Source organism: Poromitra crassiceps (assembly GCF_964638095.1).
Source record: "Poromitra crassiceps genome assembly, chromosome: 12".
Lineage (NCBI taxonomy): Eukaryota > Metazoa > Chordata > Actinopteri > Beryciformes > Melamphaidae > Poromitra > Poromitra crassiceps.
This window is the reverse complement of record NC_139632.1, coordinates 7,231,193-7,375,371: the sequence shown is the minus strand read 5'-3', so window position 1 is coordinate 7,375,371 and position 144,179 is coordinate 7,231,193. Positions and strand designations below refer to the sequence as shown.

The 144,179-nt window shown below is 44.1% G+C and overlaps 3 protein-coding genes across 5 annotated transcripts in view; all 3 read right to left on the bottom strand.

Annotated features, from left to right (window-relative positions):
* Positions 1–49,709: 49,709 nt before the first annotated feature.
* mfsd12b (major facilitator superfamily domain containing 12b) lies at positions 49,710–59,634 on the bottom strand (the record flags this gene model as incomplete). Its single annotated transcript, XM_083648332.1, has 10 exons — positions 49,710–49,832; positions 51,794–51,909; positions 52,506–52,600; positions 53,858–54,031; positions 54,661–54,753; positions 54,897–54,989; positions 55,156–55,356; positions 57,074–57,206; positions 58,097–58,310; positions 59,358–59,634. The coding sequence occupies 9 exons, from the start codon at positions 59,632–59,634 to the stop codon at positions 51,795–51,797; spliced, it is 1,395 nt and encodes a 464-aa protein (XP_083504458.1). The 3' UTR covers positions 49,710–49,832; position 51,794.
* Positions 59,635–61,419: 1,785 nt separating this feature from the next.
* Positions 61,420–122,254, bottom strand: csnk1g2b (casein kinase 1, gamma 2b). 3 transcript variants are annotated; one of them, XM_083647922.1, is made up of 11 exons: positions 122,101–122,254; positions 118,288–119,106; positions 89,357–89,426; positions 75,115–75,263; positions 73,915–74,149; positions 72,573–72,658; positions 69,773–69,857; positions 69,485–69,633; positions 68,235–68,315; positions 64,404–64,510; positions 61,420–63,316 (listed from the first exon to the last, which is right to left on the bottom strand). In XM_083647922.1, exons 2-11 carry the CDS (start codon positions 118,513–118,515, stop codon positions 63,262–63,264), a joined length of 1,245 nt encoding a protein of 414 aa, XP_083504048.1. In that variant the 5' UTR covers positions 118,516–119,106; positions 122,101–122,254; the 3' UTR covers positions 61,420–63,261. The 3 variants fall into 3 exon arrangements, with proteins under 3 accessions (XP_083504048.1, XP_083504050.1, XP_083504049.1); XM_083647924.1 differs by having other exon boundaries at positions 69,485–69,630; XM_083647923.1 differs by lacking the exon at positions 122,101–122,254 and adding an exon at positions 121,855–121,918.
* Positions 122,255–136,491: 14,237 nt separating this feature from the next.
* Positions 136,492–144,179, bottom strand: part of rexo1 (REX1, RNA exonuclease 1 homolog) — a 15,918-nt gene continuing 8,230 nt past the window's right edge. Inside the window, exons 9-16 of the mRNA XM_083648331.1 lie at positions 143,173–143,313; positions 142,876–142,989; positions 142,316–142,389; positions 141,723–141,833; positions 140,752–140,867; positions 139,829–139,967; positions 139,063–139,183; positions 136,492–137,741 (exon numbers count right to left, since the gene is read on the bottom strand). Of these exons, the coding sequence (XP_083504457.1) occupies positions 137,653–137,741; positions 139,063–139,183; positions 139,829–139,967; positions 140,752–140,867; positions 141,723–141,833; positions 142,316–142,389; positions 142,876–142,989; positions 143,173–143,313 (905 nt within the window). The 3' untranslated portion in view covers positions 136,492–137,652. The remainder of the gene's footprint in view (positions 137,742–139,062; positions 139,184–139,828; positions 139,968–140,751; positions 140,868–141,722; positions 141,834–142,315; positions 142,390–142,875; positions 142,990–143,172; positions 143,314–144,179) is intronic.

The following is a 144,179-nucleotide window of genomic DNA, read 5'->3' as shown; positions in this document are numbered from 1 at the left end:
ACTAGTCACTAAGCTGTTACTAAGTGGTTGCTATGGTGATTACCGCTGGTTGTTATATGGCTCATTTCCACCACATTTTACAGCCCTGCACAGCCCGTCACCACTCGGCTCTACTTGTTTCAACCCGATGGATGTTCTGCTTCGACCGCCGATCACCCACCCCCGCCCACACCTGGTCGTCATAGCGACCGCATATCTGCCCTCCGCCCATATTCCGAAGTAGGCTATAACATAACGTTACAATTAAATCCATACACAGAACTTTTAAACTGTTTATGAAATACTGGCGCCTCTAAATGACCTACAGTGTACATGGGCAAATGTGACAATCGGCCAGGAGAATGGATATCACTTTGTTGTTAGTCAAAACTCACATGCGCTGCGCGAGGGACGGGCGCGAGGGACGGGGGTTGCGCTAGAGTGAAGCATCTACCCCGGCGGCCTCACCAGGCAAGACCGCGGCTTCACCAGAGCCCCGCCTGCGGCCTAGCGGAGCCGACGCAGCACTCAACTACAAGCGCTTTCTGAGCAGCGGACTTTTGGACAATTGAAACCACCGCCACGATTTTATTTCACCAGAGGCGAAGGCAGCAACACATAAGACTGATGGAAAAGCATAACAGAAGAGAAGGTAAGCACCACTAAACTGGTATGCAGCACTGCATTGACAGTCAGTAGGATAGACAGAGTAAACACGATTCTGCCTGGCCAATCAGTCGTCTACATTGTTTTCACGTCACCGTATGAACCCGGGTTCACAGAATAGAACCTCGACGAGGCAGGTACCAAAAGTAGCACGACTCGACCCCAATACAACCCGGGCTGTCCCCGTTTTTGATCGGTGGAATGAAACAAAAAAGCGAGACGAGCTGGGCGGGGCCGCGTTGATACCAGCGGTGGAAATGGGCCAATAGAGAGGCAAAGTAACCGCCTACTTCCTGCTTCAGCACTGTACCAGAGATTTTCATCCGCCATTTATTTTCCCATAAACATTTCGTAAAATGCTTATAAAAATAGTTTTACTTGTTCAAACCAAACGGTTCAGCTATATTTAGAATCGGGAGAGACCATAGTAGAACATTTCACTCAGACCAAAACTTAAAAAAACATTGAAAAAATATTTTCTTTAAATCCGCAGTTTTTTATGTTTTGGTCCGAGTTAAATGTTATGTGGTCTCTCCTGTTTCTAAATATATCTGAACCATTTGGTTTGACCAAGTAATACTATTTTATAAGCATTTTATGAAATGTCTATGGGAAAATAAATGGCGGATGAAAATCTCTGGTACAGTGCTGAATCAGGAAGTGACGTTTCACTTTGGCTCTCTATAGTGATTACTACTGCTTGCTAGGGTGTTACAGGTGTGTGTCCCTGTTTTTCTCCTTCAACTCCCTCTTTAAAATTATCCTCTAACGACTCTACAGTACGTATGCATGTTGGAGCCTCGTCACTCCACTGTTCAGCTTCGTTACAGCTGATCTCTGTCGACCCATCCAGGATAAAAGAGCTTGGATTGCAGGTAAATTGTAGCTAGGTAAATTGGAGTACAGTGCCATTGGTTGGATTCTTTGGGCTCTATCGTTGCATCAGCCTAGAAACTGCGCCCATCGCCCAGCACAGCGCAGAATAATGGGCGTGGACCAGCCAACTCCATATTTTGGTATCGGCGCTACACGCAGCCTTAAGCATTACAACCACGCCTTTTAAGCGTAAAATTATGCACAGTCTGCTCATTGGAGAAGTGCAGTAAATGAGTCCCAAGCTTGCCTTTTAAGCTCCAATTCCACGAAGCAATCCAGTAAAACCAGACAAGCCAAGCGCTCTGCTCCCCCCCTCCCTTCATCCCATCTGTCTGTCTCCATACTGTATATAGGCTATTATTCCATATTATTATGCTTCTCAAACCAATCTAACTGCAGTTTAAATACTGCAAGCATGTAAATACCCTACACTATAGCAAGATCAAAGTGAAAAGAATGTTCTAAATGCATCGGCTAGAAAAAAATAGTGTATCCCTATGATGAGATTAGATTGGTGAAAGTTTGTCCAGAATGATATAGTTTTATCTCCCCTGCTGCAGGTGATGCACATAAATATAGCCTACATTATGTAAAGTCATTGCAGAAATGTGTTTTTATTGTAAAACTAAATGTGGAGTAGGGCCAATTTATTGGAGCAAACATCACAGTATAGCACATGACAGTAGAACCGCATTACGCTGTCACTTATCTAAATCACGTTAAATCTACGAGGGATATATATAGGCCCAGGATGACATATATGTTTCACATAGGGTTGTGTTTGGATTGCATGTTGTGGTAACATTACACATTATTTCTATCTATTTCTATCTACCAAATTTCTATCTATTTAGGCTAATTTGGCTGCTATTTATTATCGAAATGAAATGTATTAGCCCAATGCATGCTGGGAGTTTTCACATGTGTGGCTGTGGCAGGGAAGCCAGGCAGTAAACAGTTTGGCCAGAATGATCTCCTTTTCTCTCGCCTTCACTGCACAGGTAGGATGATGCAACAGCCTCTGAATGTCACGTGCTCAAAACTGTCATGTTAGAAAAAACTGTCATGTTGTTATACTATGTACGGTATAACAACTTAGTTTTATCGGACTTGTGTTGTGCCTGTCTAAGCGAGAGAGTGAGAGAGAGAGAGAACCGGCAAAGTTGTATTGTGCCTGTCAGACTGATGAGCAAGAGAGAGAGAGTGAAACAGAGAGAAGGGGGTCAGAGAGTCAGATGGCAGAGGAGCGCTCCGCTCAACCGGGGCACTGAATAGGCCTGGTTTTCAAAAGCGCAAAGCGCTAAATTAACGCCAGGAGGGAAGATATCATTAGGCCGGTATTTAAGGCCGAAACGCCCATTCTGGCCTATTCTGCCACTGCGCCACGCCTATTTCGCGTAAAGCGCATTTCGGGGCGTAAAGCCATGTTGCTATCTTCCCGAGGCAGGCGCAAGGCGCGTTTTTTTGCATTTAAGGCCAGTTTCTGCACCTAAGGCCTGTGGGAAAATAGAGCCCTACGTCCCAGGAAACTGGGCCTGGACCTGGAGAATTGTGTTCCCATGTATCACAGTGCATCGTTTGGCTGGAATGAGAAAATAGATCCAAAATATCAGTTTACCTGAATAATGAAATTGATATAAGCATTGCACAAGTGTATGATTCAATGTCCTGGATTCATGAGTGATGTCTACACCTACTGTATGTGGGAAGAGATGAATGACTAAGATTTTTTTTCTTTCAGCTCTTACCTTCACAGAAAATTAAACCACCATCCCAAGTAGGCCTATCCTTTGCAATGCAACGCCGGGAGTTTGTCCTACTGCCGATTTGGTAGCTGAAAAGAACATGACAGAAATGGAAAATGGAAATGTCCCATTCAAATAAGCCAAATGAAAGTTGCTTTGCTCATTATGCAGGGAGAAATACAGATGCATAAAAAAGGCAAATAAATCTGTTAAAAATCAACTCTTTTCATACCCTTGCTGGCAGGTGTATACAACTTCTGCCCCCAAGACAAAGTCGTCTCCCTTCTCCAGGTGAAATGTGGCAGATGGAACATTGCCCGGGTTACCACATGATCTGGCTAAAAACAAGGAGCATGACAGTGAATATGGCAGCTACTGAACCTTGCAAACAGAAAAACTAAATAATCCTTTTACAGTACCATCTGATGGCCTTTTCAATACAAAAAAGCAAGTGTATCAAAGCACATGCAAGATCCAGGAAAAATTGTTTTTTTGTATTATTATTCCCACAGCGCTGGGCCAGCAGGCCCCCCGCCAGGGTCAGCTGCAATGAAAACAAATTATATGTTGTCATTGTTAATTGCAGTGTAACTGTAGAAAAGGGTCCATAATGGCCCACCGTCAGGCCTGTTCTTGGGGCAGTTGATGCCCACGAGCCGGCGCGCCAACGACGTAATGACGATGACACCGCCGTGACATCATCAATGATGACGTCAGAGTTCACCTGTGAGGTCATCGGCGATGTCAGGCGGTCTAGGCTGACTGTGATGGCAGACGGGACTTTACGGGGTCACTGATGATGTCATAGCATAGAGTTCACCTGTGAGGTCATCGGCGATGTCAGACATAACATATATAACAAGGTTCAATGATGTTCATCATGTCTTCATTTATACATAGACGTTTTTGTTTTCTTGTGTTCAGACATAGGTTTATAGATGTTATTTAACTGTCAAGGTAAACTGTCAAGGTAAATAAATAACATCTATAAACCTATGTCTGAACACAAGAAAACAAAAACGTCTATATATAACAAGGTGTTCTGTGACGCTATCTTCCTACTTCCATACTTCTATTCTACTTCATAATGTCTACCCTTACCACGACCAAATCCGAACCCGAGCTGAATCCTGGCTGTCTTACAACCAGCCAGGCCCTGGTGACTGGCTGCCTTACAACCAGCCAGGCCACGAGTGGTATTCCTTCAACCGCGTCCGAGGATCAACATCTCTGTGGTTCTGATCAGGGGCGGACTGGGATCATAATTCAGGCCGGGCATTAGATACCAAGCAGGCCAGGCCGATACGGGCCGACGCGCGTGCCGGTGTCCGAAGGGCGGCGGCGAACAATTTGGGCCGTTTGAAGCTCAATTTGGGCCGTTTGAAGCCCAATTTGGGCCGTTTGAAGCCCAATTTGGGTCGTTTGAAGCCCGATTTGGGCCGTTTGAAGCCCAATTTGGGCCGTTTGAAGCCCAATTTGGGCCAAGTCCAATTTTACAATGAGATGCACCCACTTTAAACCTGAATAAAGTAATAAAACCACTAGTTGGCCTGCTGTTCAGTGAGTGGCTTTTTTTTTTTTTTTTTTTTTTTTTGCAGGCCAGGCCAGGCCAGGCCACCGGGCATTTGCCCGACGTGCCCGATTATGCAGTCCGCCACTGGTTCTGATCGACCACTGCCCGTGAGCCCTCAACTACGATCCAGCACACTTAAGCCCACAAGCTTCCCAACAAATTGGTCCTTCGAGCGGATCAGAGGACTTGCGACGCTCAGAGATGGAGCAGGAGTCAGGTGAGCTCGCTCTGGCCACGGCACCTCGCCGACCAGAGGAGCAATCCTTTCCCCACCAGATCGAATCTGGATACAGCAGGAGTAGTACTCAGGGGCCAGACCCCCTACACTCCCACCAGACGATCCGATCGGGGCAGGAGCTCATCCGCAGCCACCAGGTAAACCGACTCCGTGCTCAGGTAGCCCAATTTAGGGCCGATTTAGACCAGATAAGGGCTGAGTTTAAGGCAGATGAAGCTGCAGAGAACCTTATGGAGCTCCTATAGATCAAGGCCAGAGCCCTACCGGCCCTTGGCCACGCTAGCGCTAGGAGGAAGGCACAGCAAGCAACATCTCATGAAGAGATCCTAAGGATGGAAGCCGTAATGGCGCAGGGCTATGCTAGGTTGAAGGCTGAGCAGGAACAAAGGGTGCCACCCACTTCACCGGTGGCCGCACCCCGGCTCAACATTTCACCCATGCCCCGCACCTCCCAAGACCAGGGTCAGGTCAGCACGGCGGCTCCAGAGCCAACGACCCAAACCACGGAACCCACTGTTCCAGTGCCAATGCCACCAACACTCCCACCTAGGACAGAGGTCGCCGACCCTGAGCATGCAATAGAGTGCAACGGGGCGGCCGAGCCCGCCACTGGGATACACCAGACTCAGGGAGGCATGGCGAACGTTGGGACCAACAGCACGGGGCACAGTCAGCCGGCCGGCGTCAATCCTTCCCACAACATAGCCGGACACGATAGCTGGGACCCCCCCAGAGGGCGGGACCAGCCATCTCAACTACCTATTCCCAGAATTCACCTCCTGGCCCTCCCCGGGCTCCCGGAGACAACTCCAGCCAAGGCCTCTAGGGAGGCCAAGAAGTCCGAGCAAGTGGAGCATGTGGACATGCCTTTGCGGACGGCGAGGCAGGAGCCCCAGATGCTTCACGGGGCGGCCAATGAGGCACTAAGGGCCGAGGACTATAGTGAGGCCGAGGCTTCCCTCCAACGAGGGCAGACAAACTGCTTCCTCGCTGACCCTACGCCGCTGAGTTTCCTCAACTGGAAACTCAAGCCACCAGAGGCCCCTCACTACAGCAGTAGCCGGGTAGACCCCCAGCTCCTGAGCAGCTCCCGCGCTGACCCCCCACCGATGAGTTTCCTCAACTGGAAACTCAAGCCACCAGAGGCCACTACAGCTCACTACAGCAGTTGCTGGGTAGACCCCCAGCTCCCACACACATTTTGGCCAATGAGGACAGTCACCAAATCTTGGCTCTTGTGATGTACGGGACCAGGCAACAACGTGTAGACCCGTACCTACACCCGGCCGGTGGCCAAGCGGACCACAGCCCCCCTCACTGCCAGAATAATCAACCAAGCCCTGCCTATACCAGGTGGGACTGGAGGGCCATTCCGGCCATTTCTGGAAGAATACAGATTCCCCACAGGAATCTGGGAGCGGCTGTAGAAAAGGGTCCATAATGGCCCACTGTCAGGCCTGTTCTTGGGGCAGTTGATGCCCACGAGCCGGCGCGCCAACGACGTAATGACGATGACAACGCCGTGACATCATCAATGATGACGTCAGAGTTCACCTGTGAGGTCATCGGCGATGTCAGGCGGTCTAGGCTGACTGTGATGGCAGACGGGACTTTACGGGGTCACCGATGATGTCATAGCATAGAGTTCACCTGTGAGGTCATCGGCGATGTCAGACATAACATATAACAAGGTGTTCTGTGACGCTATCTTCCTACTTCTATACTTCTATTCTACTTCATAATGTCTACCCTTACCACGACCAAATCCGAACCCGAGCTGAATCCTGGCTGTCTTACAACCAGCCAGGCCCTGGTGACTGGCTGCCTTACAACCAGCCAGGCCACGAGTGGTATTCCTTCAACCGCGTCCGAGGACCGACATCTCTGTGGTTCTGATCGACCACTGCCCGTGAGCCCTCAACTACGATCCAGCACACTTCACGAGGCAAGCCCACAAGCTTCCCAACAGTAACCATACTCAACATTAATTTCATTCTTGTGATAAAGAAACAGCCATGTTCATCCCATTCTTACCGTCCTGTGATAAAGAAACATCCACGATCAGGACACAAAACCAAAGCAGTCGAGAGACTCTCATGGTGACGACCCAGGATAAGGTCTGTACTCTGTAGCCACTATAGCCAGGAACTACTCCATAAACAAACTGAGTGCCTGAATTACTGTTTATCCTCAAACTTCTGGATATCAAAGTTCTGCACAGTGGGATTGCACAAATTTGTACAAAAACTGGCACAGCAGCATGGGCTCACCTCCAAAAATCCTCCCACAACCACGCATGTGCGTGCACACACACACACACACACACACACACACACACACACACACACACACACACACACACACACACACACACACACACACAGACAGGTGATTGAGCCTATGGCCCTTTGATTAAAGCTTTTGATTAAAGCCTTTGCATTTTCAATATTGCAGTATTTATGAACTGGGTGTCTGTGGTGACTAGGGGTGTCACGATACACTCAGTTCACGATACGATACGTATCACGATACTGGGTTCACGATAACGATACGATACGATTTTAACAATATTTTTTTTAACTTGAATAATGACAATATATGACTGGAAAAGTAGTATTTTATTTGAAATGCACAAATACAAAACATGCTGTTGTGGGAAATTGTTATTACAATAACTAGAAAAAACATGAGATTGGAGATAAGGCTTATCTTGAAATAGAATGAGTTACACCGTCACTTAGATTTACTTTGAACTAAAAGGTTTCTCAGCAGTATAAATTCTCATTATGCATCTTCAGTTTTTCTTCAAACTCAAACAACAAGACTTTTCTTAGTCTATTTTTTATGCATCTTCAGTTTTTCCTGTCAAGTAAACAGTTTTGCCAGAAACTCAATTGAATGGTTTCTCTCCTGTATAACTTCTCATGTGTCTCTTCAGAGACTTGTTCAACTGAACTACTTTCCACACATTGAACTTCAACAAACAAAGACGTTTCTTTGTCTACTTTTGGAAAAAAAAAAAAAAAAAAAAAAAAAAATGTTTTTTTTTTTTTTTTTTTTTCACGATATGAGATTTCATCTCAACGATACATATCGTGACGTTTTACTATCGCGAAATTTCGTGGGACGATATATTGTGACACCCCTAGTGGTGACTCTTCCTGGTCCCCAGGAAGAGTGAATGAATCATGAATCATGAATCCTTGAATCCTGAGTAGTCTCACCTTGGACTAATTAAAAAAGTAAAACAATTGTTGTAAATCTAATATCAAGTGTTGGTGACATGGAGTTTTTATTATTATTATCACTTTGTTATTTTTTCAAACAGAGTAGCCTACAACTCAGTGAAACAAAAAACTCAGCACCTGATGGAGTAATCAATGAGTTATTGGTATTCATAAACCTATCAACCTCCTGTAGTAATTTTGTATTTTTGGGACAGTAAACTTAGTTAAATTTAGTCAACAAACCTATTGCATCTTTAAACACCTAAAAAAAATCACTTCCTATTCATTAGCTAGGCATGTCGAGAGTGTAAATAAATTTTGGCAGCCATGTGAAATCATGCAAACCAATATTTACTGAATCAATATCTTCTTGGAAAATATGGAAAATAGACAGGTGAGTGAGGACACAAAAATGCAAAAAATAACAATAATAATGGCATTTTGTACAATGACAGTCAAGTGGAAATCTATACGACCATGTTTCAATCATGAGAGGCCAGTTGGTAGGATTTAACAAACTTTATTTAGCAATCGGCGTGCATGGCAAATACTTTGGCGCATGACTCCATTGGCCAGTGGCGCTGCTCTTGAGGCAAGAGGAGGGCACCTGCATAGGCTAGGAGATCCCCCCCCCCCCGTGGGGGATCAGGAGTCAAGACTCGTTGGTGGCGGACTGGGGAGGTGGGTGGGGCAAAACAACGCTTCGGAGGACGGCTTCAAGGGAAATGGACTGCTGAGAGCTAGCTGCTGCTATGATCGGCCAGAGAGAGAGAGGTGACGTAGAACCCTTGCTATATATGAGGATTATCTGACGTCATATTTGACGTCATAGCAGGCGTCATGCTAGGGCTTTGAATGACTACGTTATGCTAGAACTTGACTGTCGTCAGGGAATGATCGGATTATGCATGAGTGGCCTTCTGCTTGAAATATGGTCTGAGACGTCACTTCAATCATGAGAGGCCAGTTGGTAGGATTTGACAAACTTTATTTAGCAATCGGCGTGCATGGCAAATACTTTGGCGCATGACTCCATTGGCCAGTGGCGCTGCTCTTGAGGCAAGAGGAGGGCACCTGCATAGGCTAGGAGATCCCCCAAAAGGAAGATCTGATTACCGGAGGTTAATAGAGATCTGCAGGCGCCGGTAGTTGATTGTACTTTTCTGGCCTTCGACCTTTTTAGCGACTTACAGCTATTTGCGGCTGGCGCTCCCAACTCGGTCGGGCACCTCGCGATAGCGCTTCCCAGCTTGGCTCACCTGGCCGCCTTGGCGCTTCGCGATTGTACTTTTCCGGGCTTCGACCTTTTTAGCGACTTACAAGCTATTTGCGGCTGGCGCTCCCAACTCGGTCGGGCCTTCGATCTTGGTACGTACTTTTCCTGCCTTCAACCTTTTTAGCGACTTACAAGCTATTTGCGGCTGGCGCTCCCAACTCGGTCGGGCCTTCGATCTTGGTACGTACTTTTCCTGCCTTCGACCTTTTTAGCGACTTACAAGCTATTTGCGGCTGGCGCTCCCAACTCGGTCGGGCCTTCGATCTTGGTACGTACTTTTCCTGCCTTCGACCTTTTTAGCGACTTACAAGCTATTTGCGGCTGGCGCTCCCAACTCGGTCGGGCCTTCGATCTTGGTACGTACTTTTCCTGCCTTCGACCTTTTTAGCGAATTACAAGCTATTTGCGGCTGGCGCTCCCAACTCGGTCGGGCCTTCGATCTTGGTACGTACTTTTCCTGCCTTCGACCTTTTTAGCGACTTACAAGCTATTTGCGGCTGGCGCTCCCAACTCGGTCGGGCACCTCGCGATAGCGCTTCCCAGCTTGGCTCACCTGGCCGCCTTGGCGCTTCGCGATTGTACTTTTCCGGCCTTCGACCTTTTTAGCGACTTACAAGCTATTTGCGGCTGGCGCTCCCAACTCGGTCGGGCCTTTGATCTTGGTACATTAATGTTTGACTTGGCGCTTCCCGGCTTGGCCTACTTGGCTGCCTTGGCGCAACTACCCTGACTTTCTCCGACTCTCTCTTTCTCTATCCCCCCCCAAAGGAGACGCATGCGGTGTGTTTTCACCGGCGTCGGAAATAGGCAGGCTGAGATGCCCACTGGATAGAATGGTCAGATCACAGGCCGAATAACTAGTCAGTCAGCCTCGCTTTATTTAGTCAGCGCACGAGGGACACCTACGGTACATGTGGTGTTTTCAGAGCAATGTATTTCTGTTTGGTGGGGCGGGCCGTTGCGGGCAGACGGAGTATTAAAGAGATGAATACGTCTGAATTTTACTGGACTGGTAGATTGCCCGTTTAAATACTGAAGTAATGATACTTTCCTCATGGGTCCTTTCGCATCCACGGGTGACTGGTCCTCCGGGGTATGCTCGGTGTGTGTGGTCGTCAACCCCGTCCTTGGTAGAGCCTGGGGACGCGATGATCGCGGCGCGGAAGCCTGAATGCTTGGACGCCTGGACACCCGTCCGATGAAGAATAGTGGGGCTGCATGCATGCTGCTTGCTGAACGAAAATGTTAGTCACTGATTGTCAGTCTGAAAGTCTGTTGTTGACTTGGGGCGGACTCCTGGCTGGAGGGAAATGGCCACTTTGCTTGAGCCGATTTGCTCCGTGAATGGAGATAGCAAGGAAAAGATTGACGACGTGCAAGACAACGTAGAACATGGCGTCTCACGGCGGCCCCTCGCAGTGGAGCGCCCCGCGTTGGCAGCCTGCGGCCCGGCCGTCTCGGAAGGCCAATGCGCTCCGTGCCGATCCGGAACAGGGTATCGTTGTTTGAGCTGTCGTCGCTGCCCATCAGGCACGTGCACACATAGACATGAAAGGGGGCTTGAGCCCCTGCCTTTTTTTCAGTCTGTAAAAAGTGCCCTTTTTTTTTTTTTTTTATTATAATACATTTTTCATTTTCATTCCAACAACACATGAACAAAACAAACAGCTCAGACACATGAAAAAATAAAATAAAAAGTGCCCTTTCCTGACCATGAATGCATTTCTAATGGTGCTTTGTATGGAAATTGCCCTTTCCATGCCGTCACTGAAGGCAGCATTCAAAGAGAAATGCCTTTTCCGAGCTCTCTTGGCCTTGAATGCACCATTTGTAATAGGCCTCTGCATGGAGCAGTGTTTTTCTAAACTGCCCCTGAAGGCACCAACCCAAAAATGAACCCAAAAATGAATGAATAAATAAATACATAAATAAATAAACCACCCAATAAATAAATAACCAAAATATAGGGAACAAATGCAGAATTGTTGCTCTTAAAAATATTTTTTACTTTACACTATTGGAAAGGGATGTTGTGTTGTTGAATCAGCAAAAAATAAAAAAAATTCTAATACACCTCTAAATCTTCTGTCTTGCTTTTTAGAATTATGGTTAAAATGCATGGTATATTACAAGCCTCACTCAGTATCGTTCAATGTTTCTGCCTGTGTTGCTATCTGTTGTAGTACAACAACCTAAAGGGAGAAAAGGAGCAAATAAATATTGATGCTTAAATGATTTCACAACAGTATTGCAACAGCATGCAACTTTTATATACTAATATTATTCAGTTATGGAGTTATTTTTCCGTGACAAGTCTCATCCTAAAATGAGATATTCCTCTAAATCTGGTTAAAATCGGAATATTTAAAATGAGTTATACCCCTAAATTGGCCTTCAAATTGCCTCAAATATCCGCCGCCGCCCTCCGGACGGCGGCTGTAGTGCCCTTTTATGAATTTGAGCCCCTGCCCCTCTAATGTTCTGTGCACGTCCCTGCTGCCCATGGACTGTTCTGGCTCGGGATCCGACATACCAGGAGTGGGGAGCGTTGAGAGATCCGCGGGGATTGTCCACGGGTAGAGAGGACTTGGGGGTGCTGATTCGGTCTGCAGATATGGTGCAAAACAACGCTTCGGAGGACGGCTTCAAGGGAAATGGACTGCTGAGAGCTAGCTGCTGCTATGATCGGCCAGAGAGAGAGAGGTGACGTAGAACCCTTGCTATATATGAGGATTATCTGACGTCATATTTGACGTCATAGCAGGCGTCATGCTGGGGCTTTGAATGACTACGTTATGCTAGAACTTGACTGTCGTCAGGGAATGATCGGATTATGCATGAGTGGCCTTCTGCTTGAAATATGGTCTGGAGATGTCACTACATAAACGTCTCCAAAGCGCACGGTGCCGTGTGCGCAACGGAGCTGAGACTGACGTTGGGTTGGAATTGAAATGGTCATGCTAGAATAGCCTACTACATCTAAGCAATTTAATATGGGATCACCTGCACATAGGCGATCCCATATTAAGATGATTCATATCTAGGCTACTCCTGCATTTTGCAGTTGCAACTGTGTTGCTTTTGGCCTGTATGATGTGATTGAACTTCATATTTCCAGCATCATTATATGAAATATGGAGATATGCGACTCTGCTGACAATAGCCTATATATGTGACCACAAAATAGGCTATTTTTTATAAATGAAATCTATGCCCGCACGTACCGTGTCGATTCAGTTCAGAAGCATTTTTTAATTTTATTATCATTCTTTTTTTTATTGATTAGCCTATAGGAATTATTCAATCAGTACGACTAAACACATCATGAGATCATTATTATTCATTGAGCCTAAATGGTCTATACATACGGATTTTGGACTGAGATAGATTACACATTGCTTCCACAAAAGACTGTAGATAGAGAGCTGTAAGATAGCCTACGAAACCGCTCTTCAAAGAAATTACTGGTGTGCAGGGGCGGTTCTAGGCCTTTTTTGGGTGGGCTTTAGCCCACCCAAAAATAGTCTCAGCCCACCCAAAAAAAAAAAAAAAAAAAATTCCCTCTCTCCAAATCCATGGTGGTCATTAGTACCAGTTTCTGTTAAAATTATCTTTATTTATTATTTATTTTTGCTTTAAAACTATTTTTAAATTTTCTGCTTAACTCATTGAGTGCCAGCCACTTTTGGAGAACGGACGCTCCCAGTGCCAGAGTTTCAGAGCGTTTTCAGTGATTTCTCGAGGCCCACAGAATATTGTGTGATATTACTATGTAAACACCGAACACGCACAAAGAACGAGGAGACTCTATTGTATCATCAGCAAAAAAAAGTTTATTGATACCATTTTTCGTTCTTTAGTTATGAGCCGGAGAAGATAGGTTGTTTTCAGCAAAAACAGGCGTTTCAAATTAGAAGCTGAGATATTCAGCCTTTTGTGAAATGAAGCATTTCAAGCACATTCACTGACTCTGAAGCTAATATTTTCTGACCTGAAACATCTGAACAGCACCCACACACCCCTCAACTCCAAACTCCTCCTCCGTGGGAGTGTCTCTGGTGGCTCTGCTCGCTCTGCTGGCTGCTGCGTGTGTCAGGCGAGTCTCTGCTGCCTGCTATGGCAGGCTCTGCTGCCTTACGGATCCACGTTCGGATGGCGGCCGCTCGACGGGGGAGTCTGGATCGGGCTCGCGTTCGTCTGCGTTTCTGGGGTTTCGGTTGTGAGCTGGGATGAAGCTGCGTCCGATTATAGGCTTTCTGCTGCGCGTTTCAAAGTGCGCTGCACCCAGTCTATTTTCGGAGCGCTCAGCCTTGTGCGCCGGCTCCCAGCGCGACACTGAAAAGCCAAACCATTCTCATGAGAATGGTTTGGCTTTGGTTTTATTTTCTGGCGGCTAATCGTGTGGAGAAACTATGCAGCAGAGACAGAGGGGCTCATTTGTGGGAGCGGATTGACTGCTGTTCGCAGCTAACGTTGGCTCCAGGCAGCCAGAGCAATCTGTGCCGCTCTGGCTCATGCATCGGTTTCTCTTTCATCACGGGGCTTTTTCTGCTTTTTTTCCTCAACTTTCTCTAATCTGGAGAGCACTGTCGCCACCTAATGGGTCCATAAAATAGGTTATACACCTTCAATAGCTACAATATTTTTACAGGAGATGCACGAGGCTTTGATCCACGTCCCACCGTCAAAAAACGCAATTGACGACTTTAGTCGTCTTTGGCACTCTACGTTACTATTCGAATTGACGACTATACTCGTCCTTGGCACTCAATAGAGTTAAAGTTCATGAAAAAAAGTGGCATTCTTGTTTTTCCCCACAATAATTTCATAATACCATTTGTAATGCCACCGTTGTAGTGCTGTTCAAAATTAAAGTACATTTTCTCAGATTTATTGGTGTCTTTCTAGTCACACAATTTAATAGTCAGTGTTTCCCATACACTGATCTATTTGTGGTGGTACACCCTATACAGATTTTGACCCCCACAAATACTGCCACATATTAATTTCAACTAGTTGACTGCAAACTCCTGCTTTAGTGCTTACAGTATATTATTATCTTGTCGGAATTTTATTCCAGCCAATAAGTTAGGAAGTTCCCTTTTGATTTAATTTTACTTTTGTTTTGCCTACAAAGCAAAATGTTACTTTACTTGAAACTCCCCTGAAGTGATTTTGGTATTATGTATGCAAGCATAATTCTACCATAAGTAACCTGTATGCAGAATATATATAGTATATATAGGGAAACAATTATTTTTTCATTGCTGTAAAACCACAGAACGGTAAAGAAGATATTGATGTGTGTAGTTCTTCATAGATCTAGTCTCTTCATTTTGATCTCAAAGTGCACCAGCTTGATCCATTTTTACTTGAAACTGTACAAAATTTTCTTCCGGGGGGGCATGCCCCCGGACCCCCCTAGGGGTTCAGCGGTCAATGACCTTTGGGTGGGCTGAGCCCACCCAAAGGTCTGATGCTAAAACCGCCCCTGCTGGTGTGGATAAAAGTGGTTTCATTCAATGAGGAAATAGGCGTGTCTGGCGCTGTAGGAGTTTTGGAGCAGTCCATATTGCACTGTGATTGGCAGTTGTTAAAAACCACGCCTCTTTTGCGGGCACGAGCTCCAGTGCACGGGCATTTTCATGTGCACACGCTCTCAGCTTGATTAGAAAAACCTGGTTCGAGTTAACGAGTGGCAATCGACGTTCGTAGTACAAGTTAACTACAATCGAGCTGATCTGGTTTAGACAAACCAGATCAAGGGACAGATCCAGGATCTTCTTATACAACATTCGTAGTATAGGGCCCATGACTGAGAGTTGCTGGGAAGCTGTGAATAAATAAGCCTGTACCAAAGTAAGTCTTCTGCCTCCTTGACTCTGACGGGGGTTGCTACAATACGTTACACCCGCATGGTAACTTTAGTATGATTATGGCGTGTTTGCTAATAAAAATGTGTCCTAATGGCTAACTTAGATCGATAGCTGGCGACGGATAGCGTAGCTAGGTTAGCGTTAGCCGAGCGAAAATATTTTGTTTCAGAAATAAATGCTTGCTTGTGTGCCTTGCTACAGTGAGACGGTAGTCTCCTCCATCTGCCATGACCATTGTAACATAATCTTCTTTATCAGGCAGATGAACCGCTGGCTGTGGTGGCAGGGGAAACAAACACAGGGACGTCCGTCTCAAGATCTGCCTGCGGAGTGGACTTTGGACGATTTCAACAACCAGTTTCATCGATACAATATGTATTGTACATGTTGCTGAGATACTAAATGAACACCTTTTTCTTTGCTTATTTTCCATTTGTGCACTTCTAGTTTATAAGTCATCATCTGTAAATATATCCGTACAGTATGGTGTCCTATAATTTGACAACAAAGCTATATGGACAATATGTAGGCTTTCTCCTAAGGTTTAGAGACACTGACAGTTTTATTCTTGTAATTATTGTGTTTTCAATTTGTAAATCATGGTTCCTACACATTTTCAATTGAAAAAAGGATTTTTTTCCCCCCCAGACCTTGATTTTTTTGTATATTACCCCTTTTTGGAATTGGAATGGTGTATTTTAATGATCCAATAAAAAAAAACATTTAGTAAAAGCTGCACAATATAGATGTATTCTGCTGGGGCCTGGGGTCCATTAACTCATTCATGGCCAGTTTAGGACTGCCAATATTTAGCACAGGCCAAAGATTTTCATAATTGTTGGTCATCTTTCAAGACCCACAGTAAATTATCTATTAGCACCAAAGTGATTTGCAATACCCCAAAATGAAGATGTACGTCTCTGGGTTCACCAGAAAAAAAAAGTGAGCTTTTATCATGTTCTGTACTCTACTTATAGCCATTTATATACACCCTGTTTTCACCAAAAAGGTCTCTCTGAGAAGAGAAATTGCAGAAAATTGCATTTTTGTAAAGGACACTATCTCAGGCAGAACTCGCTCTCAATTCTTTTATTTTGAACTGTATTGACATCAGACATGTAAATATTATTCGTTATGACACAAATGACAAAAAAAAATATATATATATATACATGAAGTGCTTTTTTTACATTCAACAATACAGTTTACTCAGTGTGAGTGAGTGTGAATGTGTGTGTGTGTGCGCGGGGCCCATGTGTGTCTCTTTACATTACATTACATTTCGTCATTTAGCAGACCTAAATGACCGTCCTGACCGTCCTGACCTCATTCTGAGATGTGGGCTCACAATCGGCTCCTCATCTGAAATAAAAGCAACATATCCTCAGTAAACTATATAATCACATTTAGTACAGAGACAGTGTAGTGTACTAGTGTCTCAGTAAACTATATGATCATAGAATGCAGAGATCAGTGTAGTCTCTCTCACACACACACACACACACACACACACACACACACACACACTCCTTACCGCGAGATCATCCGGGTCCTGTCGCATTGGAGTCCAGTCTTCCTCGCCCTCAACAGGAAAGTGGCCGTGCTGCTTGGCTCTGTGTGAAAGCAATTTCTGTGGCGAAGCTGCTGTTCTCCTCCTCACAAAGTTGTGACTCCGTCTCGTCTCTTTCGGGCTGGCACACAGGAACGGGGTCCAGGGACCAGGATCGATCATGTTGGTCACGGGTTTGACTACCGCGAACAACTGATCAATGTCCGCTGCCCTGCAGCAAGCCGACCAGCTCGTGCAGCGCGCCGAGGGGCGTTTCAATGGCGTTTCTCCTCTCTGCACAAGGAAGCGCGTTTCTCTGTTTTCAGTTTTTCCTCCTGCTCATTTCAAAACAACAGCTGCGGTATGTGTTTGTTCACGTGTTGTCGGCTTGCCTTTGAGGCCAGGGACCTGATACCATGTCACAGGCTGGGGAAGTCTTTGAACTACGCGCTGCACTAATAAAAACAAAAACACGTCAAACACGTCTTTGGCGTGGAGGGCTATTCCTGATAACACGTTAACACGTTCACTGCCAACGACGTGTTAACACGTTTTCAGAATCCAGCTGTTGACTGCCAGCGACGTGTTAACACGTCGTTGGCATCGATTTTTTTTTTTTGACGGTGGGATGTGCATCTAACCCTTTTACATCTCTTATATAAGTATTGGACGTGTACAACGTGTACAACCCATTCCACCGACCCACTAAGTGGCGACAAGGAAGGAGGAAGGCAAGCAAAAAGCAGTGTGATCCATTTCCATTCTCATGAAAATGGATTGGCGGAGGCGCTTTCGTTTTCGCGCTGATTGCTGGCGGTGCGGGATTGCAAACTTGCATGGTGGATTGTGGATGGAGCACACTTTGAGGCACGCAGCGTAAATATGACCAGAGTCGCAGGGGCTTCATCGGAGCTCTCGGCCAGGGCTCCGGGAGGCGGGCGAGTCCAGCCGGGCTTCCTCGGGGAGCGGCCACGCAGACAGGCACAGCCAGGCACAGCCGCACAGCGGCAGCGGGGCAGTGAGACTGGTGACAAGCTTGTGGTGCAGCAGGCCATTTTGCCTTGCAAAATAGCACCAAATTGGAAACAGCCATAAAAGGCTTTTAGAATGGGATTTTCAACCCATTCTTTTTTGTTTCTTTTTCGCTCTAATTTAGAGTAATTTAATTTCTATTCAGAAATTTATTTGAGAGGTCGAGAGTATGAGAAAGTGCATTTGCACAGGTAGGAAAGTGCTTGTGACACGGCGCTGCAGCCAAGAAGAACGCCCACGGAGGGAGGAGTTGAGCAGAGCGGAGTTTCCTGCTGTTATGGAGGAAATTACTGTTCAAAACTATTGTTTAGGTCTTACTGATGCCAAAAATAAATGGTTAAAGTGACTGTTCTATCGAATTTCACAAAAAGCTGTTTATCTCTGAATATTTTTTCTGATGCTGAAACCATGCTGTATTCAACTGCTAATGCTTACATAACTACTAACTCTACAAACTAACTCTTTTAGACAGAGAAAGCACACATTCTATTAGTTCTTTTTAGATGATTGGTGTTCACGAAGTCCTAACAGAAAAGAATCCTCGGCTCTTGTAAAATGAGCCTAGAATCCTCAAAAAAAAAACTGGCAGAACCTACCTACAACATTGAAAAAAGGCTGGCAGTCAATGTGTTAAAGACGTCTTTGGCGATGAATGAGTTAGTCATTTGTAACAGGTGAGGAAGATCTACAGATTATATGTAACACATTTATGAGTGATGAATTGTTTACACTTTAGATTAGGGGACAAATAAAGCTTTATACATTATTTGTATACATGTACAAATCATTTGTAACCGTTGAGGAAGATCTACAGATTATATCTAACACATTTATGAGTGATGAATTGTTTACACATTAGATTAGGGGATAAATAAAGCTTTATAAATGATTTGTATACATGTACAAATCATTTGTAACCGTTGAGAAAGATCGACAGATTATATGTAACACATTTATGAGTGATGAATTGTTTACACATTAGATTAGGGGATAAATAAAGCTTTATAAATGATTTGTATACATGTACAAATCATTTGTAACCGTTGAGAAAGATCGACAGATTATATGTAACACATTTATGAGTGATGAATTGTTTACACTTTAGATTAGGGGATAAAGAAAGCTTTATAAATGATTTGTATACATGTACAAATCATTTGTAACCGTTGACAAATAATATAATAATAATACACATCATTTATTACAGTTGGGCAAAACTTTGTAGTTTGTGCTGCAGTGCTTCTAAGTGCTGACTGCTTCGGTCGGCCTGGGGATACATGGAGTCAGTCCCTGTTCACCCGCATGGGAGAAGCTTCATTAACAGGTCATAACCGGTACAGTATAATTGTTTTGAGGCTTTTAACAGGCTACCTGACAAGTAATTAATGAGACATCGACAAATTATATGCAGATCATTTACTAATCATTTGTTCATGATTAACAAATGTGTAAGTGGCGAGATACTGATAAACAGAAGTTGCAATATAAAAACTGACTTAGAAGTGATTTATAATGTATCAAATTACTTTTAAATCATTTACTAATGATTTGCTCATCATTTGTTCATGATTAATAAATGTTTATAGAGATAATGGTTGGAATATAATAACTTTGGATAGGATATTGACTAATTATTAACTATTTACTAATGTTTTATTTATGATCATTTCATGATTTACTGAAAGTTTATAGATGACTTACAACACGTTTTTAATATGTTTACATACCAGTTATTAATCATCTACAAATGTTTTGTAAATCATTAGTTCATCATTAATTAATAGCTTATAAATGATTTACTACTGAACGTTATTATAAAGTGTTACCACCCATTTGTTTGCCGCGAAAACTGTCGTGCTTAATATTGTTTGGCCCGCGACTCCTTATATTTTTCTGTTTGCGGCCCACAACCAAAAAAGTTTGGCCACCCCTGACTTAAAGCTAATTTATACTAACTGCGGAGTGTCCGGTGTTCGCGGAGCGGAGGCTCTGTGCGGCGAGCGCGGCGCTCCGCACAGGCTCTGCGGAGGGACTGCACGGATCTCCGCGCTACTCTCAAAAAATTTAACTCCGCGGAGCCCGCCGCGAGCTCGTGCAGTCAATTCCAAGGCTATGATTGGCTAATGTTTGCTATGGTTTGTATAGGGAAGAAGCCTCCACAAACTGACCAAGTGACCGGCGTAATCAGTGCAAAATGAACGGGTTTGAGCATCGCCTGGCAGAAGAAGTACAGAAATACAGAAATGTGTATGATTCATCCACCCGAGACTACAAAGACTCACCCTCAGTAACTGAAACTTTTTTCTCCAAAGACTGAATAGCCTACAATTTACTACGTCAATAAAAACTTGTTTTGAGATCGAAAAAATTAAATGCAAAGCTCAAAAACAAAAAGACAACAAACTTACTTGCTAACAAGGCCAGGTCGAAACCTGGCATAGGGCCGTTGTGCTCAGTAAAGTGCAGAACTCTGGCAAGGTGTAGAGTCATTTGTGTTCAGTCTAAAATTTTGGCCCCTTGAAACCAGATTAGAGGACCATTTACATTAGGATTAGACTGTTTTTCAGTCTTAACCATCAATTTGCTGAGTGAGTGGCACTGCTCTTGCCCAGATGTAGCCATATAGGTAAAACACTAATATTTTCTGACTCACCTCCACCACCACCTGCTGATGTCTATATTATTTAACCATCTCATTCTAGTGATGTCACGTTACCAATAATTCAGTAGTCGGTACCGGTACTAGTGAATTTCCACGGTACTCGGTACCAATTTCGGTACCACGGTAAAAAAAACAGACTGATATTTCTTGAACATATTCTCCTTTATTAAAGTATGCAACCATTTTCAATGAACAAATGGCATGTAGCCTTCAACTTTAAAACAAAACAATGTGCTTCTGCTTACTTCTTCTTACATTCAACTCTGTATGGCAGTGAGTACAGACAGTGCAACACCAGTGGCATGTAGCCCTCAAGTATTTAATTTTATTATTATATTAAATATTATAATTTAATTTATTTCACAGAATTGCTGGAATCCTTTTTTTTCAACGGTGTATATTGGTATTTGATCGATGCATAGGAATTCTGCCAATGCCCTATCACACTTTCTTGCTTCATGTGAGTCATATTTCCTCTGCTTTTCAAAAACATCAGGAATTGTCTGCTGGGTGGTCTTTTGGGCTCCGCGACTTGTGCCTTCCTCTTCATCTTCATCTCTCGCATACTGTTAAATGGAAAGTAACGTCAGTGAGATTTATTAAAATAAAGAGATGATAAAGACAACTGCACATACACACATGTAGAGTGCAAGCAATTTTATGTAGCTAGTTTTAATTCACGGACATGTTTCACCCAAAAGAAGCTTGTATTTATTTTGATGCCATGTTGAACTATGGCTAAGTTCGGCTATTAGCCGTGTCCCATAATGTTTCCATTACAAACATTGCATGCACACGTGTTACACTATGCTAGCTAACGCTGTACCAGGTATTAGCCGGGTCCCATAATGAATCCATTACAAAACACGTTAACGTTAGCGCAAACGGTTTTTTGGTTACACAATGCATTGCCAGCTATCTCAAAAACGAATGTGACAGGATAAGGTCTGTTTGATATGTTGTTAAACGTGTTATTTTACACCGTTTGAAAGAAGTAACCCACCTTGAATTATTTGAACAGGTCTGGGTGCCTGTCTTTCAGCTGCTTGGCGAGATTGGATGTGTTACCCTGTTTGGTTTGGAACTCCCTTTCACACTTTTTGCAGATGGGACTTTGGGGACTGATATTTCCAAATGCGACTCTTTGCATTCTTCTTCTCAACAAGTTGAGTTGTTGGAATAGGACAGGAGCAGCCGCAACCGAATGCTGTCACATTCACAGCTGCTTTACATTAGGACAAAAAAGACGATACATGTCAACTCCTCAAAAATCGAATCAATAAATTCCTAGTCGGATCGAGAGAGGCACCAGACGGTGAAATGTCCGACGACCGGCTCTTGTGGAACTCTCTGAACGAGCTAGCCACAATATTAGCCAGAGGTGCATTACCGCCACCTACCGGACTGGAAAGCGGAAAGACATTACATCGCCTGAATCCTCCGTGAATCCGTGCTAAAATGGTCTGGGCGACAGAGTGGAATGTAAGGGCCCTGCTGTCCATTCTGCACAACGGCCCCAAAAACAAACTGAAAATAGCCTACAATTGCACTAGAATTGATTATTCGCCGATATAAATCAGGATCACACACGGAAGAACTGATGTGACATTTGCATTCCTGCTAAAAACACAATGGGAGCCTGGAGGGGGATTCTCCGCTCTCTGCAGACACTGCACTGATACCGTATTTACCATAAAAAGATGTGCCTCTGCGGAGAGAACGGTCTTGCCGTGAACACCGCGGACACCGGACACTCCGCAGTCAGTATAAATTTGCTTTTAGGGTGTAAATTTTTTATTTGTCTTTATTGAATGTTCCAAAAGTTGAGGCTTGTAGGGTGAGCTGCATTCCAAAAATATAAAAGAATCATAAAGACAATATCACAGATTCTTAATGTGTTGCAGACCACATTTCCCATAAACACCGTTGCTTCTCGGAAATAAAAAGATTTTGCTATTCTGACTTGGTTTTTCTCTCTCTCTCCCTCTCTTTCTTACTAGAGCAGTCTCACCTGGGGTGTCATGTGGAGCTGGATTTGGTGTAGGTGGAGCTGTAGGTGGTGCTGGAGTTGTAGGTGGTGCTGGAGCTGCTGTAGGTGGTGCTGGAGCTGTAGGTGGTGCTGTAACTTGTTTTGCTGTAGGTGGAGCTGTAGGTGGTGCTGGAGCTGCTGTAGGTGGTGCTGGAGTTGTAGGTGGTGCTGGAACTGGTTTTGCTGTAGGTGGAGCTGTTGTGGACAGAGGTGGCAGAGTGAGTACAAGAGGGCTGTTCTGAAGGGAGGTGAGTAGATGTACTTTGTCATTGAGGAGACGAGCTGTGAATGATTGTGAAACCCTTGTGGATCTAGTAGATCTCATGTAACAACACCTCAGGCTCCAGCAACAAAGGATCTGGAGAATTTCTGATTATAAAACGGGATGATGACGAGACCTTGCCGAGCCAAGGCAGCACTGATTGGCTCTCAGTTAAATAGGATTATTGTACAAGCCACTGGTAGAACAAGTTTCCATCGTTAGCTTAGCTACATGCTAGCTACTTTGCAGAATAGATTCAAGTTTATACAAAGTCTGTGAGTAAATTAAACGACCAAGGTGAAACATTTGAAACAAAAGGTTTTGCCAAGAGTATGCCCATTACACACTAGATCGCGTCGATGAAGCCTTTACAGGTTCTTAGATAGGAGACTACTGAGCAACAGATGTTCATCAAGAGGCTATGGTAAAAGTTTGACTCATCAAAAATAGCTTCTATAGATATATCAAACTCATTGATAACAAAAACATAAGCACCCAATAAAATGTCTGCAAATCTTTCCAAAACAAAGTCATGACAAGACTGCCAAGCTTCTTCTCTATCATTCACGAATAATACATAGTTACATGTATTGTAGTGAAGCCAGAATAGCAAGTGAGCACCAGTGCCATGCTCCGCCCCAGCAAAAATTTGATTGACATTTGAATGATGATGACAGCCAATCGTCAGCACTCGTTTCTAACCAACGATTGTGTTTGAGGGCGTTTTCACACCTATTGTTTGTTTGCTTTGCTTCGAATCAGCGACTAATGTGTGACAATGTAACAAATATGATTTGTTTACAATACGATTTGTAAACAAACGCTATGTGTGATCAAACTGGCCCCTCATTGGTCAGAATGCCAATCAAGGCTGCGTCTTGACAATGTGCTGCTGCATTTGATTCGAGAAAGACATGCTGCTTCCAGACACCTCTGTAGAATTCTGTGCTCTAATGAACACCTACAGTGACATATTCACCCATCAACTACTGTCGTATAGAGAGGCAAAGTGACCGCCTACTTCCTGCTTCAGCACTGTACCAGAGTTTTTCATCCGCCATTTATTTTCCCATAGACATTTCGTAAAATGTTTAGAAAAATAGTTTTACTTGTTCAAACCAAACGGTTCAGATATATTTAGAAACAGGAGAGACCACATAACATTTCACTTGGACCAAAACGTAAAAGAATTGCGGATTTAAAGAAATATATTTTTTATGTAGTTTTTTAAGTTTTGGTCCGAGTGAAATGTTCTATGGTCTCCCCCGATTCTAAATATAGCTGAACCGTTTGGTTTGACCAAGTAAAACTATTTTTATAAGCATTTTACGAAATGTCTATGGGAAAATAAATGGCGGATAAAAATCTCTGGTACAGTGCTGAAGTATTGGGTGAAATGCTGAGGGAAATGTTCACCACAGGGATAAAGTATACAAAAATAAAATGTTCTACTGAGAAGACGCATTAAGTGAGCCATTATGCATAGCGAGTTCTGTTCGGTCCTTTGGTTCAAACTGCATTCTCAAGGAACCTTGCCAGAATTCGTTTGGAAGCAACCAGCCTCTCAACATGGTCTCAGTCCGTTTGTTTGGTCCACACCCGAGTGCAACTGCTGCACTCATATGGCTCTAAACTAACAGTGTGAAAACTTAATTTCCATTCTTGAAGCCAGAGGCATGGCTATAGCCGCTATATGTGAGATTACAGTAGGCTACATGCATCTAAACACCACAGACTCCCCATCTAAGCAAGCTAACCAAGAAATGATTGATACACACAGGGTATCTTATCATCTCTGAACATCTCCAGCAAGTTTCGTGAAGATTCGTTAATCGGTCATGAAGTTATGACAATTTAGCTGAGAGGCCACGCCCTCTCACAACTTTAACAATTAATATCTCCGAAACTAAAGTAGATTTCAAAAATCCGGATTGTAGATCTTGCTCCATAGATGCTTCCTGGTGATTTTGGTGGAAATCGGTCAAATGGTCTAGGAGGAGATGTCACAAATGTGTTTTCCAAACTTTTCAAAATATCTCAAAAACTTTCCAGGCAGACCTTGAGGGTCCTTGAGGCAAATTTGTAGAGCAGGTTCACCTGAACATGGGGAAAAAGTAGTTTGAAAATCTTTATAGCACCAATTAATTATAGCACCACTTTCAGGCCGATTCAAAAAATATTTTTTGAGCAGAAACCAGCCACCAATATCTGTCATTGTACCAAATTTCAGGTCTCTGCCATTTACCAACTCACAGGAATTTGCGTCGGAGCAGATGAACAATGACAACGAGAATAATAAACCGGTACAAAAACAATAGGGTTTCAGCCCCTTCGGGGCTTGAACCCCTATAAACTGGCACAAAAACAATAGGGTTTCAGCCCCTTCGGGGCTTCAACCCCTAATTATTGGGGTATTATATTTTATACACAATTTACATTCTAAATCGAAAATAAATTTTTCAAAATAATAAAATGATTAGGCTATACATTCAGGCGGTGTCTCGTCATAGACAATAGACATACTGACATACTGACGTCAATGGGTCAGTATGGGGGAAATCCTCCCGTTCTCCCCATTCAGCATAGTTAGCATTTAGCTGCTAGCCCAGCCCAGGCAGACAGGATTGGGGATTCAACCCGCACATCTGTAAACGCACATCTGAATAGACATCTATGTAGTACCTGCTGTTGAATCCCCAAACCTGTAGTGTCGAGCCGCATCACCGTCCTTTGGTGAGCCAGCCCATTGAGATATGGGATAGGGAAAGACACCTTTCTAACAGATGTAACAATGTGCATGCAACTCAAGGTGCTACCGATACTGTGGAACTCATTCTCATTCAGATATCTTGAGGTGAGATGTCAAGGGACCGCTTTGAAAAGGGCCATGCCAATTTCGCCAACATTTTGCAGAAATTTGCAGCATTATTTAGCCCGCTTCCCGACATGCTAGGTTGAAATGGTTGGTCCCAATCCATTCCTTAGGTCTTCTCGTTTCATCTGGTATAAGGATCCTCACGCCGAGGCCACCAGAGCCTCTGAAAGACAGTTATCAGCCGCAGATTTTTGTGTGTGTCTGTCAAATCCATGGTGGGCAAAAGGAAAACATGGGACGGGACACAGTTGGCCCGCGGGCCGGGGTCAGCATGCTTTAACTGATAGTATTAATCGGTCAAAATTCGTATTGTTGGATAATGGTTAAACGGTTAATTATTAACATCCCGGCATACAGTACACACACACGCACACGCACACACACACACACACACACAGGGTGCAGACTGACCGGTGCGTCCCAGTATGATGCGACCCTGGCTGTGGTCCAGGAGGTTTTGCTTGTAGAAGTCGCAGCACTCTTTTAAGGCATCTCTGCACGGCTGATGTTTCTTCACGCTCTGCTTGGCGAACTGCTGGCAGCTCAGAAAGCTGGGAGAATACCAACCTTTTTCACAGCATGCCTTCAGCCGGCCGTACGACCCCGCTGCATAGAGACAGACAGTTATCTACCTGTCTGACTAGCGATGTAACGGTATGAAAAATTCACATCACGATGATCGTGACCAAAATTATCACGGTTATCGTATTACACAAAATTGCTGAAAATTTTCAAAAAGTACTGAGAGACTCACTGAAATAATTCTACAACATTTTAGATTGAAAACTCAGAACCAAAAAGGATTGATACACTCACTGAAATCATTTCTCCAAGGCTGCACGTTTGCACCTGGGAGACTGTTGCCAACTTTGGTTGATGATGGACATTATTTACCATGTTTTTCAAATCACTGTAATCACGGTACCACTGTTTTAATGATAATCAAATTTTGAAAAGGTACGGTTATCGTAAGGAATTTTATCACGGTTATCATTCAAACCGGTTATCGTTACATCCCTATGTCTGACGTCCGGGAAACAGCCTGAAATTGTCAAAAGTATCAATAGTGTCGCTATGGATAGAAAAAATTTAAACAGATACAATAATCATTTGCAACAGTCTCAATACCAGCAGTGCTTTCGCTTAATCAACCGATTTCCCCCTCCCTAACATTGGGGGGTATCTGCTGTTTCAACAAGCTAAAAGTGTTGTGATAGGCTGATGACTAGATGTAACAGAGTTAAAAATACACTTTATCAATTATTATTTTCATGTTGTATCTGCTAATCTTATTTTCATTTAATGACTCTGTTGAGTATTTGTGAATTTGATCTCTATGAGTTATTTGTATTCATTTACTTTGCCAATGTTTCCTGTAGAAGTAACCTTCTGTATATCGCCTCTTCTGTGCCTCTTGACTTTCCGTAGCCCCTCCTCTACCCTCACATTGCATTTGGCATTGATGAGGGTAAGTTGTGTTGTGAATTCTCCCGTGCTATTTCCTTGTTTTCTTTCTAAAAATGAACCAACTGTGTAGTAGCCTTTGGTGGATGTTGTTTACTGTTAGTACTTTTATGTTGTGTAGTTGTTGTGTATTATTTGGGCCGCTAATCTAAGTTTGTAGACTGTTTAAACACACACTAGCCGCCATTTTGCCATGTGACCAATGTAACGTAGGGGGTAGTTTCACGTGTAAACATGCTGCTGTTTTACATGTTTAGAGATCACTCAGATGCACAGCAGAGAGCAGAAGGCAACTCATGTTTGTTTCATGTCTTCTACAGAGCAAATAAATGCTGAAAACACAACGCAGAGTCGTCACTGTCTACATCTGTTACATAGAGCTTTTTCTCTCTCTCCCTCTCCCTCCCTATTCTCCCTTCCCTCTGCTTGCTACCCGGAGCAAATCTTGCACTTGTCTCTTCGAAACTACAAATATGGATTATATGGATATTAAGCTGGTCTCTCAAAGCAATCGACAAAATTAATGCGGGGTCCGGGGAACCCCCGGGGAACCCCCGGGGAACCCAACATCCACCCCCCCCCCCGCCCTCACATCTGATGCTTGACTTTTGGTCTGGGAATGATCGAGGCTATATCCATAGCAACCGCTGTGTAATCAACCAGGAGGGAGCTCAGACTTACAAACACACATACACACATGGACCCTAAAGGACTCATAGGCCTTCACACATGCTCACGCACGCACTCCCCCAAAACCCCCCCCTCCCTCCCTCCCTAAAACCCCACCCCCCGCCTTCACACATCCTATAGCTCTTGCATCCTCCCCCCCCCCACTCCATTTTTCCTCTGATACATCCAACTGGCGCTGTATGTTTACAGCAAGCCTCTTGCGTTTTGTTGATGAGCTAGTTTGCAACGGGGCACAGCGCACGCTGTGACCTGGCAGAAGGGAGTAGAATGGTCTTTTGGAATCTGTACATATTGCAACAAATGTATATGTATTGTAATATTGAAGTGTGCCTTTATTACTTTCAAACTAGTAATAATGTTTTAATAACCACTACTGCCTGATGTAAACCAAAGTGCCCTTCTGGGACATGTATTAAAAATGATTGATTGATTGATTGATTGATTGATTGATTGATTGATTGATTGATTGATTGATTGATTGATTGATTGACGATGACGATAGCAGGGGTTATCTGCTGCATAAGTGCAACGTTTTTAATCAGTTTCATCGGGCCTGTCTTTATTCTTATGCCTCTTGGTCGAAAATCGAAAGGGCATCGGCATCGAAGTTAGAAATTCTAGTATAGAGAGTATTCGACTGATGTACAGTAAGTGCATGAAAGTGAAAGCAGGAGGTGTGCTGCTGCCCAGAGATGATGCTTAATGTTTACAGAGTGTCATTCGAGCAGTATTTGTTAAGCCAGTTGCTGGGGTTTTGGTTTTAGAGCTGTGTGCGTCCAAGCAACCAGTAAGTTAATATTTGTTGTTGTTTGCCTTGGAGTTGTGTTCTGCCATGCGGTGGACTCGTCCGCCATGTGGCTCCTCGTCAATGCTAAATTGCAGTGCCCGTTCGCCGTTTACTGATAGTGCCTTGATTTGACATTTATTGGTGTTTTCTTCATACTATGTGGGTGCCAATTGTTTGGGCTGTGTTGCATTGACTGTGAATGTGTGGAGTGCAGTGTCTGGTGTTTAGGTCTGTGTGTCTCTGCAGTGTGTGTGTGTGTGTGTGTGTGTGTGTGTGTGTGTGCGACACTGTCCACTCTTTCACTCCTTCGAAAATGGCAGCCTGCTACGTTAAGTGTATGTGTGTCTGCAGTGTGTGTGTGTGTGTGTGTGTGTGTGTGTGTGTGTGTGTGTGTGTGTGTGTGCGTGTGTGTGTGCGTGTGTATGTGTGTGTCTGCGTGCGTGTCTTTCACTCATTCGACGATGCCAGCCTGCTACGTTAAAGCCGTTTTCCCACATGCGTACCGGAAAATTACCTGTAAGTCAATATCGGACATTTCCCTTCACACCTCTCCTCTGCCATGTGGGAATCTATCAGCGAAATTGCCTGTATGTGAAGGGGGGGGGGCGGCACTGCAGAGCGAGTGGGGGAGTGACGTGTCGGCAAAACTCCGAATGGTGAAATAAGTTTGCTTGTTTATCCGTTCACCTGCGCTGCGTTGAAGCACTTTTTACAGACTGGCTTCATTTGATGTGTCCGGGCTTGCCTTGGCTGTCGGCAACGTTGCTTAGTCCCTGTCGGGCTGTGACTGAAGGAGGAGGACGGACTGTGGCCAGAGAGCGAGCAGAGAGGAGAGGGGAAAATCAGCACACACACACATGAAGCTGACATAGGCTACTGCTCTTATTATCACAAGATAATTTCGCCAGTTCGCTTTAATGTGCGCTAATGATTAGATTATGCCCGCTGGAACATTAAGCAACGTGTGTACACCTCGCCCATGAGAGTGTCGCGCAGAATATGAAGATAGACTAAACCGGGGATAGATCATGACAGTGTTATGTACCTCTGCGCTGCTGCGTGAGACTGAGCCGTCTGGAAGCGAGAGAGACCAGGAGGGAATTTATTTTGGGAAGATGCTCTGAACAATTTTGACGACGTGGAATGGAAGCGTCATTTTCGCATGTCCCGGTATTACGTGCTGAGTCTGGTCCGACCCGCACGCAAGATCACCCGGTGGCGAAAACCACTGGAAGCGCGTTTGCGACTGGCAATAGTCCTTTGGTGGTACGCAACACCAGGGGAATATCGAACAATCAGCTGTGTATTTGGTGTTGGACTGTCTACTGTGTGCAACCTGGTCCACGAAGTCACAGCCCACTGATAGCGGAAAATGACTGGACCCCTTTCTCACCTGTCTGTCTATCGCGGCATACCGCTCTTCTGACTAGCTCAAAACTGGTGAAATGGCCGCGACGACGGGGTCGCGCTTATACCGGCACGGCGCCTTTCCCACATGCAGCCATTTGACCACGTTCCGGTCATTTTGCGGTACAAAGCGCATGTGGGAAAAGGGCTTAAGTGTCTGTGTCTGCAGTGTGTGTGTGTGTGTCTGCGTGTCTGTGTGCATGTCTGCGTGCGTGCATATACAGTCAATGGCGTCAGAGACAGAAAAAAACATATTTTTGGTCCTGGCATCAGAAGAGAGAAAAAAAAAGCATAATATTTCTGGTTCATATCGCCAAAATCAAGAGAACCGTTACACAAATGTGAGTTACACACAACAGTGGGATTACAAAATATGCCTGCCTGGTAAACAAATGTGCATGGCTGGTACAATTTGAAATCGGCCAGCCACTTTGACTGACAACAGGCTCATCAACGCTTTCCCATGCCAGGCCATATACTAGGTTTCGACCTAGCCTTGTTTTTTTTAACTGGCCATTTTCAGACTATTTTCGGGTTGTTGGCTCTGGATAGAGATTTTGGCACACATGCCAAGTTGTTTGCAGGGGTCATATTAGTCTATAACAGTTGAGATATTCTCTCAAATGAAGCGCATATATCTGAGCCAGGTCATACATATCATAGCCTCATCTATGGCCAACATTTACAGACCATCACATTGCATTCTGTCGATGGTGTTTAGACTCTTACCTTTCTCCTCCTTCTCCTCCTCTGTCAGCGCTCGCTTTGGACGTAGTGCTGCTCTGCATGCCCCATCTTCGCACATACACACATGCACGCACACGCACACGCACGCACACACACACACACACACACACACACACACACACACACACACACACAAGATTAAACCACCCTTATACACAGATGTTGTAAGTAAGATATTTTTTAAACAACATTCTAGCATACATACACATAATACAAGACACTCACCTTCACCCCCCCTTACTGTCATACTACAAACTAGTAAAGTGCACTCAGTGGAGTGCAGATCTCCGCCAGGGTTGCGTTTTCCCCCAAGCTGACCCATAAGCCGTTTTCACACATGCGCTTTATACCGGGAAATGACCAGAAAGCGGTGTAATGCCTTCATGTGTGAAAGTTGTTTTCCGGTATAAGCGCGCCCCCGCGATCGCTGATCTTTTACGACCTCCTAGGTAGTGACAGGACCGGTATGCTGGCAGAGCGACTCAAGTGTGAAACGTGTCAAGTCATTTGCCGGTCCTTCTCTCATGGGCGAGGTGTACACACGTTGCTTAACGTTCACGTCCAGCGTGCATAATCTAATCATTCGGGCACATCAAAGCAAACTGGCGAAATGATCTTCTCGTCTCCTCTGCCCTACCTCCTCCTCCCCATGCCTGCTGCACAGCGCAGCGTGCAACAGTTAAATTACCTTACAGCCAGTGTTAAATCATCCAAAATTAACATGAAACAATAGCAGCTGAGCTGATAAATGCCGACTTGTTCAACGAGCAACAGGTTAGCAGATGTGATAGATAACATCATTAGGCTACATTCCCAAAACGAGTGTTATTTTGTGACGAGCAAACGTTTAACATCGGAGTTCGACAAGGAAATGCGATGCGAGGAGGCACGCGCTGCAGTCATGGGCTGCAGTGCAGAGTACTATCCAGGCAGCGTCAAGCCAGCGTAAACACAGCTGCTCACGTTCTAGATATTGCTCCCAGAATTATTTTACAGCGGGAGCCTCACAAAAATAAGGTGGATAACGTTAAATTGTCTGACAGCTTATAGTGCAAGTCGAGCAGTTTGTGTGCTTTGCCTAATTTTGTCACGTGCATGATGCCCGCCTTGCATTGCCTATGATTTTATTGATGAACTGTCCCTAATGACCACGATTGATATGATAGGGATAAAATAAGGACGATTCCCCATCCAAGTGCACACGTCACTCCCCACCCGCTCTGCAGTGCCCCCCCCGACCCCCCTCAAATACAGGTATTTTCGCTGCTGTTTTCACACGTGCTCCCTCAGGTTTGAAGGGAAATTCCGGGAAATAGCCAGTCTTGATTTACAGGTAATTTCCCTGTCTGTATGTGTGAAAACAGCTATAGACACATAGATGTGTGTGACGAGACATCGGCTGAATGCAATGTGTTAGTGAGTGTTGTCATACTGAGATGCTATTGTAAATTATATATTGTTATTGTTATTGTCTGCTTTTATTTTAGTGTTTTGTTTATGTATTCATGATGGGTTTATTGTATGTGTTGTAACCCACGTATTTGTGTTTTTGTCAAGTTTTTTTATTGTGCGTTTGTGTTAGAATAATTGTTTAGTTTTTTTGATTAGGGGATGTGGTTACACGTTGAAGGGTGGGATTGTGGTTTCCTAAGGGCAGTCTGACTGAGTGTATTCCTGTGTATACGTTTTGATAACACTGGGCCAAATAACCAGCCTGTATTTATGTATTACTAGTGCAGTGCCCGTTCCCCCCAAAGCACAGCCCCGTGGGCACTCCACCCCCCCCCCCCCCCCCCCCCCCCCCACCTCCGGACACAGTGCCCCCTAAGCGCACTCCCCAAGTTTGAAGTTGATCCAACAAAGGGTTCTCGAGATACGCGAAGGACAGACATAGTTAAAGTCCTGGAATTATTGTATAAAGAAGATATACTGTATAGTGCAGTGCCCCGTTCCCCCCTTTCAACAGGCTGTGGGCATCCCCCCCCCCACCCCCCCACTGCACTCCCGTCAGGTCCCCCTAAGTGCATTCCCCAAATTTGAAGTCGATCTGACAAACGGTTCTCGAGATCCGCGAAGGACAGACATCAGAAGTCGATCGGACAGACAGTCCTGGAGGTACGTGAAAGGTGTGCTGTTATAGGTTAAATAGCACAAAGTTTACCACTGAAATTTCTGGGGTTCCCAGCAACGCACCCGCCAAGGGTTGGATGAATGGTTCTCGAGATACAGTAAATCGCTATTTGTGTTGCCAGTAGGTGGCATCATGACTAAGTGCATAAGTCCAAATTGCATGAAATCCGGGTCCATCAATGTTTCTCGAGATAAACTGCTTTTTGTGTTGCCAGTAGGTGGCGCTTTCAAATTGCAAGAAATTCAGCACTGCACTACGTAGAGTTCCCAGCAGCACACTCCCCCAGTTATAAGTCAATCGGATGAATGGTTCTCAAGATAAACCACTTTTTGTGTTTCCAGTAGGTGGCGCAGTTTTTATGTTTTTATGTCTTGAGGACTACGGATGCAAATTAGCTTTTAGCTAAATCCGACATATTTACTGTTATCATATAGATGACTCTGTATAGGTAACTGTTCATCAATGTGTACTGTCCTGACCAAATAAACAAATAACAAATAAAGCAAAGTAAAAGGGAAAAAAAAATAATTTTGATCGACAAGTTAATATAAAATACCTCCTGATTTTTATGCAGATGTCTAGGTCCATGCTGTTGTGACCACTATGAATAGTCTGTCTATTCTGAGATACTCCAGTCACCCACAGGAGGAATGTGCATACTTTTATTTCTAGCAATGCAAAAATAACCAGTCAGGAATATGACATTTCTTTACATTTTGGTTTGACATGGTAATAATAGAAACAAGATTATTTTAAAGGGAGAACTACACCGTCCACTCACTACAGTTTAAAGTCCAGCAAATACAACAAAGTGATTCAAGGAAAGCATAATGGGGGGTGGATTAACTTCTTTGACAATATCAGGAATCATGGTATGTTTTGTTTTTAAAATAAGATATCATGGCAGGGAATACAAAATGGATGGTTGTTCTCCCTACACTGTCTTATACTTTCAAGTAAGTCATTTGGCAGGTGTTACGAACCGGCCCGCAACACAAAAGTGCCCCCACTCTTCCCACCCCCAAGAATGGACAGCCAGAACCAAGATCCAAAGTTCACAAGCAGCAGTTTATTTTCACTTCAGAGAGAATGCCAACACAACAAACTAAACAAACTAAACCCCAACCTTACCTACCAAAAGAAAAGGATGGGTTAAACCCAAAAGACAAAACACTTACCTAACTCCTAAACAAAGAAACAGGAGAAAAGATTATGAAAACAAACTGGGCTTCTCCCTCCTACATACTGCTACTTATCTGCAGATAAATACTAACAGTGCACAAGTTACAATTTCACAATGTCTCAATTACACACAAGTTAAAAACTACAAAGCACAAAGTTCAGCATGGTGGCCTCCATTGTTGGAAGTGAGAGCGCAAGGGGCGGAAGGATGGCATCAGCTGGCTTAAATGATCTCCACCAGCCAATCAGTCATCAGCAGCCCCATCACCTGACCAGGCCAATCAGGGTGAAAACCACCTGCATCTCATTTCTCAATCACACACACTGAAGCACACTGCAATACACACCGACACTGAGGAGGAAAGGATTGGTGTTAACACATGACAACCAAACATATGACCCCGGGTCATAACACAGGACACACATTTGCCACACTGAACTGCAGTCCACACTCATGAGCATGATCACCCCAGACCATTCATCTCAGTACCTGCAGTTCTGCTGTCTGCTGGCACTGCCCTCGAGGGTACCAGGAAACAGCAGAACATTTATACCTCAAAGGTTTCACTACCTCGCATAATCACTAAAAGTGTTATCTGAAGGTGACCCTGGTTTACAAAGCTATAGAGACTGCAGGTGTGGGGGGAAATGTGTTGCTTGATTCAGCTTGTGTTGACTCTTGAGTGTCCTCTTGAAACCATTTTGAAACATAGGCCCCTATTCTCCCACAGGCCTTCAGCGCTAAAACGGGCCTTAAACGCAAAAAAACCTGCCTTGCGCCTGTCTCGGGAAGATATCAACATGGCTTTAGGCTGGCAAATGCGCTTTACGCTGAATGGGCGAGAATGGGCGTTTCGGCCTTAAATGCCGGCCTAATGATATCTTCCCACCTGGCGTAAATTTAGCGCTTTGCGCTTTTGAAAACCAGGCCTATTCAGTGCGCCAGTTGAGCGGGGCGCTCCTCTGCCTCTCCCCTGTCACCCTTCTCTGTCTCTCTCTGAAACCAGGCCTATTCAGTGCGCCGGTTGCGAGGAGCACTCCTCTGCCTCTCCTCTGTCACCCTTCTCTGTCTCTCTCTCTGACTCCCTCGCTCAGACAGACACAACACACGTCCCATAGGAAAAATAAGTTGTAAGTTCACTGCCTGTGAAATGTCCCAGCATGCATTGTGCTACTCCATTTCGCTACTAAATAGCAACCAAATGAGCCGAAATAGATATAAAGGTAGATCTAAATAATGTGTAATGTAATAACACAACCTGCAATTGTAGAACATTTCAATATTGGACCAAATAAAACATCGAAATGAAAACACCACCCTATGTGAAACATATATGTCATCCTGGGCCTATATATATCCCTCGTCGATTTAACATGATTTAGATAAGTGACAGCGTAACGCGCTTCTACTGTCATGTCCTACTGTGATGTCCGCTCCAATAAATTGGCTCTACTTCACATTGCAGTTTTACAATAAAAACACATTTATGCAATGACTTTACATAATGTAGGCTATATTTATGTGCATCATCCTACCTGCAGCAGGGGAGAGAAAACGATATCTTTCTGGACAAACTTTCACCAATCTAATTAATCTCATCATATAGGGATAGGCTATATTTTTCTACCTGATGCGTTTAGAACATTCTTTTCACTTTGATCTTGCTATAGTGTAGCGTATTTACATGCTTGCAGAATTTAAACTGCAGTTAGATTGGTTTGAGAAGCATAATAATATGGAATAATAGCCTATATATGGAGACAGACAGACGGGATGAAGGGAGGGGGGGGGAGCAGAGCGCTTGGCTTTGTCTGGTTTTACCGGATTTCTCCTGGAATTGGAGCTTAAAAGGGGCAAGCTTGTGACTCTTTACTGCACTTCACCAATGAGCTGATGGTGCATAATTTTACGCTTAAAAGGCGTGGTTATAATGGTTGAGGCCGCGTGTAGCGCCGACACCAAGATATCGAGTGCGCTGGTCCACACCCACTAATCTGCGCTGCGTCAGGCCTTAAACGCAGTTTCTACGCCGATTGCAACGATAGGGCCCATAGTATTCTTGTCCAGGTCTGGTAGACAGACGGGTCTGTAACGATGGCATAGCCAGACTTGGCATATTGGGTGTGCCACAAAAAGACAGGGTGTGGACTGGAATGGACTTCAAAAAACTCTGAAGCTTCAGTCGCTTGTAACAGTGAACGTTTTTAAAGCACAACTCACAGACTTTTTAACAGCTGACTTGGGAGTGTGTAATTGCTAATCCAACTTGACCCTGCCTCCAACGGCGTACCCTATAACCCCCCTCTTCATCTCTTTTGTCCCCCCCCCCAATTTGGCTTCTGCTTGCTCCATTTTATTTCCCTCCTTACTTTTGTGTTCACTGTCCATCCTGATGTTTTGTCCATCTGTGTTTTTTTATTGGTCTGTTTTTTGTTTTTGTTTTTTAGTTTCTTGTTTTTATGCTGCCATTTTTGGCCAGGTGTTGCTCGAAAAAGAGTTATTTGATATCAAGCTTTTATCTGGTTAAATAAAGGTTAAATAAAATAAAATAAAAACTCTGTTAAACTCTCCCTGCAGGGCCTAGCACACTATTTCAGAAGGCTAACCACTATTTCCTGTCTTGCATTGAAACCCTGCACCTTCCCACACTCACAAAATTGACTTCGTTTCAGTTTGGCCAGATCTCAGGCTCATATTTAAACACAAATACGAATCAAAAATAAATACATAAATAAATGTTTAAATAAATAAAATAAAATAAATAAATAAATAAATAAATAAATAAATAAATAAATAAATTAAAATAAAATAAAATAAAATAAACGCAACACTGTGGAAATAGAAACTGCCAGCATCAGGCTGTTAACTGATTTTCTCTCTTAAAGCCTTGTAGAATTGAATAGAAATGAAAGAAACTAACATATTCTGTGACAGTACTTTTTTTTTTTTTTGGCTATACAGCTGAAAAAAACATGTAGTAGTAAGACGGCAGGGAGCCTTTATGTACACTTAACTTTGGTAATGCAAAAAGAATCCACTGCAAACAATATCCACCTTAACCAGTGTTGACATCTGTAAATAACTATTACCTTCCACTGGTCATAAGGATCATAATAAAGACACCTCCAATATAAATAAACATTAGATTCAATCTTCAGAAACACCTCATGTTATGCTTTTCCCCCCTTAAAATATTCTGTCCAGATATATAATATAAATACAGTAAATTATGACTGATTACATGACTAGTCTATGCGTACTGTATCTTGATCGCTGCATCACAGTATGTCTGCTATACAGTGTTGACACAATGCCATCAGATGCATATTTTGTCATCCAAATAAAAAGTGGGTGTTTAAAAAGTAGGTATACATTTTTAAACACATTATTAATACAAATATTTTTTTCTGTTCTTGGGTACATGTTAGGGATGCAAATCTTTATCAATTTCCTTAATCGATTAATTGGTCATGTTAACGATCAATTAATCGATTAATCATTATATTAATTATTATTCTTAATTATATTAATATTATATAAAACCTATCTTTTCAGACTTCATGTTGCCCCCCTGTAAACCCTCTCTAGCTCCTATGCACTCTCATCCTTATGCACTTTTATCTCTTCTCTCTTCTATCTTGCTATCCTCTATTGTCTGTAAATATGTTTTAATTTAAATTTCTGTTTATACATTTGTTCGCTTAAAACTTTTATTTATTGTTCTTATTGCTGTACTGTGTTATAACCTGGTTGTATGTTGCTTTGGATAAAGGCGTCTGCTAAATATCAATAAAGTCAAGTCAAGTAAAGTATATTAAAAAACAGCTTCTGACATATAAATTGCAGGATTTTACACCTGTCTTTAGGCCTACCCAACAAGTTGATCAACCAACTAAACTTCCTGCATTAGCTGTCATTGTGCTTGTGGACGTGAGATATTTCAACATTGTATTACAATGTTTACAATGATTACTGTTGTCTTTTTGGGTGTAATTCTCCCACACTGGACTTTCTGCCTGCTAGTTTGGCTTTCTTCTTCCTCTGTATGAGCAGTGAAAGTAAGATTTCACCCTTGTGGTGTTAAATCATTTCAGCAAAGAAAATAAAAATGAGAAAATAGCACATAGCCTGCCCTACATTGTCGATTAATCGGGTAACATATACGGTAGTTTGATCGATCAAATTCTTAATGATCGATTAATAATCGATTGTTGATAATCATTAACATCCCTAATACATGTATTTTATTTATGGACTATTGAATGTTGGATTATTTTGTTAAATTTAATTTGTGTTTCTTATTATTAGTTACTACAACAACAGCAACAACAATAATAATAATATAATAATAATAATAATAATAATAATAATAATAATAATAATAATAATAATAATAATAATAAACTATGGAAAGTCGTGGTCATTCAACGGAATAGTGAAGGAAAATATTCAGACACCACCATTCACACACTGTACCGCAATGACTCACGCTTCAAACCTGCACACTGGCTGAGAAACATGTTAAGAGAGACATGGCAAAGATTGACCCTGATGCTCTGACTATACATCACAACAGCCTGATGCATCACAACAGCCTGATGCTCTGACTATACATCACAACAGCCTGATGCTCTGACTACACATCACAACAGCCTGATGCTCTGACTATACATAACAACAGCCTGATGATGCTCTGACTATACATAACAACAGCCTGATGATGCTCTGACTATACATCACAACAGCCTGATGCTCTGACTATACATAACAACAGCCTGATGCTCTGACTATACATCACAACAGCCTGATGCTCTGACTATACATCACAACATCCTGATGCTCTGACTATACATCACAACAGCCTGATGCTCTGACTATACATCACAACAGCCTGATGCTCTGACTATACATCACAACAGCCTGATGCTCTGACTATACATAACAACCTGACAACATAACATGCTTATGTTCTTAAAAAAAAACACATCATCAGTTGCCTCTGCCGTCAATTTCATTTTTCTATCTCTGAGAAATGCAATGAAGAGGTCTGTGATGTACAGATCAATGGCTGCATGGAACTCATTACCTCCAGCAATCACCAGGATTAAAGGACAATTTCCATTAAAGAAAATATCTTAAAAATCATATACGGTAAATAAGAATTGACTGGTTGAATAGACTATAGATGAAAGCTAACTAGGCCATATCGATTTTTTTATTTGATTTTTGATTTTTTACTGTATTGCACTGTATTGTATTGTAGTGTATTGTATTGTATTGTAGTGTAGTGTATTGATTGATTTTGTGTGGACCCCATTAAGAGTAATGGGGATCCTAATAAACTAAACTAAACATGAATGCGCCGCCTCCTCATCATACGCTACAACTTCTAGAAAGCAGTTCCTGAAGTTAACAGTTTGGATCAGAATAATGGACCTTATTATCTGCGGTATACCGATTTCTTTTTTACATCATTCAAAGAATCAGCTTTTTTGCTTCTAGAAGACTTTCAGATGATAGAATACAAGGACACAACTTCACAAACCATGATCGTCTTTCCACTGTCTTTTTTTTGTAAATAAAGAAGCTGTTGCCATCTCAGGCGGCTACTTACATTGAGCCAAACCAATCAGCCCGGCAAAGAGCAGCAAGGTCCTCAGTCCACAGAGACCCGCCATATCCAGGAGTCAGGCTGTGTGTGGCCAGACAGACACCATACGTCCTGCGGGGACCAACAGAGCACAGTCACACAGCAGCAAAAGAAGAAGAAAAAAAAAGCTTTTCCTATTCTTAAAGGATCGCGAAGACAGAAAGAAGTTGAAATGCTGTATAATTATTTTAAAGCTATACGTACACTTTCTGTCTGGACTTATCAGTTGACACAGCTTCCTGAACTTGTTCCTCAAACCCCAGACGTTGCCTTTGGTTTTAAGTCGAGTGAGTCAGAGTGATGTCACAGAGTCTTGCTCTCTTACCTTTTCGGCGCACCACTCAAATTTGCAAGAAGATGAAGATGGCTTCTGATGTGAAGGCAGCTTTAGGCTTACAGGCCCAGTTTGGTCATGCATTAAAACACCACACGAGGAGCTATAATGTAGCACTGCAATGTACACACACACACGAGGAGCTATAATGTAGCACTGCAATGTACACACACACACACACAAGGGGCGATAATGTAGGACTGCAATGTGCACACACACACACGAGGAGCGATACTGTAGCACTGCAATGTACACACACACACACACAAGGAGCGATAATGTAGGACTGCAATGTGCACACACACACGAGGAGCGATACTGTAGCACTGCAATGTACACACACACACAAGGAGCGATAATGTAGCACTGCAATGTACACACACACACACACACACACACACACACACACACACACAAGGAGTGATACTGTAGCACTGCAATGTACACACACACACACACACACACACACACACACACGAGGAGTGATACTGTAGCACTGCAATGTACACACACACACGAGGAGCTATAATGTAGCACTGCAATGTACACACACACACGAGGAGCGATACTGTAGCACTGCAATGTACAGACACACACGAGGAGCGATAATGTAGCACTGCAATGTACACACACACACACGAGGAGCTATAATGTAGCACTGCAATGTACACACACACACACGAGGAGCTATAATGTAGCACTGCAATGTACACACACACACGAGGAGTGATACTGTGGCACTGTAATGTACAAGATGAGAGGTGCCGTTTCTTCTCTCTCACACTTTGTTCGGCCCTTTTTCTCTCAGTCTACAGACTGGCTGGATCATTAGAAGGCAAGTGGTACATCAGTCCTATACTGCAACTTACCTGTGGTGACATTGCTGCTGGGCTGTAGCTGACTTCTGTAGCTAGAATTACAAAAGAGGAAAGAAATGTATGAATCATCCAAAGTCTTCCACGTTGCATCATGATGGAGACTATCCAAAAACAAAAACAAAACAAAAACAAACAAGCAAAAAACAAAACAAAACAGTGAATTCGATTTTTTTTTTATTTTTATCTGAAATAAAATATCAAGGCCTCCACTTCCTTGCGAGTCTGTTAAACTGTCCCTGCAGGGCACGTGATCTCGTCAAAAGAGGACAGGATGTTGCTCGAAGTGATTTTTTTTTATTTTTCATTATCAGATCTAACCTGTTTCCTGCCTTGCATCGAAACCCAGCACCTCCCAAGACTTTACAGAGCTGACTTGAGACTTTCAGTTTGGCCAGATGCAGGCTCACAATTAAACACAAATACGAATCTATCTCGGAAAGGCAAGGCGAGTTTATTTGTATATAACATTTCATACACAGAGGTGTCACCCGAGGTTTGTGTCTGGATCGAGGCAACAAGGAGGAGGGTGAGTGTGAAATTATGTCGATGTCATTAGGGCCTCCGAATTTAATCCTACTGTATTATACTACTATAATTGGAGAGTCGCATGTATGTCTGTGTGTGTGTGTGTGTATATGTTTGTATATAATATATACATACATACATTCATGCATGCATACATACATGTGGAGTTTTAACGAAGGTTCAGACAGGACGATCTTGATCCTCACCGGTTCCACAGTCACTGCACTTCTCGTGCTTGCTCACCTGTTAACCTGTCAGCTTCCTGGTGATAATTGAATAATCAGTGGTTGCCTCCTAGTTTCCCATAAGCCAATAGCATAGCAACACATCACCTCATACACCTTTGCTCACCTGCACTTTTAGCCTATCACGTTGTGGCACTCCCCTTTAGGCAGCCTATCACATGGTTGCTGTGTGCATAAATATGCTTTTCTGTGTCTCATTCAGTCTCTCTCATCCTGCTGGCTGACACACACCCACCACCTCCCCGTCTCCGTCAAATCCCTGATCCATCAGTCATCAAGAGGTTTCACCAGCACCAGTATCCTGACTCCACTGGGGGGTATATATGGCTATGCTGCTCGAGCTGATCCAGCTCGATCTCGATATCTCCCAGTGGTGTCAAGCTCCAAAGACTAACTAACTTTCTCATCATAATATTCTGTAAAGATCATTCATCATCATTATAATAGATCATTGTTTATCCATCAAGTCTCCTGATTGAAACAGTACATACATAACGTGGACCGAGTGGTTCCAAGTTAAAGTTCTGTTGTCGTGACAACGCCACCTAGAGGGATAAAGGAGCCTAGGACTCCTGGTTTGTGTTTAAAGTACCACAGGGGTGAGCAGCAGTCTTTTACCCAAAAAGGAGACAATGAATAATTTAATTAAAAATCATTCAGCAAATAAGACATAAGTATAAATGTAAAAACAAGGCCTTGTCTAAAACTATAAAAAGGCACAGTCCAGTTAAAATGTCCCAATATAATGCAGCTAAGAAGGGGGGGTAAAAAGTCTTGCGCAGCCCGGTCTCTCCACACCGCCGTCCAGTCCTCGGTGAGGGTGGTCACTCTCCCCAGCGCTGCCCGAGATGTGTGGTGCTTCTCCTGAAGCCGCCGCCGCCGCTGCTGCTGCTATCTGTGGGGAAAGAACGGCACCAGTGGGAAGCTCACACCAGATTACAGCCACCTTCCCCACGTACCCTCTTCACTGCACTTACACTTGGTCTGGACAGCACGTTCCAGCTGTCCAGACTGTAAGTAGTTCGCCTGGGTGGGTATCTTTGGTGTTGTTCAGCTCCTCTGTTGGTGCGTCTCAGCAGGCCCGGTGTAGGGGGGGGCCTGACCGGGCCTCCCCCCCCCATTCCCCAAACTGGCCCCCCCATTCAATTTTTCTTTTCTTTTTTGCTAAAAACGTTTTTCCGTTGGCTGTCATTAGGCATTGATTAACTGAATGCTATTGCTAACTGTTACTTTGAACATCCATTTGCAATGATTCTGGCTGGATATTAACTATTGTAAATTTGTCACAATGAATGCAATTTGTGCACAATGTGTAAATACATTTAATATTAATTGTTTAGGCCTAATTATTTGTAAAGTCACAACACATTAGAGATGTGTGTAGTTCTTCATAGATTTAGCCTCTTCATTTTGCTCTCAAATGCACCAGGTTGACGAATTTTACTTTAAAATGTACAAAATCTTCTTCCGGGGAAAAATCCCCCCGGACACCCCTTGGGTAGCTTGGTCCCCCCAAGCTAGGGGCAGGCCCCCTCTGTAACTTTGGTCTGGAGCCGGGCCTGTGTCTCAGTCTCTGTGGTCCCGTGCGGTACTGGGTCTGTGCTGGGAGATCTCTGGTGCTGCCGTCCCGTCTGCCTGTGCCTCTGTTTGTGTCTTCTTCTTCCTCATGAGTGAGCAGATAAATGCCAGGTGCCTCTGCTTGATTGCTCCTGACACAGGTGTCCCAGATCTTACTAATTGCTGTAGCCAAAATAATACAGAACTACACACACTCAAATCTGTTACATGCAGCAAACCATAATCACTCAAATTACACTCAAATTAAAATAAGCACTTAAAGTAAACAGGAAAATAAACAAAGTATTATAATGCATGCAACTCAAAACAATTCAATCCAAAACAAAATAATAGCCACAGCCTCACACATACATACATACATACATACATACATACATAAAAGTATTCATAACGCTTCACTTTTTCCACATTTTGTTATGTTACAGCCTCATTCTAAAATGGATTAAATTATTTTGTTTATCTCAAAATTCTACACACAATACCCCATAATGACAAAGTGAAAAAAGTTGTTCTCGAAATTTTTTCACAGCCTTTGCTATGACACTCAAAATTGAGCTCAGCTGCATCCTGTTTCCAGTGATCATCCTTGAGATGTTTCTACAACTTGATTGGTGTCCACTTGTGGTAAATTAAATTGATTGGACATGATTTGGAAAGCCGGCACACACCTGTCTATATAAGCTCCCACATTTGGCAGTGCATGTCAGAGCACAAACCAAGCCATGAAGTTAAAGGAATTGTCTATAGACCTCCGAGACAGGATTGTATCGAGGCACAGATCTGGGGAAGGCTACAGAAAACATTCTGCAGCATTGAAGGTCCCAATGAGCACAGTGGTCTCCATCATTCGTAAATGAAAGACCACCAGGACTCTTCCTAGAGTTGGCCGCCCGGCCAAACTGAGCAATCGGGGGAGAAGGGCCTTGGTCAGGGAGGTGACCAAGAACCTGATGGTCACTCTGACAGAGCTCCAGCGTTCCTCTGTGGAGATGGGTGAACCTTCCAGAAGGACAACCGTCTTCGCAGCACTCCACCAATCAGGCCTTTATGGTAGACTGGCCAGACGGAAGCCACTCCTCAGTAAAAGGCACATGACAGCCCGCTTGGAGTTTGCCAAAAGGAACCTAAAGGACTCTCAGACCAAGAGAAACAAAATTCTCTGGTCTGATGAAACCAAGATTGAACTATTTGGCCTGAATGCCATGCGTTATGTCTGGAGGAAACCAGGCACCGCTCATCACCTGGGCCCGTATTTATCAAGCTTCCTAGAATTACTCCTAAGAACACTGCTAAGAGTACACTTATGAGCAAAAAAATTCCCAGCTAAAAGCTGCACTTAAAAGTCAGTTATTATGCATCTCACTCCCTCTTTCAGCGAGGTGTAGGACTGAATCCTAAGTGTCAATCTCAGAGCTGATTTACGACAGGTGTGTGTGCCGTAAAGGGAAATGTTGATGACGCAATTCCAAGTACACAGGAATGGCCAATCGCTGAATGGAATCCCTTATGCACGAATATCCTAAATAGAGATGATTCAACAGTGAAATGCACAATGGGAGTGTAGCATATATTCACCAATGATTTCAGAAGAAATTATCAACAAAATAATACAAGATAGCCTACATTGAAAATGACTCAAGAATAGGCTAAATGTTTCCTAATCCACCCAATTTACCTAATCCCACAACTGACTCGAAACTGGTGTGCTGTCAATTGACTACCCTATATAGCCAGGTTCTATAGGCTGTATGATGAGCAAACATGGAATCCAAAAGAAAGCCGAATTGGAGGGAGGATGACACGCTGTGCTTAGTGGAGAAGATTTGCGCACGTCTGTGTCTCCTGGATGCCATGATGTCAACATCAGTGGTGTCATCTACGTGATACGCAGGTATACGCCGTATACACACTGCAAAATGACTCAGATTTGCATATGCGCACTGGGAAATGCACTATGATATGTATCGTTTTCAATTTCCATTCATAAAATTCACCCTGTGCGCTCTGTGTGTTACCCTACGTTCACACACAGCACCCAAGCCTTGCCTTTACCCACGCTTTTAAATAGGCGTCCTTTTTAGTCAATGAGGCTGTGTACACAAGGCGCCTCAACGTGAACCTTCCGTGTACCCACGCCTCGCCTGAGCTGCGCCGATTTTTACGTGAGTTCTATTTTCAAGCCAACTAGGCACGTGAAGGCATACTTTTTCTGTCAAGCCATGAAAGAAAAACGCGACAATATCCGTGGGAAATGTCAGTCAGAGTCAGTATACCCTCTGAAAAAAGGTAGACTACACCACTGGTCAACATTGCCCTGCTGGCAACTCCTAACCACTTAGGACACCTCCTGAGGACTCCTAAATAGCTGGGGGAGTAGGAGTGTTTCCTAGTCTTAAGAAGGTTGATAAAAAGCTTTTATTCTTAAGTGTGAGAGTAGGACTAAATTTCACAAATTCTCAGCACTTAGGACTAAAATGGCACTCTGAGACGCTTGATAAATACGGGCCCTGGCCAATACCATCCCTACAGCATGGTGGTGGCAGCATCATGCTGGGGATGTTTTTCAGCAGCAGGAACTGGGAGACGAGTCAGAATCGAGGGAAAGATGAATGCAGCAATGTACAGACAGATCCTTGATGAAAAGCTGCTCCAGAACGCTCTGGACCTCAAACTGGGGTGACGGTTCATCTTCCAACAGGACAACGACCCTAAGCACACAGCAAAGATAACAAAGGAGTGGCTTCGGGACTCGTCTGTGAATGTTCTTGAGTGGCCCAGCCAGAGCCCAGACTTGAACCTGATTGAACATCTCTGGAGAGATCTGAAAATGGCTGTGCACCGACGCTCCCCATCCAACCTGATGGAGCTTGAGAGGATCTGCAAAGAAGAATGGGAGAAACTGCCCAAAAATAGGTGTGCCAAGCTTGTAGCATCATACTCAAGAAGACTTGAGGCTGTAATTGCTGCCAACGGTGCTTCAACAAAGTATTGAGCAAAGGCTTATACTTATGTACATGTTATATTTTCGTTTTTTATTTTTAATAAATTTGCAAAGATTTCACTTTGTCATTATGGGGTATTGTGTGTAGAATTTTGAGATTAAAAAAATAATTGAATCCATTTTTGAGCATGCCAGAGTGGTTAATACCTGTGGCAGTGAGTGTGAACGGGGGGCTGCGTCTGTTCCCATTCAGAGTGTAGATGTTGATCTTGAAGTGGTTCCTGGCTGCAGACCGTGTGTGTGTGTGTGTGTGTGTGTGTGTGTGTGTGTGTGTGTGTGCGTGCGTGCGCCAATAATGCAAGACCAAAGCCTTTCTCCATAATTGGCAATAGGTCTCTACTGCAACTTACCTGCAGCATTTTTTTTATATTTGAAATAAAGTACATCAAGGCATCCACTTCCTTCCAACTCTGTTCAACTGTCCTTGCAGGGCACATTATCTCATCAAAAGAGGACAGGATATTGCACAGTGTTTTTTATCAGATCTAACCCGTTTCCTGCCTTGCATTGAAACCCAGCACCTCTCCAGACTTACAAAACTGACTTGATATCAGTTTGGCCAGATGCCAGGCTCATATTTAAACGCAAATACAAATCTATAAGAAATGTGTCTGAATTTTTTAACAATGAAAGCAAACTGTGGCTTTTAATGGGCGTTCTCTCTTAAAGACAAGACAAGTTTACTGTATTTGTATGGATAACATTCCATACACAGAGGCAATTTTATACACAGAGGTGCCTAAACATAAAATAGAGAAAATACTCAAAGTAGATAAAAGAAGAGCATACAGAAATAAAGGAGATTTAGGGGTTTGTGTACTACTACTACTACTACTAATTGTGTGTGTGTGTGTGTGTGTGTGTGTGTGTGTGTGTGTGTGTGTGTGTGTGTGTGTGTGTCAGTTAGTAATTCATTTTGGTCTTTTATACCAATTTCCCAGAGAGACTGGACAATACAGGGCAAAACAAAGCAGCACAGAACAAAATGGACAGGAAGAGACCAGGCAGAACCAAACGGCTAGGACAAGAGAGGGCTCCACCCTGGACATTTCTAGTGGTTTTAACCCACCATGTTCATATCTATTATAAAGGACTCCTCTTTTCTGTGGTTTGTTCCCTCTGAAATTTCAAAAAATATTTTGTTCCTAAAAGTTGAAGGACTGTGATAGAGCTGGGAAGGACATAAAAAGATAAATAGATTTTGGTACAACCAAGAAATGATCTAGGGAAATTTTCACAAAGAATGTTAATGTTTTCCGTTCCATGGTTGTATCGTATCGTATCTTTCTCAACTTATTAATTAAATTCATTGTACAAAATTCTCTTGAATCACAATTCCTAAAACATTAACTTGCCAATCAGTCCAGATAATCTGTAATTTACATGGCATTTTACAATTTGTATCCTTTCAGTCCCCCAATCCAAAGAATTTAAATTGTTTTCATAATTTGGTTTCAAACCAGAAAGAGTTGAGACAAAACTTTTTTTTTTACTTAGTAGGAAACTAGTCTCATCTGCATACATCAAAGTTTTTGTTTGCATCTTCTCAACTTCAAGCCCCTCTATGTCCACATTAGACCTCACTTTAATTGCTAGTATTTCCATAGAAATTATAAATAAATATGGTGACAAAGAACATCCTAGTTTATCTTCTCTTGATAAGGGCACTGACTTAGAAATTATATCCATTATAATAATAATCCTACATCTGGTGTCATGATATAATACTCAATTAAGGATTTACCTAAATTAAAAATGCCTAAGCTTTTAAAGAATAAACTCTAAATGAACCTTACCAAAGCCTTTCTCCATATCGGCAATCAAAATTAACCCAACCTCTAGAAGACTTTATAGGACACAACTTCACAGACTGCGACAGTAAATGGTCTGCATTTATATTGCGCGCTCAACCTCCTGAGCTACAGCCGCCAAGCTACAGTCTTCCCACTGTCCTGTTCATAAAAAAGGTAAAGCTGTTGCCATTTCAGGCGGCTACTTACTGTACAGTGAGCCAAACCAATCAGCCCGGCAAAGAGCAGCAGGGTCTTCTGTCCACAGAGACCCGCCATATCCAGGAGTCAGGGTGTGTGTGGCCAGACAGACACCATACGCCCTGCGGGGACCAAAGTTGTATTTCCTAATCTTATTGGATGCGGAAGACAAAAATATAAATCGAAATAACATGTCTTTATTAAAGCTATGCTCTCTATCTGGACCGATGATCTGGACTTATCAGTTGACACTGCTTCCTGAACTTGTCCCCCAAACCCTAGACCTCGCCTCCAGAGTTGGATCAGATTACTTTTAAATGTAGTCAGTTACTGATTACAAATTACATGACAATTTTTGTAATAAGTAACAATTGTAATCTAATCTGATTACTTTTGGATTACTTCTGGATTACTTCAAAATCAAATATTGAAAATATTGCACTTTATACTAAAAAAAAATTGAGGTATAGTCACAATAAATTGAGTTCCACAAGTACAATTTTTTTCTCAAATCATGTCAACATTTGCAATCAACATTTGCAAAATAACGTTTTGCATATTCAGTGGCCATGTTTGGAAAGTAGTGCCGGCTACCTCTTTTCCTTCCAAAAATACCAATTATGTGCATTTTGGATTCTTATTTCATCGTGTGGTGAATACCACATGTAAGCACAACATGTATTTTGGCGCCATGAGATGTGTGTTTTGGCTGATTTTTAACAGCTGTACCATTTCCCTGGCCTCCATTCTAGATACTAACTTCACGACTGTAGCTCACTGTAAACTGCATGGACAGTGCAGATAAGGCATGGTGTATCTTGGTTATGTGGGGGGGGGATGTGGGAAATGAGCTAAACTCCCGAAAAAGTGGAGTATCTCTTTAAGGGTCAGGGAAAAGGTGGTTATAATCAATGAGGTTCCTAGCAAGTGGAGGTGATCAGAGCTTTGATCTAGATTTACTGGGCGAGTGCAACATTTCTCAGAGGTCCAGAATTCCCTGCAGTGAGCTGCCAAGTCATCAGATTCAAACACTCAACTACCATAATAAGTCAGAGCGACATGGCCTACTCCAAGGATGTACAAATTATGGAACAAAAAACAAACAAGCATTTGCAGTGTGTTGATTTTATGATGTTAAATAAAAACAATACAAGAATGAGAAAGAAATCAGAGATTAACAAAACAGTTGAAAATCGCGTATCCTGTGTAAATCTCGAACAGTTTCTCTGTTGCTGCAATTCTTCTCTTCAGAATGGATAGCACGTTTTCATTTCATACAGTGAAGCTCATTTCCTTGAGATGAGGCCGGCGCAGTACTTGCATCCGCCATATCATTTACAGGTGGAAGAAGTAGAGCTGAAAAAGAATTAGTTTTTATTTATATTATAAATATACATGATCATTTATTGTAATGTATGTATTGTATGTAGTTTATTCATATGTGAGTCGAGTCAATGTGTTTGTCAATACTTGAGGTTATAAACATCCTAGACAAATGGATTTGATTTCAGGTCTCGAATTGTCAATTTAGATTATGGAGCTCAGCTCTCCATATGTTTTCATCTTATTTTTTGCAGAGATGCGAAGTAACTAAGTACAAATACTTTGTTTACTTTTACTTGAGTAAACAAATTGAAACAGTACTAGTAACTGTACCTCTACTTTAGTAACAAATGTGTGTACTTTTCCCATCTGTGGTTTTGCGCGAGAGTGAAGATGAGAGTACAAGCCCCGTCAAGACAGCAGCGTAGTTCAGTATTCACACACTAGATGGCAGCGTGGCTTCATCCTCTGCCGTTTGCACTTTAGTTTACACTAGCATGATAAGTTTCACTAGACTAGTGCAAGGAACAAGGGTGTGTCTAACAACCTCACAAAAGATGACCATGCACAAAACATTTCACTACACCCAGGCCCGCCGCACCCTATACGCAGAGTACGCAGACTGCGTAGGGCATCATGTGACTGAGGGCACCAAAAAAAAAAAAAAAAAAAAATTTTTTTTTTTTTTTGGTGCCCTCAGTCAGGCCACTCACTGAACAGCAGGCCAGGCGCCGCCTACTGGTTTACTAGTGGTTTTATTACTTTATTTAGGGTTAAAGTGGGTGCATCTCATTGTAAAATTGGACTCGGCCCAAATTGGGCTTCAAACGGCCCAAATTGGGCTTCAAACGGCCCAAATCTGTCTTCAACCGGCCCAAATCTAGCTTCAACTGGCCCAAATCTGGCTTCAAACGACCCAAATCGGGCTTCAAACGGCCCAAATCTGGCTTCAAACAGCCCAAATCTGGCTTCAAACGGCCCAAATTGGGCTTCAAACGGCCCAAATCTGTCTTCAACCGGCCCAAATCTGGCTTCAACTGGCCCAAATCTGGCTTCAAACGACCCAAATCGGGCTTCAAACGGCCCAAATCTGGCTTCAAACAGCCCAAATCTGGCTTCAAACAGCCCAAATTGGGCTTCAAACGGCCCAAATCGGGCTTCAAACGGCCCAAATCTGGCTTCAAACAGCCCAAATCTGGCTTCAAACGGCCCAAATTGGGCTTCAAACGGCCCAAATCTGTCTTCAACCGGCCCAAATCTGGCTTCAACTGGCCCAAATCTGGCTTCAAACGACCCAAATCGGGCTTCAAACGGCCCAAATCTGGCTTCAAACAGCCCAAATCTGGCTTCAAACAGCCCAAATTGGGCTTCAAACGGCCCAAATTGGGCTTCAAACAGCCCAAATTTTTCGCCGACGCCCTTCGGACGCCGGCACGCACGTCGGCCCATATCGGCCTGGCCTGCTTGGTATCTAATGCCCGGCCTGAATTATGATCCCAGTCCGCCCCTGCTTGCATGTACAGTTTAACAATCGCTTGTTTGCTGACATGTACAGTAATTCTAACAATTGTTTGTTTGCCACATGTAATGTAATGTGAGATACACTAGTATCGTTCATAATTAATGATTTTGCAGTCTTTCGTTTGACAGTTATTGAAAGTTTTGCGGGGGGGGGGGGGGGGGGGGGGTACCACAAAACAATTACGCTTAGGGCACCCAAATGGCCAGCAGCGGCCCTGACTACACCCATAACCATTTATGAGCTGCATTTCATGCGAACACCACACCCTCCTCCAACACCATAGATATGAAATTCTTGAATTAGACTGTTTTCTGTGTGTGTGTGTGTGTGTGTGTGTGTGTGTGTGTGTGTGTGTCTCTGTGTCTGTGTCTGTGTCTGTGTCTGTGTCTGTGTCTGTGTCTGTGTCTGTGTCATGTGCATGTCCATGAATGAGACCATGAAAAAGTGTAGTTTAAGGAGAGATTTTTCAAACCCTAATTTCGTCGTATCCTGATTGGCCAGATGACCAGGGTGAAAAGGGAAACTGCTGCCGCCAAGGCCACGCCCCCGGTTACCGTCGCCATGATGTCACGATAGAACTGTGCTATGCTGTACAGGAGGAAAACACAACAAAGGAGAATGGAACAATGTTTCTTGCTGTGACAGAAAATGTGCTGCACAAGTTGATACATTCTGATTTAAAAAGAAAAGAAACTAAAAGTCTTGAGCATAACCACGCCCACTTCAAACCCAACATCAAGAACAGTACAACAACTTAAATGGTCATGTTTAGGATTTTGGATTGAAACTAATGTCCTAAAACACAGTTAGAAGAAGGTTATTGTGGATTTTGGGTCTCCAGGGGCTTTAACGTGCAGGTGAATCTCTTGGGGTCAGAAAAATCAACTATACAGTGAGCATAAACCTTACGTTGCCAGAAGTCAAAGGGCTGACTGAAAAATAAGTATATCAAAGATAACAGGATATGCTGCTGCTGAAGGATCGTCTCTTGCATTGTGACCAGACAAAAAGCCGCCCAGGGGAAGTGACCACAGCAAGACTTTTGCGGTTGATGTGTCACAGATCTGTTTTCAGATCTATTTTGACAGCCTCCTCGTCCACACTTTGCTGCAAGGTAAAGTTAGTCAAAAAGAGACTAAAGATACGAGACGAGTGGAAGACAAGCATCAGTCAGAGTGTCTCACCTGGACGGTCGGAGGCTCTGGATCACGATGATGCCCACACCATTAGCCAGCTTGTCTGTGAGGCTCATCAAGCCGTAAACAAAGGCCCCGCTTTGCTTTGGAGGACAAAGATGATTGCAATGAGATGACATGATCTGACCAGAACATGTACACAGTTCTTCAGAGCAAGAGAGGCCATCTCCCTTCTGTTAGCATTTTGTTTTTCAGTATTTTTATTTCTTTCATTATGAGTACTATAGGTTGAGGCCACGTCTGGTCATAGACCCTGGTTTAGCTGGCTCAGCCTGGCTCGGGGTGTGCTCAGGGTGGGGTAAAAACCCCCGTTCTATCCATTCAGCAAAGTTAGAATTTAGCTGAAAGCCCAGCCCAGGCAGACACGATCAGGGATTTAACCACCACAGTAAACGCACATCTGAGCAGACGTCTTGTGTTCTGCTCTAGAACCCCCAAACATGTAGTTTAGAGCCGCAGCACCGTCTTTTGGTGAGTCAGCCCATGAGATATATGGGCGGTTTTACCCCACTCGGGCGCCAGCCGTTTCACATTTTGTGGGCGTTCCCAGACATGCGGACTGTCTCTATAGACAAGACAGGGAAGAAAGAGTGGGCTAATGGTAACTTTTTAACTATTTTGTACTATTGTGATCCAATGAAGCAAGAATGATTTTACTGCTTTGATGATCTTATGACTCACACACTCAGAATGTACCAGTTTCATCTCAGAATATTACCGCCTCCCTCCAGAAATGGGGGGTGGGGTGGGGTGGGGGGGGGAGTCACCTACTCTTCCATAGACCAGACCTAAGCAGTGGGGGTGCTTGTGTTGCTGCAGCACCCTCTGCTGTTCTGTATTGGAATTGCAATGTCAATAAAAAAAAGAATATGATTAAAATGTGTTTTATACTGCGATATTTAGGGTTTAGTTGAAGACTATGAGCAAAGCAAAGAGGGTGGAGATGTTATTTTTGATGTTCGGTTTATAATAATAAGACGATAAAATATAATACTAAATAAGTTCAGTGTTTCTGCCTGTGTTGCTGTCTATTGTAGTGTAAAACGACATAAAGGGAGAGCAGGTGGTGACATGAAAGTGAGTGAGAAAAGGAGAAAATACTGAATAATGACATCACAACAGTAGAATCCTAATGTTAATTTAAAATAAGATATTCCTCTAAATATGGCTAAAAAACATCCAAACGACCCAAAAACGTCGACTTAACCCTCTACTTAAAAACAGTTCCAGCGTCCCTGAGCTGCCTTGTTGAAACAGACACCCTCGGCTATGACGCTCCCCTGTTGAGCAGACAGGTCACCAACTGCCACAGTTTGCCTCTTTGGCCTCCCTCCACCTACCGTCTGCTGGCCGATGAGCTTGGCTGTCATGGACAGAGACATGACCAGGATGGTAGCAGAGCCTGCTCCCAGCAGCACCGCAGCTCCATAGATGCGCTCAGCCCCCATGCTCCTGTCGGCATACACCCAGCAGGCGAAGCCCAGCACCAACAGCAGGCCCAAGAAGTAGGTCGACTGAGAACACAAACGCATATCTCACTCAAACACAGCTCTTCTTTGAATAGTGCATGTAACCGACACATATGAATTCTTAATACATGACAATTATAATACGATAAAATGGTTCATTAAAAAAAGGACGTATTCTATTGATTGATTTATATGACATCCTTTCATGGTGCTTATAGGCTTTAACGCTGATATACTTATTATATCACTTAAAGTACAGAACAATGTACCCAAGTGATTCTGCAGCTTTTTCTCAACCATTGCTTTACTGTCAAACTAGTGTCCTCAGGAGAGAGAGTGGCGTCAGCGGAGGACCAAAATGCGAGACTCATTAGCCAATGAACAGCCAGGAATGCGTCTCACGCTACTTTTGCATGCTAAAATAAAGCTGATAATGTACAATTTGATTCAAGGGGGGAAAAACCCTTTCAGAGTACAACACAAACTGTCTATTTTGCTGCAACTCGACAGTGCTGCTTAATCCAGGACCTTACTTCCTGGAACTCTTGAGAGTAAAAAAAAACTGGTCCATTGGAGTGAATGGAGATGTCGCAACTCTTCTATCTACACGGCTCTGTGTCAAACTAGTGCAAGACACTCAACCAAATGAAAGTCATGCAAAGTGAGGAACTCACAGTAATGCCTATGAGTTTGCTGATTGGTTTCATGACCAGAGAGCAGACAAAGCCACTGACATACATCACCAGCGGTATGATGGCAATGAAGTTCTGAGAAAGGAGGAGGACATTAGTATTACATTGCAACACAGATCTTTCACAATCAGAGGCTGCTTAATAATATCTTGTACAAATTTCAGTTGTGTGTATACAAAGAGTGTAGCGGAGCGTAGTGTAGCATAGTGTAGCGTTACCTTTGGTAGCAATAGTGACTTGGTGAGGTACACGGAGATGTAGGTCTGGGACATGTTGACTATAAGCCTAGTGCACATGTACAGACAAGCCACCTGGAACAAAAGCAAAACAAAGCAGAACTTTGCTATCACAACATCGGACCGTTTTACCGACAATCTAACTTCACCAGGAAACTACAGTATATAGTTGCACTATTACACAGTTACACTTGATCTGAATCTAGAGGAAGTTACCAAGTAGACATGTAGGAGTCACCACCTGGTAGAAGGAGGGTTCCTTCAGCCAGTGCTTCCATTGGAGTACAGGCGGAGATGGAGAGCAGAGGAGAGGCTGCCGCTCTCCGTCTGAGTTACAGATGAGAGGCTGCCGCTCTCCACAGTCTGACGCCTCCTCTTTTGTGCCCACATGGAAGATCAGGGAGAACAGAGCCCCAATACCAAGCACAATAAGGGCCAGGCTCTGTGGAGGGAGAGAGGGAGAGAGAGAGAGAGATTAATTAAAAACATTGATCATACCACAGTGATGACCTGTCCCAGACATGCTAAACAGACCTATAGCCTAAAGCAGGGGTGGCCAAACTAAACTTAATGGTGGCCCACCATGAATTTAGCAACAAAACAAAACAAAAAAAGGCTAAAAACGTTTTTCCGTTTAGCCAAAAAAAAAAGTCTAAAAACGTTTTTCCGTTTTAAAGTGAGATCCACCTCTTTTTGTGTAGAAAAGAGGGCCTAACCTGAGGAATAAATTGGTTAGAGCGAACATATTGCCTAATCCTAAACAGACTCTCCTGGCTCCTCTTAAGCAGGGAAACTACCCCTGTGGTAACTGTGCCCATGCAGTGCCATAACACTGTGAAAACCAGTGATTTTAGACACCCCAGAACAGGTAAAAGAATTCCAGTAAGGGGAGTTATCACATGCAATTCAAAAAACGTTGTATACTTGTTGAAATGTCCATGTGGTAAACTTTATATCGGTAAAACCACCCGTCCCCTTAAACAAAGGATCAGTGAACACAAAAGTTCCATAAGACGCCAAGGTGTCAACTATCCAATAGCTTGTCATTTCAATAACCACTCACACCCCATCTCCTCCCTCAGGTTCCAGGGCATAGAGCACATTACTCTTCAGAGAGGGGGTGATGTTGACATGAGGTTGTGCCAGAGAGAGCTTTTTTGGATCCACCCCCTAGAAACTTTACAACCTCTGGGTCTAAATGAGGATTTTGACATGAGTGTTGTGCTCTGAATAAATTACAATAGATTGTATATGTTCTATGTTATATGATGGCTACTGCCTGATGTTTACATTATTGTAACATTCTCTATTGTTTTTTTGTTCCGTTGTATATATTGTAAATTATATTTGATGTACTACTATAGTGCTTCTTGTCTCAGTGGACACTTGTGTTTTTGGGTTGTAGTCCTGAAAATCTATAGGACTACAATTCCCTTGATGTTTAGCCACCAGGAAGTGTGTTTTTTTTTACACAGGTGTTGTACATTGGCTAATCAAGTGATGGTTATCTGAACCTTTATAGGCTGTATTCACTTGTTACCTGTCTTATGCCTGAAGAAGGTCTATGACCGAAAGCTTGCAATAAACAAGATATTTGCACAGATTTGAGTGTGCGGACGCTCCTTTTTTCATCCGTTTTAAAGTTTAAAACAGAAAACAAGAAAACAAAAACAAAACAAAAAACCTGAAAAACAAAAACAAAAAAAACAGATGACCTCCATTTTGTTTTTTTCCCATTTAAAACCATTGAAAATGGGTTATACTTGAGTACCCTGACCGGGTCTATCAATTTTTTTTTTTACATTCTTAATAATGAATGAATGTTTAATACTAATTATGTTAAATTATCTCTGTCTTAACCTGTTGGCACAGGAAAAGCAAATTTGAAAACATACAGAAATACCCATTGTAATAGGTGAGCACATCAATAAACTATATGTCATTATTTATTTAGGTAGAAATTACATTTTTGATGGCACAAGGGTTTGCTGACTATTTTTTCCCCCGCTTTCAGTGTGAACAGGTTGAAAACTGACACGCTTAATATTGTTTGGCCCGCGACTCCTTATATTTTTCTGTATGCGGCCCACAACCCAAAAAGTTTGGCCACCCCTGGGGCAGATGCAGCAATACACACTTGACTATTCAGCAGTTCTTACCCTGAACAGAGGAATATCCACGGGGCCCAGATGATCTGCGATGGTGGGGTTCACACTGTGCTGGGCTTGGAAGTGAAAGAGCAGCCATGCCACAGCATACACTGTGATGTTGGCCACTACAGTGAATGCATACCTGCACAAGGAGGAATCTTTCAACCATTCACTAATCACCATCATTTTTATAGTGTCATAATAAAGGACATTGACTAATCTTGTGCTGACTGCCTACTTTATAACTTCCATTTTTGAACTGTGTAAAAAAAATATGACCAAATGACAGAATGGTGTGTTACTTCACTTTTCTTTAAAAGATGACTTCCTCTATTGTTTTCACCAGTAAAACAATAGCCCATGACTTGAGTCTGATGCTGCATCTAGCTGAGTGCAGCCACTTCCTTCCTATCAAGTTGCAGTCCTTTAGTTTGGACCGTGCATTAGAAGTTCTGATACTGTTGGATGGAAGTGACCCAGAATCTGTGATTTCACCACAATGCCGGTAACACTTTATAATAACGTTCAGTCGTAACGTCATTTATAAGCCTTTAGTTAATGATGAACTAACCATTTACAAAAAATGTATATACATTTGTAATCATTAATAAATGCTATGTTAACATATACAAATGTGTTGTAAGTAATCTATAAACCTTTAGTAAATTAAGTGTTCCTCACCTGTTGTAAATGATGTGTAAATAATTTACAATTCATTTACAAGGCTTTCTGCATCCCCTAATCTTAAGTGTAAACCATTCATGACACATAAAGGTTTATAGATGACTTACAACACATTTGTGATATGTTAACATAATAGCATGTATTAATGATCTACAAATGTATATTCATGTTTTGTAAGTGATTAGTTCATCATTAACTAAAGGCTTATAAATAACTTATGACTGAATGTTATCATAAAGTGTTACCATATAGGCTATATATATAGAGCTATATATGCTAACTCTATTCTCTATTCAAATGAAAAGGTGGGGTACCGAGTTGAATTGGGGTGACTGTCTACTGCCTCACCTGTAGGCAGTGAGCTCCACCTTGGCATTCTCACTGGACACCAGCTCTGGGATGAGGGACAGGTGGGAGATCTGGGTTGCTGCCCAGCCAAACTGGAAGATGACGACCAAAGGGGAGAAATAGATGAGCTGGGCCCACTGGTGTGTGTTGGCACTACTACAGGCCAGGCAAGGGTTGAAGATGAAGGGGAAAGACACAAGCACGCAAACCGTTCCTGGAAAGCGGAGAGGGAAGAGAAACTGGCTGGATAAGAGTGTCCTTTATGATAGACTCTCATCAGGGGTTCCCAAACTTTTCCGACCAAGTATCACTACGTAGGCTACCAAACCAAATTTCCCAGGGACCACTTCCACTGCGTATACCAACCAATGATACCAAACCCCCATGCGAACACCACACCGTCCTCCAACACCATAGATATGAAATTCTTGAATTAGACGGTTTTCTGTGTGTGTGTGTGTGTAAAATAAAATTTGCTGATTTAACCATGCAATAGCAGCAGAAAGGCTAAATAACAATATAAGGCTACTAGCTGGTTCAAAATGTACACACACACACACACACACACGCCAACATTGGCTGTGAAAAAGAGGCATTAAAACGGAGCCTGCTGCAGCCTCTGAAAGTAGAGGGACACAATTCACTGGAGGGGAGGAGGATGAGTGATGACCATGACAGAAACTCAATGGCTGAATGCAGACAATAATTTAAGTTAAATGATCGAGATCTGATAGCTTATCAGACTCAGAGCAAACTCTGTGACATTTTAGGTCATTTTAATCATATCCATCTAACATTCTTTTTTTTTATAGGGACTTAAAATGCATTTGAGGTAGTCAATTGAGTTTATCCTTATACCTATATACTGTAGTATTTTTGAATTAATGGCATTACTGTAAAAATGTATATTGTCTATTGAGTGCTCCTATAATTAGACATTTCTGTAGACTTTAACTTTGACTGATATTTGTACAGTATGATATCCCTCCAATATATGCCTAAATACAAATATAGACCTTAACTACATGATAATCTCATGAACACTCATAATGAACGCCATTAATAAATGATTACTAGTCACATCTGTCAACTGTTAAGGGCTCAATTAATGTACCTAAGTGTTTGTTGTTATTTTGCGCAAGTGCATCATCAAGTGGTTATGCCACAACCCAGACGTTTCAGGTCAATTAAGAAAAGCATTGAAGGGAATGCAAAGAAAACGTATTTCTACCATGTGCAGAACAGGCGCTCTCATACTTACCCAACAAGTGCCAGGTTTTTCTCTTCCCATATCCGAAGAAGCCCGTCGTTCTGTCCGACTCATAGCCAACCAGCGGTGTACACACTCCATCTGCTATCTGGCCAATAAGCAGCAATGCACCTGCATAGGTCCTCTGGAAGCCGAGCACCGAGTGGTAGTAAACCAATAAGTAGGTAAACCACAGAGACGCGCATAGGTCGTTTAGAAAATGCCCCGCAGCGTAACATATGCGCCTGAAGGGTGTCAAAGACCGGCAAATGGACACAGACTGCTCCATATTGATTAAACTCCTGTGATAAAACTTCCTTTATTCACAATTAGAGATCTGTCGTTTTGATATTTACAAATACATAATGCAAATGGTTACACTAACAGACGTTAAGCACACTTCAACCTTGGTCTGAGCATCTCCAAATGAACGATCTCCAAAAAATAAAGCCCAAATAACTCGTGAAACCATATAGGCTAATAAACGTAATGTAATGGATTACGCCAGGATGGGTCCCCACATTAGTCAGCTGAACCGGTTTAGCATTTAATAGTCCAACAAGTCAGGATGCCAAATCTATTTCTCGGAACTATCAGCGGTCGTTTGGATGCATCGGGGACTTCACGCGTAAAAGCGCATTGGCGCAGCACAGTGTCTTCGGGATGTCTGGAGTAGGGTTTTTGTTTGCAGAAACAGGCTATTTACATATTGCCCAACATACAGCATTGTAATGTAAACGCCCCAAAGGTGAATAACCAAGCTGCGAGTTACTCGTGAGTTGGTTCCTCTTTCTGTTGTTCACATGGCGTGTGATTCAAGCGTACAACCCACTTGTTTTCTGCAATTCCTGATTTTCCAACTTAACATTCATCCCCTCCTTCACAACTTTAAAATCAAATAAAACAGTTTCTAGACACTTGGGAAGATAGAACATAAAAAAAAAATCAAATTAGTCAATGTTTACAGTACATATTTAAATGTACAAATATTTCCAGGCCAGATTATTTTAAGTTCAAACATGTTTAGACAAACATTAGATTTTTCTAATACAATAAGGTTAGTTTAGGTATACAGTAGCAACGATGGCAGGCACCGACAAATTCTCAACTTGCAGATGCTCGAGTTACTCAAGTCTGTCGACAATTCCATTACGGTTGTGATCCATATAATTTGCAATATTTCCGCTTGAAAAGTGTCGCCTAATCTTATTTTTGTGGGGGAAACGTCCTCAACTTGTCCAAATGACTCATGACCCATACATAGGTTGTGGTTTCACATGGTCGTTACTCATTGCACTCAATGGTGTCAATAGGGGTGAATCAGTCCTGTGTAATAATTGGATCTAAAAGTATTCTTATTTACAATGGCATAAATCATACATGCTGGGGGGCCTCAGTGAGGACTCTGAATAACTCTCAAGGCCATAAAAATTACAATCTCTGATGTAGGAACCTTAGGGGAGAGGCCTAAACTGGATGTACAGACGGTAATGCAGGAGACAGAGCACCAAGTTGTCACACACACATCTCATTTTGGCCAGGAAAAAACAAAAGAAAAAGAAAAACACATGAATGATAAAAGAGATACATGAAACCACTGTTGTTGTCAGCAGCCACAAGGAACAAAAAGAAAAAAGGAAAAAGGGGGAACAGCTGTGTTCCCAATGCGGTAGCGGTGCACTTGAGTTGAGCCTGGGTGGCTTCTTCCCTTCAGGTCGAGATAGCAGCCCCTTCCTTTCAGAGACGCTACTACGCCTCGGAAAACAAACGGGTAAAGCTCACAAAGCTGGATACTCTTGATCAGAAAAACATAACGGTACAAACAGATTTGGGTTGTCCAGTCCTAGATTTCCTTGAGCTGGCAGCAGACAGGCACACACTCTGTGCTCATCTCCTTCCATGGTAGCTTGCAGCAGGCTGTGGGGAACCCAGGCAGCGCTGTATGGATGTGTTGATTGTCATAGCAGAGGATTTGGGGGGGGGGGGGGGTAGCAGGAGCACACACTGCCTAGATGAGATGAAGATGAAGGGATCTCTACACACGCGTCTCGTCACACACTTCAACTTACAATACTTCCAGAAATGCAAGCTCACACACACGGACACACACACACACACACATACAGTACAGAGTAATCCAGTGAGCATTTGGGACAGATCAGATAAAATGTCATTGCGGGACACTCACTTGAGCTTTAAACATTTTACTTGGAAAGGCACAAACTATGATTTCCTGGTAAATTATCTTGATGTAAGAAATAAAATCGAAAAGACATCTCGTTCATGTTCATGTAGATCGACAACATTTTTCGGCCGCAACTCAGATATAAAGCCTTGTGAAGGTCTCTTCCTAGATCAGTCTTTATTAAGTTGTTTTCTTAATTGTTAATTTCAAACCTAAAAGTCCACTGTATTTTTTTCTTTTTTCAAAAAAGTGCAATAATAATAATAAGAGAGCTTAATATCCGTTTCTCTCAATCTTCCACAGTACCTGAGGCCAGTGACTGTGCTACAAAGTCCACGTTGACAGACAAAAAAGAAAGCCAGTGAGGGGGAGAGGAAATGAATTCCAGAACACTACAACATAAAAGTAAAAGTTTGTTTTCAAATGCGGGGATTCGACTTTGAAAACTGAGGATTCAGTTACAAAAAAAGAAAGAAAAAAAAAAAAAGACATAAAAACCCTCCAAATTCTGCTTTATAGATGAAATGCTTCCTGTGTTTCTCAGTGATTGCAGATTTAACATTAGTATAGTTCATGTTTGCCTCTTACCTTGATCCCACAAAAGAAGAACAATTTTCTAAGGAGCGGATTCCTTTTAACCCGGTAAACCAGCCGCTCACGTGAACTCACATTTCATTTGGTTCTGCGGGACCGTGTGGCCTGGAGCCTTCACCCAGTGCTTGCAGGGGCGGGAGTAGTTGCGTTGACAAAGGCCTTCAGCCAATCAGCGTAACAAAACAAGTGATGTCATCGCAGTGCGCTGTTCAGTGCAGAGCCAGCTTGAAATCCCATCATCTTTGGCCAGCCACTTTAGCATGTAGCAACATTAGCAAGCTAGCCAAGTACATGGCTGAATCTGCTGTAAATGATTTTTGCCAAATCCAGTCGGAAGAATAGCGAAAACGTCTTTTTCCGCCGAGAAACTCGGCAAGTGCATACTCTTGCTCTTGTTTAATTGTTGTTACTGAGAGTCTATTTCTGCAATAACTTCACTTATGGCTGTGTTTATGCTAACGTTAACGTTACTTCGGAAGCCGCCATGTTTGCTACAGCGGCGGCCTGTCAGTCCGTCCCTGATTGGCCCAACTTGCGCTGTCAATCACAGGGGACTGAGCACAGTCCCTGATTGGCTCGTCCGCTTTGCAGTTTCTGCTAAAGCCCTCCCAGGGCTGGAGGCCAGACGGTCCCGCAGAAGGAAATGAAATGTGAGTTCACGTGACCGGCTGGTTTACCAGGCCAGATTCCTTTCACTCGACCCACTGACAGTTCCCCCAGACCAATGGCTGACTGCTGGAACAATACATGTACTTTATGGAATCTAAAATACAACAACTGTTTCAAACAGTATCTTTTTTTCATATTCACGTCACGGTATTCGCGTTTCATTGTTACAGCTTTTTACTTTTTCTCAAGCCCCCTTTTATAATGCAGGTACTTTGTCTTTGATAAAGGAACCCGAGTCTGTTGCGGAGTCAGTAGGACTACAACATTCCTTTAGTCGCCAGTAGCAGGGCGCACTGAGGACGAGAAGGAGAGAGAGCGCGAGAGGGGGTACAGAGTGAACAGAGGGGGTCATAATGTGAGAGAGAGATGGGAGAAAGAGAGAGAGAGAGAGACGGGGATCTGTGTAGTTGCTTCCATTTAAAACTTGACAGTGACCAGAATGTTTCAAGTTCTCTCCGTTATCTTCTTTCACTTGTGCCTCTGGAGGGCTTTCCTCTTTCTCCTCTTGAAGAAACAACAGCACCTGCAGGCAAACAGAGAGCAGTTTATTTAAAGAGCGTGGTGCAGGTACAAAAAATAATAATAATTTACAGTTAGGACTCAAGATTCTTATGAAAATACCCCCCAAAAAAACAAAAACAAAATTAAAACATGCCCCCAGGGCAGAAATATGGAGGAAAAGGCTGCCTTTTAATGCACGTGCTAAAAAAAAAGCATCTGTGCAGATAACACCTGTGATGTCACTCGGGCTACTGTACTTACTGTAATAATAAACAGTCCATGTGTACAGCAAAAAACTTTCCAAAACAGCAGATGTACAATGATTATCGTATTTGTACGATAATTTATCTGCAACAATGGTCATTTTGACCCTCTGGTACGATAATTCAACACTGCCCAGAATGCATTTCGGCACTGAAGAAGCAGAGAAAACTCCGCCCGCCATGTTTTCCCCGTGAAGGCAACTACGGTATTTAGTTTCTGTTTGTTTGGGCTCTATCTATGGTTATTATGGCACTTTATGAATAAGCAAAGTTATTTCAGTAGGTAGTAAAACTAGTTGACCGGGGGGGGGGGGGGTAGATCGGTGGATAGACAGACGCTCGGCGTACGGAGGTAATGATCCAAGGGAACATTTATTTATTGTTTATTAAAATTGTCACAGGTGTTATTGCTCGATTTGAGGGTTTTTATGGGCGTGTGCCAGATGCTTCACAAACGCCAGTCTAGATGCAGCTATGTGTGGGGAAAAAACTAAAACCAAAAGAGAATCCTAATTGCTACATAAAAGTCCCACATATTAATGCAAAGTGGTCTCTAACCTCTTTAAGGATGACAATGCTTATTACCTAAACAACCCTAACCATTAACTAACCCTAAGCTATTAAATAATGTATAAAATAATATCTTAATTAACATGAATTAGTAAATGATTACTAGACACATTAGTTAACTGTTAATTAAATGTTAGTTAATGCTTATTAATCATTAACTAACCATCAATTAATGTGCCCTTATTGTAAAGTGTTACCGAAATATTAGTATACCACAAACATAACTAGTGGCACTGCACTGGGAAAGACGAGACATTTCTTTCTGTGTTTTCGTACTTGGTTTCGTCAGCCACTTCGACCTCGGTGGGAGCAGTGATGGGAGCGTTGGAGTGTCCGGCGGTGGGATCGTCAGTGTTCAGCTCGCCATTCGTTGAGCTCATCACCTGTGCAGGTACAAAAGAAGGAGGCGGCAAGGTGTTCACTCACACATGTCGTCACTGCCTGCACATTCACATAGAACATTATGAAACCACGATTAGCTCCATTTTCCAGCCCTCTCACATAACGAGAACAGTCTTAACATTGTAGCCTGGTATGGAACTATTTGTAGCAACTTCATAACGTCACCCTCTTAAAATAATGGCCTACGTCACTTTTGGAGGAAAATTATATTTTTGTCTAAAAATCATCTCTTCGTGATGCTGGCCACCTCTGGTAAAATGGCCTAAGTCCTTAATTGAAAAGATCATGCTGTTCCTATACCTGGTAGTGCAATGGCCTATGTCAAGCATGTGACTTAGGCCGTTTTATTTTTGCCCAAGTCAAGACAATGTGACTTAGGCAAAAATAAAATGGCCTAAGTCACACGCGTGACATAAAATACAACTGTAAGTCAGGCCTAAGTCTTTTTTTGTTTGCCTAAGTCACAATGGCATGTTCGTAAATTGGCCTAAGTCATCTAATCAGTCATCTAATCGTTTTAAGTTACATAATTGACAGTGTTATTTGTATGTCAATAGTCATAAAAAAATTGTGGAATGATTAATAAATATATATTCTGTATTTGGTTCAGTTTTGTATGTTTTCTGAAAAACTTGAAAAAGTGACTTGGACCATTATTTTAAGAGGGTGACGATAAGAGTTTAAGGTCTGCAATTATATTAGCAAACACTAGGTGGCATATATACACCACAAAAATACCATACAGGCCTCTGACCTCTGCTGATATACAAATGGCCATTTTAGTACATGACGTACAACTGGAGGAACATTTCCATTTACAGCCTAGATTACTCTTGTATTTCCTTATTGATGAGGATAAAAAATGATCTACAGAGCTGCTGTTGGACTTTCCACTCTATGCAGAGTTTATATCCTTTGCTAACGATATGGGAACCGCCTCTGATTGGGGTTTGGCAGGACAGTGGCCGCTGGATGTTGTCTCTGCATTGCCCTTCCTGTGATTCGTTAGCTTAGAACAGATGAGGTGAACGTATAGCGGCGAGAGCGGACAGAACGAGCCGTGCACCAATACAGGGAGCGAAACGGTGGGGTGCCAGAGAGACAGACAGACAGACACAGAGAGAGAGAGAGAGATAGAGTGTGTGGAGTCAGTGTGGGGAGAGTCAGACACACACACACACACACACACACACACACACACACACACAGAGTCATGCGGCTTCATGCATTAGCCCAGCAGCAGCAGCAGCAGAAGCAGCAGCAGTACCTGAACAGAGCCCCCCAGCCGCTCAGCTGTGAGGTGGGACCCCAGAGTCTCCTTATTGGTCACGGGAGTGGGTTGAGACTCACTTCCTTTGGGCTCAGGCGACTTGACGCAAAGAGCAAAAAGGGTGGAGGCAAGTGGAGGTGGAGTGAGAAGGGGGGGGGGGGGGGGGGTGGAGGAGCAGGGGGTGAGGGGTGGAGTGGGGCGGGTGGAGGAGGAGGTGAGGGTAGAGGTGAGGAGGGGCGAGGGGGAGTGAATCATAAGAAAAGAAAAAAGAAACAAAAAGAAACAAAAAATTATAGAAGACATCTCCCAAGCAGAAGCAGGCTTGTTAAGACAAACTATGTTAATAGAGAGGAGGTGTGGGGAGGCACACGTTGATGTAAAGCACAGATCAACACACTAATAAAGTCATGCAGGAGTCAAAAGAAACAAAGACAAAAAACAGCCTTGATCAGACAGGTATCATCTCAGCTAGCATTGCACAATCCTGACAGTACATACTGTACATACACACACAACCTGCTTTTGACGCAATATGAAGGTGCCAGTTGGGCTACAAATTGGAGGTTTTATGATCGATAATGATGCATGTTTTGCAACACACACATGTCTACTACACTCTACAGTAGTTTTGTTTATATTCAATTGTTCTGACATTTTGGAGTGGAAACTTAGAAAGGGGGATTCCCTTGAAAATAAACAAATGCAAACATACAAAATGCTAATGAGTTAAACACATTGACTGTAAGAAACAATTACAAGTTCTCTTCAAAGGGCCATTTCTTTCCCTTTTTTCCAAAACCATTATATGGGTCAGACTAGGGATGTTCATTTAGAAAATTTTCCAAAATCGATAATCGGTGAAAATTAACGATCAATTATCGATCATCGATTTTATTAATACTTAGAAAATTTTCAATATTTTCAATTTTTTTCTTTTCTTTTTTTTTTTTACAAAATTAATGCCTATGGCAGAAAATACGAAAGACAACGTGTTCTCCTCAATGAACTCTTTATTTCAATGTGTCTCCTCTCCAACACTGCTGTCCCCGGCGCATGCCGGTGTGAATTTCCCATGTTTAAAACAGTTTTGTTGGCACAAAGGCCTGTGCCCAGCCAGAAAACTAGAGACTATATGAAGCTCCACCTCACGTTAGTCGGCTGTGCAATGGAGTGGGGCGAGGAGGAACGAATTCCACCCAAACCTAGTCAAAAAAAAAAAAAAAATTTTTTTTTTTTTTTTTTTTTAATAATTAAAAAATCGATCCAAATGCCACAGGATCGATTCCAATCCTTAACGATCGATTATCGATTTTCGATAATTGATGAACATCCCTAGGTCAGACCCACATGATGAAGACCCGGTCTTCATATAGTCCAGAAAAAAACACCAAAAACAGATACTTGGCATCAACGTTATCAATCAAATGTTTTGGGGAGAGATATTGTAACATTATTCATTATTGATTTTCTCCTCATCCCGTCAGATCATATGTCACTGCAGAATAAATGTTTCAAGCTGCTCGTTTGTTCGACACGGCCGACCGTTTTAACCGGGATGTTCAAAGGTTTCTGCAGACGCAGACGCGGTCGAGGAGGCGGTGCTTTGAGAGCTTCAAAAGCTGTCGTGATGTTGCCGGGCCAATCACATCAGACGGAAGGTGATGAATAGAGGCTAGAGTCCACAGTCGTAAGTCAATCATAAAACCGAACCCAGTGCGTACACAGTATATGGCTTCTTTACGGGAAACAATGAGTCAGACTAATCAAAGCACGACAACCTGATTGATTTGCACCTTTGAATTGTATGAATCAGCTTTTCATATCAACTTTTTCATATGAAAACGTTAGATAATACTTACTATCCTGCAACCTAGGGAACTGCTATCATTCGTGTCCTACCGGTCAAAATCAAAAGATCAAGGCTTGGATAGCATGCCGATAAAAAGGAATTAAAAGTATACACTTTGTCACACACTAAGCATACAGGCGTGTCATTACTGGTATGAAAAATGCACTTTGCATTTTCAACTCATGCATGCAATGACTGGAGCTTAGTGTGACAGGATGTGTGTAGGATCAACTCCCAAGCCAAAAACAGTGCTTTGTCTCACAGCCAGAGCAGCCTCAGGATCCAGCATGTCATTTCATTTGAAAGCAAACCGACCATTTTTTTAAGTTTTAGTAGCTGACAAAGATTTCTAAGGTTTCGCTGCAAAGTAGTCAAGAGTGTAGAGAGAGAGACAGAGAAATAGAGAGGAAGTGGCACTGAACAGCAGCCATTTTTCTCCAGGAAGTTGCTCATAGTTGCAATCAATAACAGTAGGCTGGCAGGGGAACTTGAATGACGGGGTTGGCTGGTCGGGCGGGCGGGCGTGTGGCGGGCGGGTGGGTGGGTTGGGTGTGGTGTCGTCGTGCGATGACAGTGGTGACCTCACCTGGTTTTTGGTCTGCTGTTGTGCTTTGTCTCTGCTGGGCTGCAGGGGCGTGTCGCTGGGGATAGGGCCTATGGGTGTGGGCTGTGGGAAGCAAGGAGGAGACCTCAGTGTCAAGACGTGAAGAAAGGAGAGGAAATGAGAGAGCAGAGCAGAGGAAGGAAACATGACGGTGCTGAATTCAGGGCAAGGTGAGAATATTTAGTGGCCAACAATGCGACGGGGTTTTAGACACCAGGGCTTGAAATGGCCCATTTCCACCGCTGGTATTAGCACCCAGCTCGACTTGCTTTTTTTTTGTCTCATTCCACCGATCAAAAACCTGGACAGCCCCGGGTTGAGTCGGGGTTCAGTCGTGCTGGTTTTGGTCCCTGCTTTGTTGAGGTTCCAGCCGGTACCATACGGTGACGTGAAAACACTGCAGACGACTGATTGGTCAGGCAGAATCGTGTCTACTGTGTCTGGATACTTTCTGTCAATGCAGGATAGCAGTTTAGTGGGACTGTACCTTCTCTTCTCCATCAGTCTTTTTTGTGTTGCTGCCTTCGGCTCTGGCGAAATAAAATCGATCTCCTTGCTCAGCCTTAACATGACGGTGGTTTTCAATTGTTTTGAGAGAGAAAAAGTCCGCTGCTCGGGAAGCCCTTATAGTTGTGTGTTACGTCGGCTCCGCTGGGCCGGAGGCGGGGGTTTAGCGAAGCCGCGGTCTTGCCTGGTGAGTGGCTTCTGGGGTGGTGGCTTCCATTCTCCCCGTAGCATAACCCCCGTCCCCCGCGCAGCGCATGCATGTGAGTAAGAACAAAGTGATATCCATTCGCCTGGCCGATGGTCTCATTTGCCCATGTAGGTCATATAGAGGCAACAGGATTTCATATTACGGTAAGTAGTTTAAAAGTTCCGTGTATGGATTGAATTTTAACGTTATACGTTATAGCCTACTTGGGCTATGGGTGGAGGGCATATTATGCGGTCGGCCGGTCGCTATGACGACCAGGTGTGGGCGGAGGCAAGTAAACTTGCTGTGGAAGCAAAGTCTATATCAAGTAGAGACGAGTAAGGCCAGGTAAGAGTAGAGCTGTGCTGTTATGTGTGGTGGAAATGAGCCAAAAAGAGCCTGTGCTATGTTCCTCATACTAACTGCTGCTATGGAGAGCAATAAAGTGCAGCCATGAGCTTGATGGTCCAATCAGGAGCTGTGAACAGGGAAGGAGCGGGAGGGGGAGGGAAGAGAGGGAGGGAAAAGAGGGACTTACGAGTGGCTTGCCGACCCAGTCATATTCATAATCAAAGACGTAGCCGTTTCTGTCAAATAGATCGGTGAAGAGTTTCCTCAAGTAGTCGTAATCAGGCTTCTCAAAGAAGTCCAGCCTCCTCACATAGCGCAGGTAGGTGGCCATCTCTTCTGTAGCAAAGGAGAAACAAGTCCCACATTTGAATAAACACTTGGGAAAGACACTTGGCTGAAAAAGACAGAAAAATCAAAAAGGCACATATATATATAGGAGGACACCAAACAAAGGGAAATGGTGGGTTCTACTCACCGGGGAAGCTCTCACAAAGCACTTCGATCGGTGTCGCTCGTTTGGTGTCCCCGATTTTCTGATACCTCTCCTTCAAAGTGTCCGCCTAGAAGGGAGACACATTGTAAAGCAGCAGCTCACCAATTCTCCTCCTCCCACATGACCAAAACAGAGAAAGGGACAGATTCCACAAAGTAAAGCTGCGCAAATTGCACAATATACTTCAAACTGCTCTGCCTGTCTCGCCACAACAGACTTAAACTGCTCTGCCTGTCTCACCACAACACACTTAAACTGCTCTGCCTGTCTCACCACAACACACTTAAACTGCTCTGCCTGTCTCGCCACAACACACTTAAACTGCTCTGCCTGTCTCGCCATAACAGACTTAAACTGCTCTGCCTGTCTCACCACAACACACTTAAACTGCTCTGCCTGTCTCACCACAACACACTTATAGCTTTGATGGCAGTTCCCTGTAGTGGATCATGAACATTGAAAAGCAATTACTGGTGCGCGCGTGTGTGTGTGTGTGTGTGTGTGTGTGTGTGTGTATGCGTGTGTGTCTGTGTGTGTGTGTGTGTGTGTGTGTGTGTGTGTGCGTGCGTGTGTGTGGCCCACATGCACACTGACGAAGAGCTTCTTCATATAACGGAAGAGAACATTAAGTAAGGGTTAATGTACGACGAGGTGTACATTATCACTTTTTAAGGGACGACGCGAGAGGCGTGAACCGTCCGAGGCGAAGCCGAGGATGGTTGCCTCCGCGAAGTCCCTTAAAAAGTGATAATGTACACCTCGAAGTGCATTAACCCGCTTATACCATGGTCACTAAATGTCTGTTATTCATACTGTAAATCAGTCTTCCACGAAATAAAATAGTCCCTCCCACTATTCCACCACCCTCCGTTTTAAAGCCGACTCAAACGTTAACTTTATCACAGGAATGCGGGTTTAACGATGTTTTGCGTTCTACATTAAATGAAGACATTACCGTTTGGCAGCTTGCTTTATTTTGTATGATAGATACGTATTGGCCAAGTATATTAACATTTAAGAGCGATCGAGTTTCAGGAATTAACACAGAGCAGCGGGGGCTGTATGTGGTGACATGCAGAGAGAACTCTCTGCGTTAACGTCTGCGGGTCTTATAAGACGTAAATGGCGCGAGGCAGGAGTAGAGTGAAAACTATCTGCTTTCAGTATGTTGGAGTCCAGGTATGTTTTGTACAAGGACGTCTCTCAGTGTGTTGCTGTTAACTGCCCATTGCGTTGTTTTCTTTTTGTTGATCTCGTCTTTTTCCTCTTTGACTTGATTTGTGCATAGCGGGTGGACCCCTTGATTTGTATCAGTGATAAGAGGCAGCGCGCGCTCTCCCAGAGCGCCTGGCTGCTGGTTGCTGCAAGTTGTAAACAGGAGGTTTGACAGTTGACAGCTGAGAGCCCGGTTTCTGTCAGCTGACCAGAACAGAGCCGGCTTCTCTCAGGAGAGGGAATCTCCGAAACGAAAATTCTCTCTCTCTCTCTCTCTCTCTCTCTCTCTCTCTCTCTCTCTCTCTCTCTCTCTCTCTCTCTCTCTCTCTCTCTCTCTCTCTCTCTCTCTCTCTCTCTCTCTCTCTCTCTCTCTCTCTCTCTCTCTCTCTCTCTCTCTCTCTCTCTCTCTCTCTCTGTGTCAAAGGCCGGGCTCGTGCACGAGCGAGGGAAATCTCCTCTTTCTCGCCGAGAAGAGCCTGATGACGCGAGGTTAAAAAATCTCCGAAACGAAAATCAAAATTGTAAATAAGAGTTATTTTTGATAAACTGAGCACACAGGGGTGATTTAAATACTTACTTTGACCGACTCAATTTTTTTCTCAAGTTCCAAAATTGTCATATTAACCCTTAACGGGGGTATAGAGCTCAAACTGCTCTCCTGATAACACTGATGAAACTATGGCGCATTGATATGAACGGTGAACAGACCATTTAGCTAGGTGTCCATTATCACTGTACAATATCACTTTTTAATGGACACCTTGCAGCCAATCAGAATCGAGTATTCACCCAGACCATGGTATAAGCATTGATAAGCCCCAGATGATATCAGGTTCGGCTTACGCAACAGCAGCACTTCAAAACAAGCTGTGAATAGTTCCTGGGTGTGACCTCAAGTACAGAGACTGAGGCTGGGGGTGCTTCTGCCCCCCCCCCCCCCCCCCCAAAAAAAAGATTCCACATTCACAATAAGACAAGGTTGCCAGAAGTGAACCATCACGCATTTTAAACCAAAGAAAGAACGACCGCACCGCGGATATACGCCTCCGCGAAATTCCATCAAGGCATTCCTGAGATATCGCATTAACGAGCTTAGGAATGGCTTTCGTGAGGTCACAGTGACCTTGAATTTTGACCTTTAACCACCAACATCGAATCAGTTCATCCCTGAATCCAAGTTGACATTTGAGGCAAATTTTATGAAACTCCGTCAAGGTGTTCCTCAGATATCGCGTTAACGAACATCGGAACCATAATCGAAACCATAATGCCTCCGGCCCGGGTATCGCCGGTGGAGGCATAAAAACACGCACCCAAAACCCAGTGAGGAGACCTTCCAGTGTCGTGAGTGTATAAGGATGCTGTTATTTTCCAAGGCCTGGGTAAACACCAGGCTCTGTGTGCCTGAGCTCATGTGTAGGATCTGTATAAAACACCAGGCTCTGTGTGCCTGAGCTCATGTGTAGGATCTGTATAAAACACAATACTGCAGCCAAAAGTAGAAGAGGAAAAGGGTACATCTGTGTGAATGATCACAGCGGTTTGTGCCAATGTGATGATACCGTACCTTTAAGCCCTGCCAGGGGAGGCTACCTCGTAGGAAGTACATGAACATGTGACCCAGCGCTTCCAAATCATCCCTTCTGCTTTGCTCTGGAGGAGAGAGGACAGGAGGAGGACCAGGTTAACCATAGCACAAGAATGGCTAACAAAGTCACAAATTCCTAGCAGCATTACCAACTGGCAAAGTGAACAGGCAAAAGACCACAGAGAGCAGAGATATAGATATACACAGTGTAATGATGAACAAGTCACACATTATGAGTTATCCCAGGGTTTCCCAGGTTCCAACAAGTTCAATTAAGACCGTTTAAGGCGGTGTGCACATACAACGCGGTTATTTGAGCTGCCAGCGCCTTTCTGCAATTCATTCTCTATGTAAGGACGCGCTAAGCGCGCTCCTCTTTCAAGGAACGCACCTGGCGTTTAAGCACTGGTGGCGTCTTTTGTTTTTGGCGGAGCGCTCTGGACGTTTACGCTGAAAAAAGTTGAACATTTGGAGGAAAAGCGCGCGGCTCGTCTTTTCACATCTCCTACCTCTTCTCCTCCCAGAAGGATATTCAACCTCCGCTGCTGCCAGAATTGGCAATAATCTGGCTTTCATGTTGACAGTGAACAACATCAAACAGATGAAACCAGCTGGCTACCGTCCGTGTGGTCGTTGTGTCCTAAACTGTACTGCACACGACTTGCAGGGGGAAACAAAACAAAGCACACAGAAAGCTGTGTTTTGTGTGCAATGGAAGCGCTCTCGACATGATTTCCAAAGCGTTCATACGTATGTGCACGCCGCCTAAAACCTTTTCACCACCATTATGCAATTTAAGACCTATTTCATGTCCATACTGGCAAAAAGACTACCAAAGTTAAAGTAGCATTAGCCCACACACCACATCGAGACACAGTAGCTGGGTGTGCTCCGATCAATTCTGACCGGGCTGAACAGTTTAACTTCATAATCCAACACATTTTTTAAACTTTGATTAAAATGTCATAAAATGTAAGACATTGTAACGCCTAAAATTCTCATTTTAAGCAATTCATGGATTACAGTGATTTTACAACAGCTAAGGGGTGTTCTTCGCAGCGTGCCTTGAACACCTCTTAGCTGTTGTAAAATCACTGTAAATCACAGACTTACAAGGCTTATTGCTTAAAATTAGAATTCTGCTTATTGCTCCCCTAGGTTTAACATACTGTAGCTGACATGCAGATACGTCTTACATGGCTTAGTGTTGAGAAAAGGCTAACGGCCAACCTACTTCTATATTTTCACAGAGTTATTCAAACTCAGACTCCTAAATCTCTTTTCAACAACATCATTTATTAGTTCAAGTTCTCATTCTCACCTTTTCCCAGGTGTGTGTTTATGCTCATGTAGCGCGCTGTCCCAGTCAGACTCTTGTGCTCCCGGTAGGGGATGTGTTTTTTGGTCTCGGGGTCTATGTACTCTTTGGCCAGACCAAAGTCAATGATGTGGATGGTGTGCTGCCTCTTGCTCCCTGGCCGCCCGACCAGGAAGTTCTCCGGCTTCACATCTCTGTATATCAAACTCTTGGTGTGGACGTACTCCATCCTCGTTATCTGGCGGGGCAGAAAAGTGTGACAAAGATTCGGATCTGGAATTTCAATCGCTGAATCATCCAGGCAGTTTTCAAACAGCGAGCACGCAAAGAGGAGGAATTCTACAGCCAGATTTGACTGTGACAGTGCTAATATCATGATCCCAAACTAACACTTCTAGCACTTGTTCCAAATGTAATACAATGAATGCAATATCGTCACCCTCTTAAAATAATGGCCTAAGTCACTTTTTCAAGTTTTTCAGAAAACATAAAAAACTGAACCAAATATACAGAATAGATGATATTTATTAATCATTCCACAATTGTTTTATGACAATAGATGACTATTGACATACAATTAACACTGTCAATTATGTCACATAAAACGATTAGATGACTGATTAGATGACTTAGGCCAATTTACGAACATGCCATTGTGACTTAGGCAAAAAAAACTGACTTAGGCCTGACTTACAGTTGCATTTTATGTCAAGCGTGTGACTTAGGCTGTTTTTTTGTGTGACTTAGACAATGTGCCTAAGTCACATTGTCTTGACCTAGGCCAAAAATAAAACGGCCTAAGTCACATGCTTGACATAGGCCATTGCACTACCAGGTAGGAACAGCATGATCTTTTCAATTAAGGACTTAGGCCATTTTACCAGAGGTGGCCAGCATCACGAAGAGATGATTTAGACAAAAATATAATTTTCCTCAAAAAGTGACTTAGGCCATTATTTTAAGAGGGTGACGATATGATACATGGAAACGAGCTATGGCGAGCAGGTGAACAGGTATGATCTGTTTTGATGTTCTCTTCACCACCACCACCACCCCCCCACACATTTCTCTTCACCACACCTTGCCGTAGCATTTCTCCCATGAGCCCAAATGTTTTGCCAGCTGGTCGTCACATTCAAACGGGAAAGCTTATAGCCACAGAAGCTGGCTTATCTAACTGTCTGTCAGGCCACGCCCCCCTACCAGCTGTATGGCTATCATGAGGACGGTCTTCAGGGAGAAGGTGCGGTCGCAGAGGTCAAACAGGTCCTCTAGACTGGGCCCGAGCAGCTCCAGCACCATGGCGTTGTATTTCCCACAGGGACCAAAGTAGTACACCTGAGGGATTCCCTCTGTGGAGAGGAGACACACAGACACACACACACACACACACACACACACACACACAGTTTTTATTTTTATCAAGCCCATCAGAGATCAACTTGGCCTTAATTACATCAGTTAGGTTAAGTTATCCTTTATTTATCCCCATGGGGAAATTCATCCTCTGCATTTGACCCATCCTCTACTAGGAACCTTCCTAGAACTAGGAGCAGTGGGGCAGCTGCAGTGCAGCGCCCAGGGGACCAACTCCAGTTCTTTTTGCCAGTGCCTTGGTCAGGGGCACTGACAGGAGTCTTAACCCTAACATACATGTCTTTCTTTGATGGTGGGGGAGGAAACCGGAGCACCCGGAGAAAACCCACACGAAACACGGGGGAGAAGAACATGCAAACTCCGTCCACACAGAAAGGACCTGGGACGGCCCGGGGGTTTGAACCCCGGGACCACCTTCTTGCTGTGTGAGGCGACAGTGCTAACCACTGAGCCACCGTGCCGCCGTCATATGATCACAATCCAATTAGAATGTTTGACAGACTAAAAGGTTCTACTTTTATCCAGCATGCCTGACAATGTCATGAGGAGGCCGCGCTTCTTTCTGTTTTTAGCATGGGCGGCCCCCAGTGGAAAGTGAATCCTTATCCCCGGTAGTGTTACTGCCGGAAAACACTTCAGTTAACCCATTGATACATGATGCAGCATTTGCGTGTATATCCCTCATTTGTGTGCGTATCCCTTTAAGACCGCGAACCGCGTTAACGCGGTTCGCGGTCTTAAAGGGATACACACACAAATGCTGCATCAGGTATCAATGGGTTAACCAGAGAAATGGTGTCAGCGTTTGACTCCTCCCATTCCTACTCAATTCACACGTGTGTCCCCCTGATCATGCAAATGTTTCAAAACTTGATCTCTACAATTCAACAATTAGTGTAGAAACACAGCAAGTCATGTGAAACTTAAGGTGCCGCATGCATGCGCCAAAGCTGAGCAATCAGAATGTGGACAATAAGTAACCTGGTGTGTGGGAGGAGGAGACTCTGACAGCACTATAGAGAGGCAAAGTGAACGTCGCTTCCTGCTTCAGCGCTGTACCAGAGGTTTTCTTCCACAATCTATTTTCCCATTAGACATTTCGGAAAATGCTTATAAAAAGAGTTTTTACTTGGTGAAACCAGACGGTTCAGCTATATTTAGAATCGGGAGAGACCATAGAACATTTCACTCAGACCAAAACTAAAAAACAACAACACAGAAAAAATATTTTCTTTAAACCCGCATTTTTTTAACGTTTTGCTCCGAGTGAAATGTTATGCGATCTCTCCCGTTTCTAAATACATCTGTACCGTTTGGTTTTGAACAAGTAAAACTATTTTTATAAGCATTTTACAAAATGGTTATGGGAAAATAAATGGCAAATGAAAATCTCTGGTACAGTGCTGAAGCAGGAAGTAGGCGGTCACTTTGGCTCTCTATAAGTAACCTGGTGTGGGAGGAGGAGAGGCTCTGACAGCACTATAGGCAATGAGTACAGTTCAAACAGTCTGCCCCCCTTCAGAAAGAGCGGAGTCACGTTCCCTCTGCAGTGTAGGAATCGGTGGAATCGTGTCCAAAACAAAACCTATAGAATTATGAACATTAAATTAACATTAAAACAAGAGTCATATCTGTGGTCATGAAACACAGAGCAGTGGGAGAAACATGACAGTAGTACTACTAACAGACAGTAGAGCGCTGGTGAAGGTAAGCCACACACCTGTCGTCGGGAGCTGTTAATAGCCACGATGCCTGTGTGCTGCTCCCAGAAAGCACCACACCCTGTTTCCTGCTGACGTGCGTGTGACTTCAGAGGAATGCAGATGGCTCAGCATCACAGTGCAGCCTAACCCTCTATTTCAGGGGTCCATTCTTGCCCGTGGCATGGGAACTGATTTGAATGGCATTATTGTGCTTTTTGGAGACATTACGTGTATATTTCTAAAAACTATCAAACACAATTTGACATTGCATACCGGTATACATTTCACTGTTAAAGACCTAATCTTTGGTATTAATATCATAACAAGTAGTCTTACAATGACCTGAAATTGCTGCTGGCTGCATCCAAGGTTGTTTTCCACTATTAAATGTTGCTCCATCTTGTTTCATTTTTCCTAATCAGGTGAGACAGTAAAAAGCTCCCGACCATAGCGAGCTTTGTCTCAGCAGAACAAACTACAGCGGCTCATGAGGAAGCACAACCGCATTTAGCAAACACTCTTGAATAATGTGGCAACATGTAAGGGTTAATGCCCGACGAGGTGTACATCATCACTTCTTAATGGACACCCTGCAGCCAATCAGAATCGAGTATTCACCCAGACCATGGTATAAACATATATATTAAGTTGGACTCATCTTTATCTGGCATTTTCGCTGCCGCTCTCTCCCACTGCAATGTTTATGAACTTTCATGGACACTTCTGACCCATACACTCAAGGGCACTTGAAGAGGCATGACCTTGAGGCTCAGGCTACAAGGTCACAGTGGTCTGTGTGTGTACACAGGGACCTTCATTCCATTCCCTGGTGCCAAAGACACAGTTGTCCCAGTAATGGCCCTCTCCCTGAGGCCTCTCCCTGAGGGCACACTAACTAACCCAGAGCTGCCACATCAGCAGTGGGTTGCACCAGCTGTGCGTAAGTTGAAACGTAACCTAGTTTGAGCGTAAAGTCTCACTAAGTCAGAGTTTACGCACTACTACAAAAAAATATTTGGGTTTCACCAAGTGAAATAGTTAAGGCATAAGTTAGAACTTAAATCTTACACCTACGTCTTACTACTGTAGGTGTAAAGTCCTCTGTAAAGTAGGTCATTGGCACAGCTGGCAATATTGGCACCATGGCGCAGCGTTGTTTTGCGTCGGTAACGCGTTCTCCGTGATAACTTATTACACCCTTTGATATTTATGACTCACGCTTTTGTTTTCCAAAGCTGCGTCGTCACTGCATACAATGAAAATAACAGCAACAATTTAGCGAGGCAGGATGGTGGTCAATTAGCGTACTACTAGCCATGATGATGAAGAGCTCACAGATAAACATTAACAGTATTATGAACCTAAACAAACGTTACTCGATAACATTCTCATTTGGTTTAGTGTTGATGAAATATGAAAGCACTCATTTGCGGTGGGAAACATGTCCCCACTGTTTTCATTCCACTTAATTAAACAACGGTAAATAAACACTGTTTCAACCGTGCTTTTCACTGATTGGCTACAGATACTGTACACGTCATTTTCTGCGACACTATTTTGGTTAGTGTGGACTTTTACGGTCTACTAGTTAAAATGTACCTTACGTCTCCGTGGTGCAACTAAACAAAGACACAAGTTTAGTGTCAAACTAACTAGTTTGAACGTAGCAGTTAGTGTGGACTTTACACCCTAACTTAAGAGAGAACTTAGGTTCAGCTGGTGCAACAGACTGCAGTGCTGCTGGCAGAGCAGGGTGTGTACTGTGGGGTGTGTGTGTACGGTGTGGGTGTGTGTGTGTGTGTGTGTGTGTGTGTGTGTGTGTGTGTGTGTGTGTGTACTGTGTGGGTGTGTGTGCATGGCATGTGACAGTAAAACAGAGAGAGTGAGATAGGTGACTGAGTGAAGGCGAGTGACTGAATGAATGAATTAATGAGAACACGTATGTTTGCCTGAAAGAGAGAAAAGAATGTGTGAAAGAGAGAAGGTGAGAGTGAGAATGAAGACAGCACAGTGTGTTCAGTGTGCCTATGTGTGTGTTCAGTGTGCCTATGTGTGTGTGTTCAGTGTGTTCAGTGTGTTCAGTGTGCCTATGTGTGTGTTCAGTGTGTTCAGTGTGCTACAGTATGTCGGCTGTAAGTCAGGGCGCCGACGATTACACTCGGTGTAATCTGACCACCCCTCAACGTCCGTCCCACAGGGAAAGACAAACTGCATGTATGCAAACGCATGCACACACAGGCACTGTAATGCACGCACACGCGCGCACACACACACACACACACACACACACACACACACACACACACACACACAGGCACTGTCTGCACATGCAGGCACTGTCTGCACATTCAGGCAATGTCTGCACCACATGCAGCCAGGCACTGTGTGCACTTTTGGCTGCAGGATTTGCCTGGTAATGCTGGCCTGCCCACGACAGACGAGGCAGTGACCAGAGATCACTGGGAGGCTGACTCAACAGAGTTAGGCTTAAATGTGGAGGCTATTCAAAGCCAACATGAAGAGGAAAGCACACAGTATATAACGGTCTTCTGCTCAGTGGTTGAAGCAAGAACACATTTGTGAGCCTGAAAAGTTGCCCAGGAGGAAATGTTTACAATGTATTGCATGAAGTATTATATTCATTTGAAACTGAAAATCAGGCGTGTCTGAAATCAGGCATGGTGCCTGAGAGTTTTAAGCCGCGAAGGAAAAAATAGCTGGTGGAAAGTAAGTGCATGAAGCCTGTTTCTGGGGTGATTTCAGATTTCATTCATTTAGCCTTTTACATGAATTGCTTTTCAAGACAGACCACTAAATCAGACATTTAGAGGTATTTCACAAAGAGAACATTTCCAGTAAGACATCAAAGAACACAAACTACACAGGAAGTGAACAGTGTCACATCCAGATGGCATTACGGTGTCTTCACTGTACAGGATCATTTGGTGAGATCTCTGTCTGCAGTTGAAGATGTATAGTTGCCACAGAAGCGTCGTACAAGCAACAGCTGCACAAAATAGGTTTTTGGGCAACTTCACCAAACTGTCACCGACTCAACCAACCACAACAGACGGAATAGTGGAACTATTCTCCCACGCAACAAATGTGCGCTTTCCAGTGACAGTAAACACTTGAAAAGCAGAACTGAACAACCGAGCATGATTGCCAATCACGATCAGGAGCAGACAGCAATTTAGTTCTCTCCAGAAAACGACAGGCCAATCAGTGGCCACTAGGGCTGTACCATATTGGGGGGGGGGGGGGTCACCAATTGACTTTCATAGCTCGATCAAGCCCGCCCCCAAAACAACAACAAACATTTTATATTGTCATTTGCAGCAACAAACACATTCAGTAGTTGTGCGCTCAGCATTATGGGCCAGCAAACAGCAAATTGTGCTGGCTTTCAGTGCGAGCCAACCTCAGCGGTGCTGTGACCCGGCTCTCTTGAGACGAGAGTGGAATGTGTCCGAGACAATCCCACCTATTGTATCTCCAGGCAGGCCTTCTCATGGCCACACGGCAAGAGGGAGGGCTGCATCGTGGCAGCTGAACACAATGTTGCCCTACGATGAAATGTCAGAGAGGAGAGGAGAGAAGAAGAAAATAGATGGTGTGTATGAAAGATTTAGAGTGTGGCGTGGAGTGCACTGGGAGAGAGGAGGAGAAGAAGAAAAGAGGTGGTGTTTGTGTGTGAACGTGTGGAGTGGGAGTGCACTGGGAGAGGAGGAGGAGGAGAAGAAAAGAGGTGGTGTTTGTGTGTGAAGGTGTGGAGTGGAGTGCACTGGGAGAGGAGGAGGAGGAGAAGAAAAGAGGTGGTGTGTGTGAAGGTGTGGAGTGGAGTGCACTGGGAGAGGAGGAGGAGAAGAAGAAAAGAGGTGGTGTGAGAACGTGTGGAGTGGAGTGCACTGAGAGAGGAGGAGGAGAAGAAGAAAAGAGGTGGTGTGTGTGAACGTGTGGAGTGGAGTGCACTGGGAGAGGAGGAGGAGAAGAAGAAAAGAGGTGGTGTGTGTGAACGTGTGGAGTGGAGTGCACTGAGAGGAGGAGGAGGAGGAGAAGAAAAGAGGTGGTGTTTGTGTGAAGGTGTGGAGTGGAGTGCACTGGGAGAGAGGAGGAGAAGAAGAAAAGAGGTGGTGTGTGTGAAGGTGTGGAGTGGAGTGCACTGGGAGAGAGGAGGAGAAGAAGAAAAGAGGTGGTGTGTGTGAAGGTGTGGAGTGGAGTGCACTGAGAGAGGAGGAGGAGAAGAAAAGAGGTGGTGTTTGTGTGTGAAGGTGTGGAGTGGAGTGCACTGGGAGAGGAGGAGAAGAAGAAAAGAGGTGGTGTGTGTGAACGTGTGGAGTGGAGTGCACTGGGAGAGGAGGAGGAGGAGAAAAGAGGTGGTGTGTGTGAAGGTGTGGAGTGGAGTGCACTGGGAGAGAGGAGGAGAAGAAGAAAAGAGGTGGTGTGTGTGAAGGTGTGGAGTGGAGTGCACTGGGAGAGAGGAGGAGAAGAAGAAAAGAGGTGGTGTTTGTGTGAAGGTGTGGAGTGGAGTGCACTGAGAGAGGAGGAGGAGAAGAAAAGAGGTGGTGTTTGTGTGTGAAGGTGTGGAGTGGAGTGCACTGAGAGGAGGAGGAGGAGAAGAAAAGAGGTGGTGTGTGTGAACGTGTGGAGTGCACTGGGAGGAGGAGGAGAAGAAGAAAAGAGGTGGTGTGTGTGAAGGTGTGGAGTGGAGTGCACTGAGAGAGAGGAGGAGAAGAAGAAAAGAGGTGGTGTGTGTGAAGGTGTGGAGTGGAGTGCACTGGGAGGAGGAGGAGAAGAAGAAAAGAGGTGGTGTGTGTGAAGGTGTGGAGTGGAGTGCACTGGGAGAGAGGAGGAGAAGAAGAAAAGAGGTGGTGTGTGTGAAGGTGTGGAGTGGAGTGCACTGAGAGAGGAGGAGGAGAAGAAAAGAGGTGGTGTGTGTGAAGGTGTGGAGTGGAGTGCACTGGGAGAGAGGAGGAGAAGAAGAAAAGAGGTGGTGTGTGTGAACGTGTGGAGTGGAGTGCACTGGGAGAGAGGAGGAGGAGGAGAAGTGACCTCCATTAGGAGATGTTCTAACAGGGCTGAAATATGATCAGCACGGCTCAAGCTTGCACTGACTGAGCCTGGAGCCGTCGATGAAACCTAGTTCACCAAGGACAACAGTCACCACCGATTTTAAGCTTACATTTTTAAGCTTAAGTGCTGGCGTAGAAAGCCCTTTAGATTTTGTCTAGGGTTAGTCTGGGTGCCGTGTTACTGGTACCCCCGAGTACCAAATTGCCGCAGGTCCCATATACAGTAGATGCGGGGTCTGGGTACATATTTTGTAAATAAACGCGGGTCTCAATTTGACGCATTTTTTTTTTTTTTTAACTTGCATTTGCGACATCACAACATTAGCTGATCCATAGCATGCGGGCACATCACCTCAAGTTGGGTTTTCCATCCAAAGGTATCGCAAATTTTAAGCGAAATTTTCAGAAAGTCGGCAAAAGAAAATGCAAAATAATGCGCGATTGCGCGTTTCCATCTGCTGCTATTTTGCGAATACGTTATTCATTGAAGGTTTCTTGATGATCTACAAGTAGACAAAGGTATCATAACACCATTTCTGGATTACCAGGTGCGACTCGGCAAGCATAACGTTATAATCCACAGAGCAGATTGTAAGTGAATACAATTTCATTTAATTCTAGAAGTGAGTCGCCTTAAAGTTAATATCCCAGTCTTCTTCTGTTTACCACGGCGGGTATTGTGCTGCGTAGCCTATTTACCGTGTGTTGTGTAGGCTACAAGGCATGTCATGTTTGCATGGAGAGACAACGGAATATCGCTTAATCTGTTTCCACTGCACTTATCGCATTTTCCCTTTATCGATACACCCGACTTTTCCACCTCCCTCAAGCATGAAAACCTTTTTGTGATATTTGGAGGTTTTTGGTAATTTTGCAGCGTTTCCACTTTTTATGCGCCAATTGAGATTTCGCATAAAAACAGGTGGCTGGAAACCCGACTTCAGACTCCCGTAAAATGATCAGGATGAAGGCTAAAGAAATGCCTCGGTGAGTGACAGCAGGGACAGGGAAGATTTTGCTGCTTGACAGATTCCTCCACCAACAACCCTTCTGTCAGAAGACAACCGTTTCTCTAGAAAGATGCCAGTTCACAGAGAAGCTGGTGAATTTTGTCACATTTTCAACATGGATTTGAGACTAAGAAGATACAGACGAGCGAGCGGACATCATAACCATGGATGAGACCGCGGTGTGGACTGACATGCACGGTGTGGACTGACATGCACGGTGTGGACTGACATGCACGGTCGGCTCAACTACAGTGAATGCGAGAGGTGCGTAATTATGGCGCGGAAATGTGTTCACCAGCAATACATTTTCATTCTGAGCTTTTTCTATTCGTTTCTCTGATTATTTTTTTTTACACTAAATCGGTCGGGTTTGGTTCAATAATTTGTTTGAGAATTGCGAGTGAATATCGATTTCTTTTTTCTGCCAGCGTTTCCCCTTCTCATCAATGCACGCATGCTCCAGGCAGCATGCGACAATTAAGCCGCCTTCACATGATAAACGATCTTCTCTTCCGTCACCGTGAGGTAGGAGCGGAGAAAGGTCAGTGGTTCAAAGGTCACAGTTTAAACAATTTGAACTTTGAGCCGAGCGCACGGTGGCAAATTCAAGCAGTGCTGCAGCGTGCCAAGTGTAGCGCTGCAGCTGCCGCACAGAGGAGGCACCTCTCACCCTGTAGGAAAGCAACGGCAGCAGAGCTGTTTTACCGTGGATCATGTTTGGGAGGCTTTACTGTACTGAAAAACACCAAATAGCAGGTGGCACGGTCACACCAGATATCAATAGTGTATTTTCTTATCCAAGTAATATTCATACTGGTTTAAATAAACAATTTGATACTATTAGTATTTACAATCTTTGATGAGCAAGAATTTTGCGCAAAAAGAATTTAAACGCAGGTCCCAAATTGCCGCAGGTCCCATATAGACGCGGGTTCTGGCTACATACTGTATTTTGTAAATAAACGCCCGGGCTATTAATTGAAGTTTTACGGTATACTATAATACATCGTAAAATAGATAAAACTATAATAAAAAAACATATATCGTCAATGTCAATTTCTGATTTACGGTAGTTCATTTCCAGATGTGTTAGTGAATTACGTGTTTCATCTTCTTTAAATATCACCATGAAAAGTAGTTTGTAGTATGTGTCTAAAAGGCAGGAGGTAACACAGGTGCAAGCAGAAGATTAATGAGGGTTTCCAACTTCCAATCCATTTGGTGATCCAGTGCCGGGGCCCTCGCTACCCGTTTTGCTTGCACCTGTATTACTTCCTGCATTTTAGACACAAAATGGGTGAATTGGGTGGGAAGTGAAAAAGGCTAATGTTTGACTCTGGTGGTGTATTATTCTTCCGGTGACACCTCAATTTCCCCCAGGACTAAACGTCTCTCTGAAAACATCAAGACCTAGAATCCCTCTACAGCAGCAGCCTACACATAAAAGCGCACGATTGATTTTGCTGTCAGTGACCTACATGGCATCATGGATATGGTATAGAAAGTCCATGATGCACATCAAAAAAACATGATCCACATAGATCCTGTGTCACTGACGCAACTGCTACAAAAAGCCAAGATGGAGCTGATAAATATTCACAGGCAATATTCATTGAAATCTTTATCATTTTCAAGCGGAGACTACCACCACATATATGACATTAGTCACGAGAACCTGTGTATGCCTCATTGCATCAGCTAACTCAACCTGTTCAATAATTGATAGTTGGTCCATAAAAGCAGGATGATGTCTCCGAAGTCGCTCCCCCGACCACAGTGGTAATGGCTGGAGAAGAAACCACAGTGATAATGGCTGGAGAAGAAACCACAGTGATAATGGCTGGAGAAGAAACCACAGACTCTCCGCTTAACTGGTAGAGGGCTTACTTACGTGTGACACATTTACTTTATTTGTGGCTATTACTGGTGCCGCTACGTCCTAACGGGTATATTACCCCAGACTCGGAGCAATCGCTATTGGCAGCTGGCTATTCCTCAACTCTTATCAAAGTACACATGGAATTAAAATCTCAATGCAGTTAAAAGATCTGCATTATGTCTACACAAACAACCAGTCACATTTGAACAGATGTACTTAATATGAGGGAAGTTCTATATTCCAGTTCTTGTTGATTGCCCAACACTGATGTTTCAATGCAGCGTTGGGCCCTATGTAGAAAAGCATGAGACAGATATGTGCTTGGGAACTGAAACTTGGGGTGTAACAAGGACTGTGTGGCAAGCAGTGTTGGGGGTAACTCATTACAAAAGTAACATATTACATGTAATATTACTTTTAGCAGTAACTCAGTAATATAACTTATTACTTATAGGATTTCAGTAATATTATACCAGTTACTTTGTCAAGTAACTCAAGTTACAAATTGAGTTACATTTTATTAAATCAAAGCACATATTTCAAAAAGATACAATCATTTCCTAATCAAACTGTGTGTTTTTATGCAAATAACCACTATAGATGACAATAACAAAGGAAAAGGATAACATTTAGAATTTTGGATTGTTTACACTGACTTCAAGGCGGTGGAAATTATTTCTCGGGATGGTTCCGGGGCGGCGATGTCATTCTGCTGCTTCTGTTGTTTTGGTCAAAGTAATGCAAAAGTAATGTAATAGTAACAAGTTACTCTACACAGAAGGCAAAATTGTAAAGTAACTTATTACTTTCAACTGAAAGTAACTAGTAATATGTCGTATATTACATTTTGAAAGTAACTTGTCCAACACCGGTGGCAAGTGACTGGATAGTCACCAAGTTAGTGAACTTGGGAGGCAGGATTCCCCAACAGCTGGGATCTATCTGCCCAGGACAGGACAGCACAGGAGAGAATTAACACTGTGTGGATAAGCTCCTCTCGGGTGTTAAGCGCTGAGTAGTCCACACTGCGACATATTTCAGGCTCTTGGGTTGTGTGGGGCTAACAGGGTCACATGGCCCCCATTTAGCGATGTTGACAACCTAAGTGGATTTAATCTATTGCCTTCATGCCTCCCATGCTAGATAGCGAGCTGCTATCTGTCACAGCATCATGCAGTCACCAGTTGGGGGGGTCAAAGGCATCTCCACTCCATTGTATGAAGGGAAAGACAAGTGTGTGCTTCCATTTTTAGCTTGCTAAGCTAATGAAAGTGGCTCTATCTCTGGGCTGCTCAGCTAATGGATGTGGTCTCAATCTTGACCACAGTCAATAGCAGTCAAGCTGAAGGCCAGTAGTGGTCTGAAGGGATAGTCAGGATGTGTTTAAACGCACCAGAGGAAACAACCAAACCGAGGCAGAGAGAGAACCAGATCAGGACTGGACCGATGAAATCTACTGCTCGAATCGAGGACAGAGGAGATGACAGTTAGTGCTATCTTTGAGCTTGTGTATGTGATTATGGAAGACAGTTAAAGGGAGAGCTCACCCTAAAATCCAAAATACATATTTTCCCTCTCACCTGTAGTGCTATTTATCCATCGATATCGTTTTGTGTTATTTACCTGAGTTTTGGAGATATCGGCCGCAGAGATGTCTGCTTTCTCTTGAATACAATGGAACTGGATGGCACTGGGCTTGTAGTGCTCGAAGCACCAAAATGTTTTGAAAAACTCAACAGCAATGTCTCTTTCCAGAAATCATGACCCGGTTACTCAAGATAATGCACAGACTTTGTTGTGAGCAGTTTCATGTAGGAACTATTTTCTTTTGCAGTCTCATGTAGGAACTAGCTAGCAGCTAGCGGGGTGTAGTTCGGTCAAAAGAAAATAGTTCCTCTATGAAACTGCTCATAACAAGGTCTGTGGATTATCTTGAGTAACGGGGTCATGATTTCTGGAAAGAGACATTGCTGTTGAGTTTATCAAATGTATTTCTTTGGCACTTTAAGCACCCACAAGCCGAGTGCCATCCAGTTCCATTGTATTCAAGAGAAGACAGAAACTCTGCGGGCGATATCTCCAAAACTCAGGCAACTAACACAAAATGATATAGATGGATAAATAGCACTACAGGTGAGAGGGAATATATGTATTTTGGATTTTAGGGCGCGCTGTTCCTTTAACTCAAAGCAGCACAGGAGAACATATCAAAACATGATGAACAGCCAAAATGGAGAGATGGGACACCCCCCTTTTAGCAATGGCTGCTAGAAGAGTTTCCCTGGGCTCCCTGCTGCAACACAGTCAGTGGGCGGGGCATAAGGCACTGTGGCCCTGTGGCTCAGGAAGCAATCCAAGCAGATATACGATAAGGGCCCAACTGCTTGGAGAGCGCCGTGTATAAATAGTCCAGGACAGCCCTAATGGCCCAGCCCCCTATCAACAGTGGAGGGCTTTCGCTTTGGCGCACAACCAGCCACAGGAAGCTGGCAGGTGATGATCACTACATGAGACCACCACACACTTGTCACTTCCAGTGATAGTGATAGTGACACGCGCACACACACGCACACGCACGCGCACACGCACACGCACACACACACACACACACACACACACACACACACACACACACACACACACACAGAAACACACACACACACACACACACAGAAACACACACACACAATATTGCATAGCATACTGTATGCGTCTACACTAGTATGTCTTCTTGACGTGTGCCAACAGAGGGTTGAGTAACTGGCTTCATCTCCTCCTATTTCCATTCTCAGATGTACAAACAAATGCAGCCTAAAGCAGAATTTCCCATAAGCGCCGGCTGTCAGCCGGACATTAAAGTAACAAGGTTATTAATAACAAGGCCGACTACTTTCTTGCCGTTTCAAGTCACGTCACTTTTTTTTATCCGAAGAGCGTGGGAGAAACTGATTTTTTAACATGAAACCACTTCATTCAGTTTAATTACCGCTTCCATCTGTTTAATGTTCTGATCCTTCTCTTCCATCAGTATAATATCTTCAGGTGAGGATAGTGAACGCTGAACTTACACTTAACAATAATGTTCTGATCCTTCTCTTCCATCAGTATATTATCTTCAGGTGAGGATAGTGAACGCTGAACTTACACTTAACAGTAATGTTCTGATCCTTCTCTTCCATCAGTATATTATCTTCAGGTGAGGATAGTGAACGCTGAACTTACACTTAACAGTAATGTCCTGATCCTTCTCTTCCATCAGTATATTATCTTCAGGTGAGGATAGTGAACGCTGAACTTACACTTAACAATAATGTTCTGATCCTTCTCTTCCATCAGTATATTATCTTCAGGTGAGGATAGTGAACGCTGAACTTACACTTAACAATAATGTTCTGATCCTTCTCTTCCATCAGTATATTATCTTCAGGTGAGGATAGTGAACGCTGAACTTACACTTAACAGTAATGTCCTGATCCTTCTCTTCCATCAGTATATTATCTTCAGGTGAGGATAGTGAACGCTGAACTTACACTTAACAATAATGTTCTGATCCTTCTCTTCCATCAGTATATTCCCAAGTAAGGTACTGCAGTTTGTTGCTGTGTTCACTCTCAAAGCAAGTTGTAACCTACAAGGCTCCACTGCACCACCAGCTTGCTGCAGTCTGCCTTTAATAACATCATGTAGAGTTGTTTTTCATTCACAACTAAACACTCAGCTGGAAATTGTTCGCACCAGACTAGTGGAGAACCCTGCTAAAGTGGTATGAAAGCCTGGCTTGCTGTGGTATGTGTGTCCGTCTGCCTGTCTCTGAACGGATGATATTTTATGTATAGGCACCCAGTGTTAAGGCCCTTGTGCTCACCCCCATGTAGTGTGAAAAGACACATTCACATTCATGTCATAATACTGCTCCTGTCTAAGGCCATGTTCACACTACAGGCAAATCCGATTTGCTGCTAAAGTCGTTAATCATCCTTATCTTGATTGGTTTCCCAAATCTGATTTGGGAGCGTGTCCGCACTGCCACAAATCTGATTTGGGCAAGTGATCAAGTCGGATCTGTGTGTCCAGATACAATGAGCCAACATACAATGTTTCTGGCAGTGTTTGTATGTCTGCTCTCTGCTCCCCCCCTCCCTGCAAAAGACACTCTCAAATCTGATTTGGGTGATCAGCGCGTCCCCACTGAAGTCACATCAGTCGAAAGCAGATTGGAAACTACCTCCATAATGTGGTTTGGGACAAGTGACACAAATCAGACTTGGAGCGTCCAGACTCATAAAACCAATCTGGATAGAATCATTAATAGGTCACTAAAGTTCACAAATCAGATTTGGCCTCCTAGTCTGAACATGGCCCAACAGTGATGGAGCATCTGCAGCCTGCATGCATCCCTCTTACCTGAATTTCCCAACTGTTTGTAAAATCTATACTCCAAATGGAGCTGTGGCGCCCTGGACTTTATAGGTTCCTGAAAGAGAAGACAGAACAAAGAAGGAGTGCGTTAGAAACCACATACGTACTGTAGGTCACACTTCAGTTAGCACGCAGCATTCATCTTATTCATCTACAACGACATGGACCTCACCACTAAGGGCCGGATCTGCTTTTTTAAATTTGCACTTTTGTCGTTTGGCCCACTCACCCGAGCCTCAGGGCTGCTCGATTATGGCAGAAATCATAATCACGATTATTTTTGACTGATATTGAGATCACGATTATTTAACCTGATTACTCATCGACTTTGGCAACATCATGCATTTGAAAAAATTGTCTTTTTAATACTGGATGTCTTTGAACTTACAATATAATTTAAGGGAAAAACAAGGAAATAAATGAAATTTTAATTATTATTATTTTTAGATACATAAATAGGCTAACTAAAATAAATAATATATAGAAATAATAATAGTTTTATCTCGATTATCTTGTTTTCATAATTGTGGGAATCCAAAATTGTAATTGAGATTCAAATCCGATGAATTGAGCAGCCCTACCCAGCCCGCAGAAAGGCAAAGCAGGGCAACTACTCTCATAGGAGATATTATAACATTTTCTCTTCATAATAATGACTCAATGAAAATTAAGATAATTATGAAACGTCAGTAGCAGCGCTTCTTTCACACAGCAGCAAAGGGAAAATGGAAATTCAAAGACTTAACGCATCTATAAAGAGCACAAATGAGTGTCGGCGCCTTAACCAAGCAGAAAGAAGTATTTTGTGAGACTGCCTTGCGTTAATACCACCGTGATTATCTTGGCCCGCAATAAAAATAACCCCAATGTTGTCCTTATTTAAAGCCTATTAGAACTTTAATTAAGTCTGGAGTCAGACTTGTGGGATGTGAAGCAGTGGTGAACAGCAGGCCTTTGTGATGACATGGCTGATAATCAACCCACTAGGACATATTGTTCATTATATCGCTAGCTCCAGCCTGACAACCTCAAACATAATCTGATTAACCTCACTCCCATGATGACAAGGGCATTATTAACCTCACTCCCATGATGACAAGGGCATTATAGACACATTTACACACCCCATTTAATTCCTTCCATTAATCTTCAATGGCTGCCTGCACCACAGCCTATGCTAAAGCCCTCATCTGCAATTAGGGGGATGCTTCTCCCTTTTTAAACACTTACACCCCATACTGGTGTTCTATATCCTGTAAGGGAGCCGGATAATCAACCCATCCGGTTTATACCATGGTCATTTGACAACAACGTAAAATAAAAGCATTCACACATTTTCGGTGCAAGTTTAGCAATCAAAATCAAACGTTTTTCACAAGCCATAACTCTGTTTACCTAGCAACACTTGGGAAACCGACTAATACCTGGAACAGTCATTACCATCCTGTCAGCTTCTCATGCAATAGAAACGTTGCTGTTCCAGTAAATAGGACGAACCTTGGAGACGAGCAGGTATGGCGCAGGGAAGCTAGTCCGCTCAGCTCAGAGAAGCTGAGGCAGTGAGCTGAATAACGTTACTGTGCTGTTTGATGAAACAGCTGTGCAGGTTGAATAACGTCACTGTGCTGTTTGATGAAACAGCTGTGCAGGTTGAATCATGTTACTGTGCTGTTTGATTAAACAGCTGTGCAGGTTGAATAACATTACAGTGCTGTTTGATGAAACAGCTGTGCAGGTTGAATCACGTTACTGTGCTGTTTGATGAAACAGCTGTGCAGGTTGAATAACGTTACTGTGCTGTTTGATGAAACAGCTGTGCAGGTTGAATCACGTTACTGTGCTGTTTGATGAAACAGCTGTGCAGGTTGAATCACATTACTGTGCTGTTTGATGAAACAGCTGTGCAGGTTGAATAGCGTTACTGTGCTGTTTGATGAAACAGCTGTGCAGGTTGAATCACGTTACTGTGCTGTTTGATGAAACAGCTGTGCAGGTTGAATAACGTCACTGTGCTGTTTGATGAAACAGCTGTGCAGGTTGAATCACGTTACTGTGCTGTTTGATGAAACAGCTGTGCAGGTTGAATCATGTTACTGTGCTGTTTGATGAAACAGCTGTGCAGGTTGAATCATGTTACTGTGCTGTTTGATGAAACAGCTGTGCAGGTTGAATCACGTTACTGTGCTGTTTGATTAAACAGCTGTGCAGGTTGAATAACGTTACTGTGCTGTTTGATGAAACAGCTGTGCAGCAGATGGCACACCTACCGGCCAATCAGAAAAGAGTATTCACCCAGACCATGGCATGAATTATATTATGATTTATTGGAATAATACGCCATTGTTTTTGTTTCTCAAACTGACGTTTTTGACAAGACTGACATTATGTGACAGAGACATTAGATTTACCTCAATTTTAAGTCAGTCAAAACTTTGTTGGCAATGTTTGCAAGCAGAGGGACAATGAGCTATTAGGATTTTAACCATTATGATTCCTATTCGGCTTGTATCGATTCTGGCTCGAAACGATTCTTGATCCCGATTCTTTGAAGGGTGGGGTCAAAAACAGGTGCTTAGTTCACAGGGGGAAAAAACATATTTTGAAAAACATCGATGACACAAGTCATATTCATGCAGGGTGCGGATTCAAAGCCAGAGACCGTATTTGCTGGTGAAGGAAGGCAATCTATGGAAGAAGCGGCAGTTATCACAGGACCTGTACGTCTGACCGAACGAGAGCACCAGTGTGTCGCTCTAGGAGAGGGGAAGACATGCATACATTCAAACTGGCAGCAGCCGGGCACAATCGTTGGTTTTACTGGCAGACTGTAAACCAAAAGGTGCATCATGTCGCAGCCACCGCCGCTGCGGAAAACTGAAACTGAAACTAGCGTGGGTGACATTTGTTTAGGAACCTATAAGCAGGACCTAAATTAAACTCTCAACTTTAACCGGTACCCGGTACTCAGCGTTTTGGATTCAGCTCTCCAGTTTCAGTTCACACAACCCTATGAGCTCTGATGAGAGTTTGAATGAAGCTTGCTCTCCATGTACTCTCCAATGATAATGAGAAACTCTGAATACACCTCAAATGTATTTGGCCTAATAATGACTTCTGAATGCCTGACAGCATGTACACTACACACTCCAAGAGTATCTTCTCTCCTGGTGGCCTGACAGCATGTAGGAGTACACTACTACACACTCCAGAGTATCTTCTCTTCTGGTGGCCTGACAGCATGTAGGTGTACACTACACACTCCAAGAGTATCTTCTCTCCTGGTGGCCTGACAGCATGTAGGAGTACACTACACACTCCAAGAGTATCTTCTCTCCTGGTGGCCTGACAGCATGTAGGAGTACACTACTACACACTCCAGAGTATCTTCTCTTCTGGTGGCCTGACAGCATGTAGGTGTACACTACACGCTCCAAGAGTATATTCTCTCCTGGTGGCCTGACAGCATGTAGGAGTACACTACACACTCCAAGAGTATCTTCTCTCCTGGTGGCCTGACAGTGTGTAGGTGTACACTACACACTCCAAGAGTATCTTCTCTCCTGGTGGCCTGACAGCATGTAGGAGTACACTACACACTCCAGAGTATCTTCTCTCGTGGTGGCCTGACAGCATGTAGGAGTACACTACACACTCAAGAGTATCTTCTCTCCTGGTGGCCTGACAGCATGTAGGAGTACACTACACACTCCAGAGTATCTTATCTCCTGGTGGCCTGACAGCATGTAGGAGTACACTACACACTCCAGAGTATCTTCTCTTCTGGTGGCCTGACAGCGTGTAGGAGTACACTACACACTCCAGAGTATCTTCTCTCCTGGTGGCCTGACAGCGTGTAGGAGTACACTACACACTCCAGAGTATCTTCTCTCCTGGTGGCCTGACAGCATTTAGGAGTACACTACACACTCCAAGAGTATCTTCTCTCCTGGTGGCCTGACAGCATGTAGGAGTACACTACACACTCCAGAGTATCTTCTCTCCTGGTGGCCTGACAGCATGTAGGAGTACACTACACACTCCAGAGTATCTTCTCTCCTGGTGGCCTGACAGCATGTAGGAGTACACTACACACTCCAAGAGTATCTTCTCTCCTGGTGGCCTGACAGCATGTAGGAGTACACTACACACTCCAGAGTATCTTCTCTCCTGGTGGCCTGACAGCATGTAGGAGTACACTACACACTCCAGAGTATCTTCTCTTCTGGTGGCCTGACAGCATGTAGGAGTACACTACACACTCCAAGAGTATCTTCTCTTCTGGTGGCCTGACAGCATGTAGGAGTACACTACACACTCCAAGAGTATCTTCTCTTCTGGTGGCCTGACAGCATGTAGGAGTACACTACACACTCCAGAGTATCTTCTCTCCTGGTGGCCTGACAGCATGTAGGAGTACACTACACACTCCAGAGTATCTTCTCTCCTGGTGGCCTGACAGCATGTAGGAGTACACTACACACTCCAAGAGTATCTTCTCTCCTGGTGGCCTGACAGCATGTAGGAGTACACTACACACTCCAGAGTATCTTCTCTTCTGGTGGCCTGACTGCATGTAGGTGTACACTACACACTCCAGAGTATCTTCTCTCCTGGTGGCCTGACAGCATGTAGGAGTACACTACACACTCCAAGAGTATCTTCTCTCCTGGTGGCCTGACAGCATGTAGGAGTACACTACACACTCCAGAGTATCTTCTCTCCTGGTGGCCTGACAGCGTGTAGGAGTACACTACACACTCCAAGAGTACGACCCGCATTTAACGCAGTGCGGGGGACCTCGTATTCATTTCCCATGACCAGTCTCACTTGCACCGGCTGCGTTGTGTGGTGTCAGCTAAAGCCCTCTAGCATGCAGAGCCCCTCCCTCTCTTGTTTTTCCTGCTAACAGCGGCGCCCTAACCCGCGTATAAATAGAGTGCAGGTTCAAAGGCTTTTCCCCGGATGCTAAATGGCCCGTGTCTGTGTGTGGAGAGGGAACACACAAACACATACATGTGCTGGTTCTGGTTCTATCAAACCTGCCTGCCTGTATTGGCCGTTCACAACTGTCTTTCCTTGAGCCCTAGCCCTCCCCATCTCCATCGGTGCTGCTCTGCTATCCTCCTGCTCTCATCCCAGCTGATGGGGAGAGAGACAGAGACAGAGGGAGAGAGAGAGAGCACGGAAGAGAGTGAGCGAGACAGAGGAGTGGAGCACTGAGCAGAGGACTGTTAGGGGGGGGGGAGACGCATGCGTAGTCAGTCAGAGAGGCAGGGCGGGGAACCGCTATAACGTCATCCACCAGCAGGGACGGGAACACCAAGCGCATCTCACGCAAAGTCAGGCCATGCCGAGAGGAGGAGGAGGAGTAGAGGAGGAGGAGGAGGAGGAGAATAAATATGAAATATATAAATAATGAATCAAAACAGATGGCACCAAACCACAGGACCCTCTAAAACAGCTTACAGTGGGGGAAACGCAGGCTTATGGCAGCTTTACGCACTTAGATTCATCTGATCTCAGCAGACGGGCTATACTATCTACAGAAATGACCGGGGGCCATCCAGGAAATGTCTGATGCTTTATCTCTTTGCATAATAGCAAGGATTCACCTCGGCTCCTGCATGAAAAAAACATCTCACACCCCCCGCCCACTGCCTTGACTTCACAGCATCACCTCTCTCTCTCTCTCTCTCTCTCTCTCTCTCTCTCTCTCTCGTGTTAAGTCATCATCACCTCTCTCTCTCTCTCTCTCTCTCTCTCTCTCGTGTTAAGTCATCATCACCTCTCTCTCTCTCTCTCTCTCTCTCATTAAGTCATCATCACAAATAGATCTTTCTCTAAAGCCGTTTTCACACATGCGCTTTTTACCGCTAAATGACCGGAAAGCGGTCTAATGCCTTCATGTGTGAAAGTTGTTGTTCCGGTATAAGCCTTCCCCCATCATCGCGGACTTTTCACCAGTTTCGAGCCAGTCAGAAGAGCGGTATGCCGCGATAAGGGACACAAGTGTGAAACGGGTCCAGTCATTTGCCAGTCCTTCTCTCATGGGCGAGGTGTACACATGTTGCTTAACGTTCACTTCCAGCGTGCATCATCTAATCATTCGCGTACATCAAAGCAAACTACTTCCACATTTCGCTTCGTGCATTTGCTTTCTCTACATACATACAAGCATTGGGCGGCTTGCAAGCCGCTGCCATTCTCGCTGTGTCTGTCCTGTGTCGGGCTGCTGCGAAGTGCGGAGGACTGAAGGACTGGCCTCTCTCGAGCAGAGAGGGGAGGGGGGAAATCGGCTGTGTTTATTACGCTGGCTTGACGCTGCCTGGATACTACTCTGCACTGCAGCCCATGAGCGAATGTGAAGGATACAACATACTCTTAAGTCAAACGAGTGTGATTTATTGTGTGGCAAGCAAACTTATTTCACCATCGGAGTTTTGCCGAGAAGTTTTTTAGGAATCCAGCACGAATCCAACGGTAGTTGTACGGTTGGGAGAAAAAGCAGTGCCGAATGAAACTGCTGTTTTGCGGAAAAGTAAAGCGCTGAAAATAGTCAAAATGGAGCGTGCATGTACACAGATATCGATTTGTTTAGGTGGGCGTTGTTTTAGGTGGCTAAATTACGTTTTAGTTGTTGACCCCCCGCACTTACAGAGAAAAGGCTGGTTTGGCTGCTGCTCTGAGTGCGCGGTCTCGTTCCACAATGCGCCCAGCCTCCTGAACACTGTACCTAATTAAGTTAGTGTATCGAGCTGATAGGACCCCACTTCAAACAAACCGAACTATCCCTTTAAGTCAGAATCAGTTGTCTACTCTTTGCAGCCTTCCTGTCCATCTTCGTCTTTGGGTAGATGCAGATGTAAATGAATGTTTCCTCTCACGCAACAAGACTTGAGTAACACAAATATTTCATCTTGATTTGTTTGCCTACAAACCCACATTTTGCTTTGTTTTGTTCTAGAAAACAAAACACTTTCTGCCTCAAACTGGTCTATCACCTCCATGAACATCACGAGAAGCGCATATTCATGACAACTGGCACAAACTTCTATATGCAGAAAGCTGATTGCATGCAGGGGTTTTCCAGGCTCACAATGGGCCTTTGGGGGGTGACTACGCATGACAGTAAGCATAATCGGCCAGATCATGCTACGCTACGCTAAGCTAAGATAAGATAAGATAAGCTAAGCTAAGATAAGCTAAGATAAGATAAACTTTATTGTCCCTAAGGGGAAATGTGCCATCCACAGTGGTGGATGTCATATTATAGACGGGGGGATAAGATAAGTTTGCACATGCCCTGTTGATATTGCACATGCGCTGTCAGAGAACAGAAGATATACATACGTAGACCTTGAAAGAAGAAATGATCCACAAAACAAAACACAAAACATAACGCACAAAAATGTTACAATAAGACACACTGATGGATTTCATACCCAAAGAAAATGTAGGCACGACAAGGGTTAGTGTATAGTCAGGGTTATCCTGAACACAAATATATCAAGTTATTGTCAGAAATTATGTAGCAAATCTGTTTTCACACTGACAGCACCCCAAGTTTAAGACAATCATTTCAACATACAAATGTGAGACTTCACTTTGAAACTCTCAAAATGGATATAGTAAAAAGAAAAATGCTTGATTTTGAGTTGGTGTGTAGTCGGAGAGTTGGCCTGATCTCAAATATATCAGTCATTGTCAGAACTTATGGCGCAATGTGTTTTACAGTACCGCAAGTTTGAGAAAATACTAATTCAATAATTGTTCAATAATTTGAACAAGAACAAATGTGTGACTTTAACTTTGAAACGATCTCAAATGATACAGAAGAATGGCTGATTTTGAGTTACTATGCAGTAGGGGTGTCACGATACACTCAGTTCACGATACGATACGTATCACGATACTGGGTTCACGATAACGATACGATACGATACGATTTTAACAATATTTTTTTAAACTTGAATAATGACAATATATGACTGGAAAAGTAGTATTTTATTTGAAATGCACAAATACAAAACATGCTGTTGTGGGAAATTGTTATTACAATAACAACTAGAAAAAACATGAGATTGGAGATAAGGCTTATCTTGAAATAGAATGAGTTACACCGTCACTTAGATTTACTTTGAACTAAAAGGTTTCTCAGCAGTATAAATTCTCATTATGCATCTTCAGTTTTTCTTCAAACTCAAACAACAAGACTTTTCTTAATCTATTTTTTATGCATCTTCAGTTTTTCCTGTCAAGTACGGTAAACAGTTTTGCCAGAAACTCAATTGAATGGTTTCTCTCCTGTATAACTTCTCATGTGTCTCTTCAGAGACTTGTTCAACTGAACTACTTTCCACACATTGAACTTCAACAAACAAAGACGTTTCTTAGTCTATTTTTTGAGAAAAAAAAAAAAAAAAAAAAAAATCCCGCAATATGAGATTTCATCTCAACGATACATATCGTGACGTTTTACTATCGCGAAATTTCGTGGGACGATATATTGTGACACCCCTACTATGCAGTAACTCTGATCAATGTCAGGCCGTGGGTGTTTGGGGGGGGGGTGGCGAAAACCTCTTTGGTCAGTGCCAACAATCCCTCTATGCAGGAAAAGACCTGGCATGCTACAGAGACAGAGACTTGTTATTTCTTTGATGATGCAGTCTTGGGGACTCCTGACCTTATACTCTTTTGTTGATCCTACTGGTTGTCATGTAGAATGAGGCTATCTGTTGCTATCTCAATAAAGAATCAAAGATGGCGACAGTGTCACATTTGCAGGGAAATACATGTGATTATTTACAACAGAGCAATAGAACAATGGCTTTTTGAAAAGTGAAAAGACTCCACAGCTCGGCTTCTTCTTCATTAATAATGCAGTGGTGTTTTATAGTGAATTTAATTATTTCACACCCAATTATAACTGAGCAGTAGAAAAACAAGTGTGAATTTGTCATAGCTGCGACACGCACACGCACACACACACACACACACACACACACACACACACACTTGACCTCCATGCCAAATTTCTGCCCTCTGCCTTCTCTGCCCTCCTGAAATTTGCCCACCCCCCACCACCCCCCTCTTAGCCGATTGGGATGATGCCATGAACACAAACACACACCTTCAGACACACACACTTGACCTATATGCCAAATTCCAGCCTTCTAGGGCGAAAACTGTGCCTGCTAAAGGGTGGTGCACTTTTTGTGACAGACAACAGACCGACCGGCAGACTGATTAAATAGATAAATGTGAACTTGTTGGTGATACTTGTTGACGAAAGTAGTCGTTTTTGTGTTACACTTCTCAACATGGCCCTACTGAAGCCTGTATGTGGTGTCATGCATAGGGCTGCGTTTTGCCGAGTGTGCTGGTCTGTGTCCAGGGCAGCTGACAGGCCAGAAGGGCTGTTCACTGCCTGACCTGCTGCAGCCTGCTCTCTACCTCAGCTTCTCCACACTGCAGCAGTGTTCCTGCAGCCTGCTCTCTACCTCAGCTGCTCCACACTGCAGCAGTGTTCCTGCAGCCTGCTCTCTACCTCAGCTGCTCCACACTGCAGCCTGCTCTCTACCTCAGCTTCTCCACACTGCAGCAGTGTTCCTGCAGCCTGCTCTCTACCTCAGCTGCTCCACACTGCAGCACTGTTCCTGCAGCCTGCTCTCTACCTCAGCTTCTCCACACTGCAGCAGTGTTCCTGCAGCCTGCTCTCTACCTCAGCTTCTCCACACTGCAGCAGTGTTCCTGCAGCCTGCTCTCTACCTCAGCTGCTTCACACTGCAGCACTGTTCCTGCAGCCTGCTCTCTACCTCAGCTTCTCCACACTGCAGCAGTGTTCCTGCAGCCTGCTCCCTACCTCAGCTTCTCCACACTGCAGCAGTGTTCCTGCAGCCTGCTCTCTACCTGAGCTTCTCCACACTGCAGCACTGTTCCTGCAGCCTGCTCTCTACCTCAGCTTCTCCACACTGCAGCAGTGTTCCTGCAGCCTGCTCTCTACCTCAGCTTCTCCACACTGCAGCCTGCTCTCTACCTCAGCTGCTCCACACTGCAGCCTGCTCTCTACCTCAGCTGCTCCACACTGCAGCAGTGTTTCTTTTTATTCTTTTAGATTATTTGTTGGGTATTTTTACCGACATGCAGCTAAAAGGACCTCAGGTCGGATTCGAACCCGCGTGAAGGACCGAGCCTCCGACCGTGGTACACGACGTGCTACCAGGTGAGCCACCAGGATGCACAGCAGTGTTTCTTAAGACTATGGTTCAAGCCTGCTCTCTACCTCAGAAGCTCCACACTACAGCCTGCTCTCTACCTCAGCTGCTCCACACTGCAGCCTGCTCTCTACCTCAGAAGCTCCACACTACAGCCGTGTTTCTTCAGACTACAGTTTGAGACCCAAAGTGGGCCTATGTCTGCTGGGTCCCTGCATGACGACAGCACCAAGAAATGTTTGGATTCTGGCTATTTCAATTTTCAGCTCCGTTCTAAACCACACTACTGCACTCCAACAACAGGTGGCGTTTTCTGGAGGAGTGGGGTGCTGCAATTTCTGCAGCTTTTTCATTTTAGCGAGCCCCCAAATAAGTGAACTTTCGAGTTCACTTGGCACCCAAACTCCAAACAGTAGCAGACAACGCTAGCAGCACAAAGAAATGAGTCAAACTCCAATGAGCATTGGACATTAGCTATAAATGCTGTGGTGCAATAGATTGGAAAATAGTTCTACAATTCAATGTACACTGTATCTGTCCCAATGAAATAAAATACAACTGATTTGATCAGATCAACAACACTTAGCAAAATAGCGGGTATAGCCCTCGCAGCATGACTCCTAACTAGAGCTGGGTATTGGTTCAAATTTCAAGAATCGATTCGATTCCGATTCACTAGGTTGCGAATCGATTAATCCCGATTCTATTCGATTCCGATTCGATTAATTTCAATATCGATTTGGTTAGTGATACCAAAATGTGTTTTTTGAGCTGTAACCTGAATTACATGACTGTCCAGTTATGTAACACAGGGGTTCCCAACCTTTTTTGCGCCAAGTAGATACATGGGGAAAAAAGTTGCAGACCTGTTGTCAGTTTTAATGGTTTTAGTTACACATATATTTACTCACCAGATGGTGAGAAAGGGTAAATAACAGCCTTTTCATCTGTCAATAAAGACACTTTCACAATTATGCACAGTGATTTGATTTCAGCCTATATAATTTCTAAAAGTAGATATTAATGATCAAACATTTCCATTCATGTAGCCTACAGTATTTGTTTTTGTTTCAACTACAAACATAAATAAACGTCAACTTGAAACTATGTTTCAACTACCACACACAGCATAATATTTTAGCCTGTTTATTAAAAGAAAAATAATAAAAAATAATAATAAAAAATGGATCTCTGGACATATGAATCGATATCAAAGGATTAAAATAAAAATCGATTAAAAATCGGAGAATTGATTTTTTGAACCCCGCCCTACTCCTAACAGCCTGGGGCTGGGCATGAGCTGAAATGCCATTTCAAGCATCCATGATTCCAACTCCAAGAGGAAACACTTACAGCTTGTACAAACACATCATTATGTCATCGCAGATTAGAAGGTGCTTTCTATATTTTAACCTGCGGTAGCATCCGCCGCCTTGTGTGAATGCAGCAGCAGCAGCAAGCCATCAGATCCACACAAAGTGCTCTTCCTGGGATTAACCCTCTCTACATCTGATGTCATCTAGGCTAAATCTGATCTCCGTTCCATCACAGCTGAGAAAGATCAGAACTGACCTCAATGAATGAATGAACCGATGAAGAAGGGGGAGATGGAGGAACGCAAGACAACAGTAAACTTACATTTGGCCTAAAAAGCTTGTGTTGGAATAAAACTGAGATCCAGTAACAAAAATATACATGCAGGAATGAATGCTAAGAAGAGAATCCACCACATCCTTTTATAGGACTGCTCAACTAACAGGCTATAGCATGCAGTGCCATGTGCCATTGTGCGTAATTTCAAAATACAGCCTAGATGTTGGCCTTATTGGCGTGCGAAGCGCGCAAATTGCACGAAAGTGGAAAGTAAAATTGTGATAATGATTTCACACGATAAATTATGCCGTCCTGCAGGGCACACAACGTTGCCTGTTACTAAATCAGCTTCACTGACTACAATTCACACGTTAAGCAACTGTGCAGAAAATGCAAAACTGACACCATGTGTCAGCGTCTATGGTCAACCTTACACAGTTATACGCTGTGATGGGATATGGGACATTACCCCCAAAGAAGATCCTGACTTGTAAGACGTATTATGGGGAAGGGGGGGGGGGGACATCAACTGGGATGATGTAACATGTAACAGATAAATAAACAAGTGTGTTGTCATATCATCTGAAAAGCCAGGGTAGGCAGCATATGTATGACTATGTGTAGGCAGGTCTATGTGTAGGCAGGTCTATGTGTAGGCAGGTCTATGTGTAGGCAGGTCTATGTGTATGCAGGTCTATGGGAACAAACCTGGTATTATGCATACAGCCCAGAATAGGCTATGACCTTTGCCTGACTCCCAGTAAACCATTTCACAATATGCAAGTGGCAAAGTGACTCATCTCATTTTAGACACAGTAGTTCCAATGTCCACACATTGCATCCCTGTGCAACCTACATACATGTCCTGTCCACACAGTGTATCTCTACCCTGTGCAACCTACATACATGTCCACACAGTGTATCTCTACTCTGTGCAACCTACATACAGTACATGTCCACACAGTGCATCTCTACTGTGTGCAACCTACATACATGTCCACACAGTGTATCTCTACCCTGTGCAACCTACATACATGTCCACACAGTCCATCTCTACTCTGTGCAACCTACATATATGTCCACACAGTGTATCTCTACTCTGTGCAACCTACATACATGTCCACACAGTCCATCTCTACTCTGTGCAACCTACATACATGTCACGTCCACACAGTGTATCTCTACTCTGTGCAACCTACATACATGTCCACACAGTGTATCTCTACTCTGTGCAACCTACATACATGTCCACACAGTGTATCTCTACTCTGTGCAACCTACATACATGTCCACACAGTCCATCTCTACTCTGTGCAACCTACATACATGTCATGTCCACACAGTGTATCTCTACTCTGTGCAACCTACATACATGTCATGTCCACACAGTGTATCTCTACCCTGTGCAACCTACATACATGTCCACACTCCACACAGTGTATCTCTACTCTGTGCAACCTACATACATGTCATGTCCACACAGTGTATCTCTACCCTGTGCAACCTACATACATGTCCACACTCCACACAGTGTATCTCTACTCTGTGCAACCTACATACATGTCATGTCCACACAGTGTATCTCTACCCTGTGCAACCTACATACATGTCATGTCCACACAGTGCATCTCTACCCTGTGCAACCTACATACATGTCATGTCCACACAGTGTATCTCTACCCTGTGCAACCTACATACATGTCATGTCCACACAGTGTATCTCTACTCTGTGCAACCTACATACATGTCAACACAGTGTATCTCTACTCTGTGCAACCTACATACATGTCCACACAGTGTATCTCTACTCTGTGCAACCTACATACATGTCCACACAGTGTATCTCTACTCTGTGCAACCTACATACATGTCATGTCCACACAGTGTATCTCTACCCTGTGCAACCTACATACATGTCATGTCCACACAGTGTATCTCTACTCTGTGCAACCTACATACATGTCCACACAGTGTATCTCTACTCTGTGCAACCTACATACATGTCATGTCCACACAGTGTATCTCTACTCTGTGCAACCTACATACATGTCAACACAGTGTATCTCTACTCTGTGCAACCTACATACATGTCATGTCCACACAGTGTATCTCTACTCTGTGCAACCTACATACATGTCCACACAGTGCATCTCTACTCTGTGCAACCTACATACATGTCATGTCCACACAGTGTATCTCTACCCTGTGCAACCTACATACATGTCATGTCCACACAGTGTATCTCTTCTCTACCCTGTGCAACCTACATACATGTCCACACAGTGTATCTCTACCCTGTGCAACCTACATACATGTCATGTCCACACAGTGTATCTCTTCTCTACCCTGTGCAACCTACATACATGTCCTGTCCACACAGTGTATCTCTTCTCTACCCTGTGCAACCTACATACATGTCCACACAGTGTATCTCTACTCTGTGCAACCTACATACATGTCCTGTCCACACAGTGTATCTCTTCTCTACCCTGTGCAACCTACATACATGTCCACACAGTGTATCTCTACTCTGTGCAACCTACATACATGTCCACACAGTGTATCTCTACTCTGTGCAACCTACATACATGTCCACACAGTGTATCTCTACTCTGTGCAACCTACATACATGTCATGTCCACACAGTGTATCTCTTCTCTACCCTGTGCAACCTACATACATGTCCACACAGTGTATCTCTACTCTGTGCAACCTACATACATGTCCTGTCCACACAGTGTATCTCTACCCTGTGCAACCTACATACATGTCATGTCCACACAGTGTATCTCTACTCTGTGCAACCTACATACATGTCCACACAGTGCATCTCTACTCTGTGCAACCTACATACATGTCATGTCCACACAGTGTATCTCTACCCTGTGCAACCTACATACATGTCATGTCCACACAGTGTATCTCTACTCTGTGCAACCTACATACATGTCCACACAGTGCATCTCTACTGTGTGCAACCTACATACATGTCCACACAGTGTATCTCTACTCTGTGCAACCTACATACATGTCCACACAGTGTATCTCTACTCTGTGCAACCTACATACATGTCCACACAGTGTATCTCTACTCTGTGCAACCTACATACATGTCCACACAGTGCATCTCTACTGTGTGCAACCTACATACAGGAATTACTGCTGGCTGCGAACTGTACGGACCAAACAAATGGAGAAGGCCTGTATGTTTCTCTCCCTGCTTGCAGTCTTTTTATGAGCAGAGGCGTGTCTGGTTGGGAGGTGGTGTTAAGGAGTGAGGTGTGTCTGGTTGGGAGGTGGTGTTAAGGAGTGAGGTGTGTCTGGTTGGGAGGTGGTGTTAAGGAGTGAGGTGTGTCTGGTTGGGAGGTGGTGTTAAGGAGTGAGGTGTGTATGGTTGGGAGGTGGTGTTAAGGAGTGAGGTGTGTATGGTTGGGAGGTGGTGTTAAGGAGTGAGGTGTGTATGGTTGGGGGGTGGTGTTAAGGAGTGAGGTGTGTCTGGTTGGGAGGTGTTAAGGAGTGAGGTATGTATGGTTGGGAGGTGGTGTTAAGGAGTGAGGTATGTATGGTTGGGAGGTGGTGTTAAGGAGTGAGGTATGTATGGTTGGGAGGTGGTGTTAAGGAGTGAGGTATGTATGGTTGGGAGGTGGTGTTAAGGAGTGAGGTGTGTATGGTTGGGAGGTGGTGTTAAGGAGTGAGGTGTGTATGGTTGGGAGGTGGTGTTAAGGAGTGAGGTGTGTATGGTTGGGAGGTGGTGTTAAGGAGTGAGGTGTGTATGGTTGGGAGGTGGTGTTAAGGAGTGAGCGGTGTATGGTTGGGAGGTGGTGTTAAGGAGTGAACGGTGGGTGTCTGGTTGGGAGGTGGTGTTAAGGAGTGAGGTGTGTATGGTTGGGAGGTGGTGTTAAGGAGTGAGGTGTGTATGGTTGGGAGGTGGTGTTAAGGAGTGAGGTGTGTCTGGTTGGGAGGTGGTGTTAGGGAGTGAGGTGTGTATGGTTGGGAGGTGGTGTTAAGGAGTGAGGTGTGTATGGTTGGGTGGTGGTGTTAAGGAGTGAGCGGTGTATGGTTGGGAGGTGGTGTTAAGGAGTGAGCGGTGGGTGTCTGGTTGGGAGGTGGTGTTAAGGAGTGAGGTGTGTCTGGTTGGGAGGTGGTGTTAAGGAGTGAGGTGTGTCTGGTTGGGAGGTGGTGTTAAGGAGTGAGGTGTGTCTGGTTGGGAGGTGGTGTTAAGGAGTGAGGTGTGTATGGTTGGGAGGTGGTGTTAAGGAGTGAGGTGTGTATGGTTGGGAGGTGGTGTTAAGGAGTGAGGTGTGTATGGTTGGGGGGTGGTGTTAAGGAGTGAGGTGTGTCTGGTTGGGAGGTGTTAAGGAGTGAGGTATGTATGGTTGGGAGGTGGTGTTAAGGAGTGAGGTATGTATGGTTGGGAGGTGGTGTTAAGGAGTGAGGTATGTATGGTTGGGAGGTGGTGTTAAGGAGTGAGGTATGTATGGTTGGGAGGTGGTGTTAAGGAGTGAGGTGTGTATGGTTGGGAGGTGGTGTTAAGGAGTGAGGTGTGTATGGTTGGGAGGTGGTGTTAAGGAGTGAGGTGTGTATGGTTGGGAGGTGGTGTTAAGGAGTGAGGTGTGTATGGTTGGGAGGTGGTGTTAAGGAGTGAGCGGTGTATGGTTGGGAGGTGGTGTTAAGGAGTGAACGGTGGGTGTCTGGTTGGGAGGTGGTGTTAAGGAGTGAGGTGTGTATGGTTGGGAGGTGGTGTTAAGGAGTGAGGTGTGTATGGTTGGGAGGTGGTGTTAAGGAGTGAGGTGTGTCTGGTTGGGAGGTGGTGTTAGGGAGTGAGGTGTGTATGGTTGGGAGGTGGTGTTAAGGAGTGAGGTGTGTATGGTTGGGTGGTGGTGTTAAGGAGTGAGCGGTGTATGGTTGGGAGGTGGTGTTAAGGAGTGAGCGGTGGGTGTCTGGTTGGGAGGTGGTGTTAAGGAGTGAGGTGTGTATGGTTGGGAGGTGGTGTTAAGGAGTGAGGTGTGTATGGTTGGGAGGTGGTGTTAAGGAGTGAGGTGTGTATGGTTGGGAGGTGGTGTTAAGGAGTGAGGTGTGTATGGTTGGGAGGTGGTGTTAAGGAGTGAGGTGTGTATGGTTGGGTGGTGGTGTTAAGGAGTGAGCGGTGTATGGTTGGGAGGTGGTGTTAAGGAGTGAGCGGTGTATGGTTGGGAGGTGGTGTTAAGGAGTGAGGTGTGTATGGTTGGGAGGTGGTGTTAAGGAGTGAGGTGTGTCTGGTTGGGAGGTGGTGTTAAGGAGTGAGGTGTGTATGGTTGGGAGGTGGTGTTAAGGAGTGAGGTGTGTATGGTTGGGAGGTGGTGTTAAGGAGTGAGGTGTGTATGGTTGGGAGGTGGTGTTAAGGAGTTGAGGTGTGTATGGTTGGGAGGTGGTGTTAAGGAGTGAGGTGTGTATGGTTGGGAGGTGGTGTTAAGGAGTGAGGTGTGTATGGTTGGGAGGTGGTGTTAAGGAGTGAGCGGTGTATGGTTGGGAGGTGGTGTTAAGGAGTTGAGGTGTGTATGGTTGGGAGGTGGTGTAAGGGAGTGAGCGGTGTATGAGGTGGTGTTAAGGAGTGAGGTGTGTATGGTTGGGAGGTGGTGTTAAGGAGTTGAGGTGTGTATGGTTGGGAGGTGGTGTAAGGGAGTGAGCGGTGTATGAGGTGGTGTTAAGGAGTGAGGTGTGTATGGTTGGGAGGTGGTGTTAAGGAGTTGAGGTGTGTATGGTTGGGAGGTGGTGTTAAGGAGTGAGGTGTGTATGGTTGGGAGGTGGTGTTAAGGAGTTGAGGTGTGTATGGTTGGGAGGTGGTGTTAAGGAGTGAGGTGTGTATGGTTGGGAGGTGGTGTTAAGGAGTGAGGTGTGTATGGTTGGGAGGTGGTGTTAAGGAGTGAGGTGTGTATGGTTGGGAGGTGGTGTTAAGGAGTTGAGGTGTGTATGGTTGGGAGGTGGTGTTAAGGAGTGAGGTGTGTATGGTTGGGAGGTGGTGTTAAGGAGTTGAGGTGTGTATGGTTGGGAGGTGGTGTTAAGGAGTTGAGGTGTGTATGGTTGGGAGGTGGTGTTAAGGAGTTGAGGTGTGTATGGTTGGGAGGTGGTGTTAAGGAGTTGAGGTGTGTATGGTTGGGAGGTGGTGTTAGGGAGTGAGCAATGTATGAGGTGGTGTTAAGGAGTGGGCGGTGTGAGAGCAACAGCTGGTCGAGGTCCAACCCTTCTCCTGTTTCAGCTCAGATTTAAAGCACCCAGAAGGAGCTGTCGGCTGCCCCCCAAAACTCACTGTGATAATAGGCAGCCACAGAATTAGAACGGAGAGAAAAGTCAACTCAGTGTTTTCTGCATGATTCTTATAGATGTGAGGAGTGGGCCACCGCGGGGGGTCATTTTGGTTCTGTGACCTAGGTTCACTCCTGGCCTGGGTCAATTCAAGTTGCAGTCGGAAAACAACTTTCCATTAGGAAATTGCATCGGATAATTGCTGGCATGTTTAGGCCAGAGCCGTATAATAGAAGAGTTCCGACATATCCATTCACTCCAATGGACCAGTTTTTTTCCAGGAAGTAGAAAGTGGAACTCTTGAGTAAAAAAAGCAGCACTGTCGAGTTGCAGCAAAATAGACAGTTTGTGTTGTACTTTGAAAGGGTTTTTCATCCCTTGAATCAAATTGTACATTATCAGCTTTATTTTAGCATGCAAAAGTAGCGCGAGACCCATTCCTGGCTGTTTATTGGCTAATGAGTCTCGCATTTTGGTCCTCCGCTGACGCCACTCTCTTACTAGAGGACACTAGTTTAGGCCATACAATGATTTTTTTTGATTGAATTTACATTTTCCTGGGACACTGGGACAATGTATGCTCATCTCCTTGGTTACACCTGAGATGGTTTCCACAGCATTTAGAAAGCACTTCCTGGTATCATATCACGCCTCAGCTAGATCCAAGAAAGCTGCGTGGAGATGTTTCAACTTGTGGATGAAAAGAGCGCTTCTTCAGATACATCAAGAAGATGGCTGCCATGGTGACACGTCGGCTTCCGGCGTCTCGCACACCAGACCAATGCTCTGTGATGATGACCTCTGACATTATCGAAACTTGTATGGCAACCATGTTGAGTCTGTCCGCCAAATTAATGGATTTCACCAATGGTATCAATTGGAATGGAAATAATTCAGCTACTCTTGGGCAACTCGATGGATTCAAATTCTATGGCTGGGGGGGCTGGCTTCTCCAAGCATGGCTCATTCAGCTGTGCTACCACCAGAGGAGGGAGAACACAACACACAGTGGTGCCAGTGAGTGACACAGTCACGGGCAACTCCACTCCAACGTCAAGACAAGGGGCAAGTCTCCTTTGTCACTTATTACAGGGAGCAAGGCATTGCTGTCACTACAATGCAGTGTATTCTTGGGCCCTACTTAACAAGAGTGATAATGTCCTGCCATGTCCAGGGGGTCTCATCTATCAAACCTTGCGTAGAATCTCTACTAAGGATTCCTAGGACTTGTAACTCAGTAACTCATGTGATGTGTTAAGCTGCGTTCACACCGACCTATTAAAGTTTTTCACTGGCATCGAGTTTACATACAAAGTCAATGCAAACGAGCGATTGAGCGTATATTCGCCCCGGAGAAAAATCGCTGGGCGTCCGAGCGACAGAGACAGAGCGATGGGGAGAAAATTCGCTCCTCGCCCGAGATGAAATATCCCAACTCGAGCAAAATTACGCTGGCATCAGTCGCTCGCTGTTCAATGCTGATTGGCTGCCGTGTGAGAGTGAGTCAAGGATCACACTGGCTTGGAACAAACCGCATTGACAGCTCATTGACAGGCTGAGAGCTGACATGAAGTGAAGTCTGTACTACCGGTAGAGCTCGCGTTAGGAGCACGCTGATAGGCTTAGCTTGTAAACAACTACGGTGGCTCGTGGTGGACAAATATCATGACATTGCGTAACGTTATAGCCCCCAGATGTCCATCAATTATTGTGCCTGTTGACGAGCGATTTAAACAGAGCGACAGAGCGATTCCAAAGGGTTGAATCGAGCGACGGAGAGAAAAATAAATATCTCGGTGTGAACACAGCTTTACCCCCCCAACACTGGAAGTCATACATAATGTAGCCTATATATAGGCTATAGCCCAACAGGAATATACAGTGTAACTCCAAAGAAAAAAACTTTTTCCATGAACCAGGATGTACGCTTAGTAGAGTAATTACACAGCACTCATTGCTCTGCAGGCCCACACCCTGCACCACACTCCAACCAACCGCTCATGAGCAAAGTCACAATTTACACTCATGTAATTCTACATAAAAAAATATATATACTGTATATATTATTGTTGAAGCTACGTTCAGGTCTACAACTGAGAGACTCTCCCTAGCACAGGTTTTATGACTGCTACTAAATCAGCCCCAGAGCAACAGTTGGCTTGTTGTGCGTGTTAGGATACTGTGCTGGTGGCTACTGATTAATTAGAGGAATACCTTGCTGACTCAAGGGAGGCTTTTACATGCGGTTGACATGCAAGGATTTATTCGTTCAGCCTGTGCGGTACGCTCACCAGAATAGTCAAAATGTCACTTTAATTCTAGCCAAATACGCTGATGGAGCTTTTGTGCCGTCACACCTCCTTCTTCAGCGAGCGCCTCATGGCCAGTTGCAGCAAGCTGCTGAGCTAGCTTGCAATAAGAGCTGCTTGTCACGCTCCAGTGGGGGGAAAGAGAGAGAGACAGAGACAGAGGAGGAAACAACTCACATTTCCTTCAGTCAGACATGTCGTGACGTGACTGACCGCAGCGTGAAGGCCCTCTCTCGGTCCGATGAGCACTATGGGTATCGGACAACATATTCATATTGACGGGAAACAACGCTGTAGATTTATGATTTATGATGTAGCCTGGTAAACCAACGTCAACTCACTCACATTTCATGTCATTCTACCAGACCGTCTGGCCTCCAGCCACTGGGCGGGGTATTTGCAGAAATTGCAAAGCGTTCTTCTAGCCAATCAGCGACCCCGCCTCGTGGTCGACATCGCAAACCGGCCAATCAGGAACGCCGCTAGCAAAACAATAATGGCTGCCTCCAGGCCTGTCCGCCTCGAGGACTAACGTCAATGTTTGTCGAGTTGAAACAGCCATGAAGTGCAGTTATTGCAGAAATGGCACGTGCTAGTAGTCTACGGCTCTCCCCAGATCGGCAGGGTGAGTGGAGCAATGACTGGGACAGCAGGGGGAATCGGCCAAGTACAATTGGGGGGAAGATGGGAGAAACATCTGAAAAAAGACATTACTTTTTTCAAATTCAGTGTTTACATGTGTTTTTTTGGTATATACAACATTTGATTATCATAGAAACTTGTTTTTATACAGATCCTATCGACATATCGGCTATCGGTATCGGCCAAAATGTTCATAGTGGTGCGGTACATCCCTAGTTTTGTTCCACATCCCAGCTTCGGGCCCACCACTGCCCCACTGCCATACAGGCTAACACCCTGCTCCACATGTACACAGTGGACACACACAATGCACAGTGGACCTCTCTGTGTTCACACTGCTTGTCTTTCTACTTACTTATGAGCCACAAGGTCATTCCAACATGTCTCCCTGCACTGTGGGGAGGAGGCCCTGCAGGAGGAGACTCCACACCAGTGTCATTCACTTCTCACTCTCCTCCTCCCGTGTCCAGCAGATAGTACAACCACAGGTCAATAGAGAGGCAAAGTGAACGTCACTTGCTGCTTCAGCACTGTACCAGAGATTTTCTTCCGCAATTTTATTTTCCCATAGACATTTTGTAAAATGCTTATAAAAAGAGTTTTTCTCGGTCAAACCAAACGGTTCGGCTATATTTAGAATCGGGAGAGAGACCATAGAATATTTCGCTCGGACCAAAACTTAAAAAAACTACATCGAAAAAATATTTTCTTTAAACCGCTTTTTTTTTTTTTTTTTACGTTTTGGTCCGAGTGAAATGTTATGCGGTCTCTCCCTGTTTCTAAATATATCTGAACCGTTTGGTTTGAACCAGTACAACTATTTTTATACGCATTTTACAAAATATCTATGGCAAAATAAATGGCGGATTAAAATCTCTGGTACAGTGCTGAAGCAGGAAGTGACGTTCCACACTGGCTCTCTATAATAGGCAAAGCTGTCCATCATCGTCACAGACAAGGACCAGCCCAGGCACCCACCACCACCATTGGCTTATTATTACTCATAACACCAGTGTATCACAGCCACCTCCTATCTCTGTCTGTCAATGAATGACTGACTACACAAAAGGGCTCCATAATAAAATAGAAGCTGTAGAGATTGTGACCTCCGTGACCGTCTACAGTGGATTGGATGAAATGTCAGTGAAGACAGACTGAATAAGCTCTGTAAGCCCAGAGGATGGGCTAGACGGGCGTGTCAATGTGCCCTACACCTAAGGGGTTAAGAGGGAACTGCGCCGTCGTCCTTGATAATCCAATACCCCAAAGATAGAGGGAGACAGAGAGAGGGAAAACGCTACGGGTGCTCAAAAGAAAGTACTGTAATACAGATGTGTTAAGTACTGGGGGGGGGGGGGGGAGGAGAGGATTTCCTCTTTGGACATGATGTTATGTCACCATGCTTGGGGGGGGGGGGGGGGGGGGGGGTGTAAGAATAGCAGAGACCATAAATCCCTTTAAATGAGCCTGACGGTGGTGGTTTGTAGAGCGGACGGCGCGGCGCACGCTGGTGTTGCTTTAAGACACTGTGGGATCTCCCCTCGGGAGAGTAAAGCCTGCAGTGTACTTACAGCAGCCCTGCCTGCCTCCATCACACAGGCGTTTGTGTCAGTGTGAGAGACTGAAGCACTGTGTGTGTGTGTGTGTGTGTGTGTGTGTGTGTGTGTGTGTGTGTGTGTGTGTGTGCGTGCGTGCGTGTCCGCTAACAAAGAGCACCTTTCAGCACTTCTTTCTCCCCTCGCTCTCTCTGGCTTTCTGCAGGGAACGTGCACGGACCCACCATACATCTCTGTCTCTGCTATCACATGGCGGGCGGGGCACTGGGGCAGCGGGGTGACACTGGCATTCACCTTTGTGCAAGGTGGTGCAGGCAGGCAGGCAGGCACCACCCAAACACGCACCACTCTGCAACTCGGTATGACATAGACCAGAGGAATTTAGAGGCGTCAGCGGAGGACCAAAATGCGTGACTCATTAGCCAATGAACAGCCAGGAAGGGGGTCTCGCGCTACTTTTGAATGCTAAAATAAAGCGGATAATGTACATTTTGAGTCTAAAAAATAAAATAAAACTTTCAAAGTCCATTTTGCTGCAGCTCGACAGTGCTGCTTAATCCAGGACCTTACTTCCTGGAACTCTTGAGAGTAAAAAAAACTGGTCCATTTGCAGTGTTTCCCCTAGAAACATTTTCAGGCCTGGAGGGATTTCGAAATGTAACCCGATCGCAATGGTGGGGGCGCTCGCTGGCAACGCTAAACTTTTAGCTAACCTGTTCGCATCCATGTTCGCAATGGCATCCCAAGTATCATCATACTATTATGGGATGCGATGCGAACAGTTGTATTATGGGATGTGCGTTTCCCAGGCAACGACACACGTTGACACGTTTTGGAACAGCGCCGCACACTGGCACAATGCTCCTAAAAGCAAAATGCTTATTGTTTTGAATGATTTGGCATCTTCTATTACCGTCAACAGTATTGTTGTATTGTAATAATATGCCATAAAGGTTTATTGAGATTTTGGGGGAAGCAGAAAAAAAAAGGAAAAAAGTTTTTTTTGCAATTTTTTTCTGGCCTGGCGGGCCTGCCAGGCCTGTAGATGGTAGGGGAAACACTGCATTGGAGTGAATGGAGATGTCGCGACTCTTCTCTCTGACATAGACAAAGTACACAAGACGCTCTCAGCATTCAAGGAGCCAGCAGCTCTACACGGAGTCATCACAAATGTGCCGTCCTTCACAGCCTGCTTTTAGACGTCTTTATGAGAGCACAAAAAGGAGAAACGCGCCTGTTACTTACATTTGATCTCAACAAAGCTGAGTGTTACCACCCAAATATTGGTATTATCGAGGTAGTTTGTAAAAAATATTGTGATATTTGATTTTGCCCATATCTCCCAGCCCTATCTTGTTTTAATAAAAGTGCTTCTGACATCTCACAGGTAGCTTAAACTTTTACAACTTAACATTTAGCCCACTACATAGAAAATACAGTGATATATTGTCTATTGTCATCATCAGCCTAAAAATACTGAGATATTATTTTTGGTCCATATCGCCCAGCCCTACTTAGAGCTGCACGGATACCATCTTTTTCTGAACAGACAGATTGGCCCCGCTTGATTTTAATTTATGAGTGACGGAGTACCAGTCTTTGTGTTGTTCAAGATTCTAGATATAATTTTGGCTGACATGACTTCATTTTACAAAGAATTATGAAAGATTATTCTCGATACAAAGTGACATTTTTATATGCTAGTAATCTAACAGTAGGGCATTCTTTAAAATGATATAATGTACATAATCAAAAATTGCTTTTACCACTAAAGGTGCTGGCCAAACAAAAGGAAAAGGAGACAGTACTCAGGGTCAGGCGTGTGTTAACACACAGGTGCGCTCGGATAACAGGCCTGGTATTTGTTTGAGTCCATAAGGAAGAGCTCAGTAACAGCCTTTGACAGACAACACAGAAGCCTTACTGGGCAGAGCAGTGACATTCACTGGGGATCAGCGACAGACAGAAACATGTGGACAGACAGACAGCTGCACTAGACTGGAGGTTGGCCAGGGGGTGGAGAGAGGAGAGAGGCCCTCCCCGGGCCAGGCCAAACAACACCAGTGTTCAGGGCCCCAAAAACATTCAATAGGTAGAGCAGATGACAATTTAAAAAGAAAATTGTTTTCCGAAATGTCCCAGTAGTGTATACTTAGAGGAAGCTGAAATCTAGAGTTACCTTGTGTCAGAATAAATTGGCCAACATTACCACCAGCTATTAAAATGTTTGCACTTTACTGAGAAGCGTCTTGTTAACATTTAACTGAAAGCCTCCGTTGTTTGGGGTCCTTTAATGTGCTTTGGTCTCCTGCTCCTCTTGAGCCTATGCCGTTTATGGAGGCCGTAACACCAAGGCAGAGTCCACCTTCTCCAATTCATGTTAACAATCAGGCCTGGGTATATCGCCGCTGATTTCCCAATTCAATGATCCCGATTAGATTAGATTTACGATTCAATATTTCAGTTACAATTCCAAGCGAGTAAGCATGAAAGAGATTCTCAAAGAACGAATGCTGTAAATTGTACAAGGAACCTTCTAACCTGGTGCATTATTAAAATATTAATGTTGTTTACAGATGTTTAACAAGATCTCATTGTGCTAAGAGCCAAACCACACGAGTCTAACATGGTTAAAGCTTCAAGCATCCACGGGAAAAGGTGTTATATTAAAAGATCGATATCGGGATTTATGAATTGATATCAGTTGTTCCTTCAAATGAATATCGATTCGAGATATCTATATATATCTATATATATACAAAAAAAATTACTCAGCCCTGTTAACAATTATAAGGCCTAATAGAGAGAGATTTTGACGATCAACTGAAGCAATCAGGGTCATAGCTAAAAAAAACTCATCCATGTGTTGAAGCAGAGCAGGTTTGCGCAGGTCAAACCCTAAACTTCTCCCCCTCTCCCTGGCACTATGCGTCGTGCACACGCGTGTGTGTGCATGTGAACTTCTCCCCCTCTCCCTGGCACTATGCGTCGTGCACACGTGTGTGTGTGCATGTGAACTTCTCCCCCTCTCCATGGCACTGTGTGTCGTGCACACGTGTGTGTGTGCATGTGAACTTCTCCCCCTCTCCCTGGCACTATGCGTCGTGCACACGTGTGTGTGTGCATGTGAACTTCTCCCCCTCTCCATGGCACTGTGTGTCGTGCACACGTGTGTGTGTGCATGTGAACTTCTCCCCCTCTCCCTGGCACTATGCGTCGTGCACACGTGTGTGTGTGCATGTGAACTTCTCCCCCTCTCCCTGGCACTGCGTGTCGTGCACACGTGTGTGTGTGCATGTGAACTTCTCCCCCTCTCCCTGGCACTATGCGTCGTGCACACGTGTGTGTGTGCATGTGAACTTCTCCCCCTCTCCCTGGCACTGTGTGTCGTGCACACGTGTGTGTGTGCATGTGAACTTCTCCCCCTCTCCCTGGCACTGCGTGTCGTGCACACGCGTGTGTGTGCGTGTGAACTTCTCCCCCTCTCCCTGGCACTGTGTGTCGTGCACACGTGTGTGTGTGCATGTGAACTTCTCCCCCTCTCCCTGGCACTGTGTGTCGTGCACACGCGTGTGTGTGCGTGTGAACTTCACCCCCTCTCCCTGGCACTGCGTGTCGTGCACACGCGTGTGTGTGCATGTGAACTTCTCCCCCTCTCCCTGGCACTGTGTGTCGTGCACACGCGTGTGTGCATGTGAACTTCTCCCCCTCTCCCTGGCACTATGTGTCGTGCACACGCGTGTGTGTGTGTGTGTGTGAACTTCTCCCCCTCTCCCTGGCACTATGTGTCGTGCACACGCGTGTGTGTGTGTGCATGTGAACTTCTCCCCCTCTCCCTGGCACTGTGTGTCGTGCACACGCGTGTGTGTGTGTGTGTGTGAACTTCACCCCCTCTCCCTGGCACTGTGTGTCGTGCACACGCGTGTGTGTGCATGTGAACTTCACCCCCTCTCCCTGGCACTGTGTGTCGTGGGATGCACGCACGCATTTATGCACACGTGTGCATGTGCGTGGGTGCATGCACGCATATGGGGGCAGCGCTTTTGGTCACCGCTGTGCTTCCTTGTAGAGGCGGGGGGAGGGGCCTAGGCTAAATCTCGTGCTCACCTCTCGGTGCGCTGCTCAAATCACACGCGTCACTTATAGAAGGGGGCTGCACCGCTTAAAAAACACACACAGAAGAATATTGGGAATGAATGAAAAAAAATATCCCCAAATTGTCCGAATAGCATGAAATCCTAATTATAAACCTGAATCATCACCTTCCTGGTCGTGGACACGGTCCACTGTTAGCTGGGCCTTGTTTAAACTTGTGCACACCATTAGCACACCACCTCCTGCTCCTATGGTTCATTCAGATAACCTGGCAGTGTTTCCCACAGAATGCATAAAGTACTTGCGGTGGTAGGTTGGTAAATAAAACTTTGAACTGCTGTTATTTCAGTGGCAGGCAGCATCGTGGAGCTTTTATTTTGAAAAGAAAATGCACAATGCATGTAATGGGAAAAGTAAAGAAACTAAAGGAAGTGACAGCATATCAACTCTCAGTCCTTTATTCATACTACTAATCATAATATGTAATGTATACCTGAAACATAAAATACAATGTATATATATATATATATATATATATATATATATATATACACACCTGGGTGGCCCGCCCAAGTAAAGTCTATGTGTGGGAAATACTGCGCTGGGTCCAGTGGGCTCAAGGAGATCCATGCAGCAATGTTATGGTGCTAATGCCAGATCCAGATATAGCTGGACACCATGGGGCTAAAAATACCCAAACAGATGGGAGGGTTCACACAGGCAGGGGGGGAGAGGCAGTGGTGGCAGCGAGCATAACTAAAGATTTCAGAGGAAAAGAGAACAGCAATTACAGCTGTACGCTAACCTCTGCCTTCTATGTGGTTAGCAAAGCCTTCAATGGATGCTCGTTCAGAGATAATCACCTCCCTGCGAGATACAAATGTAAGGATAATCATACACAGGCCAGTGTGGCTGTGGAAGAGATGACGCCAAAGCTCCTACTGTCCTGCCTGTCCCTGAAGTGGCAGACACCACCAGCTAAGAGTACGACTAGCTAACTCGAGACTTAAGTTAGACCGAGCCTATATCAAGGCATTGTCCAAACTGACGCTTTAACCACTGGGGTGTAAAAAAAAACAATATCCATCTGTAGGTATGTAAAATGTTAAGACGTCGCCTCTATTGCGGTAACAGACAGACTTGAGATACAAAGAAAACAAACAAAAGCTGATGTGCAGAGGAAGTGGGAGAGCAGCTCAGTCATTGGCCGGCCTCCATCTACCAATCGGAAAACAAACTGCCTTTGCCATTTCATGTGGTTCCTCACACAGCCCGTCTGTCTGAAAGCGACGAAAACCAGTGGCTCTAAAAATGTGTTCATGCTGAGAGAAAATGACAAAATTCCAAAGGCACAGTCAATTATTGATGGCACATAAAGCCTAGTATCATCTTGTTGGAGGTGGAGATAACACAATTACTCCCAGGATCTGACACATATTATATTGGCTCAGAGGAAAGGGTAGGGTTAAGCTCATACATTTTTTACTTTAACATAGCTAATGTTAAGGATTATGTTGACATGAACTGTGTCATCATCAGTTCATAAAGGTTTTAAGGCACAACCGAGTTCACGCCATAGCGGTGTGACTTGCCACAGCGGTTGACAACTACTTTATGAAACTAAAAGAAAGTTGACAGTGGTGTACTAGGCATCATAAAAAAATAAAAAAATAAAAAAAATCAGTGTTGCCCGACCTATAGACAAACAAATCGCCACTGATATGCTGGTTTGGAAATAGGCTATCATCTGGTCCGGTCTCTCTGCTTATTCCTATTCCTTTCTTTGATAAACAGAGGCAGAGTGAGGTTGACCCATTAACAGTACAAGCGAGCGAGCTGAAGACAAGCTAATATTTGCCTGTGGGATAAGGGGAATAGGAGGGCGTTTTCAGTTACTTCCTGTGTCTGTTTCTCTCAGGTCAAAAGAGTCAACTGCACTAAACGTCCCAGCTGCTCTGCATTGAAACTAGATGCAATCCGTGTAAAACAAACCTTTTGGTATAATTTGCAAAACACAATATTTTGCACGTGGCTGCGCTGACTTCCGCATATACGGTGTGCGAGATGTATATTGGATATGTCCCAGAACAGGTGTGTAGTGTAGTGAATATGTGAAATAATGGTGCGTTCATATTCCCATAAGATGTCACTAAGCCAAGTATGCAATAAGCCAAGCCTGCAATAAGCCAAGCCTGCAATATTATGGAGCAGGTTACACTTACCAATTTGATGGCCACATATTCATTAGTGTAGAGGTTCTTTCCCAGCCGCAGCTCTCCAAAATTGCCGCAGCCGATCTTTTTACCGACGCGGAAATTTGGGCCAACCATAAGAACCCCCGAGTTGGTCCCTGAACTCCGGCCCCCATGTCCAGTCCTGCTGCCCGCTGCCTTCGACATCTTTTTCCCTTCCTCTGTCTCTCCCTTACCCCCTCTCTTGTCAAAATCCATAAGCTTGTGATACCCGGGCCTCTCCACGATTATTCCCCGGCCATGCAAACCATAGAATTCCAAAACTACAGCCAGAGGACGCTTTAGGGGAGGGGGGAGGGAGGGAGACAAAGTAACGCAAGACAGAGGAGAGGTGTTGCTGTTAAAATGTGCAGCGGGTCAGACGACACTTAAACGGGTGCTGAAACCGCAGCTCAAGTGCCCTGTGTGTCGGCGCTTTTAGCCGAGCGCGCTTCCCCTTTTTGCTTTCTTCTGGTTCCTTGTTTACCAAAGAGGTTCCTTTCTTGTGTGTTTCTCCAGCTCCACGCTCAGAGTAGCATGTCCCTGCCTGAAGTGGGCAGGTTGTGCTAGCATGTGCCCACGCACACACACGATACTAGTCATAGAAAAAGCACTCCAAAACACCCGGCTAGTGCGTCCACGAGGCCGCTTGGCAACATCCCCCGGAGCGCCTCATCCCTTCTGGTCAGCCTTTGGTGAGACAGCGGACGTGCTCCATGTTGCAGGGCCACACAGCAGAGGAGGCGAAGCTGGCAACAATGACGATGAGAAAGATGAGCAGCAGATGGGGGTTCGATGTCAGCTAGATATCTGAAAAAGCAAGAATGAACATAAATCAGCCCGTAGGTTTATATGTTGTCAAATTCCCTATATGGCCTGCCCTGTACAGAGTCTAACAGCAGCATAGAACTAGAACATCAGTCAAACCAAGCTTTTGGACTCACTTATTATCTATTCTTATAACATGTTGTGATCAGTCCGCAAATGATATTTTTTAGGTTCAATATTTTATTTATACTACTTATATATTCTAGTAGATTAAAAATGCAGATAAAAATCTTCAACCTTTTACTTGAAGATCAAATTATGTCTACCATAGCTGTTCCTTACTACAGCTGAAATGGGATCTTGCTCACAGACTAGCGCAAGGCAAATTCAATAAAGCAATCAATATGAGCGGAAATATTCCACAGTAGACTTCAGACATGAGGAAAAAAGACCCCTTGCAGAATAAGAATTTTCATAGGGATTTAAAATATTCTGCCATGTCTGCCTAAGCCATACACAATTATATTGTATAAGCCATGACAGACACAAAGGACATCAATCATAGCCATAAGTTCAGTTTTCCGTGACAGTGGAATTTGACAGTGAACCATTTATAGCACAAAATCACACGTACAAGTTTCTGTCCCAAGCAGCTCTCTTAACTCTCCTACCTCTGGGCTCTGTGATGATAGTGAATAGTGCAGGTAATGCATGCACTATCGCTCTGGGCTCTGTGATGCTGATGATAGTGAAGACTGCAGGTAATGCATGCACTATTGCTCTGGGCTCTGTGATGCTGATGATAGTGAAGAGTGCAGGTAATGCATGCACTATCGCTCTGGGCTCTGTGATGCTGATGATAGTGAAGACTGCAGGTAATGCATGCACTATTGCTCTGGGCTCTGTGATGCTGATGATAGTGAAGAGTGCAGGTAATGCACTATCGGCAGCCAGGCAGCTACCCTTTCCTAAGGAAAGGCACTTAAACTGATCAATGGCTGGTGCAATGCCTCATCTCATCGTAGTCTGGGAAACATTTACATCATAGAGTAACATAATATTGCAAGGATTTGGATATGGTCTATAGCTAGGCTATATTTGATGGCCTAAGAACTAATGGATCGATCATGGAACTCATTAAACATGATCAGACATAAGTACACTGATGAGAAGGAAGACTTGTTAAATGGAAAATATTGAGTGAAATAATTATTGTTGATTAAAATTAAGTTAATTCCACAAATTCCAGAGGGGGGGGGGGTCAAATTTCCATGTGAATAGGTAAAGCTATATGAACATTAGGGTAGCTATTGAAAATTGAAATGTGTTGAAGGGCATGTGTGAGTAAATATAAACATAAAATCTATCGTGCACTCACTCCAAAGAGAAAGAATCATGTGTTCGAGCCAGGTATGTAGTCAATGATTACATTGCATTGTCTTCCTTGTAGCATATCACATGTCTATACTTACTGTACAAGTTGAAAATAGCCTATATTGTCTAGTCACAGGATTACAAGTACAATAAATGAGATTGAAAAGCCATTAGTGCCTACATGTAAGCTGATCACAACAACTATTGAAATGGCAAATGGCACTACTATGCCAAGCACGTAATTTGTTCAGTGACACAAAGAGAATAATGAAAAATACATTTAAAACATTTGAAATGGTTATTGGTGAGGAGTGTGAACAGAAGCGTGATCACATGTGAGATGTCTCTGGAAAGCAACATAAATACTGTCTCAGCTAAGTTAGCTGCTGCTCTCGCCCATATGTTTACACTGTCCCATTTCAGGAAGTTAGTTGTGTTTTTTTAGTCTAGATATTTTCCAATTATTGTGTTGGCACATATAGACAGAAAAACATAAATATTATCATCGTTAGGCTAAGCTAGCCAAAGGAAATATCACGTAGCCATTGGCTCTAACATATTAAGCAACATTGGCGGACTAAAGTAACAAGTAACGTTAACGTTAGTAACCAGACCAGTTAGTTCAACTCCCATTCGCCCAGTGCGCAAAATATCAAATTATATCTATTGTCCTAGGAGTGGACATAGCTGGCTAGTGGCGAGAACGAGTGCTGGCAGCTGTCATTCAGTTTCGAGTGGTCCCGATGCAATTAAGCACCGTTTGCTTTAAGTAGAAATATGTTCCACCAGACAAATGTTGGAAATGAGGATAACAAAACAGCTCTAGCAAGTTGGCGTTGTTTAGGTAACTAACTTAAACCATCGCTCGGCAGACAAGGCCAGAAGCTATTTGAAGCGATCTTAGCGTTTTAGTTAAGCTAGCGAGCTCACAAGTTAGCTTATATCGTTGAATCGCTAATCAGCCAATCAGTTTTTTGTTGATCTGATTAGTCTTGTTGAGCGGTATATGGCGTTAGACTAATCTATCAATCGAGTGGTTAATTGGGTTAAACATTAAGACAGCTAACCTGTCGTAACGTTAACGTTATAACAAACACCATTCTTCTTGGCCTGCTTGATTAAAAAACAGCTACTGACGTTAGCCTAGCGTTAGCAAGACATTAGCCTAACTATAAGCACATAAACAATCATGTCAACGTTAAAGTAATCTAACGCTAGCGAGCTAGTTTAGTGCCGAAATAAACAAGTTGAAACAGCACCGAACATGAAATATTCATTGATTGACATAGCCTTAACTACACTACGTTAAGCTGGCGAGTTAGCGAATACTTAATAATCAAGAAATAACCTTGTTACAAGCAATAGTATAACTATGGACTAGAGTAACGTTGGCGTTACTGGTGAAGGTTGTTTCACCTGAGATCACTGCGTTGCGTTTGTTTTCAGATTTCAGCTGTAACATCGACCACTGCTGGGCAACTCCTTTAATCCCAAACACCAGCGTTACAGCCTGGGCTCCATAGCCAGCTAACAGCTAGCTAGCTAGTTACGCTAGCACCCGTAACGTTAGCAATAGCGTTAATTTACGGCGAGAGATAACGTTAGCCTCCGAAAACAACCCTTTACAAATGAACTTCCGCTGCCCAAAGACAAGTATTTTACCTTTAAATGTGAACGATCGAAATGCAATCGACTTCATGGTTCTTCATTTGTACGCATTTCTCACATTTCATTCCTCTTTCTCCTTCGCTATGTGATTCTGCTGTTGTCTCTTTAAGCTTCCCCTGCCGATAAGCAAGAATAGCGTCACACTCGGCTCGATCGCACCACTATCCACGCTGAAAAACGAACGCAACTTGTTCCGAGAATATTGCTAAACATCAGACGACCGCAGTTGGTCGCTGTGGTTGGCTCTCCAAATTTGCACTTTGATACAAGCAACGTTAAAGCTACAGTAGTACAGTCTGACACAGCTTAGCTAGGACTATACTGTCCAATCATACATTTCACAGACCCAGTCCACATTGTCCTAAATATGATTTCCCTTCAACCATGACGTTAGAGCTTATGCCACAGGTGGTGCCTTAACTACATTTGACTATATATATAGTCAAATTGACTGTATAGCCTACAGTCAACATAGGCTACATCAGGCACCAGGCTGTTCATTATTTTGTATTTCTGTTGCTTGGCAGCCAAAAGCCTAATCAGTCCTCTTGGTCTTCAATTAACCTTCACTCCTCTCTGTTGTTCCCCTGATTGTTACCTTTTTTTCCATTGGTAACTGTTCATTTCCATATTGTTATTTACTAATGAATAGGACTACAGGTTGGAGGAGCCTTCAGCCCAGTGTGTTCGAAACTGTCAACATCAAAATTGCCATGACATCAACTGTAGAGCACTAGTCTAATTAGATAAACAATTTGTTGCCCACAGCACTATATTTGGCAGCCCCACCCACATTTTTTCACTTAAAGCAACATGTTAAATATCCACCATCCACTTACTTAACAGATATAAGTTTGCATCTTTTTCTTGAAAGATACATCTGAATGAGTTCAGATAGCCTCCCTTATCTTTGTGTAACCAAATTAATGAGTCCCGAGTGGTAGCCACTAAGTTAGCCAGTAAGTAACTCCCCCCAGTATAAAGGCCCATTAATCAGCTCCACCAAGGGAGCTAGCTGTCTTGGTGTAGTAGGCTAGTGGTTTGCGTGTGCACTTTGGAAGCCGGAAGGTCGGCGGCTCGAATCCACCTCTGGGTGGATGATGCCCAGAGGGTGTGGAGTGAGTTTAGGGGGGTGAATGTAACCGAATGAATGTGAGTCGTCGTGAGTCCCGAGTGGTAGCAAGTAAGTTGGTTAAACTCACTCCCCCAGTATAAAGGGCCTGTTAATCAGCTCCGCCAAGGGAGCTATAGCTCTCTTGGTGTAGTCACTGGTTAGTGTGGGTGCCTTGGAGGTCGGCGGTTCGAATCCACCCCTGGGCAAGCCCCTAACATGGGTTGCTGCAATTACCATCAACGCAACGCTGTTACATTTGCATATGGCTTCCATCTGCAATACTAAGCATCACAAAAAATAGAAGATGCCCTAGTTTATTAAAACAACAACAGCAACAGATCATTAAAGAACAAATCATTTTATTTCACATACTCAATATTTTCTAATACTTTTTCTATGTTACAGTGCTTTATTCCATAAGGAGCTCCAGTCAAATGCTTTTACCATTGTTACTGTGTAGCTACATGGCAGGGTAGCCATGCTACAGAAGTCATGAAATATAGTGATACAAAATCATACAATGCTGAAAGAGAATATTTTTAGCTGTGATCCTTGCCCTTGCTTGTCTGAAATAAAAGCAGAGTCACACCCCTGACCCACTAAAACCAGCCTGTAGAGGTTGAAAGAGAGACAGACCAAAACTACTCTCCCTATTCACCTTATGTTCCCAACACAGGGGTCAGCCGGTTACTTCCTATTGTGTTTACACTTCCTGTGACAGTACAGTACTAGTGACCAGGTAAAACAGACGGTGTTCTGAACAGGAAGTCATAACACAACTGGGTCGAGTGGGCGGGGCTACATAAGGATGAATACAAACCTGTGAAAGTATTTATCAAACAAATCCACTGTACAGATTTACATCCATTTGGACAGACAGACAGGCATACAACAATACACTTCACTGACTGGGAATGTCTGCTCTCTGCTCTGTCTGTATTCCACGGATGAAGCGGCGGGCAACTCTGCCTTGTTATTCTGTCTTTTGTGCTGACGCACTACACACGGCTGCTTCAGGTGTACCTGGGTCACCGCAAGGAGGAGGAATCTAGGGCTGCGTACGTCAGGTTGTTTAAAGTCTGCAGTTACAGCCCCAGGTGAAGGCGAGGCACAGCTTTACTGGAACAAGCAGTCTGAAGAAGGGACAGGCTACAGTTTTTAGCAATGGACTGCTGCTGCTGCATGACGGGCCAGAATGGCGGGGGAAATGGAAGCTCAGCAGGCAGCACTCCTACAGCCTGCTGGTGGGGCAGGCGACGGTAGTGCTCCCCCGTCACGACGAAGGGGAAAAGCGGAGGCGAGTGGAGCCGGAGGTGGCACCGCGAAACATCAGAGTTTGTGGGGGCGGGATGAGAGCAAAGGTCCCTGCTGTCTTCCAGAGGGGGAGGAGGAGGAGGAGGGATGCTGTCAGTGCCTGGTTTGGTGATGATGTCCTGTTTGCCCTTGGTACCCACCTCCTCCTGTCCCACCTTGCTGTGCTGTGGCGCCTCTTCCAGGCTGTGGTCTCTGGAGAGCGGGGAAGACCTCTGGCCTTTGCGGAACTTTGCCCTCCTGTTCTTGAACCACACCTGGATGAGAGAGAGCATCACTTCAGCATTGGCAGTGATCAGTGTGTTCACACTAGTCTGTCAGACTCGGGCTATTCTCACATTTTCCATAAAAAAAATCATGTCATAAAGTTGCCCATCTGATTATTAAAGTCATACTAACCCCAGCCCCCCCCCCCCCCCCCTCCCAACAATCAGTGGTCTCAGCTCTGACATTTGTCATTTCATTTTTTGAAAAAATGCACATTTTGATTAGCCAGGATTCAGTTGTCTGGTGATGACATGAACCATCAATGTCACATAACCAATCATTTTAGCCAATAGAAAGAAGGGGGGCATTTGAAAAAAGTGGAAAAACTGTTTAGTATCTCTTTAATGTTATCGAGATACAAAGACAAACGCAGCGACAAACCATGTTACCAGAAATGAACAATTGTAAACATGCAGTCGGCTGTTTTGTGATTTGTTTGCAAGTGTCAGTCAGTGTGTGGAGTTGGAGTGTGCAGTGCTCTGACCTGTATGCGAGCCTCGGGCAGGTTGATGCAGACAGCGAGTCTCTCTCTCATGCCGACGTCTGGGTACTGAGTCTGGTGGAAGGCTTTCTCCAGAGCTTGCAGCTGGGACACAGTGAAGGCTGTGCGGCTGCGGCGCTGCTTCTGCTGGTTGCCATAGCGAGCCTCCAGAATAAGCTCTGCATGGGAGGACAAACAGAGACTAAGCCATCGCCAAAATATGCTATAAGTCAGCAGTGGGTTTGCTCCGAGTTATCAGGCAGGTAAATTGCTATTTTTGTTCATATTTTTTTCTGTATTATCAGGGATGAAGTGGAGGTTAGACTAAATTTTCCCACCTCTCTATTTGCAGGAAAGAGTTTACCCATCTCTTTAGGTTAGCATAATTCTGTATTATAGTATAAATTCATACTGTACAATACATATGGTAAATTGTATCAAACTAGACTAGTGCAGTGCCCGTTCCCCTCCCTCCCCTTCCCCCATTCACACAGCATGGTCTCCCAATCTTCACCCCACCTAATTGGTCGAATCGGCACTGCACTCTGCCGGGTTCCCAGCAGTGCACCTGCCAAGTTTGAAGTCGATCGGACGGACGGTTCTCAAGATAAACCGCTTTTTGTGTTGCCAGTAGGTGGTGCTATTATGCACCTGTTCTATTTTTGTTGGATCCCGCATGTGGCTGAAAGATTACATGAGTGTGGTTCTGTTCGCAGCCGTACCACATCTGTTCCGGACGTGGTGTACATTAGCCCTAAGCTACTAGGTGAGCCACCGGGATGCCCTCAACACCTGCCAAATTTGAAGTAGATCGGATGAACGGTTCTCGAGATAAACCACTATTTGTGCTGCACTCGGTTGGGTTCCCAGCAGCACACTCCTATAGTTTGAAGTCGATCCGACGGTACATACAGACAGACGGCATCGCCTATATTAGATAGATAGGGTCGTCTTTGGAATAAATAAATACTTTTCTGAAAGTAACTGATTTTAGTTTATATTGCTATATTGCTAGTTATTTGCTTCATGATGGTCACTAATTGGATTCCCTTTTACTCTCACTATTACTCACTCTTTTAAACTTTATTACATGGATGTGAATTTCCTACTTTGCACTGACTTAAAGGGGGCACTCCACCGAAAAACAATGCTCATTTATTTTGCACAGTTTTGCAGACATTCATTTAGCTTGACAGTAAAGAGAGTTGATTGGAGTTACTGGTCCACAGATCAACTCTCAATAACTGTCAAACTAAATGAATGCCTGTAAAACTGTTGACAGTTTTCAGATATGTGTGAGATCATGTGCAAAATAAATCAGCATTGTTTTTCAGTTGAGATCTCCTTTAATAACACATAGGTGTCATGTTTTCTTAATCAAGATTCAAGATTTATAGCCATAGTGAGTAAATATATTACAAATGTGGAATTTGACTTAGTGCAATACTGCGCAGGAATCACATCAATAGCAAAAGATTGAGCAAACAAAATTATATCAAATTATAAAACATAAATGTCTTATAAATATGCCCTCCAGGGGTGAATAGCAGTGATGTATAAAGTACTCAAAAGCCAGCAGGTTTGGTGAATCATTCACCAAACCTGCTGATTCACCAAACCTGCTGGAGGCTACCAATTTCTCCTGATTTTACTTTGTAACTACAGGGGAAATCTAATGGAGTAAAAGTAGGCTATACATTTTATTTAGGAAATGTAGTGGAGTAAAAGTGAAAGTTGACAGAAATATAAATAGAAGTAGCCTACAGATAGGCTATTCAAAAAATACTTAAGTAGGCCTAGTAGCCTACTTCGTTACATTACACACTGCTGAATAGCCTACTATTGGAAAGGGGGTGAAAGTAATTTGACACTTCGATAAAGTGGTCTCACTTGCTATAATTTCTCTCTGTAGTAGACTAAGCTGGGCTACTATAATCGGAAGTGTGTGTTTGCCTATCGGCCATGACCCACCTGCCAGCCTCTCAGCCACAGACAGGGTGTGCACGGCGGGACTGGCTGTGGCGTAAACGTGGTAGTGCTCCGCCATCTGGTGGTGCAGGTCGAGCAGCATGGAGCTGACGCTGTGGAGGGGATACACCCCGCCGCTGCCCGAGGCCCCGCACAAATTCAGAGAATTCATGTTCAATCTGAGGATGTAGGGACAAACAGAGGGACTGGCTGAAATGTGTTTTTAATATGAGCATTAGGAGTTATTCACTCAAATGGAGGACGAATTATTTGTTATGAAGCCCACCAAATATATTGGTTGGGGTTCATATGAAAATGTCGCAAATAAATTGTTTTTTATTAGCCTAAACCAGGCGCTTTCCTGCATCAACATTTTGACACTAAAACTTATAAATACACTTGTATTGACTGACTTTCCGAGAGAATGAGGTTCCTAACAATTTATTGACCAAAATATAGCCCATCAAATTGATGGGCTATATTTTGGTCAATATCTGATCAATTGTAGCCTACACAGTTTAAAGGGAACACCGGTGTTAAATGCTTCACTCCTGGTGTGATTTTTTAAAATATATTGCTTCCAATAATTGTCCTGTTAGTTTTGCTTGTTATATATATTTGTTATTAATTAGGCTATGCTAAAAATAATAATAATAATAATAAATCAAATTTGGAATTGCTTAGGGTAAGGTATGAACCCAAGACCATGCAGCATTAACACACAAACCTATTTAAGGGTAAGCTATAGCGTATAATATTTATATTCACTTGTTATAATTAGGTAGCATGAATGCATATGGCTACAGTGCAATAATGGCAAGTCTAAATTGCCCCCTTGGAGAAATTGGAAAATAATAACATTTTGCGTGAACATAAACATCACAACATCACAACTCCAAAATCAACTATAGGCCTATGGCCAATTTAGGCATATATCCTACTAAATAGCTTCTATAGTGGCAAAATTATTATGTAAAATAAGCTAGTTTAGCCTACTTTATAGGCCTATGTTTCGGTGGTGATGAAAAGAAAAGTTAAACTTTTGGTTTCCTTTGCTGTTGTTTACCTGAGATCCGAAAACTCAACGGGAGCAGGAGGAGGTTCCAGTGCGCTTTTACGCCCCGACGTCCAGCTGGTGAGTTTAGCGTATAGGCTACGGCAGTCCAAATAATGTTCCCAGATCAATTCTGGCCTTGTCCACGACCACGCACACCAATGCTCTTTGTCGTGGCATGGATCTAATTCTCCGAAACCATTCTCACCCACGACTATTTAAGAAGCATTTACCCCGGCTCCCCTTAGCCATTAGCCAATAGAAAGAAAGGTATTAGCCTGGATTAGGTGGGATGAGGGAAGAGAGGGGGGCTGCCAGGGCTCAAGTTTTTGAAACTATTGAACTTGAGAGATTTACGCCGAGGATCCCCCTATAAGCGAGCGTTTCATTCCCTCCCGTTAAAACAATTAAAACAATGTGCCGGGCTAATCTCCGAGGCAGGACAGATTAAAATAACAGCCTTTGATTGTCCTCTCTTCTCAGCCCCCTTTCTCCCATAGCCTAGCCTACTCCTGGCTTTGACAGTCTCCCCTCGGAGGGGGTTTTCTCTAAGGGTTTGTTTTGCTAACAGCCACCATATTTTGCCCATAAACTGTCACCATGTGAAGTTTAATCTCGGCACTGCCCGTTGAGAGCAATTTCTTAAGGCCCCGCTGAGCCAAATTCCAAGTCTTCCCGAAAGAGCATGAGGAAAATAATCAAACATTCAAGTGCCTGGAATTTCATTGTGATTTTGTACTTTTGCAGCGCGACTCGCACGCACGCACGTACACGCACACGCACGCACACGCACACGCACACACACACACACACACACACACACACACACACACACACACACACACACACACACACACACACACACACACACACACACACACACACACACACACACACACACACACACACACACACACACACGTTATTTTGCTAGTGGTGGACTCAGGTTGTTTGAAGGACAGAGGCGAAAACATGAAAAAGGATGCACCTGCATGATGGGGCCCCACCAGTGGTAGTTTATAGGCTACTGTAAATTTCAGCTTGGAGTGAGATTTGTTTCTGTAATCACACACAGCTGCATCTAGACTCGTTTTTGTGTAAACTGCAGGCACGCTGTTCCTGAAATGGAACTCCCTCTTGTGATGTCACAGGGATGCAATATAGTCACCTTTAGGTCAGATTTGTGTTCCCAAAATAGGATTTCTGAGTGGGTTTTATGCCTGCCTCTGTTTATGACTTTGCATCCCTGTGTCAGCCCCAGCAGAACGTTCTCCTCTTGTGACGTCACAAGAGGAGAACGCCCATTTAGAATGCAACATTTTCCTCCATATGTCTGCCCTTGGAGTATTTCCTTACTAATCTATGAGTCCAAAATGTCGATGTAGAGTTTTGTTTAACCTGCACAATTAGAGCAGATTAGAATAATAACTGTTACCTCTCAACCTATAATAGACAGTCATGGAACTCTGGACAAAATCATATCTATATTTGGGTTCGAGAGACAAAATCCCATCAAATGGGGGTCCATTACCCTGATATGGGACTAAATGAGGGGTCCTTGATTTGAAAAGGGTTGAGAATCACTGGCCTAATAGGGCAGTGGTTTTCAAAGTGGGGGCCGGGGTTCCCTGGGGGGCTGGCAGGGGGCAGTAGTGGGGCCTCAGCAAATTAATGGAAATGCTTAAAAAAATATACCATATTTATGGGGAAGGAAATAATTCTGTTATATTTGTTAATACTACAGTATAAGAAAGAAAGAAAATATGATTACATTAATAGAAATAAGGAAATAACAGGTTGTATGAAAGTTGTTTTTGACATTTTCGATAGTATTGTCAATGGGTTTTTAAAGACATCTTGCAAAAGGGGGGCCGCGGCCAAAGGCTAATGCTATTTAGGGGGCCTTGGCATGGAAAAATTTGGGAACCCCTGGCCTCTAAGGGATCTAGATCTCTCTCTCCCCCTCCCTCCCTCCCTCCCTCCCTCTCTCCCTCCCGCCTCTCTCTTAAAAAAAATCACACAAAACATCACACACAAGTGTTGAAGTAAGCAGTGCAGGTCTGCTGTATAGTGGCGATACTGCGTATACCTGCGTATCACATAGACTACACCAGTAGTGGGTACTGTATACTGGGTATACTGCGTATACCTGCATATCACGTAGACTACACCAGTAGTGGGTATACTGCGTATACCTGCATATCACGTAGACTACACCAGTAGTGGGTATACTGCATATACCGGCGTATCATGTAGACTACACTACACCACTAGTGGGTATACTGCGTATACCTGCGTATCACGTGACCTAGACTACACCACTAGTGGGTATACTGCGTATACCTGCGTATCATGTAGACTACACTACACCACTAGTGGGTATACTGTGTATACCTGCGTATCACGTGACGTAGACTACACCACTAGTGGGTATACTGCATAATGCATATACAGTAGGCTACCTGCGTATCACGTGACGTAGACTACACCACTAGTGGGTATATTGTGTATACCTGCGTATCACGTAGGCTACACCACCGGGCCCAACCCATACACTGTCAAAAATATGGACATAGCCACCATGACATCACCCGATGGCTTGTGAACTCCCGTTTTTGAAGCCTCAAGGTTGGCTTTTTTGCCGCTGCCATCTTGATGCTCGCGCAAATTCACGCGAGACCAGGCAGAGACCAGGCAGAGACCAGGCAGGGGTTTAATGACCACAGAGACCAGGCAGGGGTTTAATGACCACAGAGCCACCTGATGTTGGTCCGGGATCGTCGAGACACCAGACAGTCAGCTTGTAGCCTACATACAGGAGCGTGACCCCATTGACCTTGCATTTGTTTCACCATTGGTACGTAGCAAATAGGACTAGACTTTAAAAAATGTGGACTATCCCTTTAAGGCCCCTCTGACATCTGGACATGATAGATGGGTTAAAACTGAAAACGTAAATGGATGGAATAGATGTAAGTTAACAAAGGCAATGAGTAGGCATTCATTTACTGCATGAAGGGGCACCCTAGAGCGCACTCAATCATTTCCAACCCATGTGAAGTACAACCAATAGGGCACTTCCTCTCATTTTTGCCACTCTAGAGGGCACTTTAGCGAGACACCCCCCCCCCCCCCCCCCCCCCCGCTGTCAGAGTCTGCCAGTGCATTTGCCTCACTATCACAAGTTGTGACAGTGACACACTTTACAAGCCTCTCCACCTCTCCACAGTCTTCAGTCTATGATGTAAACATGTCAAACTCCTACATCTGACAGAGTACCAGGGTAGAAAACCAAAGCATTCACACTGATAGATAGATTATGCTTCCCATGGGTATCAGTTGAGCCCAACAATCGGAGTGTTTCGCCCCATCAGGAAGGTAACACAAGAATCGAGGATGCCAGCCAAGTGGAGAGGAGCTAAGGCGCGCACGCTTTTGTAATATAGCCATTCACTGTCAAGGTCCATGCATGCAGGTGACAAGAGCAGGGTGCAATCGAAAAATGAAACTCTCAAAGGTTTGTTTTGGTAGTAATTGTGAAGCTCGCTCACCCAAATATAACGCTTTGCAGTGGGAAAGCCTTATATACTCTTACACACGACAATACAAAGGTCTATTGGGCCTCATTTTCAAAACTTGGCAATAATTGTAGCAGGGACCTTTCATTGTGTTGTGAAAGCAAAAATCACATCAAAATAAATGGATTCTGATTCACATTCTCTCCAACAATTGAGCCAATCACACAGAGCTAAATAAGATGTTACAGGATCATTACATCACATTCTACAGTACCTAATATACTGGAAACGAATGCACGTTTTATCAATGTTCACAAGCAGATGAGGTGTTTCTACTGCTGCTGTGTGCTATGGGAGAGTAGACCGATAAGCATGGACCACTTCTTCCACTCGCACTTGCACATGAATCAGCTGCTCAGACTTCCAAAATATGTGAAAATGTTTGCGTTCTTTTTCCCCCCCTTGGCTTTTTTCTCTCTCCTCCTTTCGCTGTTCTTGGCTGTCAAGCTATATTAGTGTCCGATAGAAATAAGTCATTTAGAAGAGGCTCTGTCGGCCAGCCCCTCAACCCCACTAAAAGCTCCAGGATTAGCTCCCCGAGGCCTTTGTCTCCGCAGCCCGCAGGATTAGGGGAGATTTACGGCAAAGAGAGAGAAAAAAAGTAGTTATTTCATGGCACTTTCATGATGAAACCTGGCCAAAGCTGTGTTGGCTGGGGGGATTATAGGCACACAAAGAGTGTGGTTGTGTGTGACCCCCCCCGCCTCCTCGCTCGTTTCCCCCTCTGCGGGCCAGGCAGGGCTCGGCCGGGGATCACCTCCTCCTCATCCTCACCACCAAAACAGCCATAAGAGTTCACTAGAGAAAGTGAGTGATGGCCTCGCTGATAGCTACCTAGCTGCTTGGTTTTTCCACTCATCCAAACTTCTACTCTCTGATTGCTTCGTCTTGAACCTCAACAGAACAAGCAGGGAGACGAGAATGTGATCCGGGCAAATCCGATGTCCCATCCTAATCAATGAAGTCTTTGATGTAAGGAGGGCTGAAATTCGAATAATTGGGACTTTCCAAAAATGCATTTTCCAATACTTTTCAGGGAGTGATAACTCCAGTAAACCCGGATGTGAATACTGGTACATTACATTCATGAATGGGGGTGCAGAGGTAAATGAGAAGTTGGTGGATTTTAGTCCCTCCTGTAGTGTTTAAAATGGTTTAAGGGGAGTTATCCTCTTAGAATCCTCCTTATCCTTCTCCACTTACACATGCATGGATTACAGTGAATAAAAGACAAAGCCCCTCCCCGGCTAAGTCACAGCACTGACAACACAGTCTCACCGCAGAGCAGGTGAGAAATCGCAGGTTAAATAACGGTTGTCAAGTAGCACAGGGAATGACAGCGGCCTTACAGCTCTGCAGGAAATGCGGCAATGAAAATGGGAATAATCACAGTGAGAACACTTCATCCTCTATCCGGCTTGATCATGCCCGTAACTACCATTGAGGACACCGAGGTCATGACCTCAGTATTAGTATTAGTAGAAAAATAGCCCCGGCCCCCAGATCTATTCATCTGTCATTGATGTTTTAAAGCCCTCATAAATAACATGATATATGACATAGTTGATCAGAAATGCAACAATTTGCTTCCTCTCTGTGTGCTGTATAGAAGGAAGAGACATAACTCACGACACAACGTTCACATTTTGCATTAGGGCTAGATTGGGGCTAGACTTTGGGGACAGTTATTGAAGTGAAGGGGTAAGTACCCTGTAAGTGATGTTTGTGTAGATGGGCCATTGTATTTAATTGAGCAGTATTCTGCCATGTGACCTGTATGCAGAATTTAAATTATATTATATGGGGAAACATTTATTTTTTGTATCATTGTAAAGCAACAGCACAGTAAAGAGGATATTAATCTAACATGATGTCTGTAGTTCTTTATCGATCTAGCCTCTTAATTTTGCTCTCAAAGTGCACCAGATTGAAGCATTTTACTTTAAAATGGACAACATTTTCTAACCCCCCTGGACCCCACATGCTCTAAAATGACGTATTGATGATTATGATGTATTTCTCAAACCCTGGCTACGGCCATGCACTTGATGGCATGCAGTATGTAGTATGTATAGACTGCAGAAGTTGCGTTTGACTGCGTATAGGAGGAAATGTCCATAAGCAAGAGAAGCAAGGATTCAACACGCTTTCACTTGCACATGCAATGTTTCGGGCCCTTCATCAAACGCCTGATGAAGGTCGAAGGACCGAAACTTTGCATCTGCAAGTAAAACGATCCTGAATCCTCTCTGCTCTTTCCTAAAAAATAAAGATACTGTAATGAAAAAGGAAATCATTTAAATTAGGCTATATCAAAGTGAACATTTCAAAGAACAAAAACCAACAAATTGACCGCCCACACTGCTAATTTCATTCATCATTTAAAATCGTTCGTGAAAATATATTTAGACGTGTGGAGACGGGAGGCAGCTGAGGAGGGAGAGAGTGGAGGGGCAGCTGATTTATGTATTGTTCTTGTGGTATGAAGAGCATGATACAGTTTTTGTTTAACAGATGTTTGAGTTAATCCCAGGCTTTCTTTAATTACTTATCAATAGTGGAAATTTGTATTGACAAGGGCCTGTCAGGATGGGAGCTTTGTAGTTGTCAGTTATCTGTGGGAGCAGAGCCGCTCAAAGGAGGGGCCCCCTCGGACACCAACACGATCGATCGGCATGCAAAACACAATTGAGGGGCCTTCAGGGCGGCGGTGTTGTACCGGGGCATGTGGGCCAAAGGGGGGAGAGCAGCCGGAGGAGCTAAAGACTTCTTCACTGGGGGGGGGGGGGGGGGGGGGGGGGAGGATGGGCCTGGCTGACCTTTGACCTGAGGGGGACGGGGGGAGAGTGGTCGGCGGGTCAGTAGCTCTTCTTAAGCCCCTCGGAGTGTCAGGCTCACGCTGTGACGCCTGACACCGGCTATGACACACTCACAGCTTAGACTGACATTGACCCGCGTGCAAACACACAAAGCACACACACACACACACACATGCAAAACAAACACGTACACATTCACACACTCAAATGGAGCTATGAGCATTGTCTCTGTCGCTGCTGTGGTATAGGCTCTATGAAATAATATGGCTCCGTTTCAGAGACAACTGAAATGAGAGGATCATCAGCGCGCGTTTTATGACTATAAGCAAACTTATCTTTTTATCAAACCACTCCATTTTATTGATCTGAATCAGAGAGCAGGAGAGCTGTTGGTCTGAGAAACGCATTGATTTCACTTTGTGGACTCTGGTAATTCCTGGTTTAGGAGGCCTGGAGACTCATTAGCTTCCAATTAGCTCCCTATGATCTCCCCTCCACCCCGAGGGAGCGCGGCAACGGCCGACTCCACTGGCTGGATCAATATGAGCCACTGAGTAAAGATCAGTCACTTAATTGGGCAGGAGGAGTGCGAGATTAAAGATGGAGGAGTGTGAGATTAAAGATGGAGAGAGGAGCGGGGCAGGCAGCTGTGGGCGCGGTCTGGCTCAGCTCGGGCCCGGTGGGGGTCAAGGGCGAAGGTCTGGGCTGAGGTGCGGGGGTGAACTCAGACCACAGAGAGAACATAAACAAACCAGACCTTTCACACCAGTCATAATCCAAAATCTAAACTAAGGCTTTGGTCAATTTACACAAGCAAACATTTCATTCAAAACGACAAGACATGAAATGATAAATCCCCGTCTTTTACTTGTTCTCTCAAAAGTGTATTTAGATTAAAGACACTTTCAGAAATGCGGTTAAAAGTGTCTATTCACTGACAGTAAAGTGTAACATGTCTTTATGTCTCTCAGGATGCGACAGGTCCTTCATCAGTGTGATCTTCACAGCACACTAAAATGTTGCATCCAGGATCCTTCCATCAGGACCCCATTTCTCTGAACTCTGGCATTTACATGAGTAAGACGAGGCATGTCAACTCTAAAGTGTTTCTTTGCTCTGGTTCTTAAAAGAGAGATAATGCCCCGCCTCTCAGCATGGGGTCAGTTTGCGGGCCCCCCGGTGACCCCCGCTAGTCAAAGGTGATCACAGGCAAGAGAGAAAAGAGGCACTGATCGATTTTGATAATGAAGAAGATCCCTCTAAAGCTGCTTCGCGCCACATGTTCAAATCTCCACAACACTCGATAAACACTAGGAAGCCCCCCTCCCCTGTCACTGGAACATTGTGTCCGCATTGATCGCGGCTAAACGGCCTCTTTAATACCTGGGGTCTGTGTCCGGGGCCGGGGGAAATGGATCCTGACATGTGACGGGACGCGCTCAATAGGCTTGAACAGTCTGAAGAAAGGATGGGCCTCTCCGTTTAGCATTTCGCTCCCATTTTCTCTCCAAATTACACATCTGCTGAGGAAAAGGGAGAATTACGGACTCTTGCACCTGCCCGTTAAAAGGGACATGTATGGGCCCCGGATGGACCGACGCACGGACCGCATGTCTAACACTGTACTTAGAATAGGCTGTCACACTGTCACAACGTGTTTACTGCGTTTACAGTGGTGAAGACAGGGCAGGACATCTTGGTTTAACTAATAATAATTTTTAATAGAAAAAGATAAACAACCAAAAATGAACAAATACAAAAGGAAACTACTTACAGCATATTTACAGCACTCAAGTATTTTTTTCTCAGTCATGTTTGTCACTTTCAACATAAAACGCCACACGTTTAGCTGATATACAACTACAATTTATAACCAGGCCTAATCTCGCAGCACTAGTATTCCAACAATACTGAACATATTTTTGTCTTTTTGGAGGAGTAATATGTCCTTAACTGCTATTACAAACAATTCCAATACGTTTTCTTTCATGCAGTGCACAGGACACAGAGACAGTGGTGGATATAGTCAATATCTTTGTCTGTACTATAAAATACAGTGAATACATCCCATCAACTATACCAAATAGGAAGTAGCAGAGACATTAAATGTCTGCTGAGGGTCTTTTGATCAAGTATTATAGGATTAATCCGATTTTAGAGCCAACGAAATGATCTTGATATGAACCACATAAAACCTGATGCGAGTGAAAAAACACTGAGGTGCAAAGTAAAAACAAAAACAAAACAAAAGTGCATTTAGGTAGCAATGTTCAATCGCCTCTAAGACGTCAATGCACAAAAATGTACTTAGGAACAAGTAACTTGTGGTTATTCGTTAGAAGTGTATGCGTTATTACACAGATGAGGTACTCGACTTTGGCCCTATATAATAAGGGCGTTTCTATAGTGCAAGTTGGGCTGCGGATACAGTCCGGCATCAATAGCATATTAATCACCATAGTTTAGCAGACAATGCCCTGGCATTTTTAAGTAGTACTTCTATAGAAAGGGTTTTATTCATGAGTCTTTGAAGAGATCTGGGGGCCTTTTAAACACACTGCTCAAGCAGAGGGAAAAGAGATCAACGGAAATACGCTCTAACGTACTGTCGTTTAGAACTGAAATACTAAGAAGCGAATGAAAAACACTGTTAGGTTCGGCCCCTGTTGCTCTGAAGGGAAGGTGCTGCTGACGCTTCTCTCTAAAATAGATAGCACCAATCTGAGTGTGCTGTTTCTAGGCCATCTCTGGTGGAAATGTCCTACTGTGTGTTGAACCGGGTTAGCCCCCTTCTTCCCCCCCGACTACCTCTTTCTCTTTAGGTTTTGTTAGGGTGAAAATGCAGTACTGGGTGGCTGGCCCCGCCCCCATCGCACTTGCTCATGTGTCTCTTCCTGCAACAGTCAGCCAATCGTGAAGGCGTGATGAGGAAAGTAGCACGGAGGGGCCAGAGGTCATCTCTTGACCTTTGCGTCCTCCTTGATCTTCCACATCATCAGCTCCATGCAGGCACTGGCATCCTCGCTTGAGTCGTGGCCCGCCACTGGAGACGCACAAGCAACAGACAAATCAGAATCACCTCAAATGTGTAAAACTTTAAATCTCATCTAAAACTTATATACTAGAAATTTGCACACTCATTTCTAGGGTGGAGATTCTGGAGAGGATGCGCCATGGGCACACTTTTTGGGGGGGCGTGGCCAAACTCATGTCAACTCTCATTATGTTTAGCTTCGCACACTCAAAGTAGTTTCTCTGGCTCGAGCCGATTTCTTGTCATCAGTGTCACTCTGTCTGTGTGAGTGTGAATAGGGGTGGCGGTGGGGGAATCGATAGAGCATAGTATCGCAATATTTTGTGTGGCAATATATCGTATCGCACGAATGCCAAGTATCGTGATATTTTATTATACAAATTGTCAAGTGCATCATGCAACATTTATGACAGGTTTTTACGACAGTGTTGGTCAGTCTGTCTGCTTGACAATCCCATTTTACTGCAATAAAAAATGATTGAAGTGAGATGAATAGACTAGAAACTTTATTTAATTAAATAAAACAATGTTGACAACGCTTTTTTTCCCCTTGGGGACAGTTTTCCGTTGAAAAAAGGTAATAATCACAATATATCGCAATACTCAATATATTGCAATACTATCGTATTGTGAGGAATCTGGTGATTCCCACCCCTAGTGTGAAGGTGTAAAATACATAAATTATCGCTGTAGCACCCCCCCCCCCCCCCCCCTTTTCTCCCCATTTGAACGTGGCCAATTTCCCCCTGCTGCCCCGGTCGCTGCTCCACCCTCTGCCGATCTGGGGAGAGCTAGCACTAGCCTGGGTAAACCCATCCCCCACGTGACCTGCTCTCAGACCTGTTCTCAGTCACTATGTGACTATGTGCTAGTGACTGGGAACTGAGAGAGCAGGTCACGTGGGGGCTGGGTTTACCTAGGCTAAGCTAGCACTAGCACCATGCTTCCTCCGACACGTGCGCAGTTGCCAGCCGCTTCTTTTCACCTGACAGCGAGTTTGGACAGTGTGCGGAAATCTTTTACTCTGAAATTGGTTTCAGTAATCAAAGACAGACTTTAATATTGCAGGAACATGACAGACACGGCATCATCCATGTGTTTAATGCATCAACTGTATGCACTGTGTTCATATACACACATTGTACACACTAGCATGTGTTATATATGTGCAATTCTATCCATTTATTGAGCAACCTGCAACGCAAACGGATGTCCAGAAGAAAAGGAAAAACCGAAAGAAAAATAAGAATACAATTGAATAAAAACAAATCTTAATCTAAACTATCAAAGTATCAACACAACTGCTGTTCATTCGGTCAGATTTTCTCACCGTTGTCCTGAATGATGCGTTTGAGGTGGTCCGCCATAAGGTTCCTCAAGGCACGTTTGTAGGGCAAGCCGATACGATGAGGGAACACGATAGCTGTGTCGACCACAGTGCTGTGGATTAGCTGGAAGCAAGACAGAGACACAAACCTCAACCTTTTGGCTTATCCATCTTTTTCACAGCGGCCATTTTGTGTCTAAAAGGCAGGAAGTAACACAGTTGCAAGCAAAACTTAAGGTTATGTATATAACCCTGGTTTATGAATAATGAGGGAGTTCGACGGGAGCAGACCTCATCTGCGACCTACAGAAGCATCATACTTTAGTGCAGGCAAGAGGTTTAGGCATGGACAAGAGGACAATCACAGCCCCGTTATACTACAAATCCTCTAACACAGAGGTTCCCAAACTTTTCAGACCAAGTAAGTACCACTAGGTAGTATGTACCAAAACAAATTTCCAGAGTACCACTTCCCACTGCGGCTACCAACTCCCCCTCCCCATAAAGAAATCACTGATTTAACCAAGCAATAGCATCAGAAAGGCTAAGTAGTAGCAACTTTTGCGATAATAACCAACTAAACCAAATAACCAACACATAAACAGATACATTTAAACATCTTATTTGCTGTTAGGCTGATGGCAGTCAGCAAGGCTCTTGAGTACCACCAGATGGAGCCTCGCGGACCACAGTTTGGGAATCACTGCTCTAACAAACCCCTCCAGTCAGATACAATCCTGAAGCCCAGGGTTGAGCACTGCAGTAGTACCTTTAGAGCCAGAAGGTCGCTCTCCAGACTGTGTCCTATAAGGATGGATTCAGCGCTGAACATACAGAGCAGCACTGCCTGAACATCTCTCAAAGTGATGGTGGCACTCTCTAGGTCCTCTTCCGTCACCCCCGAAAACCTGTAGATACAAGATATACTGCCTTTTACCATAATATTGCGTGTGAGTGTTTCAAAGATGATTTTTTTGTCTGGCAAACGGTTGCAGTGCTTCTTATGTTATTGTAAGGTTGAGTGCTCTCGGAAAAAAACTGGTAATCGTCTGAAAAGAGGAGATGAAAGGCACCGTTTTGACTTGTAATTACGACGAGCAAAATAAAAGTCTTTTAACCCATTGATACCTGATGCAGCATTTGTGTGTGTGTATCCCTTTAAGACCGCGAACCACGTCACGCGGTCTTAAAGGGATACACACACAAATGAGGGATATACACGCAAATGCTGCATCAGGTATCAATGGGTTAATAGATTTTTGGAGATTGTTTGGATCTCTTGTTTGTATGCATGCGGAGGCATGAAAAGGGCCCATCACGAGCTCAATCATAATTACGGTTGGTGTTCTTCTCATTGAACAACAAGACAGCAAAGCCAGGAGCCGTGCCAGAAAAAGATCATCATTATGATCATATTATGATCCCATCAAAACAGGCGAGCGATTCGATGATGACGCTGAATATTCGTCCGGCCTTATCGTGTCTTCAGAAAACAGAGCTACTGTAACACTGGAAGGTATGAAGGACATCTGCGCATGGGAAGTCTGCAAAGCTGGTAGTCTAGACTAGTCTGTACCTCCGTCCTGATGGTAACAACCGATATTCAGTATTGAGAGGGTGTGTGATGTATCACTGAGGAGGACCACCTGTATCAAGTTGCAGGGAAGACACGCGGAAAGCAGTGCTGCTCACCGTGTGTTGTAGTCGACCACTTGGCTCTCGGGCTTGACAAACGTGTCGTAGATGACTTTCAGCTCGGAGTTGATGACCGTCACTCTGGTCAGCTCCAGGCCCTGCTTTGTGTAACACTGTTTCCGAGGAGGGGAGAGAAGAAAACAAAAAGCAGACAGGACTCAGAGCTTAGGGTAGGTAGCACACAGCTGTGTAGGGACTAGGCAGACCCCTTGCGTTGTAGAAAATTGAAGTTCCATTCGCATTTCCTAATCAATAGGTTATAAGCTATAATTGCATACACATAATTAATGCTATGAGTTATTAGCCATAAAACATCTCACAAATGCATATTTGGACAGGCAGACACATAGGAGATTTCTTCCCTTTGCTCTGGCCTTCAGAAACTCGGCATGACAATGACCATGAGACAGCAACGCTTGCAGATAACAGTCTCCAGTCAGACTGCACGACGGCGCACACTCCAAACTATCCACACATCCCCCCCCCCTCTTTTCCTCCTCTCTCTCTATAAGTAATCCATGTCAACTGTCAGTCATCACTGAATATTTGGACTATGTACATTGATCAGATGGTACATTGAGATTCAGTCACTATAATGCAGTTTATAGGAGAACGTTATGGTTTTAAATATACTTTTATAAGACACTTCCTGGACTCTTGGTTTCATTCGTTTGGTTTATATAAGCGGTTATAATTATCATATAGCGGATGAGGAGTGGTGAAATTCCATTCTATAACACCTTGTTCACAGTTTTGCAATCTGGTGGTCTTTAAATTCTACTAGGACTACCAGGGCTCCTTGAGGGGATCCCCAGCCAAGTGGGAAATAACGTTTAATTTCAGCAAGTCAGCATAACGTGCTCTATATGTACTGTAATGAGAGAATGAGCATTGGCAGTTTTGAGGACAAATGTGCATCTGCTTGGGAGTTTTTGTTCTGAAAATATTTGCTAAACCTCTTGACTCACCATCTCACAGTCCAAAGCATAAACCCCTCCGTTGCCATCTGGTGGTAGACTCTTACTGAAGGTCTTAACGTAGCCATCTGATGCCTCTTTACGCCCGTCCTGCACATGTTGCTGTGGTAATAAAGTGAAAGGGAGAGTCCAGGCATGTTAACAGTGTGTGGGGAAGAGACACGGAAAAACAACTGAATGAAAGCCCTGCTTTAGTTATTAGGAGTGCTTGATTTGAGAAACAGTCAAGTGAGATATAGACATAGACATAGAAACAACGAGGGAATAGACTGACCCCTAGTGGTTCAGAATAGACAGTACAAAAAGACACAGTGGAGCATAACGGTGGATGGTGTTTTAATAAACACAGACTCACCACAAAATGAAAACCTATCCCCAGAAAAATAAACAAGCTTGAAAGGTTTGGTAGTGATTACTAGCCTAATTCTGCACAATATGTACGTTGATTTTCTTCCGAACCCACTCGAGTGTATGGTGTCCATCTCAGCATGCGGAGCCACCATGACACAGCCCGTACATTTGACTTCTTCAAAGACAAAGAAGAATAACATGAATAGTCATGGCGCTGAGGGTTGTTACAGTACCTTGCAGACCTGGCAGCCCGGAGAGCCTACAGCCCCGGAGCAGCAGTTGTAGATCGTCTCCCAGCCTCCAGACCCTGAAAGAGAAGACGACAAAACACAGAGTAGACAGATGAGAGAGAGAGAGGGAGGTCGTTCTCGATCGAGACTTTTTTCAGATCTCGCCCCGACATGGTGGAATGAGGTCCCCCCCGCGGCTAGAACGGCCACATCTTTGCCCATATTCAAAAGAAAACTAAAAACACATCTGTTTACTATCCACTTTCCTACCTCTCCCTCTAGTGCACCTCTTTGACTCCTGAATTGTTTTATACACTGTGAATAATCTGCACTCTTGATCATCTTTTATCTATGCATATTTTTATCATGATCACATATTGTCTGTTTTAATCTATTTTCATTGTTCTGCTATGTTTTATTGTGTGATGTATTTTATCTGTTGTACGTCTCTTGGGATAAAAGCGTCTGCTAAATGACAATAAAGTAAAGTAAAGAGAGACTTTTGTGTACCGTGACACTCCTATAATATTTTACAGTAAAAACTTAAATATATGCAAACGTACCTTTCTGTCTGCGTAAACGTCCCCAGTGATGGTTACATTCTTCCTTGCGTACACAGCTTCCATTGATATTAATCTTGTACTCTGCGCCGCATCGACAGCAGATCTTGCTGAATGCTGGAAAAACATTACAGAGTGCAGCCAAAGATGAGAGAAAAAAAAACACAACAAATATTGACACTTGTGAAAAATTAAATACTTGCTGGACAACTTCTTGCCATCTCTTAATAATAGCTAATATGAGCTATTAGAAATGAATTATTAATGGTGAGAGTGTGGCCGGGCAATGTAGCTGCTCACGGTCTGCGATGATCTTTTTCTCTGGCAGGTTGTGTATGATGGCGCGGCCGGAGGCCTCGGGGTTGGGTCTGGGGTAGCCGTGCTCCTGGAGCTGCTCCTCGCTCATCAGGTACGCTTTCAGCTTCCTGTACAGTGCAGCTCCTACAGACAGAGGGTGAGGGAGAGAGAGATAAATCACTAAGATGAACTTTCCCTCTATAGAAGCACAAGCTAACAACCTTCACAATCATTTTGCAGAGTGAACTGGGCGGTGGGGGTCTATCCAGATAAGTTAAAGTCGAGCTGAACCCAAAAATGACTTTTCTTTTCTTTTAGTTCAAATACCTGGGTATGCAGTGCACCTATTTAATAATGTATGGCAAAAAAAATCTCTTTAGTTTTTCACACTTTTTCACATCAAAAGTTCATTTTTCAAGATTTCATTGATAACAGCAATCTACAGTTTGCTGACGTCACCTAGTACTATCAAATTTCTACCCCATTTCGAACCAATCATATCACGACATGCAGCTGTCAATCAAATCTTCATTTCAGGATAATTTTCTCTTCCAAATGAAGTAGAAAATGGCGCCTAGTGCCTGTCATCTGGCAGAATTCCTATCCCATAAACTAACTACTAACTTGGCCAATTGTATGAAACATGAACAAAAAACAAAAACTATCATCTCTAAGAATGCAAAGAAATGTAACTGGCTCGTTAAAACGTGCATTCCAGGAATATTGTATTTTCAGAAATAGCATGAATGGCGCGCGCATGAGAGCGTGGTTGTCAGCGGTCGCCCCTCGGAGATTCCGTGCGGGCGGGCAGCACCCATGTATCGGATTGTCTGCTCGTTCCACACAGAAGCAGCTGGCTGCCTGGTACTCTGCGGATCCCACTCACGTAGCACAACTACACGCTGAATCCCACTGGGATTTGGGGGTGGAACACGCCAGGATTGGCCAATGCCAAAGCCAGTCCCCAGAACTGTCAAATCAAATCATCGACACCGTATATGGTCCGCCTC

Excerpts from the sequence above, each read along its gene's own strand:
- csnk1g2b (XM_083647922.1), bottom strand. The coding sequence starts at position 118,515 with ATGGATTTTGACAAGAGAGGGGGTAAGGGAGAGACAGAGGAAGGGAAA. Across the intron at positions 75,264-89,356 it reads CAAACAGTTGGGAAATTCAG|AGGGAATCCCTCAGGTGTAC; the intron begins GTAAGAGGGATG and ends TCCTCTCCACAG. Across the intron at positions 72,659-73,914 it reads AAACACACACCTGGGAAAAG|AGCAAAGCAGAAGGGATGAT; the intron begins GTGAGAATGAGA and ends TCTCTCCTCCAG.